The sequence below is a fragment of the Lissotriton helveticus genome, chromosome 3_1 (assembly GCF_964261635.1).
Source record: "Lissotriton helveticus chromosome 3_1, aLisHel1.1, whole genome shotgun sequence".
NCBI lineage: Eukaryota > Metazoa > Chordata > Amphibia > Caudata > Salamandridae > Lissotriton > Lissotriton helveticus.
Window position 1 is genome coordinate 1,220,971,668 of NC_136061.1, and position 144,179 is coordinate 1,221,115,846.

The window sequence follows — 144,179 nt, forward strand, 5'->3', positions numbered from 1 at the left end:
TCAGCCAACGAAAAAAAGAGAAAGAAAAACAAGAACAAAAAGACAGAATCTGGGTTGATATCCAAATCGCAGTAAAACACAGAAACAACAAGGCATTCTGGAATATAATTGCAGCACAAATGGGAAGGAAATCAATCCAAACAACACCAGTATCATTATCTGTGTGGGAAAAGGACATCATCAGCCTATATAAATCTGATTCTCATAACCAAATTTTCCCGGGCTGTGTTCTGTCCAAAAGGGCCAATTTGATCAGGTCTACTCAAACATTTCAGCTACACAGATCTCCACTTCTATAAAAACTGCTAGATCATCTGCAGCAATGGGCCCAGACATTATTCCCTTCAAAGTCCTGCAAACAGGTACCGGTGACTGGAGTAAATTTCTAGCCCCACTATTCCAATATTGTTTTGAGACTGGTAAAAAAACTAAATCTTGGCGGGGGAGTATAGTGGTCCCGCTCCTAAAAAAGGCACAAGATCGAATCCATCAACTATAAACAAATAACTCTTCTAGATGCCACTGGAAAGATCTTGGCAGCATGGATTTTGGATCATCTAAAAGACTGAGCACTCTCAAATAATGTGATTCCTATGACACAGGCTGGCTTCCGCTCAAAACTCTCAACTTCAGACATTATCACTGTTCTCCAGACTCTCCTTGATACATATGTAAAGTTAAATTCACAAATAGTATACTGCGCTTTTATCGATTTTTTGATTGCTTTTGACAGCATGGACAGACTAACATTATGGAAAAAGTTAGTGAGCCAGGGGATTCCCACTGATCTTCTTACAGTAATTATCTCCAATCAAAAGGTGGGGTGAAAAGGGCTTAACCAATTCAATCCCCACGATGAATGGATTAAAACAAGGATAACTTCTAGCACCCATATTATTTTCCATTTACATAAGTGATCTACTGGGGTGCTTTTCCCAAATTAAGAACTCCCCACCAAAATTTGCACAGCACAATATCCATTGCTTAATGTATGCTGATGATATTGTTGGCTTGCAAAGAATTCTAAATGAACTAAACCAATATGCAAAAGAAAACTTTTTGGTCCCAATATATCTAAAACCAAAATCTTACCTTTTAGTGAAAGAAGTGAATCTTTGCCTTTCACATGGTCATAGGGAGGCAACCCAATTGAGATAGTGAAAGAATATGTCTACTTGGGCCATATCTTTTTGTATCATTTACAAGACACTCCCCATCTCCAACATCGTGGGCGAAAGGTAGACTCCCATGTCGGGGAACTACAGAGATTTTATTGCTCAACCAGGAATGGACATTTTAAATCATTGCTGGAGGTGTACAGCATGAAAATCCCATCCATTCTATCTTACGCCTTGGAATATACACAAATTAAAACATGGCAATTTATAAAAGTAAAGGAAGGGTCATCCTTCAGAAACTGTTAAAGGTATCCCAATCAGTTCCGGTACAAGCCTTACGCCTTGAACTCTCTAACGAGCACATTTGCAAAAGTTGTCTCCAATATTATCAGGTGGGCCTTTAATCTCTTTCATGCAGTTCCTGGCACACAAGATAATATATTAAAATTGGAGACTTTGAAAGATGAATCGTCTTGGTACACGTTCAATAGGAACCTCATAACAGCCCTTGAGGTACCACAATTCTCTGTAGCACTTTTGCAGGCCTGGTCTCTAGCACATCTGAAGCTCTTTTCAGAACATATGATGCAGAGAATAAACTATAAATTGGATAAAGAATATTGTATCCATTTAAAGCATTATAAAAAAACATAGTATAGAAGACCCCCGAACCATATCTGCAGTTCCAGTTATAGCACAGTGTAAGGCTCTGTATCCTTCTCCTACGATAAAGAATTCTCCCTTTAAAAGCATATTCTGCCAGTTGGGTCGCACTGAAAACTCTCTAGGTAAATGTGACTTGTGCAATGGCGGATCACAAGATCTCTCTCGTGTATAACTAATTTGTCCTTAGAGGCTCAGCATCTTTTCATAAAGCCAATCCTTTTAAGACACAACGCTATTTTAGTTCAAGATATACTCATGGTGTGTAAGTCTCTTCGCAATGAATTTGTTTGTTACAGCTTGTTTACGTTTTTAAAGAGTTTCTTAAAACTATTTTTTTTTAAGTGCACAAATCTAAGAATTTTAACTAACGTATGTTGTTCTGGCAGACCGCAAACTACTTTAACCTGTTTTATCTTATAAAGAGTTTTAAAAATCGTTTTACCATGTTCTATTTTTATGTAATTGTTTTTGTTGGCCTCATTTGAGGTCTGAATCAAATAAAAATTATTGAATTGAGTTGACTGACCTGTAGCAATGGTGTTGTGTATAGTGTATCATTTCTTTAAAGTTCTAACTTTGCAGCCACAGGTAGAAGGGATTTTTCTACCAAGTCAGTAAAACAAAGTAAAACAATGATAGACTAATGAGAAAAACATTTCAAGATGGCCAGCCATTTAAAAGCTACAGAAGTGCATAATGCGATGCATTACAGATGAAATACACAGTATGTGAGCGGTCCGGTAATGCTTTCTGTGGATCCTCCAGGAGCTGATAAATAAATAAACAAATACATAGCAGAAGGAAAGGAATAAAAAAAGACCTATACGAGGAGAAAAACTAAAGCACTGTTCCTTCAGCCCTGGCAAAAAAGCACACTCATCTTCAGATGAATGTGCACACGTAATCACAAAAAATGCTTTTACTCAAAGGGCAAAAGAGTCCACGACTGAAGTGTGCTGACCCACTGTTCCATGCATGATTCTGTCACTGGTGGAAGCAAAATGTGATCGACACTGAAACAGAACAATGACTGGAGAGGGTTGAACTGCTTTCTCGTCTCCTCCCTCTTATATTTGTAATGTAATTGTTTAATGGGTTGCATTGTTTAAAAAAGCCAGCAAGACAGCTTCATTTCTCAGGCTAGATCAAAAAAGCCTTTTAACGCACACAACATCAAAATGGAACACATGGACATAAATTCACCGGTATCAAATAAAACAATTGGGAAGAACAATATAGCAATTTGTGAATGATTTGAATGGGGGAAAAAGGGGCAAGTAAAAATATAATGAAGAGAAAAAGGCAAAATCATGTTGGGATAGCTAAAAACATAATTTACTGATTTTGATTTACAGCTTATTATTTGAAAACATTAATATACTTCAATCAGCCTGATGACAGGCACCCTTCTGGGGCTTGAATATGAGATTTAGGAAGGATAACCTAAAACAGAGACAGGCATGTAAATTCAGCAATAAAGATTAATAATTAAAAGAATGTTGGGTCATTCTTGATTGCGCTACACATCTGTTGCTTCTCCTCAATGGGCAATAATGTGGTGATATCAAGGACATCGACAGTTTAAGAATAATGTGTTTTACAAGTTGCATAAGTAGCTTCATGATGGGGCAGGGTTTGTGAAAATCTAAATCCTCAAATAGTCTGGAAAATTGCTCGTACCACACCTGACAATTGCACAATCTGTCAACTGGTCGCACTCTGCTACTCTTGGACTTTGAATAAACTTAATGTCCTAGGACAAGATATAACTGTGGCCATATCTTCATTCAACCTGATGCACTTCAACCACAATTCTGCATGGGACTCCTATGTCTCAGTTAATGTTCCTTATGTCATTAATTGGGGTTTATTCGGGTTTGTCTTTAATCGAGGGCATAGTGGTGGATTTTTGAAGATATTCCCAACATCTGTCCCATGTATGCTTCTTCAGGGCAGCTCCTCATTTATTTTTAATACCAGGCTCTTTCTTCACAATAGAGAAGGAATGTTTCCCCATGGTAGCTCAGAGGCAGTGTGTAAAGGATTTGTGAACACATACAGTAATACAGTGAAAACACTACAAAGGGACACCACACCAGTTTAGAAAAATAAGCAATCTTTATCTAAACCAAACAAAACATCCACAATACTGTAATCAAGATATGACTTTTAAAAGGTAAAAATAGTTCTCTTCAATGTAAATTGCAGGTACAACACTTTTCACACAAAGTACCTTGGATGCGTTGTGTACACAAACAAAAACTGTTGCAAGGAAGGTGATGCGTTGGTTCCTTACACCCAGAGAAGTTGATGCATCGGTTCCTTATTTCAGGGGCGGTGATGCGTCGGTGCCTCACTGCCATGTAGGAGTGGTGATGCGTCAGTTCCTTACTGTGCGGAGAGGTGATGCATCGGTTTCTTACTGCGACCCCGGTGTTCTTACCTGCGTGGCACCCAGATGCGATGCGTGAGGATCAGGGATGCATTGGTTGTCGATGTGGCGGCGGCAACAGTGACTGCGCTGGTTTCTTCAGTCGTGGTACCACAATGTGTTGGTTCTTGCAGCCGCACAACAGGGCCTGCATCGGGATCGGTGCGGTGATCTCGACATTTGTAGATCGGTGCACTCAATGCCATGATTTCTCGTGCCATGAGCGGGTGCTGCGTTGGTTTCTTCGGAAATGCATTGAGGAAAAAGGCATGGATGCGTCATGCTTCTTGAAGTTGCATTACTTTTCCAGCTCCCAGCAGCTAACAGCCTCCAGAGGTCTAAAACAACAGCAGGCACCTCTTAGCAGGTCAGTACTCCCAGCAAGGAAGTCCAGGGGAACTGGTGGTGACGTCTTTGTGTCCTTGAGTCTTCAGAACAGGAGGAAAGCTCTACTTCAAGCCCTTGGAGATCTTGCTCAAGCAGGGGACACAGCACACAGCAAAGTCCTTGTCCTTTCCTTGGCAGAAACAGCCTCTGTAGGCCATACCCCAGAAAGCAAACAGCAAAGGGGCAGTACTCCTCCTCAGTTTCTCCAGCTCTTCTCCTTGGCAAAGGTTCCTCGTGATTCCCAGAAGTGATCTAAAAGTTTGGGCTCCGGGCCCCTCTTTTAATAATATAAAAAAAACATTGTTCTCTTTGGCAGATATGCTCTTTGCCAAGCCAAAACCAGTTCTGTCCTCTCTGTTGCAGCTTCCTGGCAGGAGATGGAGACAACATTGTCTAAGGCAAACCAGGCCCATTCAGATGTGAAATAAATCTCCTCCCCCTACTCTGAATGCAGCCCAGGTCCATTCAGCCCAGCCCTGACTCACCCTGGAAGGGCAGGACACACCTAACTCTCCCAAGAGGCTGTCTGAACAGAATGCACATCCCCAGCCCCTGTCACCCAAAGCCAGACGGTCAATACACAGTGTAGCAGAGGCACACTGGATGGCAAAGCAAGAAAATACATACTTTCTAAAAGTGGTATTTTCAAACACAGAATGTAAAAATCATCCTCACTAAAAGATGTATTTTTATATTCTGACTTCAGGTTAACTAAACTTTACTTTCGTATCTTGTCCCAATGCTAAGTTATATTCATAAGATGTTATAAATAAATTCCCATTCTATCCTATGGGACAGAAAGCCTTTCAATAGTGAAAAATGAAATTTTCAGTATTTCACTATCAGGACATGCCACATACCTCAGGGCATGTCCTCCCTTTCACATACACTGCACCCTGCCCACAGGGGTAGCTTGGGCCCACCTTATTGGTGACTCACATGTAGGAAAAGGAAAGGTCAGGCCCTGGCAAGTGGGTGCACTTGCCAAGTCGACATGGCAGTACCAAACTGTGCACATACACTGCAGTGGCAGGACTGAGTTACATTTACAGGCTGCATATGTGGGTGGCACAATCAGTACTACAGGCCCACTAGCAGAATTTGATTTACAGGCCCTGGGCAAAAACAGTGCACTGCACTAAGGACTGACTAGTAAATCAAATTTGCCAATCATGGAATCGCCAATCCATAACACCAATTTACAAGGAGCACTTGCGCACTGAACAGCAGTAGCAAAGTGCCCAAAGCATCTAGACCAACAAAAATGAAGTCCAACATACAGCAAAATAAGAGGAGACAAAGGCAAAAATACTGGGGAAATCCACGCCAAATAATCCATGTCTAACACCAGGCTTAACACTTCTGTGTAACTAGCTGTGCATCAGAAAAGAATAGGCATGAGATAGGTGTAAGAAACCAACTTGTCTTGAGGTCTGCAGTACTGCTTGGTGCCCAGCGGTGTCCCTTACTGCTCACTAGTATCTATACACGCCTAGCTCACGTGGGCAACCCATAAAGGGAAATGGAATCCCATCCCTCACCAAAGGTGACATGCTTCATCATCTGCGATCTCCTCCCGGCTGTAATCCTTAGTACAGCAAAGGGCTACAACCCCCTCACTTTGAGGGAAGAGCACAGGGATGTTTTACAGGATCTCCTAGGATGTACTAAAATCCGAAGTATGAGGAGCTGTGATGTATTATTCGGTGATGGGCGCAGTGCAAAGAGTGAGAAGTGAAAAACGTGAGTTAAAACTGGATACTAAGAGAGAAAACCTTTTAATAATGTATCTCTGAGTGTCAGGGTTAAAAACAGCGTTAAGGCAGTTTTGAAAAATAAACTGCTACTGTCTAAATTAGAGGGTCGGTCTACATGTTTCAGCTATTTGTGACCTACAGAGTGTCTAGCCTTCCTCAGGACCTAAAACGTGTTAACTACTGCGATATATGTGCAATGAAGAAAATACAGTCATGAACAAGTAAATTAAAAAAATGGGAAGATACAACATATCGCACCACTTATTTCATTTTTCATGCTGCATGTTTCAACCTGTCTGAGAAAAACACAAACAGCATGTTAGGATAATGGTAAGCAGTATAGAAAGCAAATGGTGCTGGTTAAAAATACTCAGTCTCCCTTTCACATTTAATGTGTAACAACTAGTAAACATTTTGTGACTTACCCAAAATGTACGGGGAAATAACCTCAACTCACCTGGCCACTGCTCAGGACGTGAGGCACCGCCCTAGAAAAACGACATAAGCACCAGATTTAGAGGAAAATTTAAATCTGATTATGACTTCCAAAAGATGTAAAGCAAATCTATCTAAATCTAAAAACGCGGTGGCAAATAAAATTGAATTGTCATGACAGGGGTAGTCCCAAAAACTGAGCATTTGAGCTCTAGCAGATTACCACAAAAATGTATAACGTTTGAAGTGTACACTAAGCCAAGTCCAATGATGCTGTTGGAAGATGATATTGATACTAGGCCTGGGCGTAGTGCGCATAGTCGTGCTACGCAAAGCTACGCAAAGCTACGCAAAGATGTTGTTGCACTACGCGAGCTTCGCAAGCGTGCGTAGTTGCTTGTCGCGCCCGTTCGCGATGCGTTTTTCCTTTGCGTGCTCGGGGATACCAGCTCGCGAACGTACCCATGCGGTCGCCTATGGGTGGGGCCGTCTTGTTTTTTCAATTGTTCCACCCGCTCGCGATGCCTTATTTCCTGTTCCGGGTCACGTATAGCATGTTCGCGATGCGCATGTCATGTTCGGGAACGCTATCTACTTGTTCGCAACTACTAGTGCGTGCTCGCGAGAAATATCCTTCTTTTCTTTTCCACCTCCACCCCAGAATCATGGCCAAGGGCAGCAGTACCGGCTTCAAGGGTAAGGCGCCTGCGCCCAAGAGCCGGCTGCCTTGTGGCAGAATGCACCCTGCAGGGGTGCAGGCCCGTCAGCTTTTCGGCGAGGCGGAGGTTGCCACCCTTGTTTTTTTCATCCAGCACCACCTCCCCATGCCCTTAGCAGCAGGCGGCAGGCCAAGCTCCTGGTACCTTACCTAGAAGCGTCACCGCCGGTGGGCGAAGGTGCGCCGGGCAGTATTTCACTGCTCAGGGATCCGGCGCACCCACAACCAGCTGGCCCAACGGTGGTCAGACATCCTAGACTGGGAGCAGGACCTGTTAGACCTGCTAGGTGTCTAGGTCGTGGGGCTTGGTCAATAGATAATATATAGTAGTATAAGTATTGTGCATAATTTTTGGACAAATAATAACACGATTACTGGTGCTCTTAGTTACATTGCAGGTCAATTACGTTTCAAAATCTTCTGGGATTGTAGGACACAGGTGCTGGTAGGCAGTTCTCTTACTTGTTTGAAAGTTTGCGCTATCTTGGGCTGATTAATGATGTAAGAGTTTACTGTAGAGAAATTAAGTTAGTTAATGCTATTGCTAGAGAGTCTAGTCCTTCCATTGTCCTTCTAAGAAATAGTGGTGGATGGATAATAGGTTTACTTACTATTAGTTCATATTTTTTTTACGGTCTGCGTGACGCCTCCTCTGTCACTGAATGCTGCTTACCCCAGTCCTCCATAGAACCTTTTGTAGTTTGTTTAGTGAATGGTAGGCTTAGCATTGTCAATCAGTAGCAGAACAACAGATGACACAACCAACCAACAATTTGGTGTATGCACACATTTATGCATGTGTCCTACATCTCATCTATGCATTTTTGAAGGCAAAAATAAAATGGAACTGCACACTTATTGAACAATTGGCCCGTCTGGAATAGGTGGTGTAGGTCAGGTGGTACTTAGGCTTCGTTAGTATTCTGGAATCAGAAAGATTATGGAACATTTGATTAGTGTTCATAATAAGTAGACGGTCCATGTATCCTGCAAGCCAGTAGTCATTTTGATTGGATAGGTCAATTTTATTACAATTGTTGTTTCCTAAAATGTTTTTTCAGCGTTTTTTAAAATGATTTATTTGTTTCACAGCACTCATTATGTTTGTTTCTTTCTTTATTATTATTATTGATCAGCACCCATGTGCAAGAAGACGGGGTCCGAGTCAGCGGGACAACCACCAGAGGACCGCTCCTCTACCCAGGGTACTGCTGCTGGCCCCAGTACGTCCTCCAGTGGTTATATTAACAATTATATTTCCCCAACTTTTAACGCACCTTCTCTTTTCCGAACTATTAATTACGGTTCCACTTCCTAAATCAATTTTTTACAAAAGCTTCTTTGATCTTGATTATCTGTTTCCAAATGTTGGTTATCCCTAAGCATAGGCGGATCTAGCGGATCTCGCGTACGCGAATTTACGGATTCGCAATCCGCAAAAATACGCGAACTCTCGCGGATTTGCGGTTTTTTACGTTTTTTGTGTTGGCGCGCGTTCGCGAGAATTTGTGGACCATTTCGCAATTGCGAACTTACTTTTCGGCTCGCAACGGCCGCGACTATGTTGTTTCTACGTCTGGTTTATCATCACAGGTTCACAGCACCCTCTGTTTCACCACTGCCACCCTCTGGTACACCCATGCCACCCTCTGGTACATCCTCACTGCCACCCATTAGGTTTGTTTATCACTGTATATTATGGGGGTGAAAAAAAGCAATCACACCTGCCCTGCTTCAACTGCCATGAATTAATTTGGGGTTGATTAATGTGTCAGTGATTTTGAAACTTCCAGTCTGGCTGGCACCTGCTTCCTTCCTTATCTGTAATTTGCTTTCTGTTGCAGTGAAAGCAAGCACACCTGCCCTTCTTCAACTGCCATGAATTAATTTGGGAGTGATTAATGTGTCAGTAATTTTGAAACTTTCAGTCTGGCTGGCACCTGCTTCCTTCCTTATCTGTAATTTGCTTTCTGTTGCAGTGCAATTTTTTTTCACAGGACCTTTATGGTCTACTTGTAGCTATTCTATGAGCCTGCTGTTTGGGTCATAGCATAGTTGCAAATAGGCAACTGAACTCTGGAGGGGCCCCTCAGGAATCACTAGAGTGAATGGTTACTAATGTTAAGTTTGAACTTTTGCACCTGGTGATTGCTTTCAGTTTAGCAAAAATCGTTTTTCTGCAATTTCGCGCGATTCGCGGGGCGCAAATCCGTGCAAGATCGATTTCGGAAGCCGCGAATGCGTGCGAATACATAATTTTTTTTTGCGGCGTGTATGTTCGCGTGATTTTGTGCATGTTCGCAAGGCGCTTGTAGTGATACGTTTGCGAACTTACCCACGCGGTCGTACACGGGCGCGGCCATCTTGTTTGCGTGACGTAATTCCGTTTCCGGCCGCTATGTGTAATCTCGCAAAGTGTGCTGCTCGCTAGTACAATTTCGCGCGTGATTGCGAGGAAAATCTCGCGCGAACTTACCCACGCGGTCGTGAATGGGCGCGGCCATCTTGTTTCTCATTCATTGCTATGGTTCTGGGCATGCTTTCTGTATCCTCTCTGAATCTCTGCCATCCTTTGCTTGTTTGAAGTTTATTTGATCTATTTTACTTATTATCTATCCCTCTATTTTTCTAGCTCTATATTTTTGTGTTTTCTGCTACTTTTAGTTAATTTTAAACTACTTTTTTAAACTCTTTTCTTTTCTTCTTCACTATTCTATTTCTTCTTTATCATTTAACTTTATTTCTGCCCAGACCATGGTAAAGGGAGCCGGGAAGCACCCTGAGAAGGGGAAGGGTCCCGCACCCCGTGCCCGGCTCCCGTGCGGGCGTTTAAAGGGGGGAGCAAGTGGTGCCACGGGAGATCTTTAGTGCGGAGGAGGTGGCCGCACTAATCTTCTACGTCCAGCGCCGCCTCCCCAAGACCATCCCGGGAGGCGGCAAGATCGCAACCGGCTATGGCATCCGGGAGCGCCGGAAGCGGTGGGAGAAGGTGTGCCGGGCCATGTTTAAGCTCTCTGGTGTCCGGCGCACCTATAACCAGGCCACCCACCGCTGGACGGATGTCATGGACCGGGACTTGCTGGACGCGCTCGGCGTAGAGGTCCCCGGGCTTGGTGAGTAGTAGTAGCTATTCATCACTACTCTGTTTTATCCGGCTCTGTTATTTGCAAATCTTTGTTCTTTACCAAGAGCAATAATGCTGCCGATTACATTGTAGGTAAATTATATTTCAAAATCTTCTATGCATTTCAGGTGCACTGCTCTCCTTCTCAGTAGCCTTGCTTGCTACTACGCTTATTTGTTTTGTATTTTGTGTTCATTTCATTGGCCTGAGAAATTATGTATGAATGTAGTGTAAAGATAAGAATTGCGTAATGCTAGACACTAAGGGTCATATTTTCAATTACCGGCGCATCCCTGCAAAGTAGCAGGGATGCGGCAGTAATTGTGCGCCATGCCACCACCACCCATTGGCCCAAAACGTCACAGAAGCCTTACGCATCGATGGGGGGAAAAGGCAAAAGGCGGCGTCACTGTTTAGACAGCTAAAACTGGATGTGATTTGTTTGCAGGAGACGCATATTTTGGAGAAAGAAAAGTTTAAACTTGAACAGTTGGGATATGTGGTGTTGGCTAGCACAAATCAAGACACCAGAACAAAAGGGGTGGCTATATTAGCAAGGAGAGGGGTTATTAAACTTAGAAGGAAAAAAGAAGATTCTGACGGGAGATGGGTTATCATTGAGGGGGAAACTACTGCTGGGAATTTAACAATAGTATCTGTATATGGCCCGAATGATGACAACCCGGAAATGTTTGAATGGCTAGATCAGGAACTCGCACTCTGGATAGAGCCGGTAATTATGTGCGGCGATTTCAATATAAATGGTTTGCATGGTTTGGGGGGAGCAGGAGGGGGGAGTTACGTAGGTAGGAAAAAAAAAATATGTAATGCTGTAAATAATATGCTGCAGAATAATGCTCTTTCAGATTTGTGGTCCAAACGCAACCCATTCGGGTCAGGAGCTACCTTTTACTCGGCACCCCACAGAATGATCACTAGACTAGATTATATCATAGTGTCTAATGTTATAACAAACGGGGCCCAGATAGAGCGAATACCGAGAATGATTTCGGATCATAATTTACTGGTAATAACCATCCCCAGGGTAGATAGGGGGAGTATTAAACCCTGCACTTGGACATTCGAGAGAAGATTACTGAAAGAGGAAGAATATATCAGCAGGATGAATAACTGGATTACACAGTTCTGGGAAATTAACAGGGGTTCGGCTTCAGCTAAAATTGTATGGGATACATTTAAAGCCGGAATAAGGGGGGAAACCCTGAGTTACACCTTAAAAAAGAGTAAGATGGAGAGAACAAGGATGGACAGATGGGTAAAGGAGCTGAATAGTTTAGAAGAACAATTAAGCTGTGCAGTGCAGGGACAACATATAACTGAAATAGAGGAACTTATACTGGAAATTGAAGTCAAGAAAGCAGAAACGGGAGAAGCCCTCGTGGCAAAAGCGGCGGGGAATTACCTCACTAAGAAAGAAAAGTGCTATGAGTACAGTGAGAGAGTAGGACACCTCTTAGCTATTAGAATCAAACAGAACCTGGCTGCAGGGGAAATCAAAGAAATTAGGAATAGTGCTGGGATAGTGGTAAATAAGCTAGAAGAGGTTCAGGAGGCATTTAGAGAATTTTACGAGAAGCTATATGATCAGAGACCAGAGGATATAGGGGAAGGGTGCAGGGATTATTTGACAGGGATAACGCATGATAAACTGGACAAGGGAGAAAGGGACAAATTAGATCTACCGCTAACATTGCAGGAGATTAAAATGGCAGTGAATAACTTACCAGGAGGCAAGGCTACAGGGCCAGATCAAATACCAGCTGAATTTTATAAAACATTTTGGGAAAGACTTGGGGAAAATATGCTGGAGACTTTTAGACAGGCACAGCTGCAAAAATCTGCACCACAGTCTTGGGATGATGCAAATATTATTGTGATACTGAAAAAGGATAAACCCCCACTAGACCCAGGGTCATATAGACCTATCACTCTTTTGAATGCAGATGCAAAAATATACGCCAAAGCTCTAGCACAAAGATTGAGTCGAGTTATCGAGAAACTAGTAAGCAAGACACAACACGGGTTTATTCCCGGGAAAGGAACTACTCAGCACACCAGGCAGTTAATTACTATACTAGATGCTGCTGAGGTAGCAGGAGATCCTGTCGCAGCCATATTTCTTGATGCTGAAAAAGCATTTGACAGGGTCTCCTGGCAGTTTTTATGGAATATAATGGACTGGTTTGATATAGGCAAAGGGTTTATAAGTGCTATTCAGGTGTTGTATTTGCAGCCGAAGGTGAGGGTGAAAATAAATAAGTCATACACTAAAACGGTAAAGATCACACGTGGAACACGACAGGGCTGCCCGGTATCACCCCTACTCTTTGCCTTATATCTAGACCCATTTCTCAGGAGACTAATAGGTAACATTAACATCTCGCCAATAGTGATACAGGAGACAGAGTACAAAGTATTTGCATACGCAGATGATGTGGCACTGATAACTCCGGAACCAGGAAGGGCCATGAGGGAAATAGAACAGGAAGCAGCAGTTTTTGGGGGACTATCAGGATACTCAATTAATAAAGGGAAAACCCAGATTATTTTGAATGAATTTACACCCTTTGCGGATCCCAGAGTGGTAAAGGAGGCAGTATACCTAGGAGTAAGAGTGTCGGCAGACTTGGCGGAGTTAGTGAAAATAAATATGGAACCGTTACTATCTAAGGTAAAAAGCAATACAGAAAGAATTCACAACCTGCACTTGACACTATTGGGACGCATAAATGTAATCAAAATGGTTACGTTACCTAAATTTCTTTATCTGTTTAGGGCTATACCTCTATTTTTTGAACAACTTTGGTTTACTAAGCTGGAAAAAATACTTAATAGACTAGTATGGGCACAAGGGAAAACTAGGAGGGCATATAGACATATGACACTTACACGGGAGAAAGGGGGTTGGGGAGCACCGGATTGCAAATTGTACTATTGGGCGGCAGCTCTGCAATACTTTCAAGGTTTAATTGGAGGGAGACGGGAATACACAAATGTGTATAGAACCATAATGGGGGAGACCGCGGTTGACGGTCTACTGAACACAATTGATTATAGACTCTTTAAGAACACTAGATTTAAAACATTAAAAGCTGTTTATATGATCTGGAAGGCTGTGGTGAAAAAAGTGGGTATAGGCAGATTTAATAGATACACCAGGTTAATTGATAATGAAACCCTTCCGGGGGACATCTTTAGGGATGGAACGATGAGGATATGGAATGGGAGGGGTATTAGGAAAATAGGGGATCTTCTAGATACAGAAGGAGATATAGTAGAATTTGTAGATTTACAAAAACAGATACGATCTCCCCACTAACACCTTTTTTAAGTATTTACAGGTGAGGAGCTACCTGAAGGATAAAAAGGGTGGTCGAATAGGGTTTAAACACTGTAGGCTATTAGATTGTATAGAACAAAGTAAAAATTGTAAGATACGACAGATACATGCAGAATTATACGCATATAAAGTAGATGACAGAGAGAAATTCTCAAAAAAATGGGCAGAAAAAGTTGGGACCTCCCCGGATGGATTTCAGAAGTCTCTAGACTTAGGAAGATCGGTTTTATGTTCGGCCACGCTGCAATCACAGCACTACAAAACATTATATTGCCTCTATTACACGCCGGCAAAAATAGCGCAGTGGGGTGGGACAGAAGGTACTACATGCTCTAGATGTAATTCTACGGAAGCTGATATAGTACATATGTTCGCCCAATGCCCACAGCTGTACACCCTGAAAACGGCCATAGAGGAATTCCTGGAGAAAGCTCTCGAGATTAAGATAAAACTAAGTAACGAAAGTCTATTGCTGGGGGTGAAGAGTGATGAAGAAGAAAATGACTCCACAAAGTTTTTGTTTATGGTGGCAGCTGTATATAGAATTTGTATTGCACAGGCTTGGCTTGATAAGACACCTCCTACATTCCAAATTTGGATAGCTAGATTACTAGGGTCATATAATTTGGAGAAGGCTATATATGAGAGAAAGGGGAAAAGAGCAAAAAAATTGGGAGCGGAGATATGGCAACCCATTACGAGGTGGAAACATAAGCAAAATAGAGCAGGAGTCGGCTAAACAGCGGTAGGCAGGATTGGCTTATCTATTGGTATTTTATTTATTTATGTATTTATTTAGGTATTCACCTGTTTTGTTGTTCTTTTATTGTATTTGCTATTCTCTTAAGTACAAATTTTGGGGAGCACTGTTGCAAGAAGGTATTTGCTCGGTATTTAATTTACTTTATATTATATAGGATATATAATATGTGTATTTTGTGTTGAAAAATTTGATGTCTGTAATAGGGGGGGGTAAAAACTGCTTTAAAAAATGTCTCAATAAAAATATGTAAAAAAAAAAAAAAAAAAAAAGAAGCCTTACGCATCTGTGCCGTAAAGGCGGCGCATTGCTGGAGTTGCGTGCCAACGATGGCGCAGCTCCAGCAATGCTCTGGGGTGCCCTATCTCCCCAATGCTGCATCAAGCCGTACGTCGGCTTCAAGCAGGCGCAGGGTTTGAGTCCCGCATCATTGTCCTAAAAGTGACTGGTTGACATCTTGTAGATTTCCCTCAGCCACTTTTAGGATTCGTTCCTGCGCAGGAACGCCCTCCCTTGCGCCGGAACGCCCCCTGATGGCGCAGGGCTTTACAACGTGATGCATCTCCCATATGCGTTTTTTTTAAATATATACGCCGCACCATGGCGACTCTTTTGTTCTGCCGCTGCATCACAAAAGTCACGCAACAATGGAGGAAAATGAGCCGCAAGGGACTTCTAAATCAGCCCCAACAGACTGAAGTCCAGTACTTCCTTTAGACACATGGCTATAAGAAGAAATAGTGGTGGTGGTCGGTGGATTGATAGTTTGAGTATTCACTGATCTGCAAGCAGAATGAACTTTGTCTGTCACTTCGCGTGCTGCGGACTGCTGCCTGCCAGGCCTAGGCAAACCTTTTTAGTAGTCTGTTAATTGAGTTACATAGGAACTTTCAAAGTCAACGGTCCGCAAATCAGGCAATACGAATAACGTAGTATACCACATGAGATAGGTCAATATATCCCTTGGAATAGTTGTCTATCTATTTGCTATTTCTCCAAAATATTTTGTTATTGTTCTTTTGAAATGTTTGGTTTGGTTGACAAATCTCATCCATGTTTTCTGGTCTTTCTTTCTTTCATGTTGTACATCAGCTCCCCCCAAGGGCAAGAGGACACAGGAGGAGGAGGAGGAGGGTGCTGTTCAGGAGGATGCAGGCCAGGATCGGGCAGGCGAGGGCTCCTTTGCTGGCCCCAGTAAGTTTTAATTTTAATATAGAGTACCTATTTTTTCCTAGCGTTCCTCATTCGATTTTTTCTAAATCATCTTTGATCTTCTTGTAGACTGGATCTAAATTCTTATCCTGCCTCGACTATGACTCCCTGTGGTATTACTAGATTATTCTTATTAGTCTGTCTGTGTAGCTAACTAAGATTGCACATTTGGCAATTCCATTGGACTCCCATTCTAGTCAGCAATAGCTCTATGCACTGAGTGCAGTCCTTTGGGATTGTCCATAATGTCTTTTCAAGTCTTCTAAATGTTTATGCTTTGACAATTGCCAACAATAAAAAGGTGAATGACCACCAAGAAAGAATAAGATACTACTTTACTTTTGGTTTGGATAGGAGGACAATCCATTCTACTACTGTTGCAGGGACAAATCTGCACAAACCGAACTATGAACACTAAATAGTGCATTGTTTATCAATTATAATAGGCGCAGGTAGACTTTCTTTCCACATACCTCAGTGATATCAGACTTTGAAGAACCCCCAATCTCCTTACTGACAAGATAGTGTGGCAGAGTCATTTAGCTCCCTAAGTCACCGATGATTGATCCCCAATGATCATTAGATTATCCTACGCAGGACAAGAGTACGGAGTCACAGTCAAGAAGTGTCAGAGGCACTCATGCTTGCAAAAATTCCAAAACCTTTAGCTCATCCACTCTAGTCTGGAGGACCAAAAACCACAGAGTCTATTTAAGTTTAAAAGCTTTATTAAAACTAAACACATTTATTAAAATCAACTTTGTCATAAAAGTAAACGTTTAACTGAAAATGGAAAAGTGCTTAGTGCTAACGATTAATTGGACACATTTCTTGTGGTCGAGCTGAGCTCTCACCTGGTTTGAACTTGAGCTTGACCCTGATCCTGTTCTTAGAAGTCAAGCTTCTGTTAGGAGAAAAAGTGTTGTGTGTTAAAAATAAAAAGCAAGCATTCATCAGTTGTGCCAAAAAGTGCAGGAAGACAACAGCCTTCCCTGGAAAAAGGGACATTTTTACTGTAGAGTATACAGTTACAAATTATTACATTGTATTTCGTTTTTTTTAAATTTCTTTATTCCTCCTAGACCAAATATTATATAGTAGTGAGTGGTGTATTCTAACATTCTTAAATGTACTTTGTAGGTGGAACATCTGGTGGCGGGGCCAGCGCGGAGGTGGTGGATGAGGAGGACAACACTTCTGGGGAGGAGGCGGTGCGAGTGCCGGACGACACCAATGTGCCTGTGAGGGTTCACACGGTGGTGGCGGGCAGAGGTAAGCTATATATTCCTTACTTATTGAGATTGAAGACTGCATAGTGTGCTTTCTGCACGGGTGTATTATAAATCAACCAGGTAGTAGCCTCCTCTAAATGTACTTCGACTTAGCTGTGAAGTTTTTGGCGAGAAGAATCCCAATAAGATCTGAGATGAACTTGATGGATGGGATGAACGAAAAGTGAAAGAAGGGTGTAAGTAAGTGTGGAAGGACAAGAAATTTTATGATGGCTGGCAAAGAAGAATGATATGTGTTTGCTTGATCCCCGTGGTGGCTGGGAAGGAAAGAATATGGTATGGTGCATGGCTGGGTCAATGATGAAGCAAGGATGGGTGGAAGGACAACAGCCTGGGTGGGTGAAACAGAAACTGTATGTGTGCATATACTTTGAATGGATGGATGCCTGGAGCATGGTAATATCTGACTCTTAGATAGCACATGTGTATCTAGAGAGAGTAGATGGTCGCTGGATGAACTAATTGTTACCTTGAAGAGCATGTAACACCGCACCCGCACGTCCGTTCCAGTGTAGGGAAGGCAAGGAAAAGAAATTGTAAATTTGTCCAATACTACCATGAATAGTAGCAGTAGTTTGTATTGCACTGCAAGCACAGCATATATCCGGTTATTATGGTGGACACTCCGTACCGCTCTTAATAACTTTAGTTTAGTAGTAGTAGTACGTCATTCATGTGTGGGTGTATCACTGTTCACTCAATAATAAGCAAAGCACCTAAAGTCATCCCATATGTCATCAAATACATCCCATGTGAAGTGATAGATAATCTAATTATTTAGCTTCTTCATTTTCCTTTTCTAGTACTCATTTGCACTGTAGGATGAAAGATAAATTAATTAAGCAGTAGCCCTTGTAACAGAGTATTCTCAGTGCCACCCGTAATAGAAAAGTAATAGCTTCACCACCTGCATGTACTGGACCGGTACAGTAACGCAAGTCTGTCTCACTCATCATGGTGTGCGTCTGTTTTTCTCGGGTGCAAGTTCACTGCGCTGCCATTCTGCCGGCTTGCATAGGATAGCGTACCAATTTTCCTAAACAAGAGAGAAGAAGAAGAATAAGACTGGTGTACTGTCATAGTCGACTCTAATGGAAGTCCATAGTGGTCGTAGAATTTGTTCATTAAACTACCACTAATGTTAGAGCAAGGATGCAGAAGTGGGAGGTTAGATAGATACTGTCCTCAATAGTTATGTACTGTGCTTTCAATTTGCTACTTGTACTGTGACACAACTTTCGGCTCAATCACTTTGTGTTATTAATGTGAAGGAGCATTGGTTACAGACTATGGGGCAGATTTATGAAGGCCTTGCGCCGCCGGTGCGTCACTTTTAACATGGGAAAAAGTGACGCACCGGCGGCGCAAGGCCTTCATAAATCTGCCCCTATGTCTTTCTTTCTTCATATAGTTGCTCCTTCCAAATCGACATCACGGAGGGAGCAGGCTCGAATGGCCCGGCAATGGAGGCTGGATGCCACTGTCGCCGAATATCGGCGGCTGGTGGCCCTGGAGGAGGAGGAGGACACGCAGTCGACCGGTGCAACCACAACATCCTCGACTGGGACAGCTGCATCCTCCTCCGTGACCCCACGGGCTGCCAGCCAGCGCAGTGCTCCAGCGGTACGGAGCCGGGCTAACAAAGCCAACCGCCACCGCCAAGCAGCAAAAAGACCAGCTGCCCCCCACAGGAGCTGCAAGGCACGCCAGCGCCGCCTAGGAGTCCGAATGTCCTACCTGGAGCAGGAAGTCCTTAGGTACAAGAACTTGGTGGAGGGCCTCCGCTTCGAACTTGCCACCCTCCGCAAGGAGTATGATGCCCTGGCCGCAAAATTCACCAGCACCCTCCAGTAGTGGAGTGTCCCTTGCCTTTTTTTAGAGACTTTTGGGGGGTGGGATTTGGGAGTTGGGTTCTTTTTGGGACTTTTCAAAGACAATCGTTGGGGTTAGGGAGGGTCTTGAGGGAGATTATTTTGTTAGGGCTACATAAATATACTTTTTTTAACTTTATCTGACCATACCTGTTTTTTACTGCTTTTCAGTCTGGTTGGTGGGGGTGTAACAGTAAGTTTGTTTTCCTGAAGAGTGCTAGGACTTTAGTAGTACTACCGTCAATCTCTCGTCTAGTCCTAATACTCCATTATACTACCTCCCACCAAACGCTTTTCTTACCTGTAATTTGTGTTAGAAATTAGGGCTAGGCCCAGGGCTGGCTCCACGTGAAATGGGGATTAAGGTTGGCAATCCTGGGCGGATGAAATTTCCTCATTGCGGTGGTACTAGTGGTGTGACACAGTGGCAGTTGCATGCCTATGGGAAAAAAGAAAACAAAACCTGGTTTGTCCTTACTGTAGCATTACAAGGGTTACGGTACGATCGAGAATATAGCAGGTGACAGTAAACTAGAACAGTGCCACAATGTAGCCTAACAAATGGTAAAGTATTGCAAGTATAACTAGTACTTGCGTTGAATTTAGTTGACATTGGCTCCTACTACTACAAGAAATAGTACTGAAGCTGAGTAAGTCTAGAAGATATCCTCGTATTCCTTCACCAGCCTGTTGCTATGACCTTATCCTCCCCAGCAAGTGTGTGGAATTATTGATGTCATTTAGTCAGACATCAAGCAAAACCACACAGCCCGAGGGAAGAGGGTTAGGGTTTGGAAAATGGATGGGAATGGGGGTTTCTTTTTGGGTAGGTTTTGTTGAGAGAAGAAAACAAAAGCACAGCATGGACAAACAATAATTGAAGATAAAGAAATCTTTGGGTACAAAGCTAACCACATGCAGTCACACTCATAGAAGAAAACAATGGATACTGTATCTGTATTCTGTATGTTGTTGGAGTTGTCCTGTTGAATTTGGTAAGTAAGTTGCATGCAGCAAACAATTCCTCTTATTAGCCGCACACCTCCATTCCAGCTGACGCTTCGTCCATCAATGTTGGTGACCTGACAGAAGACACCCTGTCCACTGCCTGCCTGGCGGATGTCGACTGAAACCCGGCCTGTAATTATTGAACGGAAAACAGGAAGTGCTATTACAATACCACTGATAAATAAATATAAGGTATGTAAGCTGTGTGGTACAAAAAGTCACACTTTGATTTCCCTAATAGACAGTACAATATTTTTGAAATTGCGTACTCTGTCTGAGTCACCTTTTTAAGGATAAATAAGTATGGCCAAAATATTATAGCGGATCTTTCCCCTCAAGGTAGGTGTACTGTAAACTGTGTTTTTAGAACAAAAGTTGACCGCCCCAGCAACGCTCCCACCAAGACCATTACTAAACCCAGTCGCAAATGTAGAAGACCCCCAATCAGATCTCAAAAAACGAGGCCTAGCAGAAAAATGGTGACAAAACGTACTTTATATGTAAAAGTAGGCCCAAATACACCCTTACCCACCGTGGATTGTATTCAAACCACTTGCAAGCAAGCAAAAGTATTCATAGCCAGCATCGCTCCAAGAGTGCTCTAAAACCCCAGAACTGAGTTGCAATAGAACACCCCGAAACACATGCAATCCTGCTGCTAGGGCTAACCCTAACGAACCAAACAGCAAAAAAGCAAAATCTCATACTTACAATATCTCTCGGCCTTCGGTCCAAACGCGCTGTGCAGCTAGGTCTCATCATCATAACTCCTGTTTTACAGCACGGATTTCCTGAAAAGCAAATGCAATCAAGATTAGACTGTCGCAGCAGTGCTTCGACAGACACCCCGCAACCCACCCACAAACACCAGGAAGCCCCCCAAAACGCTACATTGAGCAAGATGTCAGAAGAAATAGCAAAAAAAAGGCTTTTTCTTATGGATTTTGTCCAAAACACTTCTATCCGGTATTAGACCTTCCCAGGAATGCCCCAAGACCCGCCAACCCACCCGCAAAAAAGCACACGACCACACCCCCAAACAGCAAAAAAGCTAAATCTCATACTTACAATATCTCTCGGCCTTCGGTCCAAACGCGCTGTGCAGCTAGGTCATCATCATAACTCCTGTTTTCCACCACGGATTTCCTGAAAAGCAAATGCAATCAAGATTAGACTGTCGCAGCAGTGCTCCGACAGAGACCTTGCAACCCACCCACAAACACCAGGAAGCCCCCAAAACGCTACATTGAGCAAGATGTCAGAAGAAATAGCAAAAAAAAGGCTTTTCCTTATGGATTTTGTCCAAAACACTTCTATCCGGTATTAGACCTTCCCAGGAATGCCCCAAGACCCGCCAACCCACCCGCAAAAAAGCACGCGACCACACCCCCAAACAGCAAAAAAGCAAAATCTCATACTTACAATATCTCTCGGCCTTCGGTCCAAACGCGCTGTGCAGCTAGGTCATCATCATAACTCCTGTTTTCCACCACGGATTTCCTGAAAAGCAAATGCAATCAAGATTAGACTGTCGCAGCAGTGCTTCGACAGAGACCCCGCAACCCACCCACAAACACCAGGAAGCCCCCCAAAACGCTACATTGAGCAAGATGTCAGAAGAAATAGCAAAAGAAAGGCTTTTCCTTATGGATTTTGTCCAAAACACTTCTATCCGGTATTAGACCTTCCCAGGAATGCCCTAAGACCCGCCAACCCACCCGCAAAAAAGCACGCGACAACACCCCAAAACAGCAAAAAAGCAAAATCTCATACTTACAATATCTCTCGGCCTTCGGTCCAAACGCGCTGTGCAGCTAGGTCATCATCATAACTCCTGTTTTCCACCATGGATTTCCTGAAAAGCGAATGCAATCAACATTAGACTGTTGCCGCAGTGCTCCCAGACCCCAAAACTCACCCACAAACACCCGGAACCCCGCCAAAGAGCACCTCAAAGGCAAGCAAGTCAGCAAAAACGGCAAGAAATTTCCACCTCATATTTGGTCCAAAACACTTTTATCCGTTATTAGAGCTTCACAGCAATGGGCCAAGAGCCGTCAACTCACCCGCAAAGAAGTAGAACACCCCCACAAGTGCTGAGTCTTTCTTCATTGGGCGTAATCCAGCCCTCTGCTTTGAGGGAAATCGGAGTCTGGAGGAGGAGGATAGAGGAACATGTTCTTCAGAACTTGAGAACCTGAGGAATGTAGACTGCGGCACCTTCAAATCAATAAGCAAACAAGTGAAGACAGTTCTGCTGATGGGCTTGTTTTTGGGATTAGGTGATTAAAGTTTGAATTAAATTAACTGTGCAAAACAAAGAAAGACAGACACACAGGAATAAAAGTGAATAAGGACGAAAAAGAAAGTTATTGATTCATTGTCTCATTTTCAGGGCTCGGTGTCAGGGAATAAGAAGAAGATTTCGTCATCATACTCTGCGAATTCAGGCAGGATGAGGTCAGTGTCACCGAACAGAGAACAAATCCCCTCATCTACGTTGCCGTCCTCCTAGTCTTCATGCGGCGTGCTTTCTCGTACTTTGTAATCTGGTGGTATGAGGTGCTGATTCATCTTGATCATTGTCAGCCGCTCCACATTTTTGGGCGAGAGGCGGCTCCGTTTGGGAGTTACAATGCCACTAGCAGCACTGAAAACACGTTCAGAAGACACACTTGCGAGTGGGCAAGACAAATAGTTTATAGCCAGGTTGGAGAGCTGTGGCCACAATTGTTTTTCCCATGCCAATACTGCAATGGCTCATCATTAAGAAAGACCTCTGTTGAGTCATTCAGATAGTCCTGCACCATCGACTCAAGGTCATCAACGGTTCCTCCACTTTGCTTACTTTTTGCTGTGCCTGTGACATTTTTTCGAGAACCATACCCAAGCAAACGTAGCCAATCCTCTACAGCAGCCACTGTTACTGTTGTGTGTGGTGCAGATGATCCGGTTGCCGGTGTCTTTAACGGCTGAGAGGTCACTTGTGCCACAGCCACAGGTGCAGAAGTGGATTTTTTTGACTGGGGATGGCCTGCTGATGCTGATGCTGATGTACTGACTTCTCCTTCAATATCCTGCCGTTCTTTTTCAAACCTCTTGGCTGACCAGGCTAGCCAATGTTTGTAGTTTTGAACATCTTCATCAGCAAAAGGAAAGAATGCTTGGCCTGCCAGCGCCTTTTTGTAGCGTGGATCCAGAATAGTAGCACAAATGTAATGCTGTTCTGACTTGATCTTTTTAAGACGTTTATCACCACGTAGGCGCTCTAATAATTTCTCCGATAAAATAAAAGGGTCTTTTTTTTCATCTTTTTCAAACTCAGAAGACACCGCCTTCAGTTGGTGCTCCAGCATGCACAACAATGGGATAGCTTTTCCCAAATTACAGTCCTCCTGGCTGACTGCACGCGTGAAGAACTCAAAAGGACGAAGCCTGTCTGTCAGGCTTTTAACTATGTCCCATTGCGCCACACCCATCCGCAGGTCCTTCTGAGCTGTACCCTCTGTTAAGAAATAGTGATTGAGTACCGTATACTGCTCATACAGACGCTCAAGCATGTAGAAGGTTGAGTTTCAACGTGTTGCCACCTCCTGGATGAGTGCTTTCACTGGCATTCGACGTTGAAGTAGCAGGCTCCTCAGATGCTTCCGGGCCTTAAAAGAATGGCTGAAATGGTTGCACATTTTGCGGCAGGTGGCCATTACCTCGAACGCTGTACTGTCTGTATCACTCAAGAATTTTTGAACTACCAGGTTGATACAGTGCGCCAAACATGGCACTCTGAAATATGCACCCAGCGACATGGCCTTAACTACATTGGCGCCATTATCCGTGGAAACATAACCAATCTGGCGTTTTTTTGGGGCCAGCCAGTGAAAGACCTTTTTGTTAAACTCGTCCAAAATGTTTTCTGCTGTGTGACTTTTCTCCAAGCCAAACATGGCTAGTGTTGCATGTTTCCGAGCAGCTTTAAAAACTTGGTCCGGGTCAACACCTGCGTTTAGCTTTGCTTTAACACCTGAAAAAGAGACCCAGTGTGCAGTGATGCACATGTAATCAGCGCCTGCGCCACTGGTCCACATGTCTGTTGTCAGATGTATAGTGTGAACAGCACTCTTCTGCAAAGCTGCCCCAATCGCCTCCAGCACATCTTCATGTAGTGCTGGAACCGCAACTCTGGCAAAATAGAACCGGCTAGGAACCTTCCATTTAGGGCAGAGCGTTGCCACTAATTCTAGAAAACCTACCGCTTCTACAAAAGAAAAAGGGAGAAGGTCCACAGCTAGCATTTTAGCCAGCTTAGTGTTATACAGACGCGTCAGTGGGTGGTTGCGTTCATATGGCGCGTCTGAAGAAAACATGGTTCTAATGTTGCCCTGGACCAAGCATTTACGGGATGATAATGACTTCGTTGACCCAATTATGCTCGCTGGTGAACTTTTGCGCGTTGGTGTCTCACTTGCTCCAACACTCTTAGTGTGCCTCACAATGGGTGTGCTGCTGACAGGGGTACTGGGTGTAAGTGAAGTGTTTGACACGTCTTCTTCCTCCTCGTCATCATCAGATGCAACTTCAACGTTTTCTTGACTTCCAATTCGGGCTTCCTTGATCGCATCTAGGTGCGCAAACCATTGGACAGTGTGCTGTCTCTCAAGATGACCTCTCTGGCCTCCGGTACCATAGTTGGTACCTGACTTACCACGACTAACTGCAAGCTTACAAAGGGTACAAATGGCGAACTTTTCCCTTTTTGGGCAAACAGTAAAGAAGTCCCAAACTGGGGACTTGAAGTGTCTGTGGGGCCTGGAGGAGGCGGCGATACTGGTGGTGGTGGTCATGCTGCTAATGCCAGATGAAGTGGAGGATCTGGATTGCCCAACTTTTGTACGTTGTGCACTTTCACCGCCACTAATTAAGGTCGAGGTGGATGGAGGTCCCTTCTTGTGAGAAAGAAATATGGAAGCGGTACGAGTTGGTGTACTTAACTCCAATGATTGTGGTGTTTCCACTGCCTCCTCGTCGACAACATCATCATCATCACGCTCAGCAGCTTTTTGGGCTAGGGTCAAAATGTCTGTTTGCTGCATGCCCGCTGGGGCTGCAGTGACCTTTATGATGACTGGGTCGTCGTTGTCAGAGTCTTCATCAGCAGCAGTATCCCCCACTTCTTGTTGAGCCTCATCATCACACTCCATAACTCTGAGACTTTGGACGAGCTTCCTTTTACGCTTAACTACCTTTGTCAGATCATGTGCCTCACTCTCAGACGGCAGTGGTGCTGGTTCCCAATTTTGATCCGTATCATCAGAAGGAGGTGTGCTTGAAGAAGATGTAGACACCACCCGTGATCTCTTCCTTGCCAGGGGTGTGGAAGACAATGAATGATCATCAGGAGGAGTGTCTTCCTCAAATGATACCTCGCCTTGATTGTCGATTTCCTGATGTGCCCCTACTTCGGGAGGAACAACTATTGTGGGCACTTGTGACCCTCCATGCACCTCTGCTTGCGCATCTCCTTGCGCTGCCTCTCCTTCCACATGTACTTGGGCTTGTACTTGCGCATGTGGTTTTTGTTGCGGCTGTGGTTGTTCAACACTCGTCAGATGAGTTACAACAACCTGTGTTGATTGAGGGACATTGCTGCTACTTTCTTGCGATGAGCCAACATCACTGGTCGATGGTGATTGAACAACTAGACTAAGTGCCTCTGCAGCACTGAAGGGCTTGGACTTAAGTTGGCGTGGTGGTGGTGGTGGCACTGAGCCCAATGGAGCGGGGGTGCTGCTCCCAGCTTGGTCCCCAGCAGATCCAGCTGCTGCTGCAGGCATACTTTTTTTTTTACTCCCTAAAAAAGGGGCGGCCGGCACACCAGTCTCCTTGGTAACTTGCTTCTTCTGCTCCTTACTGGCAACTTTCTTGCTAGAGGAGCTACGGGTAACTTTTTTTGGGGCCATCTTCTTCAGAACAGCAGGCAGCAGTTGCACGAGTTGCAGAGTTGTCTGTGTCCAGACGTGACGTCGCATGACGTTATGCTGCACACACACACCGCTGCAGGACTTCTTCCTGGCACTGGTGGTTCTCTAGAGTCTTGTGCACCTAAAAGCAATGGAAGACAGATGAACATCAGTTCAGTTATACACCCCAAAAAATGGAAAAACACAGAAAAATAAGCACAATCCCATGCCATCCATGATGTTTACATTCAAGACACCACACAGAAAGACTAGGCCCATGCAACACTGAGTCACTACCCCTGGGGATAATGGATGAAAAGTAGGCTAAATAAGTGCAGGCCTCAAACACTGCCTCTCTTCAAAATGGCCCCTTGCACCCCAAGCACATGTTGCCTGTACCAGCCAGCACTCAAGATGGCCACCACCACCACCCACATGGCCAGTCCACATCAACAGTACACCCCAAAAAAACAGAAAAACACCCAAAAATCACCACAATCCAATGCCATCCAGGATGTTTACATTAAAGAGAGTGAGACCCCACAGGCACACTCAGTCCATGCACCACTACCCCTGGGCAAAAGGCCACACCAGCAGCCCCAAAAAAACGACAAAAACCACAAAAAAACAGCACAATCCCAGCCCATCCATGGCCTCAATGGTGTTTAAATTCAAGAGGACACCCCACAGAAAGACTAGGCCCATGCAACACTCACCACCCCTGGGCAAAGGGCCCCACCAGCAGCCCCAAAAAACCGACAAAAAACAATAAAATCAGCACAATCCCAGCCCATCCATGGCCTCAATGGTGTTTAAATTCAAGAAGACACCCCACAGAAAGACTAGGCCCATGCAACACTCACTACCCCTGGGCATAATGGATGAAAAGTAGGCAAAATAAGTGCAGGCCTCAGACACTGCCTCTCTTCAAAATGGCCCCTTACACCCCAAGCCAGTCCACATCAACAGTACACCCCAAAAAAACAGAAAAACACCCACAAATCACCACAATCCAATGCCATCCAGGATGTTTACATTAAAGAGAGTGAGACCACACTACAGGCACACTCAGTCCATGCACCACTACCCCTGGGCAAAAGGCCACACCAGCAGCCCCAAAAAACGACAAAAACCACAAAAAACAGCACAATCTCAGCCCATCCATGGCCTCAATGGTGTTTAAATTCAAGAGGACACCCCACAGAAAGACTAGGCCCATGCAACACTCACCACCCCTGGGCAAAGGGCCCCACCAGCAGCCCCAAAAAAACGACAAAAAACAATAAAATCAGCACAATCCCAGCCCATCCATGGCCTCAATGCTGTTTAAATTCAAGAAGACACCCCTCAGAAAGACTAGGCCCATGAAACACTCACTACCCCTGGGCATAATGGATGAAAAGTAGGCAAAATAAGTGCAGGCCTCAGACACTGCCTCTCTTCAAAATGGCCCCTTGCACCCCAAGCACATGTTGCCTGTACCAGCCAGCACTCAAGATGGCCACCACCACCACCCACATGGCCAGTCCACATCAACAGTACACCCCCAAAAAACAGAAAAACAGCCAAACATCACCACAATCCAATGCCATCCATGATGTTTACATTAAAGAGAGTGAGACCACACCACAGGCACACTCAGTCCATGCACCACCACCCCTGGGCAAAAGGCCACACCAGCAGCCCCAAAAAAACGACAAAAAAACAATAAAATAAGCACAATCCCAGCCCATCCATGGCCTCAAAGATTTTTAAATTCAAGAAGACACCCCACAGAAAGACTAGGCCCATGCAACACTCACCACCCCTGGGCAAAGGGCCCCACCAGCAGCCCCAAAAAAACGACAAAAACAACAAAAATCAGCACAATCCCAGCCCATCCATGGCCTCAATGGTGTTTAAATTCAACAAAACAGTTGTATCATGCACCCATAACTAACCCTGGTCCTACTGGATACTGTGGCTACCCACAATATAATTTATTTAATGTTCTGAAAAAGTTCCAAAATTGTAGTTGCAGCAACTGTAATGCCCCAAACAAACTTACTTGTGAAAGTTGATTTCTAATCCAAAAGTGATCCAAAGAAAGTCAAAAAGGCCTCAAATCCAAATATCCAGCAGCACCCACAAAAAGTAATCCTTCCAGCTCCAGATCCAAATGAAAGTGACCAGGAGATGGACAAAGCACTGGGAGGAGCCTGCTGGACAGGAACAGGAAGTTGGAGACTGTGGGGCACTTCCTTCCCCCCCCCCCCAAAAATGGACTCCTTGCAAAAAAAAAGGCCATGCAAATGTCAACCTGAGGAGTGATTCTGATAAAAATCATCATTTTCTGAAGGTTTATCCTGTTTGCTGGTGGATTTCTTGTGCAGAATTGCAAAATCTCTATTTCGCGAGTGCGAGATTGTTCCTTTCCGCCGCAACTACGTGTTCGCAATTGCGAACTCTCGCGAGGAGTGCTGTGCAAGGTGGCAAGCCGCGATTACGTATTCGCGGGCGCCAAACTCCCGCGGGATCACGCAGCAAGATCCAAAATGGCGCAGCACTCGCAAAATATGATCGAGAAAAACAACTCGGCAAACGCTTAATGATGGAAAGTGAACGCCGTGCACCACGCCGCGCGCCGCAACCAAGCAAAAAATCCGCCGCGAGCAGATTCACGGATTTTCGACAAATTCGCGAGAGTTCGCGGATTGCGAATTTGCCGAAAATCCGAAAAATCCGCGAGCGGAGCGGATTTTACGCCCATGCTTAGTTATCCCTGCCTTTAAGTTCCTTCTAACTGCCTCTGCTATGACTCTCTGTACTATTACTATTAGACTGTCTGTAGCTAAGCTTGCCCTGTTGGCCACTCTTTATTTAAGGTTTTCTTTAGAATAAAGCTCTGATAGACCAATAGCTGTAGCCACTGGGTCCACTCCTGTCCTTTGAGTTTTCCTCTCTAATCTCGAGGCAGAACTATGCAGAAGAAAATAGGATGTTGGTGATGGGAGGTTGAACCTTACTCACACCTCATTCAGAACTCAGAACCCACAATTCCCTGACTGACTAGCTATAGTGTCTCATTACGTCCCAAACCCCCACACGAAGATACCCAATGATTATTACACAACCCAGAACATGGCACCCTTTCGCTCACTCACTCGTGTAAGTCCACAACACCATTACAAATACCAAAGTCTATGTGTAAGTTCAAAAGGTTTGTTTATTTCAAAATAACAAGCTTTGTAAGTAGGTCCTTTAAATTACTACAGCCAGCTCCAACATGCAAAATAAATAAGATTAAAACAGTAAACATTTGTTACAACTAGTACATGACAGAAAAGATCTGTGTGAATTCTGGGAGACCCCTCACCGTTGAACATAGAAATACTGGTTAGATGCATCTTTCGTAAGCTCTGCAAATCTCCGGTTCGTAGAAGGGAATCTTCTGCCTCTTATGAGAAAAATGGTGCACGTTAGTCAGTATAATGCAAATATGCAAGCATTTTGCAGTCATGCCAAAAAGTGTAACATTATGGCTAACCAATAGGGACTAACCAAACTCCATAAAAAAGTGGCTTGATTTTCGACCTCTTCTCTTGTATGCAACACTCATGTGGCCTCAAAGGCGTCTTACTGCACAACAAGCTGCAAGGTAACATGCGCAAAAGAGTAGACATGAATCTAAAATGGTTACATGGCTCAGGCTAACTTTCCAAAGAGTAGAGTAGGAGTAGAGATGACCCTAGGGACCACATAATACTACTAGTGTCTGTCTACTGACTCTACTCTAGTACGCAATTTGGACTAGTGATGATGTATGTTGTACTTTAATTGTTTTTTCAATCTTTCTTCCAAGTGAAAACAAGTAAAATAGGGGGAAGTGTACAGGCATCTCATTTTAATAGGCGTACTACCAGTACCAACCACCAGTGCCGGCGGGGCAAGAGGCGATAGCAATGCTGCCATTCCGGAAGGGGGCGAGAGATGCGGCACCTGCAGAGTTTACAGGGGGGAGCCAGCACTAGTGGTGGGCGGTGGTAAGTTATATTCATTACTTCTTGGCATTACAAGCTGCAAGGGGAACCCTTCACTCACTGTACTGTGAGACTTATTAATTAAGTATGAACTTGAAGTTGTACTGAACAATATACAATGGTTGAAGAAGACACCCTTTACTTAGCATTACCAATGCATTGGCAATAGTGTGAGTTGAGTAACCTATTGCCTCTTCTATCTGACTCCAACTCAGCTGTGAAAGTTTTGGAGAAGACTAAAAGTCAGATCAGATGACGTTATTGGATGTGTTGAACAAAAAGATAAACAAGGGTGGAATGAGGAAGGACGGGCAAGATGTAATACGACTAGCAGAGTAGGATACTTTGGAAGCAGCATGCAGGTAGCTGATAGGAATCAAATGCATGGATTCTTGAAGGATGGGTAGAAGGTGAAAGAAGATGCCTGCCTGGGTGGGCGACACAGTATGGGTGGGTAGTGGATAGCAAGAATCATCAGCGGTGTTTGTGTCAAACTCAAAGCCAAGGCAAGGAAGGAAGGAGTGGACATTATTGGTGAAACCAGCTAAGGTTTGTTAAGTGATATATAACAAAAGAATGATAGACATTTACTTTTAATGGATGGATGCCTGGATGTATTCATCATTGACAGCATAGGTGGAGACTGTCACTGGATGCAGACTAGAGTCTTACTTTGAAGAGAATGTAAAAGAAACTGCACCAGAGTAGCAAAGCAGAGGGTAATATTTATATAAAAGTAGGATTTTATTTCAGAATACAGTTGATGACTCAGTAGTTTGCAAGCACATCATATATATATTGTCAAGCGCCTTCCTCTGACTCCAAGGACCACTTCCTATCTATGTAAAATGTTTTCGATTTTGTCAGCCAGCCTGCAAAGGGTGGCCTATCTGTTGGTTACACAATCAATGAACAAAGTACCTTATGCAGTAGCAGTCAGTGGTGGGAGTGCTGGCGGGAGGTGATGTGGGGAGGGGCAGGGTAGGGGGTAGTGAACTATGGATTATGAATGCAGTGCGCGCAACAACATTTGTTTACTTCATTTATATGTTTACTTACCAGTAATTGTCCACAATCCATAGTTTGCCCCCTCGCCCTCCCCTTCCCCACGTCACCACCCGCCAGCACTCCCACCACCGACCGCTACTGGACTGACATGTCGTCGTTCCATATAAGCAATAATCATTGGATCAGAAATATATTATAGTAATCTGCCTTTTTGTAGTAGCCAGGGTACAGACAAAGTTAAATTGAGCAAGCAATTGCCCTTCATGTAACAGAGAGAGTATGGCCAGTGCCACCCGTAATCGAAAAATACGAGCTTCCCCACCTGCAGAGTAGTAAATAAAAGTAACAGGAGTCTGCGTATTGACTTGTATATTGGTCTTGGACGCAAGCTTAGCTGACTGAGCTGGCATGCCATGTACAACAAGGTTATGTAATTTAGCAAAACTAGAGATAAGAAAAAGACTGATGTTCTGTGTACTGGAGTCCATCCATAGTACTCGGGCAAGTATAATGCCGGAAAAAAAAAAATGTTAGAGGCCGAGGAAGTGGGAGGATAGATACTTACCACAAATGTTATGTACTGCGCTTGCCAATGCTACTGTGCCACTTTGTGTTGAATTAATTTTGTGTTACTGTTTTGCTAAGAGTATTGGTTACAATTCAGTTTCTTTCTTTATAGATCCTCCTTCCCAAAAACCAAAGTGGAAGGAGTTGGCAGCCAGTGCCCGGTGCCGGAAACTGGAGGCCATCTGTGAAGAATACCGTCGACTGGTGGCTCAGGCGGAGAGGAGGAGGAGGCGGCAGCAGCTGCATCCTCTTCCAATGCCCCGGGCCCCAGCCAGGCCCCACCTCCAGTATTACGGCGCCGCGGTCAGGCAGCCGCCCACCGCTGCCCTTTTTCAACAACTGCTGCCCCCCCACATGGATGCAAATGCAAGTAACGGGCATTTCACCAGAAAATTCTCCTCCGGGTGGCACTGCTCAAGGACCAATTAGAGGAGCAAGTCAAAATCTTGGTGGACAAAAACCTGAAAGCCCGCCGATTGTAGATGGACCCTATTAATTTGCCCCTTTTTTAGTACTTTTGTTGGTGGGTGGAAATTGGGTGTTGGGGTTTCTTATTTATTGGAAATTGGTTGGGGTTAAGGAGAGGGGTGGGTGAGGTGTGGGATAGTTCATTTTTGTTAGGGAAAAAATGTAATTTATTTACACTTACACATACGATGTTAATGCTTTGTGGGGGGGTTACTGTTTCACCAATTTATGTACATCACGAGGTTTCCTTGCTGATGCAGGGCTGCAGCCAGTGTTGGATTTAAATAATCTGCCAATTTTGTAACACGCAAATAGATAGATGTGGTACCCCTCACTGAGTTATATTTGTCCTATTAGTAGTGTCAGTTGCTCCTCCTAGTCCATTATACCTCACAGCAAACTTATATTACCTGTGATTGATGAGGATTAAGTTCGGCACAGCAATGGCTGCATGGTTTCCCGAGAGAATAGAGAAGATGCCATGGTTGTGGTGGTAGTAGTAGACACTGGCACTAGCATTTGCAAACAAAAAAAAGAGATAGTCACTTGCCTGAGAGAGACTGTGGGAGTAGTAGGAAAGTACAGTACAGAAGAAGACTGCCAAACAAACAATATTGCAACTGCTAAAGTAAAAGAAAACATAATGGTAGCGGGGACATCCTTCTACAAGAAGTTAAGAAGTTAAACTGTAGTTGTGTCGAAGGAGTGACTTAACACAATAGTAATTCGTAAACTTTACTGCTGTGAATCCAATCAATGCCGTCAAATAATTATGATGTATTAGGTGGGTCCCTTTGGAAAATAAATTGGCTTGTACTTAGACTGTGTTATAATAAATGGGTCAACCCACTAGTACTGGGACCTGGGTAATCAATGGTATATGAGAAGGGGTCCCAGATGGAACAACATAAAACACACAAATTGACAAAATTTACCTCATAAGCATAGACTTCAAAGAATGTTATTTAATATACATCCTTCTTCGAAAACTAATTACCATGTCTTTTGCAGTAGTACAGTTTAAAGCATTTCATGATAAGCCCAGAAAAGGGGGGTGGGGGGGAGTGAAGAAAGGAAATTTGTGCAACATAGATTCAAATTAGTCATAGAGGAATAACATAATATGTGGTCTCATCAATATTTACACATGTAGTGCCACACTAGACATATATACATTGTCATATAACAACTCATAGGTTAAGAAAATCCTATCCTGTTGATGGCTGGCACAGTCAACAAATGATCAGTTTGCCAACAGGTAAGAAGAGATAACAGTATGTCGACGTTTCGACCCCAGTTGAGCAGGCGACGCTATTGCCCTACAGCGGGGTCTTCCTCAGGACAGGTGATAGTGGGGTGTGGGAGTACAGAAAGGGGCACCTAAAAAGGAGAAACTAAATTAGAAATTGATATATTCTTACAAGAAGAACTGAAGGCTAATTAAAGCCATACCTAATTACCTACACGAAGCACGGTGATTCTAGCGGCTCCGTCTGATACTGATGTTGGGCCAAGGGCTCCAATTGCCAAGAGAGCGTAATCCTAAAAATAAATTAGGCATTTATAAGACAGTGGACCGGACTCGGCTATAATCCACGCAACACCATAATTAATAACAGCACCAGTGTATGATTTAATGAAACATCACACACTACCCAGCCGGGTTAAAAACATAAGTTACCAAATCAAACAACGGAGAACCAACCAAACCAGCCAACCTCTGGGCTGGCCTTTATCATTCATGACATTCCTAACTCCACACCAATATGTGAGACACTAGTCAGAAGCTCACCTATTCACGCAGCGGCGATCCTAGGTGCTATTTTACATGGGAACGCTTCTATTGGTGACACAAATCTCATCTGCAATTAACAAAAGGATGAAATTCAGAACATATCTCTCATGTCGTCATTGAAATGTAAGCCACTACTTCTTTGTTTACTCACCAAATGTAAAGGTGAAACAAAACGAGCCAAACATCTCGCTCGCAGCGACTTCTTACTTCAGAATTGTTTATGGAAAGCTGCCTTTTTAAAAAAAAAACTTCAAGATTCCTCACGGGTATTGCTTGTATGTCTATGAAGTAAAATAAACGGGAGGCGCGTGTTAGCCTAAGCACTCGCGACCTCCGCATAGCTAGAAGGGGATATGACTAATGTTTTACTCAAGCTTACCCGAACAATGAAGAAACCGGGAAGAATCCTCGCTGCTCATCCGTGCACCGTTTACTCTAGTGACTCGCCGCGAGGCCAGGAGCGGGATAAGTGGTGCCTTTTAAAACCACTTCAAGATTCCTCTGCTGGGGGTCGCGTAACTACGCGTTTCGCTTGTAGGTCTATGAGGCAAAATAAACAGGAGGCGCGTATTAGCATAAGCACTCGCGACCTCCGTATAGCCAGAAAGGAATATGACTAATGTTATTCTTCAAGCTTACCCGAACAATGAAGAAAGCGAGCAGAATCCTCGCTGCTCATCAGTACACCGTTTACTTTAGTGACTCGCCGCGAGGCCAGGAGCGGGCTAAATGGACCGGGCAGCAGCTAAATGTCACTGCTTCCAAGTAGCCAATGGGCGCACAGTGGAAATAGTAAACAGACTCGGCCCCTGGTGAAATTAAGCGGTGGAAATACCTGTTCCCTCGTTATATCACGTTGGAAATTCATGTCTTAGCGCAAAAGGAGAATATCCTTGGTGGCGCACAGACATCTATTTATCAATTTATTCGTTTAATGCCGGATTGATTTAGCGGGGCGCTCATCATGGCCAACCAAAGGGGGGGTACAATATGTAAGAACAGTGTAACACCCATCAATTATATTACATTTCAAGATCGTAGAGACGTACAAAAAATGCAGAGATGTAATGGTTAAACACATGTACATATTTGATAAATTACAATAAAAGCATCTTATCTCAGTTGGATTAAAAAGCCCTCAAGTCATAGTTGGTGTTACAACCTATGCACTGACAATTATATATCACTTTAGACAACATTACATGGAATCTAAACACTATAAACATGCCAGTTGTGCATAATTGTTCTCCTGTTCATTAAGCCCATGCACTATGGTGTCCAAAAGGTGCATCCATTTGCTTTCTCTTACAGTGAGGATGGAGGATATACTACCTCCCCGGGGACCCAAGATCACCTTTTCAAGGACCACCCACTCTAGTTCATCTACTGTATGGCCAAACCTCCTGTAGTGGTCTACGAGTGGTGCACCCACTACCTCACATCTGATCCTACTTTGATGTTGCAAAATTCGGACCTTAATTTTCTGTTGTGTTTGGCCTACGTAGGCCAGGCCACACGGGCATTTAATACAGTAGATCACACAGGTTGTGTTACAATTCGTAAAGGATTTCAAATCCACACATTGCTGTTTGTATTTAAACTGTTTAGTTTGTACACACATTGGACAGGCTTTACACTGGCCACACCTATAATGGCCAAGTACTGATGGCAAATTCCACAGAGATTGTAAGGTGGGAGGCTCAGGTGTCATTAGGTAGGAACTAACCACTTGATCTTTTATGTTCCTGGATTTTTTGAACGAGTGCATGGGTTGCTGTGGTTGACCAATCTCATCAGACACCAGTGGCCAATACTTATTGACAATTTTCTTTATGTTGTTACTTTGTGTGTTATATGTGGTAACACAGATCATCCGCTCATTAGTGTTGTCATTTCTGGTGTGAGGCGTAAGTAATTCATCTCTGGGGCTGTACCATGCTCGTTTTTGTGCTCTCTTCACAAGCCTTCTCGGATATCCCCTTTCCAGCAATTTGGCAGTGTGGCCAGTGTAAAGCCTGTCCAATGTGTGTACAAACTAAACAGTTTAAATACAAACAGCAATGTGTGGATTTGAAATCCTTTACGAATTGTAACACAACCTGTGTGATCTACTGTATTAAATGCCCGTGTGGCCTGGCCTACGTAGGCCAAACACAACAGAAAATTAAGGTCCGAATTTTGCAACATCAAAGTAGGATCAGATGTGAGGTAGTGGGTGCACCACTCGTAGACCACTACAGGAGGTTTGGCCATACAGTAGATGAACTAGAGTGGGTGGTCCTTGAAAAGGTGATCTTGGGTCCCCGGGGAGGTAGTATATCCTCCATCCTCACTGTAAGAGAAAGCAAATGGATGCACCTTTTGGACACCATAGTGCATGGGCTTAATGAACAGGAGAACAATTATGCACAACTGGCATGTTTATAGTGTTTAGATTCCATGTAATGTTGTCTAAAGTGATATATAATTGTCAGTGCATAGGTTGTAACACCAACTATGACTTGAGGGCTTTTTAATCCAACTGAGATAAGATGCTTTTATTGTAATTTATCAAATATGTACATGTGTTTAACCATTACATCTCTGCATTTTTTGTACGTCTCTACGATCTTGAAATGTAATATAATTGATGGGTGTTACACTGTTCTTACATATTGTACCCCCCCTTTGGTTGGCCATGATGAGCGCCCCGCTAAATCAATCCGGCATTAAACGAATAAATTGATAAATAGATGTCTGTGCGCCACCAAGGATATTCTCCTTTTGCGCTAAGACATGAATTTCCAACGTGATATAACGAGGGAACAGGTATTTCCACCGCTTAATTTCACCAGGGGCCGAGTCTGTTTACTATTTCCACTGTGCGCCCATTGGCTACTTGGAAGCAGTGACATTTAGCTGCTGCCCGGTCCATTTAGCCCGCTCCTGGCCTCGCGGCGAGTCACTAAAGTAAACGGTGTACTGATGAGCAGCGAGGATTCTGCTCGCTTTCTTCATTGTTCGGGTAAGCTTGAAGAATAACATTAGTCATATTCCTTTCTGGCTATACGGAGGTTGCGAGTGCTTATGCTAATACGCGCCTCCTGTTTATTTTGCCTCATAGACCTACAAGCGAAACGCGTAGTTACGCGACCCCCAGCAGAGGAATCTTGAAGTGGTTTTAAAAGGCACCACTTATCCCGCTCCTGGCCTCGCGGCGAGTCACTAGAGTAAACGGTGCACGGATGAGCAGCGAGGATTCTTCCCGGTTTCTTCATTGTTCGGGTAAGCTTGAGTAAAACATTAGTCATATCCCCTTCTAGCTATGCGGAGGTCGCGAGTGCTTAGGCTAACACGCGCCTCCCGTTTATTTTACTTCATAGACATACAAGCAATACCCGTGAGGAATCTTGAAGTTTTTTTTTTTAAAAAGGCAGCTTTCCATAAACAATTCTGAAGTAAGAAGTCGCTGCGAGCGAGATGTTTGGCTCGTTTTGTTTCACCTTTACATTTGGTGAGTAAACAAAGAAGTAGTGGCTTACATTTCAATGACGACATGAGAGATATGTTCTGAATTTCATCCTTTTGTTAATTGCAGATGAGATTTGTGTCACCAATAGAAGCGTTCCCATGTAAAATAGCACCTAGGATCGCCGCTGCGTGAATAGGTGAGCTTCTGACTAGTGTCTCACATATTGGTGCGGAGTTAGGAATGTCATGAATGATAAACGCCAGCCCAGAGGTTGGCTGGTTTGGTTGGTTCTCCGTTGTTTGATTTGGTAACTTATGTTTTTAACCCGGCTGGGTAGTGTGTGATGTTTCATTAAATCATACACTGGTGCTGTTATTAATTATGGTGTTGCGTGGATTATAGCCGAGTCCGGTCCACTGTCTTATAAATGCCTAATTTATTTTTAGGATTACGCTCTCTTGGCAATAGGAGCCCTTGGCCCAACATCAGTATCAGACGGAGCCGCTAGAATCACCGTGCTTCGTGTAGGTAATTAGGTATGGCTTTAATTAGCCTTCAGTTCTTCTTGTAAGAATATATCAATTTCTAATTTAGTTTCTCCTTTTTAGGTGCCCCTTTCTGTACTCCCACACCCCACTATCACCTGTCCTGAGGAAGACCCCGCTGTAGGGCAATAGCGTCGCCTGCTCAACTGGGGTCGAAACGTCGACATACTGTTATCTCTTTTTACCTGTTGGCAAACTGATCATTTGTTGACTGTGCCAGCCATCAACAGGATAGGATTTTCTTAACCTATGAGTTGTTATATGACAATGTATATATGTCTAGTGTGGCACTACATGTGTAAATATTGATGAGACCACATATTATGTTATTCCTCTATGACTAATTTGAATCTATGTTGCACAAATTTCCTTTCGTCACTCCCCCCCCACCCCCCTTTTCTGGGCTTATCATGAAATGCTTTAAACTGTACTACTGCAAAAGACATGGTAATTAGTTTTCGAAGAAGGATGTATATTAAATAACATTCTTTGAAGTCTATGCTTATGAGGTAAATTTTGTCAATTTGTGTGTTTTATGTTGTTCCATCTGGGACCCCTTCTCATATACCATTGTACTTAGACTGAGCATAGGTGGGCAAGCAGAGGAAAATCCTCGCCCTGCCTTGAAATTGAATTAGTGTTGCTTTCACCACATCTGCACCAGCAAGCGTGTGATCAATTGTTGGTGTACATTTAATGTAGTCACATCACAACTCAATATAAAATCACACAGCCTGGGGAAGAGTGTTAGGGTTTGATGAATAGATGGGAAGGGGGCTTTGGGGAAAGGTTTGACAAAGAAAAAAAGTACACATGGACACAACAAAAGTAAAACAATTTTTGAAGACGATGATGATCAACTATCCAATAAATCTATAAAGGGAGAAAAAAGAAATGCATGCATGATGAAGATAACTTGATGGTTAATGATGTGTAGTACTTAACTACTACCACACAATTAGACATTACAGGGAAGTAGTATTATATGAAATTTGCCTTGCCGGTATGCCCTCAGACAAACCCTAATTACCTGCTGTACCGGGCTGAAATCTAGCAAAGAAAATTTAAAAATAGTTGTACGGATCAATTAGCAAACAAACAACAATACAACAACACACAGTCGTAAAATGATTGAAGAGAAAAAAGGAATCAAATTATTTAAAAGACTAATGATGAATATGATACTAAAGCTACTATATTATCTAGGTCCAATTGTGGAGTTGTATCTTGTCATTCATCTTGTTCCTCCCTTCCATGTACAGTGACTCAGCACATCATTCTTGGGTGCCACTGGCTGGCTGATGCGGATTGGTAAGGTAAGTGTGAGTTGTTGCTCCAAGTATAATAGCACTGAGTAAAGGCCGGCCTGTAAGTGTAGATGGAAAAACAAAAGGGGTATTGAAAAATAAATGAATTAAAAAAAGCATCAATTACGGTGTAGTGCAAGAAGACAAGACTCTTGAGCGAGATCACTTTCAGACTGAGGTGGCTTGGATACATTGTGTCTACTCTAATACTATTTAAACAGCATTAATCTACAAGAACAACAGGACAGGAGCCAGCACAGACCAGGCCCACGGCACCGGGCCGTGAACCAAACTCTATTTACCTTACATTTTGCCAGAGCCAGACAAAAGGCATATACAGCAACATAGCATTTTCCAAATCAAGTGACTAAATCAATGCACCACTGTCAGTCATCATACCACTATTCTACCCCACCACTGCACGCACATGTAGCCTAGGTCTGCTGTGATTCTTGTTGAATTGTGTGTTTACCTTTTATGCCAGTTCATGAAACGCAGTTATTCCATCAATCATCTCAGATCCAACTGACTGACTGCGTGCAAAGATAGTATGGTCATCATCATGGTGTGGTACGTGTTGTCCAACACCAACTCAGTCTGTAGTGAGTGACTCAGATTAAGTAAGTCCAGACTGCACCTGCAGTGGTAGGAGTACAATGTGGTTATTAAACAACAAGGAAACACTGACTGTCACTTGAGACACTTTTACACTGTGTATTAACTACTAGTATAGTTCGACTTCATGCACATTCGCTCAGAGTCAGCAAGCATCCAATGCAATGCATGGCATCATTCATTAATCATATACCTGTATTGCTCTTCTCTTTGGCTGTCAGATCAGAGATGCCGAGCCTTCTGAAAGTGATGACGAGTTTACTTTACTTTTGGATGCCGGCTCAAGTTCTGACAGTGAAGAGTTGTGGATGCCTGCAGACAGAGGCGGTAGCCTTGGGACAGTGATGAGTTTTGGCTTGAAAACAAAACAGAAGATGGCTATAGTCACGTACGTTTAACTTGTAATGGTTTGACTGTTAGAGGCTACATTATTGTACTATTCTCCATCTCCATCCAATGTCTGGCTTGATGGAAATGTATGTAGGGCGAGTTAGGAAGATGGAGCAGGACTCTGAGGAGTGGAGTGGACAGTTAAATGCACATACGTGCAACTTCAATAGGTACATAAAAATAGGAGACGGTGGTGATGGATTTGTTGTGGTTTGATTTGAACCAGGAAGACAGATATACACACACAAATAAAGGAAGGAAGAAAGTAACAATTTAAAAGCCTAGTTGTCAGGGAAGAGGAGCTCGTCCTCAAACTCTGGTGGTTCGGACAGAAGTAGGTCATGTAACCCACTACTTATGTCTTCAGAGTCGCTCTCCTCTTCCAGCTGTGATTCACGTATTTTGTAGTACGGTGGTATGAAGTGCTGATTCATTTTGATCATGGTTAACCTCTCCACGCTTTTGGGTGAGAGACTGGTTCTTTTCACAGTTACAATGGCACCAGCAGCACTGAAAACATGTTCAGAAGAGACATTTGTGACAGGGCAAGCCAGATACTTTATCGTCAGCCTGCTGAGCACTAGACAATGGCTTCTTTTCCCATACCAATACACCAATGGGCTTTGCTCCATGAAGACCTCTGTTGTGTCATCCAGATAGGCCTGGACCATCTGCTCAATGTTCAGGGGTGCTCCGATTTGCTTGCCCTCTTTTGACTTTGCATCAGCAAAGGACTTACCCATCCCTTTCCGTAGAAACCAATCAGTTATCATTTGGTTTGCTGTGTCTGATGAATCTGATCCTGTTGGTGATGTCGTTGATGTTATTATTGGCAGTGTTGGTGACAGCTGGGAAGCAAACGCACTTCTCTCATGCTCTGAAGTAGAACTTGACTCTGGATGCCCTGTAGTGGTTGCTCTGTCATGGAGTAGCACTGGCAGGCCTCTAATTGAGTGCCATTCATTTTCTAAATCAGTGGCTTCCTCAGCTATTAAAGTTTTGGACTTGGCAACATCCACTTCTGAAAAAGGTATTACTGCATTACCGTTCAGAAATAATTTGTACCGTGGATCCAAAATTGTAGCAGTAATGTAATATTTTGAAGCCTTGTATTTTCAGATAAGCGAACGGCTAAGGCGTTCGCCAAATAACATGCGTCTACTTTGACTTCCACACCTTTGTACGTTTCAGACACCTCCTTCAGCTGTTGCTCTAGCATGTACAACAATGGGATAGCTTGGCCCATAGTACAGTCCTCCCTGCTGACTGCACGTGTGAAGATCTCAAAAGGAAGTAGCATCTCTGTCAGACATTTAACGAGGTCTCATTGCCCCATCTCAACGGTCATGGCTTTCACAGTAGGATCCCCTAATCTTCTTGTTGTGACTTAAGCATTAATTGGTATGTACTGCTCAGACAATCAAGCATGTAGTAAGTTGTGTTCCAACATGTGGGCACCACTTGGATGAGTGCTTTGACTGGCATTTTATGCTCACGTTGAATGACCCTCAGCTGCTACAGGGCCTTAAAATAATGGTTGATATGTGTGCATATCCTTTTGCAGGTCATTTTTCTGGAAGTCTTGAACAACAATGTTACTGCAGTGTGCCAAACACAGGACCCTGAAATAGCCCCCATCTTTCATGGCCTTAATTACATTACTGCCATTGTCCGTGGCAAAAAAACCCATGTTAAGCCCTCTTGGTCGCAGCCACTCAAAGACCTTGGTATTAAACTCATCCAAAATGTTTCCAGCAGTATGAGATTTCTCCATAGCAAACACGGCTACAGTTGCATGTTTGCGAATGTCATGGAAAATCTGAGCAGTGTCAACGTCAGCAGATATCTTTTCTCTAACACCCGAAAAAGAGATCCAGTGTGCAGTGATGCACATGTAATCAATGGCTTGGCACCTGGTCCACATGTCTGTTGTCAGGTGGATACTCTGAACAGCACCCTGCTTTAGGGCTTTTCCCAGCAATTCCAGCATGTCGTGATGTAGTGCTGGAACAGCAACTCTGGCCAAAAAGTAGCGGTTGGGAACCTTCCTTTTTGGGCAGATGGTTGTCGCAAATTCCAGAAAACCCACCCCTTCAACAAAAGAAAAAGGAAGTAGGTCCAGCGCTAACATTTTAGCCAGTTTCACATTATACAAACGTGCTATTGGGTGGTTGCGTTCGTACTGTCCCTCCTGTCTATAAATGTGCTAAGAATGGTACACTGCATGGTATTCCTTTCTGTTCAGCTCGACGCAGCACTTTTTTGCATCGCAGTACTCCTTGGTGTCTCAGGCTGACTCTTACTCATGTGCCACTGAGATGTTGCTGATGCTGAGGATGTGGGCGGTACCACTTAGGTGCTGTGGACAGGGCTACATTGTGTACCACTACCAGAGAGAATGTTTCCCTCTTCTTCTTCTTCCTGTTCCCCCGTGAGCGGACCTTCTGCTCCTTTATCCCCACCATCAGCAATGGTTCCAGTTTTTATGCGATGAAGGTGGTCCTCCCAGGTGATTGCGTGGTGTTTTTTTAGAAGGGTCATTTGGCCTCCGGTACCATAGTTTGTACCAAGCTTACTATGACTAAACGAGGAATGACAAACGGAGCATATAGAACTGTTGTCCTCCTTTACTCTAACCGTAAAGAAGTCGCACACTGGGAAGCTTAACTTTTGTCTCCTGCTAGAGGTGCCACTTCCAATGCCGGATGAGCTGGAGGGTGTGTGTTGAATTTGACTCTGTGGTTATGCAGTACCACTACCTACTTCTGCTGATGTGGTTCTTGTGCTGGATATTGGATGATGCCGGCCCTTTGCTATTGTAAATATGGAAGCTGGTTGTCGTGTTGGTGTTGCCTGTGTTGGAGGTATGCGTGCTACATCCCTAGTCGCACTCGCATCCATTCTGGATAGGATAATTATGTTGGTCTCCATGTCCTCGGGGCCGGGAGTGATCTTCGTGATAACTGGATCTTTATCATCATTATCCTGCTGTTCTACATTGTCCACCATAAGTCTAAGGCTTTCTTGAACCTTCCTTTTCCCTATCCTGGTCTTGGAATATCCTCAGATTGTCGAGGCTCCCAAGGGAGATCTAGATCATCAGAAGGGATGCTTGGCGAAGAACTCGATGGACTAACCCTCCTTTTCCTTGCTGGGGATAAGGGAGACAATGGATCTCCTGAATGAGTGGCTTCCTCTTCTTCTTCCTCTGCACGAGGCTCAATTTCCTGAACTGCCCCTACTTCGGGAGGAACCACAACTACTATTGCACGCGGTGGTTGCGGTATTTGTTGTTCACCACTTATCTGCTGTGTTTCCTCATGCATTGATTGTGTACTAATTTGAGATAGGCCAGGCTCAGCATCACTGCTTTCCACCATTAGGTTGGCTACCTCTTCCACACTCATCTCCTTGGGCCTGGGTTGGTGGGTTGGGCCCACTGATGCAGAGGTGCTGCCCCCAGCTTGCCCCCCGGACACAGCTGCTGCAGGCATACTTTTTGGTTTCCCAAAAAAGGTTTTGGGGACAATACCAAACTTAAGTGTCACTACCTTCTTCTGTTCTTCCTTCTTCTTCTCAGCAACTTTCTTGGTCTTGGAGGACCTGGTACCTGCTTTCTTTGGGCCCATCTTCTTCAGATGTCAGCAGCACTCAGTTGCACAAGTTGCAGAGATGTCTGGTCAGGTTCCACCACACATCATGTACAACAGCAGGATGTCTGACTGGCAGTACAATGGGCGATGATAACAGATGCCTCCTCCTCAGTCTTTTGTGCACCTACAAGCAAAGAAGGCAGAAGAACATCAGTCAAACGTGGAATTTGTTGTACTTTAATATTAATCACTACAAGTGTAGACTCAGTAAGAGTAAGAATAGCAAATGTAGTGGAAGTGGAACATTTTTATCCTTAATTTGTGTATCATGTGGGATGGATGCAGCATCAGGACCTGCAGCTGGCAATGGGGATAGAAGCAGTAAGCCAAGAGGAGCAATGGAAAGACACACAGGCCTATGTGGCAAAAGCAAAACATCACACTACTACTACCACCACTAAATGGCACCCAGCCACATGGTCACTCATCACAGGCAAAAGGGAAAGGCCCGGAAAATAATGAACTCAAGCAGGCCTATATCCCTATATGGCCCGACAAAGGAGGATGCCTGTTACAGATCACAGCTTTAATGCAAAAAAGAAAATCTGCATGGCTAAAAAGGTTGGAAAGTTACACAACAACAACACATACACATGCAAAAAAGGCATTTATTAACACAAATCCAAAAAGTTAACTACACCCCAAAAACCACATTTTGGAATTCAATCCAATGCTATCCATGCCCTAAATGATGTTTAAATTCAACAGACAACATAGAAACAGTTACATCAAGCACCCCCGATGAGTACCTCTGGGAGTCTGGGCCTACTGGCAGAATAGGCCCTGTAGAAGGTCCCACAAAATGGCTGCCACCACATGGCCTGGCCGCACACAACAACATGAAAAGGAAGAGAAGACAGACAATTCAGGCCTATGGCAAAAGCACAATGGCCGCCAGCCCACCCAAAACAAGAAAGTACATACAAAGGACAGGAACAGGAAGTTGGAGTCTGTGGGGAACTTCCTTCCTCTTTTAAAAAAAAAATTGAAAACAGAAAAATTACTCCATGCTCCAAAAACTACAACCAAATGACAACCTGAGTTTTTTTAGCAAAATGAACAAAATCATAATTTTCGAGGAGGTTTTATGCACCTCGAGACATGTTGCTCGCCAGATTGCAAATTCGGCGTGCTCGGCATCGCGAACTGTACAAAAAGTTGTTATCGAGTGCGTGAACACACAGATTGAGTGCGCGAAGAAGACAAAAACTGTAAGTTTGCATTGTCGCGCTGTACAAAGTTACCAAAACTACGCGAGCTAAACTCCGAGGGTTACCTACTGGCAGAAAAGCCCTATTTATTTAACACATCCAAAAACTGAGATTCCACCCCAAAAAACACATTTTGCAAATCAATCCAAAGCCATCCATGCCATACATGATGTTAAAATTCAACAGGCAACACAAAACTTGTTGGTTAATTTTCATGCACCCATGATGACTGATGATGAGTACCTCTGGGCCTACTGGCAGAGTAGGCCACACGCTTCAAGGCCTATGGCAAAAGCACAGTGGCTGGTCCCACAAAATGGCCACCACCACATGGCCAGGACACCCACAGAAAGTACATACAATGAACTCAAGCAGGCCTACACTAAGTATAGGAACTCCTAGGGTTACCTATTGGCTGAAAAGCCCCTATTTAATTAACACACACCCAAAAACTGAAATTCTACTTAAAAAAACACAGTTTGCAATTCAATCCAATGCCATCCATGATGGTTAAAACCTTGAAATTCAACAGACACCACAGAAACATGGTTGGAACCATGGGTACCTCTGGGCCTACTGGCTGAAATTTCAAAGAAATACAACTTGGCCCCTCATGAAAGTACAGGCCTCCCACAACAATAATTTTTTAAAAGGATGAAAAGCCCAGAAAACTGTAGGTAAAAAAAGCCCCAATCAAACAAACATGTACACCAATTCTCCAGCTTACTTGTAAAATACAATTTCAAATCCAAAAGTCCTCAATAAATCTAATCCAATGATATAATGCAGCAGACATACTCAAAAAGTGATCCTTCCAGCTCCAAATCCAAATGAAAGTGAACAGCACATGAACAAAGCACTTGGAGGAGCCTGCTGAACAGGAACAGGAAGTTGGAGACTCAGGGGCACTTCCTTCCTCTTGAAAAAAAGAGTAGAAAAAAAGAGGCCTCCTTGCACAAAAGACTACATCCAAATCACAATCTGAGGGGTTTTCCTGAGCAAAATGATCATTTTCAAGAAGGTTTAATCATGCTCAAGAGATATTTTGACCCAGATTATAGTTTCTGCGTATTCGGGAATGCGATCTTACCAACACCGCACCAGAAGGAAGATAGCGCGTCCGAATGACGTGTTCACGTGTCCTAATGACGTGTTCGCGGTCGCACAGTCTCGTGAGATTGTGCGGCCGGATTCCAAACCTTGTGGCGCACGCGACCGGGAGAGAAAATTGAGTCGGCGAATGTACAGTCACGGTAAGTCGTTACCGCGCATGCGAGAACGCATATTGAGCGCGCGAGGTAGAAAAAAAACTACACTACGCTGTAGATTGCGAAGTATTCGACAACTTTGCGCTCTACGCGAAGCACGAAGTTGCCGAAACTTTGCAATTTCCGAGAACGGAGCATAGTTCACCTCCTATGGTTAATTGATACACTGAGAGCCGCATCGCGAGCAAAGGAGTTGAGGAGAGGACGGTCTGCTGATCACACAGGACTGCAAGTCCCAGGAAGATTCATTGGAATTGCCCGCACCTGTGCCTGCCTGCTGGGACCCTATAACACCACTCGTGGCACCCGCTTCGAGGGAGCCGCATCGCGAGCAAAGGAGTTGAGGAGAGGATGGTCTGCTGATCATGCAGGACTTTCTAATACTTTACAGTTTCACCTAGCAATAACTTTTCCCTCTGAGTCCCAAGTTGCTGTCAGAGTCTTTTTGGGAAAATATTTAGGCTTTCAATGAGCAATCATAACTAACGAACACATGGCCAAGCTATGTTCTGGTTACGGAGTGGAGCAAAGCTTTTACTGACTAAAAGGGTACCCCAAAAGGGTGGGTGCAGGGAAAGGTCAAGGAGGTAGTGACATTAATAAACCTACCAGAGGAGAAGATGGAGTCCAGAATATGACCTGCGTTGTGCATGCAAAGATTGGTCAGCTCAGTAAGATCCAAGGTGTGCATGACGCTTATTAATGAGATCATCCTGACCTTATCAGTAGCTTCTATCCAAATGGTACAACCTTAACAGACTAAAAAGTTGAAGTATTTGAGCACCAAGGAGAGATGGATTCAACTAAGCAAATGGAAACATTTGTCGCTGGATCCGGGGGACTGCAAAGAAGAAAATCAAAGAGGGGATACTATATTATGGCAAAAACTGTCTCAGAACAAATGAAGTGCTGATTAGAGTGGCCATATGGAGGGTACAGCAAAATATCATTGTCAGTCAGCCACCAACCCAGAACACAGTCCCATCAGAAAATCTTATAGATGGAGGCAAAACAGTAATGATGTCAGGGCCTTATTAGTCTTCAAGCTAGATTTCAGATAGAAATAGAACCACTAGATTCACTGACTGAATTAGGGAGAGAGCAGCCATTTAGTAACATGCAATTTAAAAAGTGTTGAGGCAGTGCATTATTGGACTTTTAGTCATTTTGTGCTTTACCTAAGTATGGGCTGAAAATCCGTTCCGCTTGAGGAATTTGTGAATTTTTGGCAATTTCGCAGTCTGCGAATCGCGCGAAATTGTCAAAGAATTTGCAATTCGCGAGATAGCAGATTTTTTTTTCTTGGTCGCGCTTCAAAAATACAATCTCGCGTGCGCGGCGTTGACTTACCGTGATTCTGAGTTTGCCGAGTTGTTTACCTCCCGGTTTGAGTGCGCTGCGCCATTTTCGATCTTGCTGCGTGATCTCGCAAGACTTTTCAACCGCGAGTACGTCATTTCGTGATCGTGCGAGACTTTTCGACCGCGAGTACGTCACAGCGTTCCGCCATCTTGCACAGCGAGACGCTCAGAACGCGAATATGTCATAAGGGCCCGCGATCACGCTTCGCGAGAGTAAACATTTGCGAACACGTAGATGCGCCGCGCAGCTGACTTCCGGCGGGAGATTTGAACTTCTCGCTTTCCCGAAATAGCAAAATTGCAATTCTGCACAAGAATTCTATCGCTGGCAGCATAAACCTTCTGAAATTGATGATTTGGATCAGAATCAATCAATCAATCATATCATTTTTAAAGCGCACTACTCACCCGTGAGGGTCTCAAGGCGCTGGGGTGGGGAATGCTGCTACTGCTCAAAAAGCCAGGTCTTGAGGAGTTTTCTGAAGGTCAGCAGGTCTTGGGTCTGCCATAGGTGGGTGGAGAGGGTGTTCCAGGTCTTGGTGGAGAATACCTCATCAGATTGACAATTGGCTGCACTTTTTTGTGCAAGGAGTGCATTTTTGGGGGTTTGGGAGGAAAGAAGTGCCCCAGAGTCTCCAACTTCCTGTTCCTGTCCAGCAGGCTCCTCCCAGTGCTTTGTCCATGTCCTGGTCACTTTTAATTTGGATCTGGAGCTGGAAGGATTACTCTTTGTGGCTGCTGCTGGATATTTGTATTTGAGGACTTTTTGTTTGGATCACTTTTGGAGTTGAGATTTTACAAGTAAGTTGGTGTTGTTTGTTGGGGGCAACTACAATTTATAAACTTTTTCACAACTTTTAAAAAAAATAATTAAAATATATTGTGGGTAGCCACAGTATCTAGTAGGCCCAGAGTTAGTCATGGGTGCGTGATACAACTGTTTCAGTGAGTTTTGTTGAACTTAAATATCATTTACGGCATGGATGGCATGGAATTGAATAGCTCACTTTTATTATTTCTATGTGGATGATTTTTGTAATTTTGGGGTGCGTGTTAAACCCACACTAGCCAATAGGCCCAGGGGTGGTCAGTGGTGCATGGCCAAGTCTTTCTGTGTGTTCTCTTGATTATAAACATCATTTAGGGCATGGATGCCATTGGATTAGGGTGATTTTTGTGTGTATTTCGATTTTGTGGGGGTTGTTGGGGCCTGGTCCAGGGCCTGGCTATGTGGGTGGGGGCCATTTTTGAGGCCTGGTCCAGGGCCTGGCCATGTGAGTGGGGGTTTAGGGGCCATTTTGAAGCCAGGCAGTGTGCTTTGTGCCATAGGCCTGCGCCAAGTCTGCCTTGCTTTCATGCATTATGCCCAGGGGTACTCAGTGGCGCATTAAACAACTCTCTCTGTGTGGGCTCTCTCTCTTCTATTAATTTAAACATCCATTTTGGATTAGAATTGCAATTTTTATTTTGGGTCTTTCCGTTTTTGGGTGTGTTGTATTAATAATAATAAATGCCTAGTTGCAAATATTAATTGAAGCACGACATATGCAACATTTATTTAACTGATGTTCCTCTGGCTTCCTTTGCTTCAGGTGCATAAAGACTGACAAAATCATCCTCATCTTCATCACTTGTAGTAGTGCCAGGAAGAAGTCCTGCTGCAGTGTGTGCACACGATGTGGTGGCCACAGACAACACTGCAACTCGTGCAACTGTGTCCTGCTGTTCTGTCATCTGAAGAAGATGGGCCCAAAGAAAGGTGGCCGTAGCTCCTTTACCAAGAAAGTTGCCAGTGCCACCGGCAGTAAGAAGGAGCAGAAGAAGCAAGTGGTGCCACTTACCAAGAAGACTGGTGTGCTGACAGACACTTTTTTTTGGAAAAAAAACTACGCGTGCAACAGCGGTGTCCGCCGGGGACCATGCGGGGAGCAGCACTTCCTCTTCATTGTTCTCAGTGCTACCACGCCAAGTTAGGCCCAAGTCCATGAGTGCCGCAGAGGCAGCCTCTTTAATTGCTCTTTCACCATCGACCACTGATGTTGGTGTTGACTCATCGTAAAGTAGCCTCCAATCAACCCAGGGTGTAACTCATCTGACGAGTGTTCAACCACAGCCGCAACGACAACCACAGGTGCAATAAGGAGAGGCGCAAGGAGAAGCGCAAGGAGTGGCACAAGGAGTGGCACAAGGAGTGGCGCAAGGAGTGGTGCAAGGAGTGGTGCAAGGAGTGGCGCAAGGAGTGGCGCAAGTAGAGGCACAAGTAGAGGCGCAAGTGGAGGCGCAAGTAGAGGCGCTTGGAGAGGTACAACTGCCCACAATGCTTGTTCCTCCAGAAGTAGCGGCACATCAGGAAATCGATATTCAAGTGGAGGTATCATCTGAGCAAGCCACTCCTCCTGATGATCCATTGTCTTCTAGATCCCCAGCAAGAAAAAGGTCAAGGAGGGCTAGTACAAGTTCTTCTTCAAGCCCCCTTCCTTCCGATGATCTACATCTTGATTGGAACCCACCAATGCAGTCTGAGAGGAGGCATGCCATGAGCCGACAAAGGTAGCTAAAAGGAAGGTTCCCGCAAGGCTTTCACTTATGGGTGATGACGAACAAGAAGTAGAAGTGGTGTATTCTGCTGCTGATGAACGGTCTGACGATGACGACCCAGTCATCACAGTCGTCACTCCAGCCCAAGCGGGCATGCAGCAGACAGACATTTTTACCCTATCCCGAAATGCTGCTGTGCAAGATGTGGGCGGTGTGGCACTGGTACCACCACCAACACAGGTAACTATTACACCAACACGACCTACAGCTTCCATATTTTCTTGTCAGAAGGGCCGGCAGGAACCTCCATCCAGATCGACCTCCGTTACCTCAAGTAGTGGTGCTGTAAGTGCACAACAGAGTCAAATTCAGCCACACCCATCCTCCACTTCATCTGGCATTGAAAGTAGCACCTCCACCACCACCAGAAATCTCCAGCCCCTAGTCATTTGTTCGATTTGTAAACAAGTTGTTACTCGGGGTAAGCTTGGTACCAATTAAGGTACCGGAGGCCAGAGAGGTAATCTAAAAAAACACCACATTATCCAGTGGGAGGTGCACCTAAGTAACATCCGGAAAGCCAAAAGTACAAATCCAAATGTAGACATTGTTATTGCATCTGATGACAAGGAGGAGCTGATCATGCAGGGGGGAGGTGAACAACCGAGAGACATTTTTTCTTGTACACACAGTACCCCTGGCAGCAGCACTGCAGTGGCAGCGCCCACACCCTCCTCTACCCCAGCAACATCAAGGAGGCAAGCAGTCTGGTAGAAACACCAATGCGAAAAAGTACATCAATGAGTCTAACTGGGTTGAAGAGGTCTGGATCCTCCTCATATATATGAAAACATATGAAAACGGTCCAGACCACCATTAAAAGCATGTTTTGGTCAGAGGCGCCATTTGAACGCAACCACCCAACGGCACGTCTTTATAGTGCAATGCTGGCTAAAATGTTAGCGCTGGACCTTCTCCCTTTTTCTTTCGTGGAAGGTGTGGGTTTTCTATCATTTGTGGCAACAGTCTGCCCTAAATGGAAGGTTCCTAGCCGGTCCTATTTTGCCAGAGTTGCGGTTCCAGCATTACATCAAGATGTGCTGGAGGTGATTGGCTCAGCTTTGCAGAAGAGTGCTGTTCACACTATCCACCTGACAACAGACATGTGGACCAGTTGCCAAGCCGTTGATTACATGTACATCACTGCACACTGGGTCTCTTTTGCGGGGGTTAGAGACAATATATCTGCAGGTGTTGACAGTGGCAGAATTTTTCAAGCTAGTCGGAAAAATGCAACAGTAGCCATGTTGCCATGGAGAAATCTCATACTGCAGTAAACATTTCGGAAGAGTTTAACAGTAAGGTCTTTAAATAGCTGCATTCAAGAAAGCGCATGATTGGTTATGTTTCCACGGATAATGGCAGTAATATAGTTAGGAGCATGAATGATGGTGGCTATTTCAGAGTGCCGTGTTTGGCGCACAGTATTAACATTGTTGTTCAAGATTTCTTGAAAAAAGAAAACAAAGTCAGCAAGTTACTGACCACCTGCCAAAGAATCTGCACACATTTCAGCCATTCTTTTAAGGCCCGGAAGCAGCTGAGGATCATTCAACGTGTCCGTAGAGTGCCAGTCAGAGGACTCATCCAGGAGGTGGCAACACGTTGGAACTCAACCTTCTACATGCCTGAGCGTCTGTTTGAGCAGTGCTTGGTAATGGCAGTGGAGAAGTGTGGCTCACTGGTTAGAGGAGGCAGACCTGGAAGCAGAGGTCAGCCCGGGACCAGGGTTCAATTCCCGGCTCGGCGGTGTCTTGAGTCTTAAAATGTCCATGGACTTGACAATTCTCGCTCCGGTGCCTACTCGATTCACGGGTTCACACTCTGCGACTCTGGGCAATAGCTTGCTTAGTCTCCACAACGGCCCCTCGCGGTGGGATGCCTGGCTTTCACCTTGCGGATTCCCTGCTGGGGTTATCTCACAAGGGAATACCAGGACGGGTTCCCTAAGCAAGCGCTTAGAAACCGCTCGGTGATTTGCGCTATATAAATTCCTGTACATTTACATTTACATTTGGTAATCAATGAGTATGTCTTTAATGCACTGGGTTCTGCTATGAAAGACATGAGGCTAGAGATGGAGGAATGGGACCTAGTTAAAAGCCTGACAAACATGCTTCGTCCTTTTGAGGTCTTCACGCGTGAAGTCACCAGGGAGGACTGTACTTTGGGCAAAGCTATCCCACTGTTGCGCATGCTAGAGCACCAACTGAAGGCGGTGTCTTCAACGTTCAAAGATGATACTGACAAGCAAGACGCATATCAGTTGGCGGAGAGCTTATTAACCCACCTACTTGACAATGCAAGGGTACAAAAAGGCACTGGCAGCAATACATCCATTCCCTTTAATGAAGCTGATGTTTCAAAGTACAAACATTGGTTAGCTCTGTCAGCCACTCGGTTCGAAAAAGAGCGGCAGGAAATTGAATTTGAACCGGCAGAAGTACTACTGAATCAGCAGGCCATCCGGCGTCAAGTTCCACTTCTGTGGCCGAAGGCAGTCACTTTCCCTCAAAGCTGTTACCGACACCAGCAACCGTATCATCCTCATCCTCACCTGCACCAGGCCCAGCCATAATATTGTCGGAAGCGGACTGGATAACACATCAAGGGTTTGCTTGTTCCAGTGTTGATGCAAAGGCCACAGATGGTACGCAAAGTAGAGCACCCCTGGATGACCTTGAGTTGAGGGTGCAGGCCTCTCTGGATGACCCAACAGAGGTCTTCATTGATCACAACCCTGCTGTATTGGTATGGGAAAAGGGGTCAATGGCCACTGATCACCAAGCTGGCTCTAAATTATTTGTCTTGCCCACTCGCAAGCATGTCTTCTGAACGGGTTTTCAGTGCTGCTGGTGCCATTGTAACTTCAAAAAAGACCCGCCTCTCGCCCAAAAACTGTGGAGTGGTTAACAATGATCAAGATGAATCAGCACTTCATACCACCAGATTACAAAATATGTGAATCCACGCAGGAAGAAGAGGACACCGACTTAGGTGACGGAAGTTCTTCTCTGTTAGCTGATCTACTCCCATTTGAATTCACAGAGTTTGAGGACGAGCTCTACTTCCCTGACATCTAGGCCTGAAATACTGACTTCCTTTTTTTCCGTCCTTATTCACTTTTATTCCTGTGTGTCTTTCTTTGTTTTGCAACTTTTACCACAAAAAACTCTAATCACAACAAATCCATCAGCAGAACTTTCTTCGTCTTATTTCCTTATTGAAGGTGCCGCTGTCTGCATTCCTGAAGTTCACAAGTTCGCAACTCAGTCATGCTCCTCTATCCTCCTCATCCAGACTTCCCCTATCCATTTCCCTCAAGGCAGATGGCTGGATTATGCAGAATCAAGAAACTGTTGCTTCCTAGACGAGTCCCCTCAAAAGAAGTGGGGCTGGAATTACTGACTATATGCTGATTGCTGACTCTTACTTCTGAAATTGACACGAGAGGCTGCCCTGTGGGCTTTCACTTAAAGAACAAGAAGATGCGGATAAAAGTGGAACAGGTAATGAATAATGAGATGGCATGCAGTGGACAAAACTGGCTGTCTGGCTCTGATGAAAGCAATTTCTGTTTGTTTGTTGTGCATGAAATGAATCATATGTGTTCTATTATTATTTAATCTTTTACACACTAAATGTAATTCGTATACTCTGTTTTTACCTTGTTTAATTCAAATTGTACTTCTACTGCAGGGGCAACTAAGTTGCATTTTTTAATATGGAAAATGTCCTTGGACTCATTGTGTGTAGACTGTGACTGCATGAGCAACATTGAGTTTGCCAATATACCATGATGATGATGATGAGTCTTGATGATCAAAGTTACATAATATCTTTATTCTTTACAGTCACTCACTAGGATGGATGGATCATCATCGTCGGTTTACGTAATAACTATGGCCATTTTGTGAGTGGCAAACAGGTAAATAAGTCAACAACAACCACAGCAGAACTACATGTCTGTCTAGTCGTGGTATGGAGTGGTCGAGCCAGTGTGTGGAGCGCGCTGCCTGAATGAGTTAAGATTCAGAGCAGTATGCGTTTATTTAATTTTTTTTTACCTGATCTGTTTTTAATTGCGCACAATTTTCAAGATGTAACATCCACGGTGTAGTCACTGCTTTGCTCCCCGGTCCACCGCAGCTGGTGCTGTTTGTGTGGAGGGAGACAGCGCGGCACATAGGGAGCGAGTATCCTCACTTTCGGGTGCACATTACACGCGGCCATCTTGGCTGAGGTTGATGGTCTAGTCGTGTACTAGGACCGAGCCCAGCCTTCTACTTAAAGCACCTATGGCAACGACGTGCAGCGGACGCGCGCAGCGGGCGCACCGATGACGCACCGAAGGTGCGCCAAAGGTAAGCCCCTCTGCGCCCGTCCGCGCACCGGCCAGGCCTAGGGCCAGAGATGATGTCCGTTTGCAAAAAAATATGCAATATAGTAGGGATTTTCTATTATCGTTACAAACAACTTCCCATGCATGTCGGCACTTACTCGATCAATCATCATGGGACAGCCCGTGTCAGCTGCCGGGACTGTAAAAAAGCCTTTTCTTACACGCAAATATCATCAGTCACAGGTGCTAGCCAAGGGCTACGTGGGGGACTCATAAACGCAAGGTCAATGTCCAAACACGTTTTGCACATCTTCGACTTGATAATTGAAAGTGACCTAGATTGCCTCTTTATCACAAAAACTTGGCTGAAGGCATGGAGTAATCCTGATATAGTGCATGCCTTGCCTCCATGCTATCTCATACAAAGGATGGACAGAGGGAACAACGGGGTGGAGGCCTGGCGCTTATCCATCGGGATACCTGGAAATGCTCTATAAATGAGCTCCAGGACATTAAAGGAGCAGGTTTTTGCATTAAGGTCAATGACTCCTTTACATTTGCAGGAGCATTGGTCTACCGCCCTCCAGGCCCGAATAAGGAATTTCTGGAAAGTATTGGGGAGGTACTCAGTAACTTGGCCATTAGATTTGCGAATTTCACTCTACTCGGGGATATTAATCTCCACCTGGACTCTCCCACAGATCCGGCAGCCATTTCGTTCAAAGACACAATGGATGTATTAGGTCTATCAGTACTTACATTGAATACAACTCACCGGGCAGGACATATCTTAGATTGTATTTGCTCTAACCTTGCTACGCTCGAAGTAAACCCTCCTATGGTCCAGACATGGTCAGATAACTCACTGATCCCTTTTAACTTCTCACTAGAGGGGGGAGCTAAGGACAAACATTTAAAGAAAGTGGCGCAGGCTAGAAATGGGGGTTGGAAATTGATCATTGGGCATCCGGAGCTGATTACGATAGCTAGTGATTGCAGGCCTTTAATGACAGGAAATCCGGCAACTGATAATAACTGCTTCAGCGAGTCGATGTTTACTCTTAAAGACAAATCTGGCCATACTAACGACAGAAATAGGTCAGGCAAAAAAAGACTATCTGCCCCCTGGTTCAATCATACATTAAAAGAAAAACAAGGATAGGGGCAAGCTTTTGAATGTAGGTGGCGAAAAGACTATCAAGATGAGGAACGCTGTAGATACAAAATAGCAAGAAGTCAATATCATGCACTGATTAAGGAGCCTAAAACTAATTTCTATACGGCAGCAATAGAAGCAGCGAACAACAAACAAAAAGCGATTTTTAACTAGTGAAGGGTTTTAATAACCCAAAAATACTGCTGCAGGAAATTGCCCCGTCTGAAACACTCTGCAATATCATTGCGGACTTTTTTGAACAAAAAGTACAGGTACTCACCAAAGATTTTGTCACCCCATCATAAAATCAGCGGAAGAAAGGAGAGCGTTAAGCTCGCACTCGGACAGTATGGCGACCTTTCGGCTAATTAGTTTGGAGGAGACCCACCAGGCTATACTGGCGATGAAGTCAGGATCGCCGTTTGATCTACAAGTGCTTGTAGGCACTGTTCATCCTGTAATTAATAATATTGCAAATGCATCATTGGCCACTGAAATTATTCCTTCAGAATGGAAACTTGCGGCGGTTAAGCCTTTACAGAAAAAAAACGAGCAGACCCCACTATTCTGTCTAACCTCCGACCTATTTCGTTGATTCCCATGCTATGTAAACTAACAGAATCCTTTGTGAACAAACAAGTCACAAAGTTCCTTGAGGATAACAACGCCTGGCACCCGAATTAATCTTGCTTTAGAGCCCAACACTCCACTGAATCAGCACTCCTGTTTACCACTGATACTATTCGAACGGCTATGGATCAGGGTAAGAAGGCTGTCCTGATATTATTAGATCTGTCGGCAGCCTTCAACACGGTCTCACATACCATCTTGATTGACCAGCTAGCAACATCTGGCATAACAGAAGACGTGTTGGAGTGGAGTAAGAACTTCTTGAGTGAAAGGCGGCAAGTGGTCACCCTTGGCGACTTCTGCTCAAGGGAAAAAACACTCACGTCAGGAGTTCCTCAGGGATCTAGCTTGAGCCCGACGCTCTTTAATGTTTACACTACCCCTCTGATCAGGCTGATATCGTCCTTTAGGATGGATGTTATCGCGTATGCAGACGATACGCAGCTTATCCTAGTCCTTGATAAAGACACTAAGGACTGGGAAGAAAATCTTAAACGCTGCTTGACAGCCACATTTAATTGGATGGGAAAGAATCATCTGAAGTGCAACACGGGAAAAACTGAAATCCTGCCACTAGGCCCGCAAAATGATTTTATCCCCAAGCTATGGTGGCCTGAGAATGCGTAGGTACTGCCAAATACGACTAATACGGCACGTAACTTAGGCATCAAGTTTGATGCCGCTCTGTCGTTTAAACAACAGGTGCTGTCAGTAGCGGGTACCTGTTTTAACGTCATCAAAGGTCTAAGAAAGTTCTTTGATCTACTCCAACTATCAGCTAGGACAATGGTAGCGGTCGCCCTCGTAACATCGAGACTCGACTATTGTAGGAGTCTATATGTGGGAACCAACAAGATGGTTACTCACAGGCTGCAAATGGTGCAGCATGCAGCCGCCAGGCTGGTTCTAAAATGGCCAAAAAAATCCTCAGCGTCTGCAGCATTAAACACTCTTCACTGGTTACCAGTGGTCAAACGGGTGCTGTTCAAAGTCCTGGTAACCACCTTTAGGGCTTGTCTCTCGCAAGGACCAAAGTATATACAAAAAGAGGTTTTCCCGATACCATCCTTCGCGCACCTCCAATGCCAACCTGCTGGCTATCCCCACTTTTAAACTCAGCTCAAGGGGTGGCAAATCCTTGCCAGTCCTATGGTCCAAAGCATGGAAAAAACTCCCCCCACATCTCCGTGCTATGGAACAGGAGTCGGAGTTAAGAAAGGCGTTAAAGACCTGGATTTTTAGTCTCCCTGACACCTTCGCACGTGCACTAGTATGAGGTTCCTGGTCACACTACGGATAGCAGCCGGACCAGACTTTAGATCTACTCTGGTCTCTTTAGGCGCCAAGATGCTCCTTGGAGTGATAGTCACGCGGTACAAATGCCAATTACATTACATTACATTTATGGATTTCGTCGTATCCAAAGATTTATTTTTCTTCTTTTGTTGTTTGTCCATGCTGTGTTTTTTTTTCCTCTCTCCACAAAACTTTCCCAAAAGCCCCCATTCCCATCCGATTTTCAATCCCTAAACCTCTTCCCCCGGGTTGTGTGGTTTTCATTGAGGTTTGACTAAATGACAACAATAATTCCACACACTTGCTGGGGAGGGTAAGGTCAAAGCAACGGAAAATCAATTTAAAGGCTGGTGAAGGAATCCTTGGATATATTCTTATTCTGCTTGACACACACCCATGAGTATTTGCAAATCAAATCAGAATTTCATGTGTGCCATCAAGTGGTTTGATCATCAACAACATCCTCCTCCTACGCGTGACGAATGCCTACGCTGCTGTGTCCTTCAACTTCAGTACTATTTCTTGTAGTAGCCATACTCCACGCAACTAGTACTTATATTTTGAATACTTTAGCATTGCTTAGGCTACAATTTATGGCACTGTTCTTGTGTACTGTACTATCTATCGTACTGTTCTAATGCTCCGCTCAGGCCACTCAATGTTTCATTTCCTTTTTTTCATATGCTGCTACTGCCAGTGTGTGCCACTACTACTACCACCACAACAATGACATTTCATCCGTCCAGGATTCCATAGCCAACCTTATTCGCCATTTGCCATGCAGCCAGCCCCTGCCTAGCCCTATTCTCAAACACAAATCACAGGTAAGATAAGCATTTTGGGGGAGGAAGATTAATGAAGTAGGAGGAGAGGAGAGACTGAGGGTAGTACTAGTAAAGTAGTAGGACAATTTAATTCACTAAGTGTGTCAGTGGTACTTTTGTACAAATTTGGGCGATTAGACAATTTGAATCAACCAACCAGTTAAGTTTCAGGAAAACAAACGTACAGTTAACCCCCCCGCCTCCCCCACAAAACAGTAAAAAAACACGGATGCAATGTTTAAGTTGAAATAAATATTTATTTGAGCCCTAACAAAAATAAACTATCCCACCAGAAGACGTGACCTACCCCCTCCCTAACCCCAACCAATGTCCATGAAATCAATGTCCCCAGTCCAAAAACCCCAACGCCCAATTCCCACCCCCCCAAAAGTCTTTGAAAAAAGGGCAAGGGACAGTCTCTCTACTTCTGCCGGCAGTGTCCTTTGGCCAGGTGGTCACGCTGCTCCCTCCGGCGGTCCTTGAGCGGGGCTTTCAGCCTCGCCACCTCCTGCTCAAGGTTGCACATTCGCAGGGTCAATCGGTGCACACGAGACTTGCACTTTCAGGTACTGTGGGGGGCAGCTGTTGTTTTTGCTGTTCTGCGGCGGCGGGTGGCTGCCGGACCACGGCTTCGTACCGCTGGAGGTTTGCGCTGACTGTATGACCCAGGGGCTGCAGTGGAGGATGCAGCTGTCGTGGATGTTGTTGACTGCGACTGCGAGTCATCCTCCTCCTCCTGGGCCACCAGCCGCCGATATTCGGCGACAATTGCCTCCAGCTTCCGTTGCCGGGCCCGTCTAGCCAACTCCTTCCTTGTCAATTTAGAAGGTGTATCTATATGAAGAAAGAAAAACATACTGTAACAAATTCTCTTTAAGATTAACACCAAATAATTCAGCAGAAAGTTGTGTCACAGTAGCACTAGCAACTTGCAAGCACTGTACGTAACATTTGTGGCATGTATCTATCTAACCTCCCACTTCGTCGGCCTCTGCTCTAACATTAGTGGGCGTTTCAGGAATTCTACTAGCACTATATGGACTCACTGCATTAGGCTCAGACAGTACACCAGTCTTCTTCTTCTCTCTTGTTTAGCAAAATTGGTATGTAAACTTGTGGAAGCAAGCATAATGCCAGCGCAGTCAACTTGCAAAAAACAGACGCAAGCCATGATGACACAGACTTGCGCTACCATTACCAGTCCAGTACATGCAGGTGGTGAAGCTCTTACTTTTCTATTACGGGTGGTACTGGCCATACTCTGTTACAAGGGCTACTGCTTAATTATTTTAACTTTCACCCTGCCCTGCCCACGACTACTACAAAAGGAAAATGAAGAAGATAAATAATATGATCATCTATTCCTTCACAGAATATTTGCTTACATATGGGATGACTTTAGGTGCTTTGTTTTTGATTGAGTGAACACCGATAGGCCACACATGAATGACAGAGTTGTAAAAAAAGTATTAACAGAGGTAGTGAGTGGTCCCCGTAATCGCTGGATATATGCTGTGCTTGCAAACTACTGTTACTAGTCATGGTAGTATTCTGAAAAATTACAACTTCTTTCCTCGGCTTTGCTACTCTGGCACAGGTGTGCGGTGTTACATGCTCTTCAAAGTAACACTCTTCATCCAGTGACCGTCTACTCTGTCTACATACACCTATGCTATCTATGAGGAAGATACCATCCAGGCATCCATCCATTCAAAGTAAATGTCAATCATTCTTCTTAATGCCTGACTCTCAACTGGACAAACCTTACTTTTTCTCACCGAAAAACACCCTTTTTATTTTATTTTGTAAACCGCCAGCTATGCATCCGTGCTTGACTTGCATCTGAATTTGAACCAAAGGATATATTGCGCACACATACAGTTTCTGTTTCACCCACCCAGGCAGTCCTCTTTTCTTTCTCCTTCCACCGATCCTTGCTTAAGCCTTCAACCGGCCATGCATCAGACTCCCAGCCACCTCGGCCAGCATTCAAAAACATGTATCATTCTTTGCCAGTCATTAATTTTAACTCGCTCATCCTTCATTACACCATTCTTTCCCTTTTTGTTCATCCCATCCATCAAGTTAATCTCTGATCTGACTTGGCTTCTCAATAAAACTTTCACAGCCGAGTTGAAGTCAAATTTAGAGGAGGCCATTGGTTACTCGTCAACTCTCGCCGCTAATGCTATTGCTAATGAGAAGTCAAGGGTGACTGTCTTCTACCTGGTTGACAAAAACTTAGTTCTAAATTTGTAAGTCTTCTTAACACTAAAGTGTACTTGTAATGTACAACATATACACCCCTGCAGAGAGCCCACTCGGCAATCTCAATAAGTAAGGAATATAATAGTTTACCACTGCCCAACACTACCGTGGCATCCCCCATAGCAGTTCCTGCTGGCTGTGGCACCGCATCCACCCCTGAAGTGACCACCTCCGCGTTGGCCCCGGCACTGGTGGTTGCCGATGGTGTTACGCCATGGTGTTACGCCTAGAAAATACATTTAATATTTTTAGATGCCATATACACCCCTCCCTATTTTGTCTAGGAATGAAAAAATGTTACTAGTACTACATAAACAAATTTAATAATTTGTGACTCTCTTGTCTAAACTAAAAATGTCCCTTTCTTCAGGGAAGGGTGTTTTTTATTTATGCTTAGCCTTAACATGTCATGCTACACTTTTTGGCACAACTGATGAATGCTTGCTTTTTAACACACACCATTTTTCTCATAACAGACAGAAGCTTCCCTTCTATGAACAAGAGCACGATCATATGAATGTTAGTCGGAGTCGTCAACGATTCATCCCCACCAAGACTTTAAGTTCCAACCAGGTGAGGGCTCTTCCACAAATAATGTGTGAAATCAGCCACTTTTCAGTCGTTCACCGTTTATCTTATATGAATGAAGTTGATTTTAATAAATGTTTCTATATAATGCACAATTTAAATTTTTACAGAGTACACACAGAGCTAGTTGTTTTACTTTTATTAAAGCTTTAAAACTTACAAAGACTCTGTGGTTTTTGGTCATGAGTGAGTGAGCGAAAGGGTTTGCAATTTGCAAGCATGAGTCCGTGACTCTGAGAGGTCCTGACTCTGACTCCGTAGTCTTATGTTCTGGGTTGTATAATCATTGGGGATCATCGCTACATTCAGGAGCTAAATAATGACTCTGACACACTAGCTAGTCAGTAAGGAGATTGGGGGTTCAACTTCTGTTATGACTGAGGTGTGTGGAAAGTCTAACTGCGCCTATTATCACCAATGCCATATTTCTTGTCCATAGTTCTGTATGTGCAGAATAGTCCCTGCAACAGTAGTAGTATGTCCTCCTATCCAATCAAAAAGTAAACTAGTATCTTATTCTTGGTGGCCATTGGCATTTTATTGTTGGGAATTATCAAAGCATAAACATTTAGAAGACTTCAATAGACATTATGGACAACCCAGAGGACTGCACTCAGTGCCTAGAGCTATTGCTGAATAGGAGTTTTGTTTAACACCTTTTGCCAACTGTGCAAGCTTAGCTAGCTACAAAGACAGACTAATAATAATCTAGTAGTAGCACAGAGAGTCATAGTAGAGGCAGGATAAGAATTTAGAAACAGTCTACAAGAAGATCAAAGACGATTTAGGAAAAAATAGAATTATGAGGAATGTTTGAAATAAATAGGTGCTGTAAAAGATAGGGAAGTATAATTAATAACATTTACAGGAAAACTTACTGGGGCCAGCAGAGGAGCCCTCGGCGGACCTATCCTGGCTTCCTGTTCCTGCTCCGCAGGCGCCACTGCCTCCCCCTCTGTCCTCTTGCCCCTGGGGGGAACTGATGTACAACATGAAAGAACGACACAAACATTGGATGATTGTTGTCAACCAAATCAAACATTTCAAAAAACAATAACAAATTATTTCGGGGAAATAGACAACAATTGCACTAAGTTTATTGACCTATCTGATGTGGTCTACTAGGATATTAGTATTGCTGGATTAACGGTCCATCTACTTGGAATGTTATGTAACTCACTAAACCAACTACAAAAAGGTTCTACTAGGACTGGCAGGCAGCACTCCACAGCACGCGAAGTGACAGACAGTCCGTCATGACCACTAAAAAGTTTCCTACTAAATAACCAGTCATAATATACTCAAACTATCAATCCACCACCACTATCTCTTCTTAGTGGCAGGAGTACAAAGGAAGGACTGGACTTCAGTTTCTAGTGTCTAGTATTATGCCGTTCTGTAAAGTACACTCATACATAATCACTCAGGCCAAATGAGCACAACATTGGAAACAAGTAAGCATAGTAGCACCGCCAGTGAGCAGGCGAGCACCTCCAATCACAGAAGCTTTTGAAACATAATTTACCTGCAATGTAATCTCTAGTGTCCAGCATTACGCACTTCTGTAAAGTACACTCATACATTAATCACGCTGGCCAAATGAACACAAAATTGAAAACAAGTAAGCATAGTAGCACCGCCAGTGAGCAGGCAAGCACCTGCAATCACAGAAGCTTTTGAAACATAATTTACCTGCAATGTAATCTGCAGCATTCTTGCTCTTCGGAAAAAACAAATATTTGCAATATCATAACACAGAGCAGGAGAAAACAAAGTAGTTATTAAATAGCTACTACTACTCACCAAGCCCAGAGATTTAGACGCCAAGCAGGTCGAGCAGGTCTTGTTCCTGGTCCAGGATGTCGGACCACCGGTGCGTCGCCTGGTTGTAGGTGCGCCGGACCCCAGACTCCCGATATATGGCCTGGCCTGCCTTCCCCCATAGCTGGCGATGCTTCCGGAGCCCGTACCCAGTACCGGGCCTGCCGCCTGCCTCGACGGTCTTGATGAGGTGGCGCTGGACAAAGAAAACCAGTGCGGCCACCTCCACCGTGCTGAAGATCTCCCGGGCAGTTACTGTCTCCCCCCCTTAAGCGCCCCTTCAGATTTTTGCCGGCTCCCTTTGCCATGGTCCTGGACAGTTAAAGGAAAAGACAAATAGGAAAGAATATGGAAAGTAAGAAAAAGAAAAAATAGTTTAAAAAAAGTAGATTTAAAGTAACCAAAAGTAGAAAAAAACACAAAATATAGATGTACAAAAATAAAGAGATAGATAATGAGTAAAAAGGTTAAAAAAAAATTCAAACAAACAAATGATTACAAAGATTAAAGGAGGAATGAAAAAGCATGCCCAGAACCATAGCAATGAATGAAAAACAAGATGGCCGCGCCCATTGTGACGACATGGGTAAGTTCGCGCGATATTTCACCCACGAGCACGCAAAAACGGACGGGAACACGCAATCGTGCCCCGCGCACAATGCAAGCATGCAACTAGCTCCCGGAAACGGAAATACGCAACGCGAACAAGATGGCCGCGCCCATGTATGACCGCACGGGTAACTTTGCGGTAGCCGCACTGAAAAAAAAACCTGAACACGCAAAAATAAAAAAATCTGCAAATTCGCACAAATTCACATACCGCAAATTCACAAATTTCGCTCATACTTAGCTTTACCGTGTACAGCCAACCCCGTTGAGTTTAAGCTAGTGCATTTAGAGATGGTGTAAGTTTATTTTAGGGCATGAAATGCCAGAACTTCTACCCTGGAGTAGTGAAAATGAGGAGTGCAAGATGCTGCATGCCCTGTATCCGACAGTTAGGAGGCATGGACAGACATAGACAAGTTTGCCTTTGTCACACCAGCGGCACACCCACTGTGCACACCTAAAGTGTGTGCACACAGACCGCCTCTCTAAATTGTGTCTGAAGGGGCAGCACATGACCAAGCTAGCATAAGACTTAAACGCTGCCTCGCAGTACTGCCAAAATGGAAGGGAGTGTGAACCTAGTGAAGGCAGAGAGCAGGGGTTCAATCCCAACATCTTTTTAAACACAACAATTGATAATTAAGATCAAATTAATGACATGGCCACAAAATGCAACACTTGCGGTAAACAACTATACATGAGGCTTTGAAACTGTATAGCATTTAGGAAGAATAACACTATCAAATAACAAACATAAAGAGCAAAACAGTACATCATGTCCTTAAGAGTAAGCTGAAAAGAAATCTATGCCTAATCAGTTCTAAGAAAGTGGGCATGAAGCTGGTTTCCCTAAATGTTGTCTGGGACAGCAGCACATGACAAAGGTAATAGAAGACTGAAGTGCTACCCTGCAGGGAACCAAGCTGGCAGAGAGCACAAACATAGTCAAGCTGAGAGTGAGGGTACAATTCTGACTGGTTTTAATTTCACCAACTGATAGGTAAGATGCAATATTTCCACTATTCAATAACTTTACAAGAGACTTTCATTCTGCAAGGATTTTGAGAAGAATGACACTTTAAGGGGTACATGCATCAAAGATTCTTGCGAGCGCAAAAAGTGTGATTCACAAAAATAGTCAGTTTGCGCCTGTAAAGTTGCATTTTGTGATGCATTAACCCCTTCTACTTGGGGCTAATTACCCCGCGGTGCGAGGAAGAGGGGTCCGGCACAGCGCAGCGGTGCTCGTGATGAGCCCAGATCGTCATGCTGCACAGTGGGGCTGTGCGCATGACGAGCTGGGCTCATCACAACTCCGCCCACTCCTTTAGAACGCCCGCACAGGTGGGGAATTAGCCTTGTGTGGGCTGTCCGCACCAGTTATGACATGCTCAGCTCGGCATGAGCACAGCTCCACTGTCCCTCATGATGAGCTGAGCTCGTCATGAGCATGCAAGTGGTTAAAGTGTTAGGCACTCGCAATTTAAGATACCGCAATTTATTGTGATTTCTTAAATTGTGATTACATTTAAGGAATCGCAATTTGCGGACTCGCAAAAACTTTTCTTGATGCATGTGCCTGTTAAAGAGTAAAAACAGTATATCACGTTCCCAAGAAAAAACACAGTTCAACTTAAATGTATTCTGTTATCAGCTTTAAGCAGAGTACTTTTGCATTGCTTTGAATAGGTTGGTTATGAGAGTCTTGTCTCAGGGGCACTGTTTCTTACTGTTATCCTTTAGGGCTGTGACTACTGTCATTCCTTTTGTTTGATACCTTTAATTCTAGAAGCTCATCTTTGAGGTTACCCATGGCTACAATTCTGCCAGTGTTGGAGTGGGATGTCTTGACACCTCAATCGCTTAATAAAATCATCAAACAGAATCCCCCCACTGATGTGATGGGCCTTTTATTGTCAACGTGAAGTGTAAAAGAGGAGCTAACATCAGCAATGCTTTTCAAGTACAGTGAAACAAATATGGCTCCACAAACATGACAGAGAGGATGGTGTTCATCCTTAAGGGTTTTATCATCAAATGAATTCAAATTACAAAGTAGATCAATCAGTAAAATTAAAGGAAACATATATTAAGTGCATACATGTTGAAATTATCATGCAGTCTAAATATATAGGTAACCAAAATTAAATGCAGAACAGACCCACATACAGCAAACAAAACATTACTCAAGCAGAGTCCACAAAGGAACTCCCCTATTTTAAATATAGTATAGAAAGTAGTGATGACAAATTCAACGAGGAAGGTGTCTGCATCATATGAACCAGATGTAAGGTTCAAAGGAAAGAGTCTGAGCATTCAAACATTAAGATAAACACTCTGGCAGGGGACATCAGAAGAGTTGAGAAGAGGTCTTCTCCTAGCAAACTCAGGAAACAGTCTTTGTCTACATTCTAAGGAGCACACAATTGAAACTTGAGAAAAAACAAGCATTGGTATAGACCAGTGTGGCTGCTATTCAGCATGGCTAAAACGGCACCTCTTAGAACTTATGTCATCTTTGGGTTATGAGCAACTTCTTCAATCTCCCACCCATAACGCTGGTCATATTTTAGATGGCGTTTTCACCAATCATTGCAGTCTAACGATTGAAGAGGTTAAGCCACTTAGCTGACTTTTGGTGCTCAGGTCAGTCGCACTGTCAGTACTTGCTCCTACATTCTGAGTACTCTCGAAAAGGTGCTCTCATATATTCCACGAGCACTCCACCGGCCCACAGTAATTGCACTGGTTACCACCCGACTTGACTATTGTAACGCCTTGTATCTGAATACTAGTACGGCCTCCCTGAACAGGCTTCAGGTCATACAAAATGAGGCTGCTAGGCTGATTCTTAATATCCCGAAAAGTCATTCAGCAAAGGGGGGCTTCATACTCTGCACTGGCTTCCTATTTGGAAGCGTATCTTTTTCAAAATCTTGTGTACGGTTCAGAAGGCCCTGCATAATATAGGTTTGCAACTGAGGAAAACACTTTAAAATGTTACACAACTGGGAGGACTCTGAGATCTTCATCCCAGAGAAAACTGAACATCCCTAGAATTCGCAAAAGCCAGATGGGGCAGCCGCTCCTTCTCGGTGGCGGCGGCCAAACTTTGAAATACTTTACCCTCCTCGATATCCTAGGTGGACCTCCTTTTGGTGTTCAAAAAACTACTAAAGACCTGGCTTTTCTCAGTTTAGTCAGTAACCTCTCATTCTCCTTGCCTTTTCCCGTATGCTCAGCGCCTTGGCACCGTCAGGTTTTAGTGTACTTTATAAATTCCTATCCTAAAAGTTAGTGGCATGGGGTGGGGTCGATTGGAGTGGGGTAAGTTGGGGTGAAGTGTAGTGGGGTAGATTGGGGTAGAGTGGAGTGGGGCATATTTGGGTAGAGTGGACTAGTGTTGGGTAGGGTGGGATAGATTGTAATGGAGTAAAGTGAGGTGGACTGGAGTGGAGTACAGTGAAATAGACTGAAATGTAGCAGAGTCGGTTTGTAGTGGGGTGGGATAGATTGCAGTTGGTAGATTAAAGTGGTAGATTGGAGTGGGGTAGATTAGAGTCGGGTAAACTGGGGTGGAGTGGGGTAGATACAAGTTGAGTGAGGTAGATAGGAGTGGAGTGGGGTAGATTGGAGTTGAGTCGTGAGGGGTAGCTTGGAATGGGATTGAGTGGAGTGGAGTAGGTGTTGGGTAGATTGGAATCGAGCGTGTAGATTGGGGTAGAATGGAGTATTGTGAATTGGGTAGATTGGAGTGGAGCAGAGTGGGGTAGATTAGAGTGGAGTGGAGTTAAGTAGATTAGGGTGGAGTGGGGTAAATTGGGGTAGAGTGGAGTGGAGTGGGGCAGATTGGGTGGATTGATGTGTGGTAGATCAGAATAAAGTGGGATAGGTTGGTGTAGATTTGAGTGGAGGGAAGTGCGGTAGATTGAAGTGGAGTCGGGTAGATTGGAATGGTATTGACTGGAGTGGGATAGTATGGAGTGAGATAGACGGAAGTGACATAGATTACAGTGGGGTACACTGGAGTGGGGTGTGGTGGAGGGAGGTGGATTGGCAAGACTGGAGTGGAGTAGATTAAAGTGGAATGGGGTAGATTAGAGTAGACTGGAGTGGGGTAGATTGGAGTGGAATAGATTTAGGTGGAGTGGGTGGGGTAGATTGGAGTGGGGCGGAGTGGGCAGGATTGGGTTAGATTTGAGTGGAATGAGGGGGATTTGAGTTGAGTGGGGTGGATTTAGATGAAGTGGAGAGAGGTAGATTGAAGTGGAGTGGAATGGGTTAGGGTAGATTGGGGGTTTGGAGTGGGGTGCATTGGGGTAGATTGGCGTGGAGTGTAGTAGATTGTGGTGGAGTGGACTGGGGTAGATTGTGGTGGATTGGAGCAAGGTACATTTGGATTGTTGCTGTTTGGAGTGGAGTGGGAAGCAGTGGGGTGGAGATTGGAGTGGAGTGTGGTAGATTGGAGTGAAGTGGGGAAGATTGTGGTAGATTGGAGTGGAGTAGATTGAAGTGGAGTGGGGTAGTTTGGAAGGAAGCGGGGCATATTTGGGTTGAGTGCAGTAGATTGGAGCAGAGGTGGGTGGATTGGGGCAGATTGGGTGGGTCGTACGGCATTTTTACAACTCGTACGGTTCACTGTGCGGCTCGATGTCGTACGGATTTACCCTTCATTTTTTTACGGTTCGCAATGATTCGGACGTATTTTCTCGCAACGGATCATACTACGCGATTTGTACGGATTTGTACGATTCGTACGGAAACAGCTACGAATACAAATTGTTATACGGATTCGTTTCCCGAATCGGAATCGACCCCTAGTGTATTGATGTAGATTGATCATATTAAAATATTTATTTTCACCACACTTTAGAATTACAAAAAAACTAATTTAATTTGTACTTTCCTAATTCTGATATATTCTGAAATATCGGCACAGTTCATTTTTGTTGAGTGCTAGAAAAAAAGCCTTACACTTACCAGCAAGATTGCCACAAAAAGTCTCTCACTTGTAAGTCAGAAAAAGAAAAGTAAACACGAACCTCCCTAGGAAGACTGAGCCTCACATTTTACCTCTATCTTTGAATTCTCAGCAGATGTGACAAGATTTAAAGGCCTATTTACATAAAATGAGCACTATAACTATTCTGTAGCCTGTGCAGTGACTTGGCCCAAAGCTATCCTTTCGACCTTTGCTCATAGTAAAGCCTTCTGTGCAACTGCCTAGTATTAATGTCATCTTTAGAAATGTGCTGACTCTAATATCATGTTCATATAGTTCCTCACCTCATGCTAGATAGTTTCAGTAGAATATAATAGACTTATTGAAACTGTAAAGAATTAATGGTGACATAGATTTTACAAATGTTGCTTCAGAATAACTTGATATACGCTTTCACATTACTGACTTGTCTTTGTCTATGCAATGAGCGTATAATGCATCTTTTAGCTTAGGAGTGGGTTCTCATGGGAACCTTTCCTCATTTAACAATTATGCTAGAAAACTGTATAAACCCGGATGACAGGAGAGCAGACTCTGGGAATCAGAAGAAGACGCATTGTATGATTGACAACACCCCCTTGTGAAGTGTTCTGATTGACCGTCAAGTGAAGACGCCTACAGAGATTGATACTTCTGTGAGAAAACTATAATAGTGAGTGTTCCTTGCTAGTTAGACGCAAATCTTAATTCCGGTAAACACCCAAATTATAGAATTTTAAATATCGACTGTCCAGAATATCGAATCAAAATATTGAGAGGACAGAATATCGAATTCCCAAAATATAGTTGTATAGAATATCAAATTTGAGGTAAGACATTTCGTTTTCCATAATATCGATCTTATAAATGTCGTTTTCCATAATATTCATTTTTTTTAGTGTTATGTATGCTAGTATATGTGTTAAAATTATGTATTATTTTTGTAATGTATGTTTAATTTTTTTAAAGTAATGAATTTTCTATAATTTAATTTTTGCGTAATTTAGCTCCGTAGCGGTTTGTGAGTTTATAGGGGAATAGGGTGGGAAGTAATATAATAATAGTAAATTACATATTCATTTTTAGTAATTATTAATTATTTTTAATTTAATTTTGCGTTTTAGTTCTGTAGTGGGTTGTGGGTTTATAGGGGAATAGGGTGGTAAGTAATTTAATTATAGTAAATCAAATATACATTTTTAGTATTTATTAATTATTTTCAATTTTATTTTGAGTTTTATTTCTGTAGTGGGTTGTGGATTCATAGAGTAATAGGGTGGGAAGTAATTTAAAAGTAATTAAGTAAATATTTATTTTTACTTATATGTATTGATAATTAATTTCTCATTAATTAATTATTAATCAGTTATTCTTTTTTATTAATTGGTAATTGATTTTTATTAATTGATTAATTGATAATTATGTTAATTGTATTAATTTATTTTTCTGAGCAGGTTGTGGGTTTATGGGGAATAGGGTGGGAAGTAATGTAATTGTAATTAAGTAATTATTGAATTATTTTTGTGTATTGATAAATAATTTATTGTTAATTAATTATGAATTGTTTTTTATTACTTATTACATTTTTGGTATTGAAAATTAATTGGTTGGTAATTAATTATTAATAGATAATATTTATTGTTATTTATAATTAATGAATTATTGCATATTTTGTCATTGGTAATTAATTTAAATTAATTTTTTATTGGTATTGATATTTAATGTATTCCTATTTACCTATTAAATCATTACTTTACCTACTGTTGCACTCTCTGGTGTGGGAATAGTAATTTTTACCCCTATGCTATCCAACACTTTCCCTACTGTTGCACTCAATGGAGTGGGAATAGTAATTTGTATCCCTATGCTCCAACGCTTACCCTACTGTTGCACTCACTGGCATGGGAATAGTAATTTTTACCCATACGCTATGCAACGCTTTCCCTACTGTTGCACTCTCTGGAGTGGGAACAGTAATTTTTACCCCTATGCTATCCAACGCTTTCCCTACTGTTGCACTCTCTGGAGTGGGAATAGTAATTTTTACCCTCCCGCTATCCAACGCTTTCCCTACTGTTCCACTCGCTGGAGTTGAAATACTAATTTGTACCCAACTGCAATCCAACACTTTCCCTACTGTTCCACTCGCTGGAGTAGGAATAGCAATTTGTACCCACCCTCTATCCAATAAATTCTCAACTTTTGCAGTTGTTGGAGTGTGAATACTATTTTTATTCCCTTAGCTATGCACCGTTTTTAATTTTGTTATATTTAATGTTGTGTGAATTATTAATTAACATAAAAAAGGTACTTTAATTATTAAAATTATTATATTATTTATTTCTATTTTTATATAATAAGGTATATATATAGATATATATATATATATATATACACATATATATATATATATATATATATCGAGAGCAAGTTGCCTGTAGCTTTGGAAATGCACACGCAGCGTTCTGCCATCCGGCTATGAATTCCGATTGCCTGCCATCACGCTCCACCTTTAATTGCTTGCCGACGCGTTTCGAGGTCAAGGACCTCTTCTTCTGGGCTGCACAAATGATATTTGACAAACGCACTCTAGTTATTAATTGGCACTTTTTTATTTATTTCAAACCCCACCTCTAGTGGGCGTTCCCATTCATGACGACACACTGATGGTTTGTGGGGCTTGAAGTCCATAAGTACGTTTTGAGTTCATTAGTCTTTGAGTAAGTTCAAAATCATCTGCTCATTGATGCATGCTAATTTGTACCTTGAGTAGGTTGTTTTGCAGTGACGCAGGCGAGGCCGGAGTCAGAAACCTTTCGGGACTCTTTGGGCACAGCGGTCTTTTCCGAATCAAGCCTGCGTCACTGCAAAACATCCTACTCAAGGTACAAATGAGCATGCATCAATGAACAGATGATTTTGAACTTACTCAAAGACTAATGAACTTAAAACGTACTTATGGACTTCAAGCCCCACAAACCATCAGTGTGTCGTCATGAATGGGAACGCCCACTAGAGGTGGGGTTTGAAATAAAATGTGCCAATTAATAATTAGAGTGTGTTTGTCAAACATCATTTGTGCAGCCCAGAAGAAGAGGTCTTTGACCTCGAAACGCGTCGGCAAGCAATCAAATGTGGAGCGTGATGGCAGACAATGGGAATTCATAGCCGGAGGGCAGAACGCTGCGTGTGCATTTCCAAAGCTACAGGCAACTTGCTCTCGATATATATATATATATATATATATATATTCACTGAAAAAACCATAGGTTATAGACCATATATAGTTAGGAATTAGCATTTAAAAAACCTTATTTTACTCACACAAAACCATTGAAATTCCATATATAGTTAGTTGCACTAACTATATATCGCGCACCCGCAATCCACTGCTGATGATGTCACATATTACATCATTCATGACATGGTCAGTGACATCACTGATGACATCACTGATGACATCTCAAATGACATCACTGATGACATCACTGATGACAACATCCAGTGACTATGTTTCTGTAAAGTTAAAATATGTCTTACATATTGAAGAATGAGTGGATGTATAAGTGTCTGGATGAAGGATTTAGTAGGTGCATGCCTGACTGTATGAGTGAGTGATTAAATGTGTCTCACTGAGTGCATGGGTTAGTGACTAAACTGTCTTAATTTGTGCATCATTATGTCTGTTGTTCTGTAAACTGCTGCATGTGTTGATCAGTAGCTATATGAGTAACTATATGGGTTATTGATTGGTTGCCCAAGTATTTGTATGGGAGACTGAGTGTGTGTGTGGGTGGCTGGGAGGTGTATGACTCTGTGCATAGATGTGTGAGCAGTTGATTCACTAGATGTATGGGTTCAAAAGTGCATGTGGAAATAGCTGTATGGGCGGTTGACTGTGTGCATGAGTGTATTGGTGAGTGAATGGATATCTCAGTGCTGCATGTCAAAGTAAGTACATATGTAAAACACAGTACATGTGAGAGTTGACATATATAAATAACTGTGCATAAGAGCCAGTGAATGTGTGAGTGGCTGTATGGATCACTGTGAACTTGTATCAGGGATTGTATAATAGAGTAAATATGTGTTAGTATATGTTTGAATAAGTAAGGTGTGTATAACTGTATAGTTGAGGAAATGGAGGTGTGATTGATTCTTTGCATGACTGACTAGGTGTGTGAGTAACTCCATGGATGAGTGACAGTCTGTGAGTGTCTGTTTACACTGAGTGTATCTAAGGTTATATTAGAGTCTGAAGAGGTTCATCGTATTATCACATGAATGATGTCATCAGTGATGTGATCAGTAATGTCAAATGAGATGTCATCAGTGATGTCATCAGTGATGTCATTTGAGATGTCATCAGTGATGTCATCAGTGATGTCATTTGAGATGTCATCAGTGATGTCATCAGTGATGTCATTTGAGATGTCATCAGTGATGTCATCAGTGATGTCACTGACCATGTCATGAATGATGTAATATGTGACATCATCAGCAGTGGATTGCGGGTGCGCGATATATAGTTAGTGCAACTAACTATATATGGAATTTCAATGGTTTTGTGTGAGTAAAATAAGGTTTTTTAAATGCTAATTCCTAACTATATATGGTCTATAACCTATGGTTTTTTCAGTGAATTTTCAAGGTTTTGTAAATGCTAATTCCTAACTATATATGGTCTATAACCTATGGTTTTTTCAGTGAATTTCAATGGTTTTTTAATAGCAAATATCATAAGCTGTCGAATGTCAAGTACGTGGTAAGTGAAAACATTTTCGTGTTTATGCACACTGATCTGCTTTGAATGGTGCCCCCCCCCTCATTTCTATTAGGAGTACTCTCTCTTTGCAGATAGTGAAAGGTAGTTAACGCAGGCCTTTGCCCCCGTTGTAATCCGTCGTGCCTGCTTCTCTCTCCATTTGATTGATTGTTATCCAAGTATTTACTGTTTTAGAATTAGTTCTCTTTGGTTCTTCTCTATTTACAAACAAACACAGAGTCGCAATACTCTGTTTAGTCTTTGCAGATAACGAAAAATCGTGTAAAAAAAAAGAAAAGGAATCGAGTAAAATCAGTAGGCCACTAATGGGATCTCTTTTTGACCTCGCTAAAATAGAAACATTAGGAACAACCCCTCATGACAAATACAAAACTAGTGAGATGAACTGAACTCCACACAATGATGGCTGCAAAACAGCTCGGCTCCGCCACCCACCCCGCCCAAAATAACGATAAAGAGCGGCTGCCATGATTGGTTGCGGAATGGCCACAACGGAGCTACGAAATGGTGCTGCTCTCATGCTAACCCCAGCTTCATTCTGAAACATCCAGAAACACTGTAGACTACCAATTCGATCAGTTCCGGTAGCGCCCCAATGTAACCCGGTAGAGAAGAACTAGCCCTCCCCTCTTTGACTGATGGTTCTTGTTGCCTCTCCCTTCTGTTGTCATTTAACAGAACTATTTAGCCTGCTGAAAGGGGTTGTGTTCCGACCGCTGGTTGGTGGAGACATTTTGACTATATTCTGGACCTGCGTTGTCGCGTAATGCTTCATATGACGCGCCGCGTTAGCGCATCCGGAAGTCATCCGGGGCGCGCAGCGCGTAACGTAAGCATAACAAGTCATATGACTTGTTAATAAAACTTTTCATTGGTTCATTTTACTTTTCTTATTGTAATGATGAAAGGCTTGGTCATATCACCTAAAAATTACGCTTTTCATTACTTCCGAACATTATTTTTTCTTAAATATATGTTATAATGTTCCAGGCTAATGTACTTTCCCGGAAATTTTACAACTGTCCTGCAAGTAAAATATATTCTTTTTTCGAGAAAAAGAGCGTTTCTTCGTCCCATGACGGAGCCGTTGAGCAAAAGAGGGTCGACCTGCTGTCTTAGTCGCCGATACGCCTGAATATGAGATTCTTATCGATCACTTTATGTTGCAGGAATAGAAAACACAACAGCCCTTGACCATTTATCTTTACTGCGTTCCTTCGTATTATACCTTTTACCCTTCATGTAATTGGTCTGCTTTATTTCACTTGCCTTTTAATGATTCTAAAACAGTGACTATTATTAAAAACTTTACCAATGTATATACTACTACCATGTTTTCTTTTAAAAACCTTTATTGTGAAAATTTCATTATACAAATACGAGCCTATAACCACGTGGGCCTGCCACGGAGCAAACTGTAATCGTATATGATGAATAGACATTTACACTGTAGAGGAACGTAACGGGCGGGCCATTAGGTTGCAAGAACTAAGGTGTCTAACAGTTACGGAATCGGTGGACGTACATTTTATAATTAAAATACGACAGGGCCAGTTACAATAAAATTATCTAGATATACATTTGCGGGCAAGAACCATGGGTGACGTTAATTCGAACTTTCAACAGTACAGTAATCAATAACACATCAGAACTTAATATCAATAGGGATGTCGAAATATTCAATCAATTCTCGTCCCCGCCCGCCATGTGCTTCAAAACTGCATACGTATCTCGTGATTTCAAGGTTCTGCAACCAGTACACAACAAGGAGTTACGAGTCCCATTTATTCCGGCGCCATTTTGGGCGAGGACGGGCAGGTCCAGGATATAGTCAAAATGTCTCTACCAACCATCGACTATGATGATGTTCATATGCTGTATTTATTAGAGTAACACTCATCTGTCCACATGAAATTAATTTACCACAATCTAAACATGTCATTTTAATCTTTCCAAAGTTCTTCTAAATATTTGGGACCGTTTCCCTTGCCTCGGAAGCTCTCAGTGCCACTTCTTTGATGAATGTACTAGCAGGTCAGGGGTTCTCCTCCAAATCTCTCTTTTATGCAGCACTATAATTAATTGGTGCCACCTCTCCATATGACGATGCATGGTATAGTTACCACAACTATATATTTTTTCGGTTCCTCTGGAAAGTTCATCGTGGCAGATGAAGCGTGTAACGTACCGGGCATTTACCTTTTTTTGCATGTACAGGAAAGGAAAAAAAAATCGAGCGTCCGAGTTCTAAGGTGTCCCAGGGCCATTTTAGTGGACCAGGCCCAAATCCAAAGAACAGCCATCTCACAGGCTAATGGGGCGACCCACGCCGAGTTTCAGCATTGTAGGATGACCACACCAGTACAGCAACTTGCTAGACATCACCTCGGTGCCATCCGGATCTCGGCCCCCCACTGCAGATGAAGTGCCTCTCAACTATGAAACCACCACGGTGACATCCGGATCTTGGCGCGTTGTGCTGCCTTCGGCCTATTCGCACATCGGTCCGCTACTGACGCCATCTCACAGGCTAATGGGGCGACCCACGCCGAGTTTCAGCATTGTAGGATGACCACACCAGTACAGCAACTTGCTAGACATCACCTCGGTGCCATCCGAATCTTGGCATCTCAACGCCTACTGGTATCTTCCATACAGAAAATATTGTTACGCTGCCTTTGGCCCCATTCGCACATCGGTCCGCAACTTAGACATCACCTCGGTGCCATTCGGATCTTGGCATCTCAGCGCCTTGTGGTGTATTCTCTTCAGAAAATATTGTTGCGCTGCCTTTGGCCCCATTCGCACATCGGTCCGCAACTTAGACATCACCTCGGTGCCATCCGGATCTTGGCATCTCAGCGCCTTGTGGTGTATTCTCTTCAGAAAATATTGTTGCGCTGCCTTTGGCCCCATTCGCACATCGGTCCGCAACTTAGACATCACCTCGGTGCCATCCGGATCTTGGCATCTCAGCGCCTTGTGGTGTCTTCTACTCCGAAAATATTGTAGAAAATATTGTTGCGCTGCCTTTGGCCCCATTCGCACATCAGTCCGCTACTGACACCATCTCACAGGCCAACAGGGCGCCCCACGCCGACTTTTACCATTGTAGGATGGCCACACCAGTGCCACAACTTGCTAGACACCACCTCGGTGCCATCCGGATCTTGGCATCTCAGCGCCTTGTGGTGTCTTCAAATCAGAAAATATTGTTGCGCTGCCTTTGGCCCCATTCGCACATCGGTCCGCTACTGACGCCATCTCACAGGCCAACGGGGCGCCCCACGCCGACTTTCAACATTGTAGGATGGCCACAGAAGTGCGACAACTTACTAGACACCACCTCGGTGCCATCCGGATCTTGGCGCGTTGTGCTGCCTTCGGCCTATTCGCACATCGGTCCGCTACTGACGCAAACTCACAGGCCAACGGGGCGCCCCACGCCGACTTTCAGCATTGTAGGATGGCCACACCAGTGCGGCAACTTGCTACACACCACCTCGGTGCCATCCGGATCTTGGCATCTCAGCGCCTAGTGGTGTCTTCTATTCCGAAAATATTGTTGCGCTGCCTTCGGCCCCATTCACACATCGGTCCGCTACTGACGCCATCTCACAGGCCAACGGGGCGCCCCACGCCGACTTTCAGCATTGTAGGATGGCCACACCAGTGCGGCAACTTACTAGACACCACCTCGGTGCCATCCGGATCTTGGCGCGTTCTGCTGCCTTCGGCCTATTCGCACATCGGTCCGCTACTGACGCCATCTCACAGGCCAACGGGGCGCCCCACGCCGACTTTCAGCATTGTTGGATGGCCACACCAGTGCGGCAACTTACTAGACACCACCTCGGTGCCATCCGGATCTTGGCGCGTTGTGCTGCCTTCGGCCTATTCGCACATCGGTCCGCTACTGACGCAAACTCACAGGCCAACGGGGCGCCCCACGCCGACTTTCAGCATTGTAGGATGGCCACACCAGTGCACCTTACTAGACACCACCTCGGTGCCATCCGGATCTTGGCGCGTAGTGAAGCTGCAGCAGCTGCAAATAAGCTTCAGACAGTGTTACAACCGCTGCTCAGAACTCTCAACTATGACACCACCTCGGTGCCATCCGGATCTTGGCGCGTTGTATTGCCTTCGGCCTATTCGCACATCGGTCCGCTACTGATGCCGCCTCACGTGCCAACGTATTTTCTCCGCATTTTATACCCTATGCCGCATAACAGGTCATGTGACTTGTTTATAAAACTTTTCATTGGTTCATTTTACTTTTGGTTTCCTAATGATGGAAGGCTTGATCATATGACCTAAAAACAACACTTTGCATTGGATGAAAACTTTTTTTTTTTCCCAAACGATGAAAGCCCCACCTTGTTTCTGGATGTTTCAGACTGAAGCTGGCGTCAGCATGAGAGCACCACCATCTCGTAGCTCAGTCGTGGTCATTCCGCGAGCAATCATGGCAGCCGCTCCCCACCAGAAGCCTGCAGGAGTCGGGGCCCCCAAAACTTTTGATGAATTCTCAAGGCGGAGGGGACGCTTTCGAGAATGGGGTCCAAGACCTAGCAGACAAGCGTCCGATTTCCAAGGTGTCCCAGGGCCATTTCAGTGGACCAGGCCCAAAAAGGAAACAGCCTGCCGCCATTTTGAGAGTCCTGTGACAGCCGCCTATCGCTGCACCGCAAGAGTGGGCGCAACTCAGCTGAATTGCGGCTTTTGACACAGTGGACCAAAAACGGACGGAATGGCAACTGAAACGGTAAAGGGGCGCCCCACTACAACAGATGACACTCCACCTGGAAAGGCCTGTTCACGCCGCCTCCCCCGGGGCGCCCCACGGCGTTATTCGGAGCAGCATTGTAGGATACCAAAACCAGTGCGGCAACTTACTGGACATCACCTTGGTGCCATCGTTCTGCTGCCTTGGAACTATTCGCACAACAGTTTGCTACTGATGACCCACCCCCCACGACGCCCCACGCCGTTATTTGCTGGGTGGCAACTTACTAGACATCACTTTCGTGTCATCTAGATTTCAGCGCGTTCTGCTGCCTTGGAACTATTCGCACAACAGTTTAATACTGATGACCCACCCCCCGCGACGCCCCACGCCGGAAATCTGGACGTTGTGCTGCGTTGGGACTATTCGCACAGACGATCGCTACTTCGTTGTTTTTCCCTAAAAATGTTTATATGTTATTACTATTTCTGTTTTCTTGTATATATTTATAAATTATTAAAGTTTTATAATCTTACTACTTTGTCGGAGTGCTATATATTTTTAATGTGACACATAATTGTAAAAACTTTGATGTACAAAGAGTCATCCCTGGAATCTTCCGCTTCAGGCTCGGTCCCCTCCCCAATCACAATACAGGATGGTTTTCAGATAATAGCAACGCTTCTGCTGTGACGGATCTCATCGAGTGTGGGCCTTGATCTACTATAACTCCTTTGAAGAGGGGTGATTCTTTACAGCTGTGGCCATAAACTACATCTGCAGGGCTAGCTGATACCCTAGGACCAGCCTGGACAATCGGAAACAGAGGAAAAGGAGTGTCAGAGGGTGCGGTAGTGAATAGGGCGAAAGGGAGGTGTCGGGCGGGCACAGGGTGTGATTCTCAGGGAAGAGCAGCGCAGATGGGGGGAGGTTTATTACCCATGCATAAGACAGAGAGCGGGGGTGACCACTGCCTGGGGGAGATGCTTGCGAGGGTGGGGAGCCATGCTAAGGATCGACAGCGTGCACAGAGTGGGTCTGGTCAAGGCATCTAAAATGGCTGCCGTGCACGACAAAAGTGTGGCATTTGAAAAAAGACAAGATGGCGCAGACAATGTTTTTCAACACTTCCTGATTTCCTTCGAATCGAACGTTAACAGACGTTGGGGCATATTACCAAAGTTAAGCGATATTTATCCCTAACGATGCTTAGCAACGATTTTTTTACCGTCAGAAATTATCGCAGATAAACCTTGCTATTATCAAGGTTTATCGCAAATACGATAAAAAACGACCGCAATGCATTAATATCGCTGAAAACTCAGCGATATTCATGCATTACCGAGCTAATGCTCTTAGCCATGTTATCCACCTCCCATTGGATAACATGGCTAAGAACTGCTCAGGGCAGGTGGTAGCTTTTGGAGATATTCGCGCTTATCTCGAATATTTCCAAAAGTTGATAATAGGAGATAGCCATGTTAGCGACTGTTTCCAGTCGCTAACATCTTGGCATGCCCACTTTGCATGTCATTAGTGATAAATATCACTCACATGCAAAGTGGGGCCCAAGATGGTCGCTATCTTCTACTAGCCGTCGCTAACTGGTGTTAGCAACAGCTAGGTAATACACATATAATTTTATCTCCGCGAAGCGGAGCGCTGTTACAGATATATATCTTGTTTTTGAACGTTAATTTCTCAAAATGCACTGAAGCACATATATTGAGACCTAGCAAAGGCACATCGGGCTACCAGTCCCTACAATTTTGCCAAGTTTCGTGCAAATCCATTCAGCTGTTCGATCCTACCGAGAGACAAGATGGCGGCCGCTACGGACTGTTTGGAATGTTTACAGACACCGGAGAGCCAATCAGCTTCGCTTCGCAAAGCTCCGTAACGCGAAAAGTACGCGAAGCGGTGCGCTGTTACAGATATATATCTTTTTTTGAACGTTAATTTCTCAAAATCCACTGGAGCACATATATTGAGATCTAGCAAAGGCACATCGGGCTACCAGTCCCTACAATTTTGCCAAGTTTCGTGCAAATCCATTCAGCTGTTCGATTATTATTATTATTTTTTTTTTTTGCCCCGCGGGGCCCTTTTAAAACCTCCACATCAAACCTAAACGGTCAGGGAGGATCTACTATGCCCCCTTATGGTCATTTGCCCCTTCGGTTTGGCCTCCGCTTGTCTCTCGATCCTACCGAGAGACAAGATGGCGGCCGCTACGGACTGTTTGGAATGTTTACAGACGCCGGAGAACCAATCAGCTTCGCTTCACAAAGCTCCATTGCGCGAAAAGTACGCGTCCTGGAGCGCTGCCCGGTCCGCTGTTACAGATATATATCTTTTTTTAAACGTTAATTTCTCAAAATCCACTGTAGCACATATATTGAGACCTACAAAAGGCACATCGGGCTACCAGTCCCTACAATTTTGCCAAGTTTCGTGCAAATCCATTCAGCCGTTCGGGCTAAAAGTGAGGCCAACCGCCCTATGGAAAACTCAACGTTAAAAACACGTTTTGGGACCCCCCCTTTTTTCTCGGCCCCCCCTTGACGAACCCCCCCCAAATTTTCAAGGGCTACTCAGAAACGAAATGTGCCATTTTCCTGAAAATTTCAGCCAATTCCGTCCACAAACGCCAAAGTTATTAGACATAGAATTTTCAAAAATCCCATAGAGAAAAAATCCTAACTATATATACCTACTGGCGACCGCCAGTAGGTAATATATATATATATATATATGTATTTTTTTTCACAAAAGTAAAGACGCTGCACTCTGGAATTGCAGTTTTAGCTCATATTTATTCGGCAAACTCCATCTTCAGTCTATCACACCGACGCGTTTCGGGCATGCGCCCTTTCTCACGCAAAGCCTCCACGCCCAGAAGAAAAAGCAGACAGCTTTGAAACGCGTCGGCGGAGGGAAGTAATGACGGAAGAAATGCCACCTTGCTATGCAAAATTACCTACCTGCTGTGGAGTGCGTCCTTGCTGCAGAGCTTTTTGAGGAAAATAATATACGACGGCTTCGGTCGTAGAGGGCGCACCACCTGGTAAATGAGGGAGAAGCCGCAGGAGAAGGGGCCGTAAGAGCAGGAACAGGTCCTGGTCCGTGGCACAGCAGGATGCTTACTATGCAAAGTGACGCTTCTCACCGGGGCCCACTGAAGGGCCTGAACTCACAATGAACGGGACAAAATTCACTGTGACCTTTTAAATACGAGTTGAATTTGCGGGACCTACTGTGGGTATGAACAATGAAAAACTGTCCTTCAATTACTTAAGAAAGCTACTAAGCAAACTACGAATACCATAATGCATGGCAGTGCTACGAAGCACGGAAGGCACACTAAATGTCAATTAAGTGAATGAAACACACGTGGGACAGCATCCGCAAAGCCTCCACGCCCAGAAGAAAAAGCAGACAGCTTTGAAACGCGTCGGCGGAGGGAAGTAATGACGGAAGAAATGCCACCTTGCTATGCAAAATAAAAAATGGTTTTACCTACCTGCTGTGGAGTGCGTCCTTGCTGCAGAGCTTTTGGAGGAAAATATATATATATATATGTATCCAATTACCACTCCGGTGCTTGGTCCACCATAAGGAGAAACACGGACACTGGAATTGCTGTTCTCACTGCTGGCAACAGTGACTTTTATTTAAACCAGGTGCACAAAAGTCAGGCAGGATGATGCATTTCGGCTAACGCAGTAGCCTTGTTCACATATATATATATATCCAAACTGACACACTCGGTTATTCACCAAGAACGCCATGTCCTCGCCGCTTATGACAGCGGTCCGTAGAAAAGGGGGCTAGCCTTAAAATCCAATCCAAAAGCGCTGCTACAGTCCCAAGAGTTCCAGTGGGTAAAACAGCTACTACGGAATCAAAATGCTTGCAAAGCAGTATTTTATTTCAGCAAAAAATATCGGCAACTCGACACGTTTTTGGGACAGCGTCCCTTGTTTACAATTGCCGCTAGTGTACTCTCATTTGTTTAAATAAAAAACACACGTAAAGGGATCAGTAGATGTGGAGTGTGAGGTACCATCACTTCCATCAAAACAGAAGGGTCAGGTGTCAGTTATTGGTTAACTTTGTTAATATTGGCAAAACATTATTGCGCATCATGGTGAAGCTGCATTAATTGGTGTGATATTAACTGGTCGAGCAGTCACTTCCAATTGTGAAATGTTTCTGAGTGAATGTAGATCTAAATAGTATCTGTTAGAAAAGAGATACGTAAACAAGATTGATCAAAAATTGTTGTTCCAAAAACAAAGAAAAATTGTGAACGAAGGTAGATGCTGTGAGGGGTGTGAGGCTGACATCATAGTGTTCATTTTGGGATTGGCTGGTTGGTGTGTTTTGCGCTGGTATTGGTCGGTTCATGTTTCAACTCGCACTGCGTATTGGGAATTGTGAGTTTGAGTTTGGATTCTCGATTGGAGAAAGGGCTACTAAAATTTAAAACTGATTATTGAAACTTTGATGTATATGGAGCAAAATAAAAACAATTGGTTTCACAGAACTTTTTAGTCAATTGACTTGCAAAAATGAAATGTTAAAGGATTTTAAGAAATTTGTGAGGGGAGATGTTACCATTCCTGTCGAAAAGGCAAGGAGTTGCATACTGAGGGTACTACAGCTTAAATAAAGACAACTGAGCATGGGTTAAATCCGTGTTTGTGATTGAAACAATGGATGAGAATTACTGAGGATGCGGCTGCATTACATTTGGCTAGGTATGGAACTTTTAACACTGGTATTTTAGAATATCTGAGGGGGAAATTATATGAAAAGAAGCCATCACCTCAACCCATGCAATATGAAGCTTTAAAGATTTGGGAAAAGGTTGCAAGAGAAAAGGAGAAGGAAAAATATCAAAAGAGAGCAGGTAGAGCAATAAGGAATTATGCCACCCAACTGGATGAAGAGCTGCATAGATGGAGAAAGGGAATTATCACAGGAACTAGACTGTATCCAGCTCTTACATCAGAATTAAAGAGAAGGATAAAGAAGCAGTTAAGTGAGAAAAGGAAGAATCAGATACTGATTCAGGAGATGAGATACTGGAAGAAATGCTGTTATCCTGACCACCTCCTGTGACCTATACTGATCCAACAGAGATAAGCGTTAGTGCGAGTCAGACTGTGGCTACTGCTCCAGTACAACCAGAACTACCTTCAATTGAATGACCCTTAAAGGTTCTACATATTGCCTCTTCAGTAATGAGGCAACTGAAAACTGTGGTCCCCTTGACACTGACCCAGTTGTGCCACAATCAATTCCTACTGCACCACCCCAAATCGAATGAAGTCTAGACGCTACGATGACTGCAGTTGTCGAAGTACAGACTACACAGAATATACAGCTCGTGCTATGGAGACATCAAGTAAATGTACAAGCTTCAACAGACGGAGGAGGAACTTTGGTCTTTAACCCCTTCGGCGCTGTGCAGAAGAATTAATAAGTGGTCGGGATTTGGACGGCCCCCGGCCATCCTCTGCACACGCCCACCGTGACGTCGGATGGCCAGGTTCCGTTCTGATAGAGATGGTGGATTACCATCTTGGATTGAGGAACTGAGCATAGAAATAGGGATAGAAGCTACAGAGCCTCATAGGGTACAGAAATTAAAAAGGATAAACCTTTTGGATTTTGATAATTTAGATCAATACAAAAGACCTGAGCGTACCTTTTTATATAAATTACCCACAGTGCAGCTACTACACACAGCTATTTAACAGGAATAACAAAAACTTAGATGTGAATCTTACAAATAATGGGAGTTTGCATCAAAATTATTGAGTTAAATTTGACGACCAAGCTATTGAGAATTTGCGGATTCTAGAAATGCAAGCTCATATCATGGAATTGATAAAATGCATCTGCAGATGAAAGGATGTGGAGAAGCTAGAACTTTGATGGGCAAGAACGCATGAAAAGAAAGAGGAAAATGGAAGCAAGACTGGATGAAGTGAGAGAAGTGGCAGAGTGTCCATTGAGAGAAGTAGTTGGGGGTACTTATGTACATGTTCTATGGAATAGAAGTGATTTGACTGCATTTACTAACAATTTCCCAAAGCTGAGAGATAAGCCGGTGCAGGGGTATGATCAGGTAGAAAGGTTTACTAAAATTTTGAAGGTATTATGGAAGGACCTGGATACATTCTTTGCCGTTGTGGTTCCAGCATATTTGTGGTCAGGGTGTAACATTTCTGTATAATGCCCAAAACCTGAGTCCCATGCCCCGTCACCAGCAGTGACAGAGAAATGCTAATACATTTTCTGAAGGGAAAAATTCCTTCAAAAGATATAGACTGGTTGAAAATTAAAAGAACAACTCAGGAACGATTCTGGAACCAAAAGAAACGGTTTGTGAATACTATGAAAGGCTGTTGCAGGTTTTCAAACAGCACAGTGGAAGTGAATATCCTGAAGAGAAGGATATGGAGATTTTTGTGTCACAGATAGTTCTGGGATTGAAGCCTGGTATTAGTTCCCACATCACACACAATGTCATTTGCTGGCAGTCAAAATTGCTAGATGAAATCCTGAAATATGCAAACAATTGCGTGATGAAATGGACATTTGGCTCAGACGAGTTTGACTCGACTGAGAGAGGGTTTCAACTTCCGCCGTTGAATAAAGGCCATCTACTGATGAAGGATAATATCCAGAAGCACATACAGTCAATAAATGGTGTAATCACCATATATAATATTGCAAAGTGAACACAATAAAAGATCAGGAGACAAATATTTCAATGAAGCTTGTATTGGAATCCTGAAAAGACGGCTGACGAGTTTCTTCACACAAGTGACATTTTCAAGGCTAGTGCATTGGTCATGTAGTCACAATCCTGTAGTTGAAGCTTGAGTCGAAAAAGTACCAATAAAATTAAAGCCAGAGTAAGGTTATCAAGCTGGTCCAAACCGCAGAGGAGCAAATTCCCGAATGGTCAATGATCAAAGAGCGTTGTGAGTGAAAAATATTATTCTATTGCAACCAAAGTAGGTTGGCCATCCAAGTGTCATCAAAGGTATCAAATGTTTTCAAGTGCAGAGGACCAAGTGCTAGCCAGTCAATAACCCAAAAACATTTATTGACTTTATGATGAGTGCTTTGGTACATCAATTTCTCATATCAACGGAGGTGTCCCACCAATGTATTAGATGCATATAGGGTAGTATGAAGCATTTGTACCATATAGCACTACAATAGCATTTTCCTTTTTGGGATTTGTTTTACAAATGTGCTAGCACATGCCAATAGAGGTGCGATCGTGAGAACCATCACTACCCTTTATAGTTCTGTCACATTTGTTATAGGGTGGGGCTTTGGAAGCAAGAATGTCAATTTAATCGTAAAAATATTGCAGGGTAACAGCAGCGGCTGGTGAAGGTTAGCGCCGTGGGGTGGGTGGAGGGAAAGTTGATGGAATAGGATTTATTTATTTAAATTTCCCTTTTCCGTCATCTGTCAACTTTTCCCCCTTCCTTCCCTGCCCTGCCCTCGCCCCACCACGCTTACCTGCACCGGCCACTGCTGCAGGACAAGCCCAAACTTTGCACGGAATGACAAGTCAAAGAATGCAGATACACCAGTTTGGAAATCAAATGCATGGTCAGAACCAAGTGGCACCTGTTGTACCAGGTCCAATGGGAAATCGCTGAATGAATATAATCCAATTACTGAAATTAAATGCGAATCCCAATCAAAATGTCATGTCCCAAGTCAAAAATCTGAATCAGAATACGTTAGGGCAATTTCCTTTGTTTGAAATGACGAGTTTGGCTCTGAGAATTCATAATGATGGTGCCTTAAAGACGAATAGGATTGTGTACTTGGTGCAGTCCAGGAAGTAGACCAAAGTGGCCCAATATGTAGATACAAAGTCTATAGTCACAATGTATTGTTTTTAAATGATACAGGAGCTACCAAATCCACTGTTAGAACAGTGGAAGTTCAAGACTTACCTCTCTCTGTAAGAACAATCTAAATAGTTGGAGTTATGAATAAACAAATGTCAAATCCAGTTCCAGAAGAGGTTCCAGTCAGAATATGGATATTTGAAGAACAAAAACAATTGGCTGTTTGTGATTCCAGTCCAGTAAATTTATTTGGAAGGGATTTGTTGTGCAAATTAAACTGTACAATTTATTACACACTGGATGGTGTTGCATTTGTGACTCATGATAAGGATGTCAATTTCAAATGAATTAAACAAAATACTGAGGTAAGAATGTTTACCTTGGTGACAGTTGCCAAATTACCAGAGGATCTCAGAACTACAGTTAATACTGAAGTTTGGGATTTTACAGGAAAGGACATTGGACTCAAAAGCAGTTTTCCCAAGAATACCACATTTTCCATTGTTCACTGAAACAATTGCTGGGATACCACCTGTAATTCAAGATATGCTTCAGAAAGGCATATTGAGAGAATTAAATGGCAGTCGATGTAGTTCTAATATAATGAGAATTCAAGAACCAAACATAAAGTATAGAATTGTACAGGATTTGCACAACATTATTGAGATAGTTGTACCTTGTTGTCTCATTGTGCCAAATCCTGCTACTGTGCTTTTCCAAAGTCCATGTACTGCAACAAAGTCCTCCCGCCATCCTGATGATGCCCAAAGTATCTTCAGGTAAACTGCAGTACTGTCAAAAAGAAGTTCACTATCTGGGACACATCATTATGAAAGGAGTCAGAAAGGTGTCACTGGAGAAAGTGGAAATCATCTGGCAGATGAATCTGCCTTTAACAAAGAGAGAGCTCATAATGTTTTTGGGAATGGTTGGCCATTGTCAGCAATGGATACCAAATTTTCCTTTGACAGCAAAGTCGCTCCTGAGGCTCACACATCGAGATATGCCTGATCCAATTCCCCGGGAATAAAGAGTGCACCAGAGCCTTCCTAAAGCTGAAAGATAACCTGTAAAGTGCCCCATCTCTAGGAATGCCAGACTATACAAAATAATTTAATTTATTTTGCAGTGAAAGAGATTGCTGTGCACTTTCAGTGTTAACACAGAGACATGGAGGAGCCCGAAGACATGCGGCTTACTTTTCGACTATCCTTGACCTTGTAGCGTTAGGACTCCCCAGCTGCTAATAGGCAGTGGCCATGGCAAGAGTAAGTCTGGAAAAGAGTAAAAACATAGTGATGGGACATCCTTTAGTGGTGATGGTTCCTCATTCTGTCAAATTATTACTTACGAGAACAAAAACACAATATATGAGGATTAATGGAGTAAATATACACAGACTCTGCTTGCACAAGATAGTGTCATCATCAGACGTTGTAATGTGCTAAATATTTCTACTCTATTGCCTGTGATTGAACCAGAAGACAAGGAGGATGATTTTGATCATGATTGACTAAATGTCACTGAACTATGCATGAAGTCACTTCCAGACATTAAGGATGAACCCCTGATTGAGTCCGACTATGTCCTATTTGTTGATGGTTCATACCTGCGAAGTAATGAAGGCACAGTGAGGGCAGTGTATGCTGTGTGCACTATATATGATGTGGTTGAAGCTTCCTGGCTCCAAATCTGTTTTCTCTGCACAAGTTGCTGAACTAATTGCGCTTACCCGAGCTTGCAGTTTTTTTCTGACCAATTACGAGTCACCATTTCTACAGACAGCCAGTATGAATTTGAGGTAGTTCATGACTTCTGCAAATTATGGATGCAAATAGGTTTATTAACTTCAACAGGATTGCCTATTAGACATGGACAGAATGTGAAGGATCTACTGGAAGCATTACAACTCTCACTAGTGTGTGTAGACACAAACGTTTTGAATATTTTTACTCCAGTTATAATTTAGTGCTATCACAAGTGCCTCGAAGGGAAAATATGAATTTACACTCGCAAAGAAAAACTATGGACACAGCTTAGTATTATTTCTTTCTGCATTTGTCTATAAACACTGTCGGAGCTTACAAGAGAAATTTAACATGTCTAATGCATCCCGAAGAGAAGGTCTTTATTATGACCCTAGAAAAAAGATACATGAACATGAACAACACTGCTGATCAAAAGGGAGATGTGTTAGAAAATGTGTGGAAAAATGAGAATTAATTTAGGAAGAAATTGATATATCCAAAACTTAGATTTGACAGCCGACTCAAAGGGAAGGTTTGGGTTTTATAAAAGACAAACCCAAAAACGAACCAGACATGTAGTAATTAGTAGCTGTGACCACACCTTTAAATTATTAGGGGGAACTTGGCAAATTTTATAGGGAACTGAGAATGTCATTCCTGGGGTATATTACATTTGTCGACAAAATGCTTACTTTTTTAACCTGCTGACTGGTAAGGAGCATGTTATTTAAGTATACTAATTCTAAAACTGTATCATGTCAATAGCTAACACCCAGGCCCGGACTGGCAATTTCGGGCACCGGGCAATCCCCCGGTCGGCTGGATGGGGTGGGGGCCGGTTTTCATGACAGGGGGCCGGTTTTGTAGCTGGGGCCGATTTGGCAGTGTCGGACCGACCGTGAGAACAACCAGCCCTGAGCACAACGATTCTCTCTGCATATATTAATGCTGGTGCTCCGTCCGTGTCCATGACGTGAGCAGTGACCCTGCAGCTGCCTCCAATTTCAATTTCATTTAGGCAGGCTACTATGATCAGGCCTGACTATGATCATTGTAATTTATTTAAAAAAAAAACAAAACACCGGAGCATGACGTAAACACGTGCAGCACGCAAATGTCTCAGCGTCTGCATGCCGAAGTTTTACTGTTAGTTCAGCCTTAGGGGGTGGGGGCGGGCCGCGGGGCCGGGGTCTGCCGCCTGGTGATGCTCATGCGCCAGAGACGAGTAGGAAAGAGAGGCACCTCATGGTTTAATACCTCCTGTCTGCCGCCCGCAGGTGAGTCTATTTACAGTCATTTAAATTGCATGCAATCCTGTTCTGATGATCTGATTCATGGGTGGCACAGTCTGGGGGCATTGCGACCGGTACAGAATTAAAAGCAAATGGGGCCTAAGGACCCAGGCCCTTAGGCCCCTTCTGCTTTTAATTCTGGCCCTTCCACAATGCCCCCAGTCAATGCCACCCATGAATCAGATCATCGTGATGATAAAAATCGCCTTTGCAGCAAATAGGAATGCCACACAAGCGGGCCGCTCTGTTACCCAGCTGGCCTCCGCGCGGCAGAAAGTAGCACTCTACGGTCACAAGTCAAACTACAGAGACAGGACAATCCGTTTTTACAGTTGTAAGAACAGGTATGATGGGAGGCGATTAACTCATCTGGTAGCGCCTCGCCACTCTCGTGTTCCCTAGTCATCCTCGCTAAGTGCATTTCAGATGTTAGAAGTGGCGCAGAGCAGAGGTCAGGCGATCGCAGTGTCAGTGCACAGTCGCAAACAGGTGGAGGTGACCCCTGTGACCGTGGGCGCTCATTAAGCCACACATATGCTCATCGGTGTCACGTGAGGCCACGGAGTGTGTTCCCAGGGCTCTCTTTTATTTCCCTACAAACAAGCTTTGAGTTTGTTGTTTGACAGACGTGGGTTTAACACAACATTCCGAGAGTTGACCAGTGCTATTTGCAAATGTTTGAGTGTAGCACATGCTTTATTAGACAATACAGCCTACATTAAAAAATAAACCGAAGGCCTGAAAGACATGATTTTATAATACAACATTTTAAAGTAAACATGATTGTTGTTTTGCCAGCTCGTTTCATGATCCTGTTTTCAGTCTTTTGAGATGAGATAAAATTATTTTTGCTTTAATCCTGGCTGAGGCAAATCTACCCAAAATACGTACATCACAAGGGAAGGTCCCCTGAGGCAGGCATCACGTGAACGGACTATCAAGTAGACAGCCTTTCATATCCAAAAACATATCAATGTATTGCACTATCCTAAAAAAATCGAATGACATGGTTGCTAGGATTATATGAATAGGTGTATTTTTTGGAACGTCCGCCCTTTGTCGAAATGTCCCAATGCCTTAATTAATTATGTACATTGTATATGACGCCATGATTAGTCAATCAGTGTACTGTTGATCACTCTATAAATTTGCTCAATAAAAAAAAAAAAGGACGCCTTTCAACCTACCCCAGCACAGGCCTTACAAACGGCAAGGTGCTTGGCGACAAGCCATAGTGACAAACAAGGGGGCCCTAGAGCAAACAAGCAAAATGGGCCTCTGACCACTTGTTGGGAGGTAAATTCCAACAATAATCCAGGTTAAGTAGGCCCGCACCTCTCTATCCTCTACACCACTGATAGCTGCGCCTCTGGGTGGCACCAATTCATGCACTGAAAAGCCACCTTTGGGTGTCTGTGCTGCCTTTCTTCGTGATGCCCCTGAATGCAGCTTTGGTATAGATTAGATTTAATGTATATTTTTAAAGTGTGGATTATACCCTAAAGTGTTATGGTGCTAGCTCTGCACTTCTTGCCTACTGGAGAAGCGATGATAGGACAATACAAGTGTAGATTACAGGGTTGATGAAAACAGCCAGGTTTTTAGCTGCTTTCTAAAATTGTGAGGTTTGTCTGTGATCTCCGATGAAAAGGCATTTGGTTCCAAATAATGTCAATAGCATAACTAGATCGTTTGTGCATTGCTTTGTAAAACTGAGCCTTCTTCTTAAATTTGCAAGTTTGTATTTCTTCTGACCCAGGAAAGCGCTTCTTTCTAGTACAACTGTCAAACATAGAACCTCTCAGCAGATGTTTAGGAATTGCCAGTTTTATGAATGTTTGTATCCATACAACAGCTGTAAACATAGTGTTTCCAGCACCAGTTTATTATTAGCAATTGCATTTCACAAGGATGCGTACGAATTTTCAAGACTTTGGCCGGTATTTTACAATACGTTTTTCAGACATGAGATTTAAAATGGTTTTTGTTTGTGCTAAATAGAAATGAAAACGGACAGATTAGCAGCTCTTTTCTAAAGACAACTGCGTAATAAGGCCGAGTGATGGGGGCATAAATGTTTCAATATAGAAGATCACAAGTCAATAAATGCCACATTTCAGATAATTATGCTAACATGTCCTTGTAAAATGGCCTTGCTTAAATGAGAAGATCATAATAATATCTGTCTTATATTACACTCGCGGATGACGTCCTCCTGTTTATAGGTGCTGAATACCAGGTGATAATGTTACATTATAAAATGTTACCCATCCTATCAACCTGAGAATAGTGTACGACGAAGGTAGCCCAGCTGGCATTTGCCTCCTTGACTGACAGCTAGACATCGAACTCTGTAGGTGCCGTTTGACCCACTGAGGCATCTTGGCACAAATGAACCCATCAATAATGTAATTGTTTTCAACTCATAAAATGTCCCTAATTACATAATAGATGACATCACTGATGACATAATCGGCCACTGACCGGTTCCGCAGCGCAGTGGCATTTGTTGTGAGCAGGGGCGGAGCGAGTTTGTGTCTGGCCTCAGGCTCAGCCTGGCTCTAGTCTAGGCCTGGCTATGACTCAAGGTGGGTGGGTACTGCTGGTCAGCTCTGCTGGTCCTCTGAGTGCATCCTTGAGGGCAAACTAAATGAAATTCCGTCTGTGACATAGTTCGATGACCTGCTTGCAATAAAGATGATCAGAAATCCATGTCTTAAGGAATGGGTTAACTGATAAACATGACGGGTATCAAAAAAAGAAATACAATGGCATCTGCATATAGCCAGGTTCTGAACTGGGATGGTGCAGTGAGCTAAAAAACGGTGATGGATCAAGCCCTGATCTGTTGACTGGGTAGGAGTGTTCTGATTAACTCAGATACTCTGTCCATCACCACCCCCTTTTTGTAATTATTTAGGCCACCATGAGTGTGGAAGGGTATGCTCAGACATGAGTCCCTTGCTCATTGCACCATCAGGATTCAAGCAAGCCGGGCCGAAGACGGCTGTAATGCCAGAAACCGGTCCCCGGAAGCTTGTTTCCTTTCCAGTGAAGAATTGGCTTGGTAGTTTGGTCTGCCCTGTTCCCATGATGCACTGGGCCAGGGACAGACTAATTTGCATATAGCCAGGTTCTGAACTGGGATGGTGCAGTGAGCTAAAAAACGGTGATGGATCAAGCCCTGATCTGTTGACTGGGTAGAAGTGTTCTGATTAACTCAGATACTCTGTCCATCACCACCCCCTTTTTGTAATTATTTAGGCCACCATGAGTGTGGAAGGGTATGCTCAGACATGAGTCCCTTGCTCATTGCACCATCAGGATTCAAGCAAGCCGGGCCGAAGACGGCTGTAATGCCAGAAACCGGTCCCCGGAGCTTGTTTCCTTTCCAGTGAAGAATTGGCTTGGTAGTTTGGTCTGCCCTGTTCCCATGATGCACTGGGCCAGGGACAGACTAATTTGCATATAGCCAGGTTCTGAACTGGGATGGTGCAGTGAGCTAAAAAACGGTGATGGATCAAGCCCTGATCTGTTGACTGGGTAGGAGTGTTCTGATTAACTCAGATACTCTGTCCATCACCACCCCCTTTTTGTAATTACAATGGCATCTGCCTACGCTTTACAAGCAGCTTCGACATGTGGGCTGCGATCAGTACATTTTCACAGCTTTGTGGCTGGTCTTTGTGGTATGGAGAAAGCTGCCTCCCTTTCAAATACATTTGCTGTTAACTAAGTTTTAGCTAGACTGTGTTTTTAATTATGTCTGCAGTCTAACAATAAAAAAAAAATAGTTTATAGAACTACATTTAATTAGTAATGTTGGGGAGACGTGGAACGGCAGATATGTTTGCCATTGAATAATAGTGACTGTCCTTGGTGTGAGGTTGCGGTAATGTGCATCAGAAATGCTCAAAATATAACGTGACATGAATGCCCCTTCACACATTGAACTTAAAGGCATTCGTTATCTTTTATTCTCAGCGATAAATATTTCTAAATGGTATGGGCTGCAGAACTGGTTCAGGATGGTTCTCCGTTCAAATGTCTTTGCCAGGTTGCAGTTGAGACACCGTCTTTGTGTAAAGGCGCCACTCAGCAGGTAGCCTCTGGCCTTGAGCACCCACTACAGAGGCACAGAGAGGTGTCAGGTTCAGTGCCCGTCTTCTCTGAATAGCTATCCTCACATGCATTTCATTTGTTTTATAGCCCTACTCAAAACCAGTGTAGGTTGTGTGAACACTTTACAATACACATACATTATATATGGAAACAGTTAATTATATGTGTGTAAATCAGTCTATAGGAAATAATACATAAGACAATGTGAATTACAGGGTGTAGGAATTACATATTATTCATACTGGTAGGCAGTACATTTTAAGAATGTGTGTTCTGGAGAAGCACAAACTCGGGATTTAAAATGTACCTCAGTAGTTGGGGTTGGCTTTACTATTAAGAATATATTTCTACCCAAACAAACTTTTTTAGCAGCATTTGGATAATGAAAAACTGGGGAAAAAATAATGTTCTAACCTATAGCATGCAGTTTGCCTGCAGCTCTTTGATGGCAGATTATTGGTCATTGCCCTATATTACGATTGTAATTTAGGAACTGCTGGTTACAAATACATCTCTGTAGCAAAAGCAGTAACCCATTGAGCTAATCACATTAAATACAGTTATGTGATTTGCATGGTGCATGTTCCTTGCACAGACATATTAACCCTTTGTGCTTTTTTATGATGAGTCAAAACTGTCACTAGGCCAAACTCTGATCTCTCTCCAGCAGGAACATTGAACACCAGAGTTAACGTGGCATTTTTATTGTTGCCTGAAAACTGCTGGACACACAAGGTACGTTGGAGCAGGTGCTATTAAATCCATAAGTTACTTCTTTACACAGTGCCCCCCCCAGTTCTGCATTAGGTGCGGTTGCACTAGTCAATCTGCCCCTTAGTTCCTTAGCGAGAAGAACAAGACCATGTTTCAGCACGCACCTGTGTATGTTGTGTTTGTATAGCACAAACCGAGTAGCGCAGCCCTGTACAAGGCCAAGGTCACAGGAAAATCCATGGAGTGCTTGGGGGGGTATCTGGGCTCTGATATGTGCTGTAAAATGCACCATTTTGGTCTGTCTTTTTACAAAATTTTCTTGGGGGAGAATCACCCCAAACCCCCCTATTAGTGGTCAGGCTCGCTCGCTGCGCTCGCTCGCAACGCGCCAGATGGGGGCTGGTCTGCTAAAGTTTGCCAGGGCTGCTTTCAGTTCCCAGTCCGGCCCTGCTAACACCACTATGCAGACATAAGAGAAATACAGGAAGCGGAGCCTCATTAACAGGAGATATATTTGGAGCAGTGATACCAGCAGTGGGGATAATATTAAATGAGGAGAAGATCAGAAAACTAGCCACAGTAGTGGATAAAATGGCAAGTAGCACATATGTGGCTTTAGTACTAATTAACACAGAAGGAATTGCTATATGGTATATGGTTTTGCAAGAGCATCTTTCAATAGACATCCTCCCGGCTGAGAAATGAGAGTAGGCTCTATCACATTCTGTTACTCATATAAGCCAGATGAGAGTATGAAAATAGAGGAGTTTGCAGAAAATATATCAAGTATGAGACCTGAATTACAAGACTATGTAAATTTTGTGAAGGGTTTAAATACAATTGGTAACTGGTTCTCAACAGCTGGGAAAGGAACAATAAAAGCTATGCTAATACCCAAACTAATTATTGGATTATGCTGAATATTCCTATATGTCTTATACTTGACCTGTAGATATATTCTGTACAAATGACATGATGCTTATCAACCAAAATGTTTCCAAAAAGAATTATACATGATGACGTCATGAAGACTCAAGGGTGATAAAAAGGGAGAGACTGGATACACTGGAAGACGTAGCTGCATTTTAGATTCAGTTTTGGAAGTGAAACAAAATTATTATCATCAAAAGGAAGGGAGTTTTGTAAAAAATGACCAAATAGTCAGAAACCAACTTATTTGCTATATTAGAATGGCATTTTAGAACACATTTAAATGCTTTTGAAATGCTTGTTTCAGAAAATAACTTACAAATACAAAAAACATGAATGCACTTTGCTAGAATACTAGTAAGTAAACTGAAAATATATTGCTTTATAACTAAGGCAGAAGTTAAAGATGTCATTAAAAATGCTTTATTTATAAATACAAGTTTTTCAACATTTTGCACCAAGTAGCTATACTGTAGCCTGTGCAGTGACTAGGCCCAAAGCTTTCCTTTCGACCTTTGCTCATAGTAAAACCTTCTGTGCAACTGCCTAGCATTTATGTTATCTTTAGAAATATGTTGACTCTAATATCATGTTCATTTAGTTCCTCATACTATGTAAGATCATTTCACTAGATTATAATACGCTTATTTGAAACTGTAAATAAAAATGGTGACATAGATTTTATAGATTTTGCTTCCGAAAAGCTTGATATATGCTTTCACATTACTGACTAGTCTCTGTCTATTCAATGAGCTTATAGTGCATCTTTTAGCTTAGGCGAGGGCTCTCATGAGAACCTTTCTTCTAGTAACAATTATGCTAGAAAAATGTATCAACCCAGAGGACAAAAGTGCAGACTGTGGGATTCTGAAGAAGTTGTATCTTATGACTGACACCACTTTGCAAACTGTTCTGGTTGGACATCAAGTGAAGACGCCTTCACAACTTGATACCTGTGCCAGAAAACTATAATAATGAGTGCTGCTAGCTATTTAGGCACACCTCTTTATTCCCTTTACCCGTCCGGTGGTCCTGCTGCTGGATTTCTCCTCTACCAGGGACTCTTTAACGAGAGCTGATTCTCTTTAGATATTCTTGATGTGATTTGCCTTTCTTAACTTGTGATCGATGCTACGGCACAGATCGCTATTCTAAATACAGTTGCTGTTGCAATTGTAGGAAACTCGGCTGAGTTTCTAGAATTACTATTTATGAGAAGTACATTCCTCATTGTCTGCTCTTTTCCAATTGGACTCTTTATGGGTTCTTATTTAGAATAGATTGCATTGCTAGTTTATTGGGTTTCTTTAAGGAACACACAACTTTAATGCTTTAACCTTTTGTTTTAATTCTGTAAATCACTAACTAAATAAAGATATTTAGAAACTCTCTAACTTTCAGATAAAATACAGGTTTTAAAACTATCCCAATCTCTCATCATTGACTCTTCATAAATTCTAAATGTTCATGATGTTTTAACGACTTTCTTTAAGAAAGCTCTAAATCTCGAACGGTGGAAAAGGTCTACTGACCTCTCCAGAGCCTCTAGGATTCTCCTTGGTGAAAGTTGTAAGTGGGTGTATGTAAAAAGTTTGAAACATCTTAGAGAGTCTTTTTTGGGCTCCAGCACTGTGTTAGGTGTGACACTAAGCAAATAGGTAGGAAACTGATGAGTCTTCCTTCCGAGGTATTTCTCTCTCAAGGGACCTTTCGGCAGTGCAACACAACAAAACTGAACTGCGACTGAGGAACAAGCCAACTTCAAACACACCTTTTAACCCAGCTCCTCCCACTTCCATAATACCGGACTTTCATTGTACAAGCACATAAAAGACTTCCAAGTAATAGAAGGTGATTCTTTCACATCACAATGAGACTTCATATGGGGCCTTAACGTCTTTCAGCTCCGTTCTCCTCCTCTGTGCCAAATTCCCTTTGCTATCTCCCAGCACTGTTGAAACCCATTGTGTGGTTGGCTACAGAAACCTGTGAGGGATGGTAAAAAAAGTCTGGGGAATGCTCAGCCAGCACAACAAATGTTGTTGAATGCTGCAGGTGGTCAAGGGAATTAACACACATATGCACTTCAATTAGCACCAAGCAGTAGATCAGCGTATCACCATACATGACACTATAAATACGTACAAAATAACAGTTCTAAAAACAATAAACAACCCCATTTGAGAGGGTCTACCAAGGATTATCACGGAGCAAACCTTCTAATTCCTAGGGTTTGTCAAAGGAGGTAACAATAGCAAATTCCTCCTCTAGTATCTTAATCTGAGAGATTCATATAAAAAAACCCTAATAACAGGCTTTACCATGGAGTAATACAAATCAACTCTAAAAGGCATATTGGTTTTACCCTATGCTTTTCAATATAAATTGGTCAGCCTGACTGTATTGTCATAACTTTCCATAATAAACAGATCAGACCTATGGCATTTGACAAAACCTTTCCTAATGAACCAATGAGGCTTAGCGTTGTTATCAATAGCTTGTTCTCAGCAATAACGCAAAGCCTACTCTTTTGATCTTAAGCTTTCCCACAATGTAACCATCAGGCATTCAGTCATAAAATTACAAATATGTACAAATTTATAGCTACAAAAACCATATACAAGTACTTCTAGAAGATCCGAGCAAGGATTCACAGAGTACACATTTTTGTTTTTTCAGCGGGGGTAACCAACATCAATGCTCCTGCCCAATTTGGTAATCTGTGAGCTTCCATGGGACAAACTTTCTGACATAAGGCTTTAACGCAGTGCAATAACAAGCAACTCTTAAAAGCATATTTACTTTAATATATGCTTTTTGCAAGTACTTGCTTCAGTGCAGTTTTCATGGTAAACTGATAAGACTTACGGGACTTTTACCAATGAAAAATTAATGATCATTGACTTGTTACCATAACCGACTCAATCCTACTCTACTGATCCTAATCTGTGTAATAAAATAATTTTCCCCCTAGAAAGCACACAACTTCTGCCCCAACAAATCCTATGTGAAAGAAGATTATAAGGTAGGTGGAGCAAAAATCCCTCTCTACTAATGCTTCTTAAAGCTGATCACATAAGATGTAAGGTGTTTATAAAGCACAAACATGACCCTTGAGTGTATCAAAGTGCTGTACACAGGTGCAGAAGCATGCATGAACTCAGAACAGGTGAGGTCAACATTGTTAAACAACAAGGAGTAAACAATCAAAGTCAGATACCTGGTAGAAGGCCCTACTAGTTCAGTTTCTCATATAGTGAAAAATATTTCCCGTAACACTCAGTAAAACATTCATATAGTTGCTCGTCACAGTATAGTAGAGTAAATGACAAATCTGTAATCGGCCCAAGAAGTATTCTTCTATTATAGTTCCGAAAGGGCCCTAGAGTAAAATAAAAGTTTTACACTTGCACTGAGAGGCAAAAATGTATTGGTGCCTGAGATTATATATAAGAGAAGATATGAGAGAATTATTTTGGATGCACCTCTGCAAATAAAAAGGCCATTAATGCAAAGGGAATTAGTTTTAAATTAATGAAATCTTTGAAGTAAGAGCCATGGTTTAGACAGCTCCATGCTCTGAGATATTTCTGTTTTGAAGGATTTCAAAGGTTCTCGATCCCTGTACAAGGCAAGAACTGTGAAGTGATGAATTCCAAAGTCTTGAGGTGATAGAGCAGGCTTGTCAGAAATTTTGCGATGCTGGAGTCAAAAAGTTACTCAGTGACCCCTAGATGAGTTATCTGTTTCTGCCAGGTTCCTGACGCTAATGTTTTAAGTATTTAACCGCATGCGCGCTAGCGGTTTTCCCGCTGCGCGCTCCGTTTTGCAAATTACCGCGTTACATGACGAGCTCAGCTCTTCATCAGCGCACGGCAGGTTACGTTCATGACGAGCTAAGCTCGTCATCAGCCCCGAAGGTGTTAAAAACGTGCTCCGTGGGAAGAGAAATCATGGCAACTGAAGGAGTCTAGTGCTGTTGTAATGTAATTTACCAATATTAATGGAGAGATTGGGAATGTTTCCGTGTAAAAATCTGAAATTGCTTTTGCTGCAGTAGTATGGGACCCTGCAAAGTGTGGACTCCTGGGCATAATGCCCTCCCTCATTACCTCCCACTTGTGACGGCACAGCTTAACAGCTGGGCACAGTCTCCACGCGGAGCTGCACTGAGGCCTTCAACTCATTTCAAATGGGCCAGTGAAGCTTCACCAATAGTTTCTACGTTTTCACTGCCCTGTGTCCAGGTGACAACTTTTGTGTTGGGAAGAGTAAGGCTGTTGGTAGAGGCTTCATTACAGTGCTTCAATTAGCTGCATTCATTTTGGCCAATATATATAAGGAACATACCAACTCCAGTTGATCTCACCTATTATGATGAGGCTAAAAGTATCCTAGTCCAAAATCGTATTTTTTGTTTTTTTAGATCTCCCCAGCCAACTGCAATTATAACTAGGAACAACCATTAAGTATATTGTATGGGCTGCCACTGGCCAGGGCCCATTCCAATATGGACAGCAATTACAAGGACACCCACATCAAAATTTGTTCTTACCCATTTAAAGAGATGCACATGGACACAAGTTGTACAAATTTACGTGCCACACCACACGGAAACCATCTGACCAGACTCCTCAACGCAACCACATGAAGCTTAAAGGACGATACCTCCGTCCGCTCTCCCAATTTTAACTTTGAGGCTGAACTTTATGTTGGCGGTAAGGATACCCTGTTGCAAGCCTTAAGTCCAACATAATGGTCCATCCACCTGATTTAAATGCCGGAGAATCTTTGGTGTAACTACTCTGTCTCCGACATAGTTACACACCTCTGATGATCTGATGCAGTAAGGGCGGTCAGAGGTTGACTTCTACGTCCGCCCACCTAATTTAAATTAGCGGACATGCACGTAAATTTTTACTGCCCATCACTGTCAGGAAAACAGTGGTGGTAAAGGGCTGTGAAACAACTATCCCCCCCCGACATGGGAGGTAAATCCCACAGCGAGGGGCACATTTTAAATGTATTTTCAAAAAAAAATACCCCTTCAGGATTTTCTGTTTGACAATAAAAAAAGTTACTTGCTGTAAGGCTCCATCATGGTTGACAAAGCCATACATCAAAGTTACAATGCATTCACAAGAACTGCCTTGAGGGTGGTTCCTGTGATTTTTAGGGAAGGGCCCAACCGATAAAATCTAATCTGTACCCTTAGTTTGCATACATGATTATCAGTACCACACTACGGGACTTTTTAATCTCTGATATCTGCTTTCTTTCTTTTAGAATTGCATTGCCCATTTCAGCAACGTAAACAAACAATTCCTAAATACACTCTCCTGTAAGTATGCCTTGGACCCGTTTCAAATATAAGTTGTAAATGACATAATTGCATTACTGAATAAAACTGGGTTGGATTCTCTTTTAAACCTTGGTACTTGTTCATACTTCCTCCCGGAAAGGCGTTGTCCATTCCTAGAATATAAAAACAATAATTTTCAGTATGATACATCAAAACTATGGCTATCTTTATATAAAAAACGTTATTGGACCATTCATCACTAAGAAGCATCAGGTACCAATCTTGCATTACTTATATCTACATATACAGCCCATTTGCAAAAAAGATACCCTGACAATCAAAGTAACCAATACTTCTATATTATTCCATATTGCTGAATAGTATCTGTGGCATCCAATACACTTTAATAACAAAAGATGGCGTCTGCTGCAGACTATGGTAGTTGTAACTAAGGGCCTAATATCCGATCATTCAAATTTCTCAAACATTTAAGTGAACAACGCATCATTACAAGAACAGTACAGGAAATGCTCTTACTACACCACGTAATACTAACTATTTTAGACGTTTGCAAAACATTATGCTAGTCTCATCCAGTGCAATACACGGTGACCGAACAACACTCCACCCAATCTTGAAACGTTCCCACCAAAACCCATCCTCCTTTTGCAATACTTCCTTTTTCAACTTACTGCAACACCTTATCAGAGTCCAAGATGGGCCTATTTTTTGTTCCCTCCTCAGAAGTCTGGAATTCCTGTTCAGACACATCTCTAGCAAAATGATGTACCTCCCCTCTCCATGTGCTAAAGGCAGTTTTCCGCCCATATTAGAGCTCAGGCAAAAGTCTGAGAAGTCACAGGGAATGAATTGTTTCATTCACTTGGGCTCCCAATCGGTAACAATGCTGCAAAGAAAGAGCTGTTGGGGCAGTCTATTTTTTTTGCTGTCTGTCACTGTCCACTCACAGGTGATGCACAAGCCACAATTATTATGAGTCAGCTGAATCAGTATCCTCGTGCAGGACACAGCAGAAACTTTTGCCTGGATAATCCCTTATGGATCAGGCAGGGCCTGGGGCACAAGCGCCTCAAACCCCCTCCCCATTCATGCCTCCTATGGCAGAGGATAATGTCTTACTCGCCCTCACAGCCCATAGCTTGACATACTCCTGGACAGTCTCTTCACACCCTTCCCCTCATTTTGTTGCCTTGCACAAGTTTCCTTGCCCCATTTATTTATCACCTGCAGAGAGCAGGTGATAAATGGGACCAATAAACAGTACAAAATTCCAAGTGGATTTTCGCCTGGCAAAACTAGGTTCAAATAGTTATTCCCCATTACATTGGCTTAAATTCGTAATTACACAGTATTGGCAGGAAGTTAATGCACTGTATTCATAATTACATTGTGGAGTTTGCACCCTACCAGTACGGCGCAACTCACAGATGGATCCTAAGTGGTCACTACTGCCTTGCTGCTTCCAGTGTCACCTGCATTATCCTCAAGGAGACAAGACATTCACACCTGTTCTGAAGTGAATTTGAATCACTGGAGCGAGGCTATGAGGCAGACTGTTTTTACTGCATTTTGCTCCCAACCAGCATAAAGTAATTTTTTTAAAGCTGATAATGCGGGACATTTATCAAAACTTCACAAACGAGTGACACTTTTAGGGAATTTCTTTTTTTATTATTTTCCTATCATTTTCCCAGACTTGGTTGTGGAAACTGATTTTAATTCACACTCCAGATCTGTTCACGAAAACGTAGTTTGACCTTTGTAGTTTCAGGCAAGTACTCACAACAAAAACATACTTTTCCATAATATCTAGTACGCCACAATTTTACACATTACAGGCCTATATGATTGTAAAACCGCACATAAATGACTTTGCTAATGTACAAAAAAATAGTTTCCTTAGATAGCAAATTGCTTTTCTTTTTAACGTGTTGCTGAAGTGGTTATAAAATTGCAGCGGACAGGGAGCCATGGTGTTTTCTAGAGGCATACACTTTAACCCTACGTGTGGGTGGTTTAAATGTGCACAAGCTTCTACCTGCAATATTTATGGCAAAGCAAGGGTTCTAGGTGCCCAATGTAAGAAATGAACACGGACCACCCACCCTCAGTATAGTATGAAACTCCAGTCATGCTTTAGGGTGCAGAGAGCCCCTCGCATGAGTGAGTTCCAGTGCCACTGCACCTGCTCCACTTTATAGCTATGTCTCTGTAGTACACATAACATTCATGCCAATTGTGCATTTCTTGAGCCACCTTACCACGGCCTTGCTGGGAAGTGAAAGAGGCCAATAGTGTGTGCACTACATTATGACACTGTTTAGCATAGTCACAGAACACCGAGTATAATTGCAACCAAAACCAAACATAAGAAAGTGATGGGGCCTTTTCTACACCTTGTGTACCTCTTCACTTTCATTTAAAAACCTTGCCTGCAGATACATTGTAACCCTTTCTCCGTTGCATTACTTGTCCTGTAATGTCACAAGCACGAGGGGGCGGGGGTCAGGCAAAATGGTGTCCAAAGGGTCTCCACAAGCTAATAAAACCATCACATAAATCCTTTCACAGGCCCTGATTTCTTCCGTCCATCACACACACACACACACACAGTCTGACATCTAGACACTGCAGCACTACACTCTCCTCGGATTTGACTTCAATAAAGTGCCTGAGCCCCCCACTCAGGAGAAAAGCAGGCCTAAAATTGACAAGGACGCTCCTTTGACACACACTCCTGTCTGGATGGCGCATTCAGCAGCCCTACACCCTCCCTGCAGAAAGGAGGCAAGGCGAATGGGGGAGAAAGTAACGCATTTTGTATTAAGCCTCCATATCCACAGTTCAAAAATGAGCAATTTTTACAGAAGGGAGAATTCTCGACAGTGCCGCCGGTCTCCCGTGGTCACACAGAACACTGCCGGCAGAATATGGAGGAATGTAAAGCTGGGCTGGGATTACTCAAAAGGGCCTGCAGAGCTTTGATTAAGCAGTGTGTGTTCTATTTTTTCATACTACACAATCACAGACTGACACTGATACAATCTGCTTATTATAGCGGCTCAGATGAAACCGCCTGGAACCGCTGCACTGTGAGGTCCTTTGCTTATAGCGGACAGATCTTCGAACGGAAGAAGAAAGGGAAAAAGGACCGTGGGCGGCATACTAAATGCATCATTTAATACATTTTGGCATTCCCAGAGTTACAACACGAACTGGGTGCCTGATGAGAGTAGGAGATGTGATGCACCAAAGCAGGAAGGATGAGAATTCAGCTGAGGTAGACCCTATTATACTGGATTGGAGTTGCATTTTTATAGCACTTGGCCATTTCTGGTCTTCAAAGCGCATTATCGGATGGTAGCATGCTACACCATTGTGGAGTACGGTTGGGAGGCTGTTGAACTTGCTGCGTACCTTGTGGGAAGACTGTGGTGTCTTATATATCATACGCTTTGGTTTATTTATGACATTCGTCTCTTTGGTTGCAACACAACAGTGATGTGATGGAGGAAGGGTAAGTGAGAGATTGGATGCCTCGGGTTATAATTAGGCAGAAGCTATCATTTGCTCTGTAGGTCTCTTGTTGAGTTAATGGTGATTACAGACAAGCTTCAATCCACCTCCTATGCTGTGGACAGCAATTAAGCCCTCCACGGTATCCATCTTGCGAATCCAGGAAGAGGGGGAATAGGGCACAGAGACGGTAGAGAGAGGTACGAGACCTTCCTGGTTGGTCTGCATTGCAGTAATCATTATACGAGTAATGATTTAGAGTTTCCAATTGTTTGATCTTGCGTGGGTTCGGGCAAAAGTCAAATTTCCCTGGCCTAATTCACATTATTTCGGGAATTTCATGGCACGCTTTTTAGACGAAATTCTCAGATGCCGTTGCACCACTTTGCGCACTTGCTGTAATAATTTACTGTGAATGCACAATTTACGGCTACAATTTACTGCAAACACATGGGAACAAAATAACCTGAAGAGGTATTGTAGGCTGTGCTTTTATTTGCATGCATTCTTCTGCCAATAATTGACGTAAGGTCGCATTTTACACTAAAATATAACACAAAATGGCTGATTTGCATTTTACACAAGTACGCGTAATTTTGCAGTAATATTGCATAACCACACATGCAAATGACAAAAAACTTTCGCACACCCTTTCTTGTGTACATACTGCTTTGGCAGGTTGTTTTCTAAGACCTATTGTAAACAATGCTGTACACCGAGAGGGCTTTGGGTCATCACCTTGCACTTGAGTGGAAGACTTTCTTGTCCATCTCAAGTCCATGCTCTTTATTCAATTACTTTTCTCCCTATTCTTATTTTTGGCCTGCCTGCATCTTTACCAGCATTTTGATTGGATGTGTTGTATCCTTCCACTCTTGTCATGGTGGAACCTAGATGTTTCCTTTTGCACTCAGTGAAGCACAGAGCTTTCCTCTCTCTCTCCTTCTCACTCTCTATTTCCCTCTTCCTTCTTCAACCCCTCACCACATTCCACTTTCAGCCTGAGTCGTCTGTTGCCTCTCCACATCGGTCCACCATCTTCATTGCCTTTTTTAATATCACTTTTTTGAAAATTAATTGTGCGAGTGTCCAAGAACTGCACACTGCCCTCCGGCTGCTTCATTGTTTTGCTTTGTGTGTCATAGCATGAAAATTTGGGGGCAGATTTACAATAACTGGCACATCCCTGTAGATCAGCAGATATGCGCCAGTTCATTTGTGTGACCTTAGGAACCCCTTGCGCCACCATGGATGCGCCGCATTTACAATGCTGCGCACCGTGGCGCACTGAGAGACAGATGCGTGACGCATCTGTCAGTGTAAAGGTGACGCAGTGCTGGAGTCATGTCGCAAGCGCGACACAACTCCAGCACTGCACAGGGGCGGCCCATACCCATAGTGCTGCATCACTCCTTATGTCTGCTACAAGCAGGCGTAAGGATTTGATGCTGCAGGGACGTAAAAGTAACTCTGTGAAATCTTGTAGATTTCACTGCGTCACTTTTACAGGGCTTCCTTGTGGCGAACGCCCACCCTGCATACATTATACCTGACGCAGGTATAATGTAGAGCAGGGCTCTACAACGTTACGCATCTCACTAGATGCGTACATTGTAAATCTGTCCCATGGTGGTGCATTGTTTATGACGCCGCTGCGTCACAGAAGTGTCGCAACGGTGTTGTAAATATGTTGCAAGGGGTTTGTAAATCTGCCTCAGGCTTTTTAAATTATTGTTCTGAAGTAGCCATTGACCATCTTTGAATTGTAAATTAAACTGCAAACAAAATCTACATTTCAACTGTGGAATCATGGAACATACACACATACATTCACGTTCACTGGTGACCATCTAGGAATTTTTTATTTTTATAAAAAGCATTCCAAGATTGCCACCCATATATGTGCATGCATCGTGATGCACCAATTGCCACCTTTTCTCATAAACAAAAACATTCCAAGATGGCCGCCTAAGCCTGAGCATTTGTGCACATACAATGTGAAGCACTAGTGGACATTTTCATTTTTTTGTCAATCTCCAAAAACATTAGCAAAGCTAATTGGTTGGCAATCACATTTTAAGGGCAAGAGTTAATGGATTTGCCAATGCTCCTTGATTCTAGAAAAAGGTAAGGCATGCAGGGACTGTCTGCCTTAGCGTCCTCCAGGAAGACACCCATATGTGGACTATACATTCAAACAATGGGTGCATTTCCTCTTTTGTACTGAGTTTTTCAGTATAGATGAACTGGCGATTATTTTCCCACAGTATGAACATGACCTAAGACAGTTTAATGCCTGGGACAATGCTAATCAGAGATTTGGGGTCAAACATGGAGGCATGTATTGCCCTTTGCAGGCAACTAGGTCAATTGGAATTAGTAAGCTAAAAAAGTAGTCCTCTCCAATCTATACCCTCTACTTGAAAATACTTCCTCTTAACAGTGTTGCCCGTTTACCAAATTTGACACAAGTGAGTGTCTTCCAATCCAGAGCAGATTGAGATACAGAGTGAGTTTCAGTAATATTCTCTGCCTCTAAGTGTGAGAGCTCTAGCATTGACATACACTTTAGATTCAAAATGGCACCCTGAGAAAGTCATACACATGGTGGGTATAGAGAGTGCCGTATATGCTGACAATGGTGAAGACATCACTGGAAGACATGATTGAGACGCCAGCATCATCTATGCAAGGAGGGCACAGCAGTTTAGGCAGGCGCCGCGGGGAGGCTGTGCACACATTCTTGATGAAGATGGCTATGCATATATGCAAAATAGAGATATTAGCAAAGGAAATCACAATATGTATTGCAACCTTGATAAGGATGATGGGAAAGTCAATAGTGGGGTTGAGAACAGTCGGAAAGGAATCTATATCAAAATTGAACCAATGGTCACACAAGCCATTATGGACATGTTTCCTTTGTGGCATTCCTAACCATGTGTCCAAAACTAAACAGAGAATTGTACAGCAATAAAAGCTGTTATGAAGTGTAAAGGCCAAAGACCTTACTATTTGTAGGGCATGTACTTTTCCAATTTCAGGAATAGTGTGGCTGCCCAAATTCGTACACAATTTGCATTTGCACTCCTCCATATGTGAAAAAAATATTGACTTAAATGGATTTGTTCTAAACCCTTAGCTCGGCCTGTACTACTATGTGACAGCAATTAGTGTCTGTGCTACGTTCATCAATCAATCAATCAATCAGGGTTCTTGTAAAGCATGACTACTCACCCGTTAAGGTCTCAAGGTGCTGCAGTCACGCCTGTCCTCTCACAGCTGCTAAGCTGCTTGTCTCTTCAGAACTCTTGTGCATGTAGATGTACCTTAAGTGCAGCTGATGGAATTGGTCTACGTGGCTTTTTTTTTTTTTTGAAAGACCTTTATTGTATAGTTCCGTAAGACACAGCTACATGCCTACAACCCAGGGGCTGGCAGCAATAGTTTGATCAGTTTCCACATAACACAGCCCAGTAGCCGACATCCCTGGGGTTCGGCGGCGTAGTAGAATAAGTCATGTTAAGAACCCCAAATTTCCATAAGGATATCATAGCGGCCCTTTTTTCATTTTTTTCTCAACTGAAACATTGAATGAAACTAAAAGAGCGGAGTCAAAAATCAGTCACAAGCCGTACATAGATCATACAAGTATACACAAATCACTCATATCTGAATCACTGTACAGGTCTTCCCACCGGCCCATCACGGGACATGGCCAGTTCTGTTGGTCTACCTGGCTTTTTGATCGTTTGTAGGTCGAGCCTGGGCAGCGCATGTGCTGCTTTGTGAGGCATACTAAATTCAAGTGTAGACTTGAACTCCAGCCCACTCCCAGCTCATATTTGTCATTGGCTTGTGTCAATGTCCTTCGTAAATGCTGGCTTTTGATTCGTTATTAGGCTTGTTTGTCCCTCCTTAGTACCGCCTTGTCTTCATTTGTAATTTTCCATGAGGATTGGTCCTTTCAGTTCTGTTGTTACACAGTATGTCTGACTGTTACACGGTTAGTTTGTAAGCACAATTCTCTTTAAAGCATTTCTCCTTTTGCAGGCAGGGCATGCATTCCTGCAACATTGAACGTGTCATTCATTTTTCTTTGAAATGAAATAGGTCTAACAATTATTGGCATTGTAAATGACAATACCTTTTATTTATGTGTTAATTATCAAAGCAGATAAATAAAAGGCATTGTCATTTACAATGGCAATAGCTTAAACTCTCACAAATGCGAGACCTGTGCATTGCAAATGCTTGTCTTGCATAAGCTCGGGGCTGCATTCCTACCTGGCTTTCTACCCTGTGTGGCATATGCTGCCTGACCACTGCCCTGTCCTCACTGGATGGTGTGGCAAAACACACTCTCAACAAGAGAAATCTGGCACAATGGTGGCATTAGTCCATCTGTCCAAAAGGAGCAGATCTCTTACACGTTAGGGAGGTTCACTGCTTTAACGCTTCGGGTAGTATCAGGCAGAGAACGCATGCATTCATTTCATTTTATTGTTTAATTGAAATTCGGAGTGCCTTACTAACAATGCTGCTTTATGAGTAAAGTGACAGGATTACCACTTCTTACTAAGAATGGGACAGCAGCAGCATTTGTATTGTATGTGCATCTGTGCAGTGCTCCTTAGCCCGGAAGAGGCACTGAAGTGCTTTGCAGACGTGCAGTTGCTACTCTGTGGGAGGGCTATTGATAGAAGAGTGCCAGTCATGTGACGTACTTACCTTTTACGCCTCTTTGCCTGTGCACGAGTGGAAGGCCTGAAGGATTGGATGCTCTCACCTAAGAGACTCACTGACTCAAGAGGTAATGCAGACCGTCGTTCAAGCATATCCCTGCCACTCACATCGCAGTCCATTAATAGCTATACTGCTCTGTTCAGCAGACATACTTCTTGGCAATCTAATCTTACTTTTAATGGGTCCGCAGCACCACTTCTAGGAGATTTACTGACGTCTTAAAGGAACAATGTCAGCCCTTTCGATAGGCCTACCGTACTTTCATTGGTCCCTACTAGCACTTCCTGGCAGTCCTCATGCACTCTTAATTGGACAGTAACACAACTTTCCAGAGGTCTGCTCTACATTCGGCACCGCTCTTACTGGAAATATACCATGCGTGTGGCACAGTAGACGAAGAATCCTTTCACGGGCCTGCGGGACCTTTATTGTAACACTTTAACCACTTCTTAGCAAGACTTCTGCACTTTAAATGGGACACTACCAAGAATTTTCAGCAGATCTGCTTGCTATGTTTAATAAAACAGTGCTGGCACTTCACAGCAGACCTGATGTCCTCCTAATGAGGGGGTGCTGCACTTTTCGACTGTACTCTCAAAGAGACAGCACCCACAGCTCTCAGCAGGTGTTGCGCACTCTCAAGGAGACGAGTAGGGAAACTTGTTAGCAGGGCTCCATTAGTCCCAAGGAAACTGTATCCACATCTCGGCAAGTCCTCTGTACTGTCAATGAGACACTATTATACACTAAAATAAATATTTATTTGCACCTTCACATACTCATTGGTCCTGAGGAAAGCCAGTTGTAAATAAAAGGCCTGGCTGAAACATGTAGACCACACAGGACGAAGGAGGTCATAATTTACTCCAACGCATCCGTTTGCCTTTTTAGTTGCTAACAGGGGCCCAGTGATTAAAATCTATCCATTTACCCTCAGGTACTGGGACCCACTGTATAGCTTTTAATCATCACCGTTCACACTCACCAACACTGCACACTCAGCAAGTATACCAGCTCCTCAGTAATCTGGAGTCAAAGCACACCCGGGACACATTCGGTGTCACTGTGGGGGGCCCGATGATGAAGCATGCCACCAACTAGGTTGGTGGGTGAGGGCTTCATGACCAAGCCAAATGGTTTGCCCACATATGTACCCATTGAGTCTCCTTTCACAACCTAGCTAGTCCTTCTTGATAATCTACAAATGAGACACTATTGTCACTTTTGCATTACTTTCACAGAGACAACACCAGGGCTTCTCAGCAGGTCTGTATTACTCTCAATTAGACAACACTGGCACTTTTGGCAGGTCTGCTATATTGTCAATGAGACAATACTGGCACTTATGGCAGATCTGCTTTATTGTCAATGAGACAATACTGGCACTTTTGGCAGGTCTGCTTTATTGTCAATGAGACAACACTGGCACTTTTGGCAGGTCTGCTATATTGTCAATGAGACAATACTGGCACTTTTCGGCAGGTCTGCTATATTGTCAAGGAGACAATACTGGCACTTTTGGCAGGTCTGCTATATTGTCAATGAGACAGTACTGGCACTTTTCGGCAGGTCTGCTATATTGTCAAGGAGACAATACTGGCACTTATGGCAGGTCTGCTTTATTGTCAATGAGACAATACTGGCACTTTTGGCAGGTCTGGTTTATTGTCAATGAGACAACACTGGCACTTTTGGCAGGTCCGCTATATTGTCAATGAGACAATATTGGCACTTTTCGGCAGGTCTGCTATATTATCAAGAAGACAATACTGGCACTTATGGCAGGTCTGCTATATTGTCAATGAGACAATACTGGCACTTTTCGGCAGGTCTACTATATTGTCAAGGAGACAATACTGGCACTTATGGCAGGTCTGCTTTATTGTCAATGAGACAATACTGTCACTTTTCGGCAGGTCTGCATTACTTTCACAGAGACAACACCAGCACTTCACAGCAGGCCTGAATTACTCTCAGTGAGACAATACTGGCACATTTCGGCACGTCCCCTATATTGTCAATGAGACAATGGCAGCAGTCCTCAGCAGATCTGCGTTACTCTCAGTGCGACAGTACCGGCCCTTCTCAGCAGGCCTGGTGTCGCACCACAATCACACCCAACTTAAACGCACAAACCTGAATGCGTTGTTCCTGCAGTGACAGATCTAGGCTGATCTCTGCCACCCTAGAACAAGATACCCATACCCACTTCCGCTAGTTGTTCCTTTACTCCCATTGGCTTACTCCTACTCACCCAGCAATGTCACCCCCACCTCCATTTCACAAGAATGGCGAGAAATGTGAGTTTGGGAACCCGGAGTTCTGGAAGAGACTGAGAACCAGACGTCAGCATCCTGCTTGACCCCGTAGGAACTGACTGACCTACAGGGCCCGACACACCCATGGGTGTTGTACAAACAGTTGTGCATCTTAAAGGTTAATAGCAATCAACTTTATTAATGACCAGGGAATGTTTCTGCCCTACTGTACATTTTAAAGGTTAAAACTAATGATTTCAACTCATCATTTTCAACAGGAGATTAGAGAAAATAGTCAGGAGGGAGCATGCCTGCAACTGATGTGGATCTCAGCCTAACTGACCTAGATAACCAACGTTCTGGAATTTAACCATGTGTTACCTGCTAGGTCTTTGCATTTTACAACACAGAGCTTTGGTCAGGAGTGACCCACTCGTCTGAGTGCCGACTTCCAAAGTGGAAATATTGTATGATTTTATGGAGAGTAAGGCTGGGTCCAGTTGTGCAGCGCATTTATTGTGCGCCACACCTGAGCTTGCCATAACGTTGTGGAAGTCTGCTTAAAAAGCGGGAGTGTCTCAGTAATTTTCCTTGCAAGATTTACATTTTCACAATTTTTTAAGAGAATAAATAATGTTCTAAACTTTCCCTCAGGACAATCTTTTGTTTATTGCATGGCAGGCGAATGTTGCTACTGCAGACTACACAGAACACATCTGGGCCCAGATTTTTTTTTTAAATGGTGTAAGGCAGTGCAGCAACCAAAGTTGTTGCATCAAAGGGAGAGAGAAAATATGCACCATTTCTATTAAGATATGGTTCTTTTTTTCTCTACCCTAGACCACATTTGCCTGCCGCAGATGCACTAACGTATACACACTTGTACCATTGTGCAAGAGTGTGTGTATTCTATAAAGCCTAGGGGCCCAAATTTATAAACACTTTGCTTTGGGTAACTTTTTTAACACAAACCTGAGGCAAAGTGTTGTGACAGAATTTGCAAACCATCACATATAGTGGTTTGAGTTGGATTGTAACCCAAAGTAATGCAAAGCTGGGAAATGCGCTGCCTTGTGTTGCTTTGTGTAAATGCCACATTCCATTAGTAGGGCTTTGGCATTCCCATGCAGCCACCCATGGGGTTTTACACAAATATCGCTCTACAAATAAATGTAGACAGGGATATGTTGCAAAATCCTGTGCCTCCTTGAGGCAGGCGTAAAGACGAGAAATAGAAGTAACATAGCGAGGCCCGACACGCTTTTGGGCTTCCAATCAATGCCCATTGTTTAATATACTGACTTTTGGGATGGAGGATCTAGGGACACTCATATGAGGGTAAGGCCAACTACACCGCTTTAAAATTTAACTGAGAGAAAGGAATGAGTGTGTACTCCAAATTACTCTATTAATATTTGATTTTTGCAAGTTGTGCGTATGTATCGATGTGAGAACAAATGTTTTACGTACACACAAATGGTCCTGTGGCAGTGTTTTTATTATTTATGACATTTATTTTTGTGAGGTACGTATAACCAACACATGATTCATCCTGTGGAGCCATACAAGCCTAGGGCTTTTTCAAGGCTGTATATTTCATAGGCAGGGCCGGACTGGCCGTTGCGGGCACCGGGCAATCCCCCGGTGCACCGCAAGGGTGAGGGCCGGGTTTGGGCTCCTGGGGGCCGTTTTTGTTACAGGACCGTTTTTGCAGCCCCGGCAAAGTGCTCGGTCCCTCTGGCGGGGGGGAGGGGCGAGCACTTTGCCAGGGCCGGTTTTCGTTCCCAGTCCGGCCCTGTTCATAGGTGTAAAAGAAATTAAATTAATTTTTATTCACAAAAGTTTCTTTAAAGTTGTATTCCAAATGGTCTTCAGAGCTCACGCAGCGTTCTCTGCAGTCCTGTGTTCGTCACTGTTATAAAGTCTAGAGGCCCAAATGTACAAACACTTTGCTTTGGGTACTTTTTACGCTGCCTTGCGTTACTGTGCATCAATGCCACATTCCATGGGTAGTGCTTTGGAATTCCCATGCAGCCTCCCAAGGGTTTGGATACAAAGATCTCTTTACAAATAATTGTCGATCGGGAAATGCCGCAACATCCTGTGTCTCCTTAAGGCAGGCGTAAAGACAAGAAACGTTTTCATATCTCCTTGTTTATCCCACTTTGCAACATTTCTGCATTGTACAACACACATACAAAGTGAAAAACACCTTCCAATTTAGTTTTCAAACTGCAAGAAATCCCTTCCAGCACAAAACCTACGCTTCCCACAATGTGGACACCCTTGCACTGTGGTTCAGGTGTGTCACAGTGGCGCATGGCAACTAAAAGTGCACCGTCCTAAGGAGAAACCAGAACAGTGCCACATCTTAGTAGAGGTGGTGCTATTTTGTTCTCTCCTGTTCACCCCATCCAGTGCAGCAATGCAACTTGCTGTGCTGTGTTGCACAACTACTATGTAAATCTAGGCCAAGATCTGTACAGAAAGGGGACGCTTCCAGTACAAAAACTATCCTTTAACACTTTTCCCACTTTGTATGTGTGATGTCAAATGCAGCACACTGTCAAAGCTGGAAAAAAAGAGAAATTAATATATTTGTACTTGTTCCTCTACATTGAGGAGGCATAGGGTTGTGGTGCAAATCCCTATCTAGTATTTATTTTGTAAAAAAACATATGTGCTGGGGCTCTTGTCAAGATGTCACTGCAGCTTGCAAAACCAGTTGCCCCAGCCAGCGCTGCCACTGACAGGACTAACACAACTACTACCATCACACACTTACAAGTGTGACAACTGAAACTATTATAGGCCCCCAAATTTATGGGAATGGCTTGCTCTCTAGGTATCAGCCATTTGAATGCTCATTGAATTAATAAACAACTATCATGCTTATCTCTAAATTAGACAAGCAGTGCCACCATGTGGGAGACTGTCATAAGTGACGGTGTTGGAAATTAAGTGCTAGTGCCAAGCACCGGAAGCCACCGGCTCAAATTAAGTACTGCTATCTACAATAAGCACTGCTATCTACAAATGTTAGTAGATAGGGATTTGACTAAAAAAATATGGATTGTTGCACAGAAACACCGTACATCACCCATGGTATGCCCTTTTGATGCAAAGTAGCTCAAATAAGTGTGTAGCTCAGGTTTGTGCTGGATAGTAATTCCCACTTCAAACTTTGCACCAGGTGTGCATCACAAAAGGTTAGTAAATCTGGGCCCTGGTTTCTCAGCTTCAGGATAACATGTCTGCTAAAAAAATAAGTTCTAAAAAAAGCAACACCATTCAGTAGTCATAAATTACAGAAGAATTTATGTGAGCTACAAGTAACCTAATAAGGAAGTATCACACAGGATTACACACAAGAAGTAAAACGAGAAGATGAGCGAGGTCCCCCACAGTTCATTAATGTACATAAGAGCAAAGTCTCATTTTGACCAGGAGGAAGGAATAGCCATGAAGGCATTACTGCAGTGACAAATAACGACCAAGTGCTAATCTATTTTATTTTTGATATAATCTAAAGTCCTTTACATATCTGGATTCTTGTATCTTTTAATGTTTAACAGTTCACTCTGAGTTCTGAAGGTTTAACAATCTGACACAGCTATGGATACCATTGGATTATCCCACGCACTATGCAAAACATTTGTTTTCTAGCAAATAGCAGCAAAAAACATACGTTGGCAAAGTAATAGGTCTCACCTACAAGTAAGTAAGCTATTGGCTTTATCAATGTCTTTTAGCCGTGTTGTACAGCATGCCTGAAAGTTAGAAAAAAACAGTATGATGAAGCCAGTACTGGCTGTGTCATAGCAATTCTTTTACTGATGGGATGGGAGAGGGCAAGCAACAACAAAGCGGGAGGGGGTGGGAGGGATGGGGCAAGAAAACGCAATGCAGGAGGTCGACGTGAGGGAGTGGGCAAGCACCAACAATGTGGAAGGGGCAGGAGGATCTACACAAGCAACAACAATGTGGGGGATGGGGCAAGCAACAACAGCAAGGGAAGGGACAGGAGGCATGGGCAAGCAACTACAATATGAGGGAGGGGGGGGGGGTTTGGACCAAGTAACAGCAAAGCAGGAAGGTGACAGGAAGGACAAGGTAGGCAACAACAAAGTGGAAGGGGATCAGAAGGAAAGGTCAAGCAATAACAATGCGAGAGGGGAGGGAGGGCAAATAAATCAAGAATAATGCAGGAGGTGAAGGGAGGGATGGGGCAAACTAACAATGCGTGATGGTGTCAGATGGAGGGGGAACGAAACTAAAGTGCAAGAGGAGGACTTGAAGGATCCAGCAAATAACATAGCAGAAGGATGGCGGGACGGGCAAGCAACAACAACTTGTGAAGTGGACGGAAGAATGGGGTGTGCAGTAATAAAGCAGAAGTGGACAGTGCAAGCAACAAAAATGTGGGAGGGGAACAGTCATGAGTTCATCTGTAGAAGGGTTGGCAGAGGTTTTACATGGGCTGCTAAAATATTAAAACGTGTCCACCTTTGTTTTCAGTTGATGTCAGAGTCTATTTTTCACATGTGGCAATAGAGAACAGGATCACTGAGTGCCCCAGCACTCAAATCTTTTACTAACAGAACATGGGGAACAAGACATTTGATTTAACAAGGAACAAAATGTGGAACATCACAAGAGTGAGCATTGCCACTTTCCCCCTGCTTTTGGTAATTACATAACAACAAATGCAAATTTCATAGTATATTTAATAACATGACTTTACTGTCATCGTGCCTGGTTTAATGATTGGACTTCAATGGTAGTGTAATCCCCTTAAGAACTTTGTAGCTGTACCCACTCATCTTTTTGTGTGTGGCTGGGCTCGAGGGGCATGAAAATCCAGCCAGTAGGGCGATTTTGGGAAGGGGCAATTAACAACGCGAGAGAAGGTGTGATAAGCAACAACAATGCAGAGGGCGGGACAGATGGGATAAGCAAAAACAACTCGGGTTTGGGACAGCAGTACGTCAGAGGCCCCGATTCACTGAACTAACTTAAGACAAAATCCTAAACGTACTACATTTTTGGTGTTCACAGAAGGCACTTACTCATTTTGGTATTCACAGAAGGCACTTACTCATTTCGGTATTCACAGAAGTTAGGAGTCCTAACTTTAAGACTCCTAAATGCCTTCTGTGAACACTGAAAGTCTTAAAGTTAGGATTTTTCTCAGTTTAGGAGTAGTAAAGTTAGGACTCCTACATAAGCAGAATGGTTTAAAAATACCACGTTTGTGCCCGTCTCTCTCCCCCCTGCCCACTCTTGCCTTCTGTGACACTCTTTTTCCCGCCGCTCGCATCCCCCGTTGCCCCGCCCCCGCTTCCCATTGGCCGCCCCGCTCCCGCCTCCCAGCTGCTCCTCCCTCCGTCTCCCCCTCATATGGAGGCCGTGAGGTGGTGAGAGGAGCGACCCTTGACCCTGTGACCAGGCAGGTCGCTCCCTCTGCCACCGCGCAGACCCCTGTGCACCGCTGCTACCGCTCCTGTTGTCTGCTGCTTGCAGACTGGTTTGCTGTTCGGTTTTTCACTGCCCCCTGTTGTCTGTAATTTCTGACTGGTTCTGACCTCACCCTCATTTCCACTTGTGCCTCCTGTTTTTTTTCTTTTGTTTAGCTGTGCCGCTATGCTCGTCTCTCTCACCCCTGCCCCCTCTTGCCTTCTGTGACTCTCTTTTTCCCCTGGTTCACATTCCCCGCTGCCCCGCTCCCTCGCTTCCCATTTGCCGCCCCGCTCCCGCCTCCCAGCTGCTCCTCCCTCCCTCTCCCCCTCATATGGAGGCAGCGCAGCGGACGCGCGCAGTGGGCGAGCCGCTGGCGTGCCTAAGGCAAGCCCGTCTGCGCCCGTCCGCACCTGGACCGTGCCCAGCGCTAGGACCCCTGGCCCTCAACATTGCCACCCAACCCGACGGAACTACGACGCCGCCACCCTCCGCGCACTCAACATAGGCCGGAACCCCGCCTGCCACGAGCCACCCTGAAATGCACCCACGGACCCTTCACCTGCAAAGCCTGCAAATTCACCAGCCTCCGGACCTGCACCGCAACCGCCAGACCAGGCACCAGCAACAACCACCTCAAGTGCATCCTGCTCAACACCCACTCCGTCCACAGGCATGCCCTCGAACTCTGGAACCTCCTCGACACAACAGCACCGGACATCGCCTTCCTCATGGAAACCTAGATGAACGCCTTCTCAGCCCCCGACATCGCCATAGCTATCCCGGATGGCTACAAGATCACCCGGAGGGACCGCGCCAACCATACCGGAGGAGGCATCGCCACCGTCCACAGAAACACCATCCGCATCACGACCAACTCTGACGACACCCTCACCGCCGCCGAACACCTCCACTTCCAGATACACACTGACCCCAAGACCACCCTCAGAGGCACCCTCATCTACAGACCCCCGGGACCACGCACACAATTCAGGGAAGCCATCGCAGACTTCATCAGCCCGCTCGCCCTCACCTCCTCAGACTACATCCTCCTAGGGGACCTCAACTTCCACCTGGAAAATAACACTGACAACAACACCACCACCCTTCTGGACAACCTTGCCAACCTCGGACTCAAACAACTGGTGAACACCCCCACCCACTACATCGGCCACACGCTTGACCCAGTCTTCTCCTCCAGCAACCACATCTCCTTCAGCCACTCCACCAAACTACACTGGACAGATCACAGCTGCGTCCACTTCAACTTCAGAAAAACCACGACTCACCACTACCCGCAGCAGGCTCCCCGAAGATGCTGGAGCAAGATCATCACTGACCAGCTCACCACCTCGCTGAGCCAGAACCCTCCCACCACCACTACGGACCCCAACGAAGCAGCCCACAACCTCACACAGTGGCTCACCAACTGTGCCGATGCCCTTGCACCACTGAAGAAACCCCCCAGCGGACCCGAAGTAAGAAAGCCTCGTGGTTCACCAACAACCTCAAAGACTCCAAGAAATCCTGCAGTACCCTCGAGAAAGCCTGGCGCCTCGACCAGTCAACAGAAAACATGACAGCCCTCAAGAAAGCCATCCCCAAACACCACCAGCTGATCCGCACCACCAAAAGGGCAGCATTCAGAGAACGACTGGACAACAACACCCACAACAGGAAGGAACTCTTCAGCATCGTAAAAGAGCTCTCCAACCCCAGCGCCAGCAACAACGACATCACGCCCTTGCAAGACCTCTGCGATTCACTCACCTCGTTGTTCCACCACAAGATCGCCGACATAGACAACAGCTTTGGCGCCCAGACCACGCAAGCAACCACCGAACCAACGCCCCCCACCACCACCCTCTGCACCTGGACCCCCATCAGCACTGAATACACCACCCACATGATGAACACCATCCACTCCGGCTCCCCAACCGACCCCTGTCCACACCACATCTTTAACAAAGCTGACTCCATCATCGCAACCCAACTCCAGAACATCATTAACAACTCCTTCGCATCTGGCACCTTCCCAGAGAGCTTGAAGTATGCAGAGATCAGCGCCCTCCTGAAGAAACCCACCGCAGACCCCACGGACCTCAAGAACTTCCACCCCATCTCGCTCCTCCCTTTCCCCGCTAAAGTCATGGAGAAGACCGTCAACAAACAGCTGACCGCCTTCTTTGAGACAAACGACTCCCTCGACCCATTGTAGTCTGGCTTCCGAGCTAACCACAGCACCGAGACCGCCCTCATTGCAGCCATCGACGACATCAGGTCCCTGCTCGACAATGGGGAAACTGCTGCCCTCATCCTCCTCGACCTATCAGCCGCATTCGACACAGTCTGCCACAGCACCCTAACAACCCGCCTCCACCACGCCGGGATCCAAGGAAAAGCTCTGGAATGGGTCACCTCCTTCTCTCCGACAGAACTCAGAGAGTCCGCCTCCCTCCCTTCCGCTCAGCGGCCACCAAGATCATCTGCGGTGTTCCTCAAGGCTCCTCGCTCAGCCCCACCCTCTTCAACATCTACATGAGCCCCCCTCGCAGCCATCGCACGCCAACACAACCTAAACATCATCTCCTACACTGACGACACCAAGCTGATCCTCTTCCTCACCAATGACCCTGCCACCGCCAGAGCCAGCCTCCAGGAAGGAATGAAAGACGTCGCGGAATGGATGAAGCTCAGCCGTCTGAAGCTGAACTCGGACAAGACGGAAGTCCTCATCCTCGGACCATCCCCTCCACCTGGGACGACTCCTGGTGGCCCCCTGCACTGGGCACCGCCCCCATTCCCACAGACCACGCACATAACCTGGGTTTCATCCTGGACTCCTCCCTCACGATGACCAAGCAAGTCAACGCCGTCTCGTCATCATGTTTCAACACCCTGCGCATGCTCCGAAAGATCTTCCGGTGGATCCCCACCGAAACCAGAAAGACGGTCCCCCAGGCCTTTGTCACCAGCCGATTGGACTACGGGATTGCACTCTACACTGGAACCACAGCCAAACTACAGAAAAGACTCCAACGCATACAGAACGCTTCTGCACGACTCATCCTGGACATACCCCGTCACAGCCACATCTCTGCCCACCTGAGAGACCTGCACTGGCTCCCCGTCAGTAAGAGGATCACGTTCAGGCTCCTCGTCCATGCACACAAGGCTCTCCATGACATGGGCCCCAAATACCTCAACAACGGCCTCACGTTCTCACACCCACCCGCCAGCTCCTATCCGCTAGCCTCGCCCTCCCCACCGCAGAACCACCACTGGAGCAAGATCTTTCTCCTACCTGGCGGCCAAGACATGGAACTCCCTCCCCACCCAGGACCATCTCTCCTTCAAGAAGCAACTCAAGACCTGGCTCTTCGAGCATTAGCAGCACTCCCTCCCTCCCCCCAGCGCCTTGAGACCCTAGCGGGTAAGTAGCGCGCTCTATAAATGTGTTTGATTGATTGATTGATTGACAAAAAGCCGCTGTACATATTTTGTTTTCCAATTCACCCATCAAGCAGGTATTTCAGTACCTCCAGAAATAATGCACTTTCCTACCCAGGGTAAGCAATGTTGAGAGTTGAGAAAACAAAAGTAGTGCTTCACTGGCATACACTGTAAAGTGGAGCTAATGGGTTTAGGTGTGATTAAATCAATCTGGCCACCTTGCAACCACCCTGTCTTGCTTTAGTTTGTCGGTTATTTTTCATATTCTTAACGTTTTATTTTTTCCAACCCCGAGGCTGCACAATTAGAAATTGAGTTCCTGAAGAATGCTTGGAGCTACGGACGGAGCCATCAGCTGGGCATTACATGCTTTGGACTCCTTGGCTGCCTCCTGGCCATGGGATTGGCTGGGCGAATAAGGTAGCGCCGGATCGATGCCTTTTCCTTTTTCCTCTGGGTCCTGGTGACAGGGCTGCACCTGACTGAGCACTACCTGCAAGCCAATACTCTTGCCTGGATGGACACCTTCAAATTGGGCGCCATGTCTGTTTGCTGTTTGGTCAGTTTTGCCGCAGCTGTTGCCACCCAGAAGCCCACAGGACAGCAGGGACTGGGCGCAAAGGTTTCTCTCTGGGGATTCCTTGACCCCATTTCAAAATACTGGTCTAGTGAATTCCTCTCATCCATTGCAGTTTCTGCCGACTCCTCCTAGCATGCTCCAGATGATGAACCAAAACATTTACCACACTCACCACGCGATCCTTCCCTTCCTCTCTTCGTGGACGCCTGAATAGGGCGTTTTCCCTTGGCACCATCCCATCTCTGGCCAGAGCATATTCAGGTTACCTGTTCAGTGTGAATCGACCTTCATCCCAAATCTTGCAGTCTAGGGAGACCCCTGGATCTGATTATTTCTCGCTCCTGTCCGGCAGCTGCCCCTCATCTCCTATTCCCTCGCCATCTCCTTCCATTGTAGGATCAATCACTTCCAGCTCTGGTTCCTTTCTCTTCCGTCGCCCCCTAATCAGTCCAGCACGCCTCAACCTAAAGCGGGAGAAATTACGTTTGTTTCCTTCCCATTACGAAGCACGACAGACTCCGACTGTCCCGGACGAGACTCTCCTCCCCGACAGCAGAGGATTTTCATCTGAGCTCCTCTCATTCACTATTCAGCGTGGTGGGCATGTATAAACATTTGTCAATGGGCAGAGGATATACAGTGAGATATCCAAAAGAAAAGAAGACAGTTCTTCTCATTCGTTCAACTGCCAGGTGGACACCACGACCAAGGGATACCTGGAAGAGTCTGGAGGTTGGCGAGGATTTTTTGGGGAACACCTTCATTCGTGTGATGCTTGTAGTGAGCCTGGCTAAAAATGCTTCATTAACGTCTGCCTACCTCTCCCAGGCCCTGCGCTGAGGGACTCCAGCCAGCTAGCCTCTTCGGACTATCTGCCATAACTTGCTGTCCTGCAGCATATACATGCACTGCCTCAGTTCTGGCCTGGAGCCACATCATCACTAGGAATTGCTGCTGTGTGAAGGGAACGCTGCTGTTTGCAGGGTGTTAAAAAACATTAGGAGAGAGTCACTCGGGCACCGTTTTCTTGAACTTTGCAGATTTGGCAATGTGCAACATACTGGACGTCTCTTGCTCCCTTCCATGTGTCTCTTCTGTATAGATAGGCTAAGGAAAAGTGAAATAAATCTTTTCGTTAGGTATCTAAAAAAAAACATTTCCAGCAACCATTTTTTTTTTTTGTTGGATCCATTACAATAAACGAAAGGAGGAAAGAGAAGGTAATGCCTGGCTGTTCTTAATGTAATGACGGTCTCTGACTCACGCAGGGGTCGGTTCCACACGGCCAAATCGGCCCCAGCAAAGGAACCGGCCCCCCTGTCACAAAACCAGCCCCCGCCTCCTCCAGCCTACCGGGGGACTGTCCGGTGCCCGGACTTACCAGTCCGGCCCTGCCCCTCTGCACCATGTCCTGATGAAGACCCGTAGTGACTACCGAAGGGAGCACACCATGGATTGAAACGTCAACGACAGAATAAGGCTCATATCACACCACTAAGGGCGTTACTAGCTACTAGGGTCTCTGGTTGCTTGTCTGGCCACGAAAAATCTTTGTCCTTTCCCTTGTACAAAATCCTGAACCACCTTTATATACCGCACAAACTGTTTTTCACTGAGAACATATGTCACATGATATATGTCTTACCCACTGTAAACAGCCTTTGTATCACTGAAAAACTGAGTATACATGAATGATTTAATTACGATAAAAATGTGTACTGGATACATTCATACTGTGTTGTCATGATTTTTTCTAATAAACATTTTTACAGTTGTAGGCTTGTGTGATTGCCATCCCCCATTAGTGTTTGGGCTGTGTGACAAGTAATGCACTGATGACATAACTTGAAACCCGACAGAACCATTTTTTTCTATAAACTTTATACGCAGGTTCTGAGGGACACATGGTCACCCCATTTTGTTGGCAGGTATTTTTGGGTGCATGCCTACAAGAACTGGTGCATTTGGCCACATGCGACGACTTGTAGATATGGAGTACTGCCTGCACCATTGTTGCATCAACATTTGTGACTCAACGGCAGCACAGACCTTTCATAAATATGCCTTTAGATGTTTAGCCATTCTACCCATTAATATCTGCAAGATGCAGGGTGACTATTCTGCAGCAAAAGCACAAAGAGAGGTAACATTAAACCAACCATAGATCTGACCGTAGCTATCAGCCAATGTTCAGACATTAACAGATATTCAAAGCAAATATTTTGCCATTGATTGCCATCTCCCTAGCTTGCTATTGTTATGTTAGGTAATCCGGACATGTAAGAGCAACCTACTGGCCAGGAGCCTTTAAGTCAGCTACCTTTCAGAAATGTAGAGATCTTCAGCTCCCAGTCTGTGTCTTTGTCCTTGGAGTAGCATAAGTGTGGCATAAGTGTGGCACTGGCGCACAACCAAGCACATTGGTAGTTAACATGCTGGCTTCAAAATATTTTGATCGATTAGCATTTCAGTCAAGCAAGTTTCAAACAAAAGAATAGAGAGGAGCAACAGAAAGTGTTGTAGAAGGGGAAAGAGGAAGAACAGTGCACAGAATCCCTCAGAGGAAAAGAAAATATCTGGAGAGTCCACCTCGAGAAATCATATGGGCTCATGAAAGAGAGGTGAAAGCCCATGCTAAGTTAGCCACCATCCTGTTTTGAATTAGGGTAGCTACTAAGGGCAAAACATAGCCAGGCCCCTGGCATCAGTGCAGAAGAAGAACAATGACATTGTTACTTGCCTTCACAGGGGCTCCTCACAGGGTCCCGAGTAGGCTCTTGGAAAGGAGCATGTGCTTGCACTGTTTATAATATTCTTCAAAGATACAGTGAGGATGAGATGTCACCTAGTGCCCTCTTTGGTGCTAAGAAGCCAAAATGTAGAGATTGTGGTCACACCTTTTTACTACCTCTTAAAGCATAGGGTGATCGGTTCCATCAGTGCCACCAGCCCCCTCACTCCTTAAGACACATTTTGTCCCTGGATATCTGCCACCTCTTACCATTAGCCTCCCTTCTATAGTGAAGCAGTGGAAGGGTACCTCTGACGGTGGCGACAATGCTTTTGGGAAAGTAAAGCATTGCCTCTTCTGAATATAAGGTTGCCTATCCATTGTGGTCATGGGGTATTTTGTGCCTAAACTCTCCTTAGACAGTTTTATGTGACATCCTCCTATGATAAACACCCCTTCCCAAGTTGATTGTGCATTTTATAACGGGTCCTCACAAAATGACCTGACCAGCCCAGGGGTCTATTCTTCTGACTCAGCCAAACACCAATGCAATAATAAAAATGGACTGTGCACCACCATGAAGTAAAAGTCAAATAACTGGATTCCAGACTTGCTGAAGCTGTCTTGTCTTTTGAATGGCCAGACACTTTTCACAAAATTAGACTTTTATAGTGAAAAATTATTTGCTTTTGTTCTGCAGTACTTTTTTCATGCAAGTATCTTATGTAAAAAAAGGTTGCACAATTTTACATGCGACTGATGATTAGATTACTCTTATCAAGCCATTTTCTGTGTCAATCAGTACCCCATTGGTGAAAATGACATGGAACTGCGTTATGTAACATTTTATGACATTCATGAATTTCATGTGAATTTTGTCAGCTGCCTTTAAATTTCGCATAGGCCATTGCACTATGGACACATAGGGGTCCATTAGTGGTGCTGGGACCGGCCGCCAGTGGTGCGGCGGTCCGGCACCGCCAATTAGGATGCGACCACTACCCTGGTGGTCGCATCCTACATATTCAACATTGTGGCAGGCGGGGCTGTCAGCAGCACCCGCCACAATGTTGAAAAGGCATGTTGTGCATTGGAATGCAAAACGTGACAGGCACCGCGCGGTGTCTGCCACCTTGTGGATGCCAATGTTGGCGGGTACCATACGGACCCCCATAGTTCATCCCCCCACTCCCACCACCCCTGGGGGCCCACAACGGGCCCCCAAAGCAAAATCTGCATGTCTTTCCATGGCAGAGTTTCCGCTATGTAAAGGCATTGAAAATGAACATACTAATATGGATGGCGGTGTCTGCAAGGCACCGCCACCATATCATGTCTTTCCATCCGTCGCAGTACCCCCCACCATGCTAATGTGCAGGGGTAAAAGGCCATCCGGTGGGGTGTTTTGGCGGGCGGATCGCCACCGCCGATCGGGCGGTGGCGATCCACCCACCATGCTAATGGGCCCAATAGTGATTCATATTTTACTAACAGGCAATATGCCCATGTTTAAAAAATGGAGAACCTGCCAGAGGAAAAGGCCAACTAGAATGAGGAAGAGATCAAAGAGTGCAATGTCGATTCAGTTTCCGTCTGCACCAAGACCATTGTTTAAAAAATCTCATGGTTCTCAGTTGGGCTTCACACCCTTCATTACCAGAGACATCAGTGACTATTTGCCTCTGCAGACTTATGTCCAGATTTTCTATAATTTTGCATTGGGGTTGTGTCTTTGCGTTGTTTATTATATACATATAAAATACTGCCCCTTTGGTTTGTATTCTTCTCTACAGACCTCCTCAAAGGATGCCTCTCTTCCCTCACACCTTGGTTGAACAGATAGGTCACTTGGTAACTGATTATGAGAAGGTTCTGCTGATTGGTGACTTTAACTAGTGGGCCGATGACATTCTTGGCGGCCCACAATCAGCAGAACTGACCGAGCACCTTTCTGGACTGAATCTAACTCAACAGGTATCCACGGCCAAGCATATAAAGGGACACATTCTTGATCAGGTCTGGACTCTTAATCTTTCTACGTCTCCCATTGTAGTCGCACCATGTACCTGGTCCGACCATTATATCATCAAATTTAGTGTTCAAATTAATCTCGTGAACAGCCATCCTAGCATGGTTGGGCGCACTCGCAGGAATTGGAATAAGATTGAGAAGCCTTCATTCCTTGCTTCCCTTGCCAGTTCCATCCCCTCATGCAACTCCTCAATCAACCTGGCTGATACTTAGTTGACCAGTTGGTTACTGACTGCCAGTGACAGGTTTGCTCCTTTTAGAAAGGTTCACACTCCTCGCCGCCATGATGCCCAGAAATGGTTTTCTAAAGAGCTGAAACATCAAAAACTCGCCTTAAGGCAATTGGAAAGAAAGTGGCATAGTAACTACACACCTGAAGACAAACAAGCCTACTTAGATTTTTTGAAAGCTTTTAAAAAGTCTATCTGAAAGGCTAAAGCGGCGCACTTCTCATCCAAAATGTTGTCAGCAACTAATCGCTCTTAGGAGATCTTGCACATTGTGAATGAGCTTTCTAATCCCAACAGAGTTTTGTGTAAACCTCTCCCCTCACAAACCTTCTGTAATGCACTGAATCTCTTTTTTATTGATAAAATTCACAAAATCAAATCTAGTATTCCGGTTTGCCAAACCCCGGGCCTTAGTCCTCATCACACTACTAACCAAAGCACTTTCTCGCACTTTCCTGCAATATGTGAGCACACTTTCAGAAATCTTCTTTCTGAAGTCATATCTGGGTCTCCCACCGATTGTTGCCCCGCTGTACTCTGAAGGGGTACTGTTCCGGCAACCTTCAAAGAGGCAATTGTTATCCCCCTCTCAAAGAAGGTGGGATCTGATCCACTCACTCTGACTAATTATTGCCCCATTTCCCTTCTTCCCTATCTAGCAAACATTCTGGAAGCCTATGTCACAGGCTGTCTCACAGACTTCTTGGAGGAATCTGAATTCCTTGATTCCCATCAGGCTGGTTTCCGCCCGGCACATTCCACTGAGGCAGTAATCCTCACAGTCCTCGATACCTTGCGCAGTGAGTTTGATAGGGGCTTCCCACAGCCCCTTGTTTTGCTCGACCTTTCCGCCACCTTCGACACGGTCGAACATTCCCTCTTGGTCGGCCGTGTGAGGGAGGCGGGAATCTCTGGCCTCGCCTTAAGTTGGATTAGCTCCTTTCTGGAAAACCGATCTCAAGCGGTTTGCACTGCCCAGTTTACTGCTTCTAGAGTTAAAATCTCATGTGAAGTCCCTCAGAGCTCCTCTCTTTCTCCCCTGCTGTTCAATCTTTACCTCCTCCCTCTTGTTCGAGCTTTGAAGGAGGGCAAAGTCTGCATTTTCAATTATGCAGACGATTTCAAACTCATTTTTTCCATCAGTGACTCCCAGGAATTGGTTCATGCTTTTCAATCCACCATGCTGTTCATCAGTGAATGGATGAACAAGAATCATCTAAAACTTAATCCGGACAAGATGGAGCTGGTTTTAACTGGTGGCATTGATAGGAGCCCATGGGGACCCCACTTTTGGCCTAGGGAGTTTGGCCAGCCCCCAGTCCCTTCTAGTTCAGCCAAAAGCCTTGGAGTGGTTATCAGCCAGGACCTCACTGTGAAGTCTCAGATCAACTAGGTGATCTCCACCTGCTTTTTGCAACTCATTAATATTAAAAAGATTTGTAGATTCCTCACTCATGATGCCCGTATTCAGGTGATCATCGCCATGGTTATGTCCCATGTTGACTATGCCAACTCCTTATACTTTCAGAAACAACAATAACCTAGATTCCAAAGTCACTTCATCTCCACACTATTTTCTGCTCGTGGTTGGGTTATTTATTTTACCCAAATTCTTTCAATTTTATTCTTATATAATAAAAGGGGCAACTGTTCTTCACAGATTTGCACACACACATTTTTACCAACAAACATTTACAGTAACATACTATTTCCTACATATAACGGTAGTCAGTGAGACAAAAATAAATTCACATAATCAATGAAACGAATAAGTTCAAAAAATCATTACACAGAGTATTCACAATCACTGTTAATAATCCAATGTGGAACGCAAGAAATGTTATTAAGCAAGACAAATCAATTGCACTGCCTATACTTCTGTTCTTTCTCATAGCGAACAATGGCTTTGGGAAACCACATTCCAAATTTTCTAGAAGACTCCAATTTTTTAGCACCAACTGCCTACCGGTAAGTGGTACAGACGTCTGTCGAAGTATAGCGAACGCCCGTATATAACGCATATATAACGCAGAGCATGGCATCACATTGTTTGTCATGTCTTGGTTGCAGTGAAGGTAAAGGAAGGCGGTTGGTGACCCAGGCCCCATTATAGTAGCTGGAAGAAGAATACAGCCTTATTTTTAAGGCACTCCATGGCAGGAGCCCGAAGTTTGTTAACAACATGCTAATTAAATATGTCAGTCAGTCATAAGCTTTTATTCGATATGCAAGATATCTTATAAGCACACTTACAATACAATCATTTTCAATTACAAAAAGCATCACTTAAAGAAGTCAGTATAAAAAAGACAATTAGAAAAGATAAAAGGACAAAGGTGTCCGATAATAAATTAGCTAAAAAAGAATTAAATCGCTACTGACAATCTCTTACAACGAATAAGCCAAAACTGTTTTAAAAATTTTGCTGTTCCGCATACAATTGGGGGAGATGTATCCGTGGTTAGGATGCGTAAAGCTACTAAATGGCTACGTGTACCCATATTTCGGCAAAGAGGCTTCAACCAGATACTCCTGGGCCTTGCATAGTCCGGGCATTCAAACAGGACATGTGCAACGGACTCTATCTTGCTCGGGCAACAAGCACAATTGGGGGACATACGGGCCGCTGAACTCCAGTTTGATACCAGAGCACCAATGGGGAGGGAACCAACTCTAAATTTAAAATAGAGCGCTCGGTCAAAGGGAAGGGTAATTAAATCCAAATAGGGCTCAAATACCACAATGTCTTTAACTAGTAAAAAGGCGGCAGTAGACTTGCAGTGGTTCGAGTTTGTAATTAGGTGCTCCGCAGCCCATTTCCAGAAAAGGGCCTTTACAACCTCTTTCGGGGGGGCTGAACGTGATGATCAGTAGTCCCCCAGACCAATTTTCACCATAAGTTTTTTAGTGTCTCTTAGCCATCTTATTTTTGCCCAGCCCCCCAAGCTCATTATTTCCCCCAGGCCATCAGCGTAGGATTTTAACTCTTCCCCCTCCAAATTCGTGTCCATAAAAGGAGAGGGCGAAGCAGAGCTTGATCTTTAATACTTTTGCAGCCTGTGTCCAACAACACTGGTACAGATGGAGTGCTCAGGGGGATGGCAATAATTGATTTCAGTAGCTTACTCTCCGCTGTCGCCAGAGCATCCAATCGGCAGTGGCCCCACAGTTCTGCCCCGTACAAGGCTGATGTCACTACCTTGGCCTTGTAAATTTCAATTACAGGGGTGAGCGATCTCCTCGGTGAGGCCCGGAACTCCCTCATAAGAGCTCCTCCTACTCTCTTATGGTTGAGGACCATTTTGTCTATATTGTTTGCCCAGGACATTCTATCCGTTATCCGAATTCCGAGGTAGTCGAATTCGGATACTTTCTCTAGGGCAACAGAGTTAAGCGTAGGTAGACGGCCCAGTTTCCTTGGTGGATTTAAGACTAAATATTTGGTTTTGTCCACATTTATTATTAGCCCTTTTGCAGCACAAAAGTCCTGGAAGCGCGTTAGCAGTTTCTGGAGGCCTTGGGGAGTCTTCGAGATCAAAAGCGTGTCATCCGCAAAAAGCAGAGTGGGGATCCGGACTCCTCCAAGACAGGGGGCGCCAGCTGGTTCTTGTTGTAGATATTCTACCACCCCATTCACATAAAGTGAAAATAGCGTGGGCGCCAGGACGCAGCCCTGTCTTACACCCCTAGACACCGGTATTTTCTCAGTGACCTCTCCGTTTTTACCCCAGCGAACCTGTGCAAAGGTATTGGCATGGAGGCTAGTGAGGAGGGACAAGATATAAGGGGGTAATCCTAACTCATAAAGTACCCTCCATAGTTCTTCCCGGGGGACTAGGTCAAAGGCAGTCTTCAGGTCTATAAAGGCCAAGTAAAGACTACCCTTGCCTAGTTCCACCACCTTCCACCCCAAAAGTGCCAACCTGAACACCTGCTCTATTGTCCCCATTCCTGCCCGAAAACCTGCCTGAAAGTCCGATAGGATTTTATTCTCCTCCACCCAATGGAGGATCCTTCCGAGTATAGCTTTACCAGCTATCTTTTGGGTGGAGTCTATCAGGCTTATTGGGCGGTAGTTCCCCGGGGGTTCCCTACACCCTTTTTTGTGAATCGGGACCACCACCGCCCCTTTCCACGATTCTGGCACTGCTCCTCCCATCATGATGTCGTTGAGGAGAGCAGCAATCACCCTTCCCCATTCCACTGGGTATGCCCTCATAAGATCCCCCGGAAGGCCGTCTGGACCCGCTGCCTTGCGGGGAGCTACCCACCCAATAACCCCTTCAATTTCTAAGGGAGTGAAGAGATCGTAAGCGTGAGGTTCGGTTACTAGTGTGAGGTTCAACCCAGCATTCAGATCTCCTTCTGGAGGGAGGTATAAAGCCCCAAAATGTTTTACCCAGTTTTGTGGCGGAATGTTGCAGGGTCTCATAGCTGCAGCGGGTTTATTCCGTGAACCTATAAGATTCCAGAAAGCCCTTGTGTCCCTACTTTTGCTAGCTTTGAGCAGGTCTTCCCAGAACTTATCTTCCCACTCCCTCCTAGCAATTTTGAGAGATTTGTTGTAGGCCTTCCTTGCATCCTGTATATCACTAGGGGATTTATGCTTTACTGCCTCAACTAAATTTGCCTTATGAACCCTACATGATTGGGTATACCAGCCATCGTCTAATTTTTTAGATCTTTTATTACCCAACTTACTAGAGTGTAGGGTGAACACATTAGTCAGGGCCTCTACCAGGGAGACAAAGAGCCCACTCGCTCTACCCACCCCTTCTAGAGGGGGACCCAAGGGTTGTCACTGCATGGTTTAAGAGAGATGAAATTTCCCCTACCCTTGCCTCAGAGAGGACCAATTTCGCCCACTTTATTCTTCTACCGCAGAGGGAGACTTCAGACTCATCGGGGGGTGCAGGTACCGGGATAGTATTTTCCTTCCCTCTAGGATGCCACCACTGGTCCATGCTTAGGGAAAGCGGGTTGTGGTCGCTTTCAGTCGCAGGGGCCACCAGCATGTCCCTTACATGGGTCCATAAGCACACATCTATTAGCAAATAATCGATCCTAGAGGTATGTCCCGGTCTATTATACGTGTGGGCCCCCCCCCTGTCCGAGGTTGTCCTCCCGTTGGCTGCCCTTAAATTAAATTCGAGACTCAGGGAATATAACTGGAGCGCCACTTCTGACCACCTCCTTATCGGAGAAATTTCCAATACAGGGATCCCCAACCTAGCATCCTCCTCGTCTTGGTCAAAGGCAACATCCGAGCCCAAAGGCTCGAAAGTACAATTCATGTCGCCTGCAACCAAAGTGCACATCTTGTGTGGGGTATTTTTTAGGATGGTCTCAAGTAAAGAAATTACAGGAGACTTTCTCCCACCCTTGGTCCCACGGGCATAGACGTTATAGATATTTAAAACCAGTCTCCCCCTTAGGTCTGTTAAGGTAATGTTTTGGATATCCGGGCAGGCTGTAGGAAACTCCTCTACTCTGCAGTCTAGAGAGGCAGCAACCCAAATGAGAAGGCCGCCCGAAGGCCGCCCTCTCCCGTTTTCCGAAGTTTGGGCGGAGACAGAATAAGAAGAGTATCCCACCCTATGGGCCGGCACCAGGCTCCATGTCTCTTGAAAAATACATACAGAGTGCTCATCAACCCAAGCAATAAAATCTGGTAAGGCCAGCTTTCTTGCAATCCCTGCGACATTCCAGCTGAAAACCTTAAAAGCTAGGTCCGTCACAGCTGGAATGTCTCTGGGTGCAAGAATATCCCCGTCTGTAGTCCTCATCAAAGATGTCTGAGGGGAGCAAGGACCTTGGAGACTAACTTTAGAGGCTAGCATCCCGCTAGTTGAGAGGATTGGGGTGGGCAAATCTCCTGGTGGGTCAAATCTACTCCCAAATTCCAGTCAGTGGCACCCTGGTGCCTACAAGTAATTCACCCTTGTGCCTCCCATTGTCCCTGTCCAATGTGTCTCCCCATTATGACAGAAATCGGGGTAGATTACGCTTTCTCCAGCTAAGCTAACAGGTTGCCTGGGGTAAAAATAGGATAAGTCTACCACTTTGGCGCCAGGTGCCCCCATGTTTTTAATAGGAGTACAGATAGAGGGCACTACTCTAGGGTCTTGGAAATTGATAATTATGCAGTCCCCTTCCTGAGTTTTTTTTCCCTGCCCTACCCACCCAACTCTACGGACACTTAAAATAATCCCATCTACGTCCAAGGGAATAGGCTTGTTTGCCTTCAGCCAATGGATACACTTGTTCTTAAGCGATTGGTGGTTTTCCATCTGGCCTTCCTTTAGAGGGGGGACATTTACCATGACTGCAACAAAGGGTTGACAGTCTGGCGGGAGGTTTACTGGAGGAATCCGACGCACAGGATTCCTAGGGACCGATAGAGTGGAAGCTGGGGCTGTAGGTTGGGATATAGGTCTGAGGGTTTTCCCTATCACTAAACCTTGAGATTTAGAGCATGTACCAGCCGTTTGGGTGTCATTCGCTTTGCCGCTAACTGTCTGTGGCTGCTTTTGTAAGATAGACTTGGGCTTATTTATAGCAGGCTCTAAGTGTACCGGTGACCCCTTATGATGTGGCCCTGCTTTGGGATAGGGGGAAGGTTTAGGGGCTGGGATTAGTATACTGTTAGAGCCAACCTTATTTAAACAGTTTGGGGGCTTAGGGTCTCTCTGTGGTGGTGGTTCATTCCCCTTTGCACCCATGACCTGGTTTTCACTCACTCTAGCTAGTTGCTTAATTGTAGTTTTGAGTGAGTGGAACCCGTCAAAGGTTGATTGCTCTAATTTATCTATCCTCGCCCCCAGACCCTTAACCTGTGTTAATAGGGGCCTCAAGAGATTGTTTACCTTCTCAAGGATGTTTTTAATGGTAGCAGAGTCAGTGAGGTTAGAAACATTAGTGGTATTGTCGTCTGTGCGTGGGCCCACAGGGGAGGTCACATCAACCCCTTCTATATCAACTTCACTCTCTGGAGACCGGGCCCTTGTGTTTCTCATACCTTGTCCAGAGTGCCTTCTTGCTCTTTGGTAAAGAGCGGCCTGCCTAACAAGCCTACCCTTTTTGCGTTTTCTTGCCTTTTTATTTATAAGCCTATTGTCCTGCCTAGTTTCGGGAGTTTGGATGTTTGGAGACACTCCGACTGGGACCCCTTCTGATGTAACTATTATGGGGATAGGTGATTTTGGAGAAGGAGGGACGCTAATGGCATCACTTAGGGATTTAGATGTTGCAGATGGAAACAAGGTACTAAGCCCACCATCTTCTACAGAGGCAGTAGGGAGTAACGTGGCCAGGTTTTCCAACCTGACTATATTTTGCCCCATTTCAACCAACTGGGGCGGGTCTTTAGAGATGCCAGAAACACCGGGTAAGGGAGCGGAATGAACCTTCTCACTAGCCGGTGTAAGCGACTGGGCAGCAACCCCCAAGGATGAGCATCTTGAAGGGAGGTAGACCTCAGATAGGCAGCGCTCAGACATCGCTATCTCCTTTTCTATCACCGCCGCTACCCGGGTAATGAAGCGGTCCATTGTTCCAATCACAGGACTCCCAGCAATGGACCCCCTTTCACCTTCACTCCTAAGGAGTTTACCTGAGCGGGTAGACATGATTTCAAGAACACCACGAGGATTAAATATGTTCCAACACGGAATCTTCGCTCTGCCCATAAAAATCTACTACTTACCCCTCACTTCACATTAAAGCGCACTGGTGGTGCCAGGTTTTCAATCCGTGCCCCCACTTTTTGGAATTCTCTTCCTTCTGAAATCCTTTCCTGCACTAATCTTCTTGGCTTTAGAAGTCTTTTAAAGACTTGGCTCTTTCGACAGGCTTTCTGAGCCTTTCTCTAAAGCTTGGATTCCTACCAGATTAGCGCCATGAAACCCCTCCGGTGTACGTGCGCTCTATTAATTTTATTTTAACATAACATAGCATAACATAACATAACATAACATAACATAACATAACATAACATAACATAACATAACATAACATAACATAACATTGTAAAACAACACAGCCATAGCATTGCCTTGCGTTACTCTGCATCAGGTAGGCATTATCTGGGTGGAGCACAGGCGTTCCCATGCATCTATCTATGTATTTTGATGCAAGCCCAGATTTAGAAAGATGTGTAAACCTGGTTTTGTGCCAAAAATATCTTTATTTATCCTTGTTTCATCCTCTTTCCATGTGCACGCATAGAAAAGAAGAAAGGTGTCCCTTCCTGCACAAAAGCAATCCTACTTGTAAGACAGGCACCCTTGTACTATGGTGCAACGGCGCCTGTGTTGGCACTAGGCAGCATACAGTGCGCAAGCACAAGGAGAGAGCATATATGCTTCTTATCTTTGTAAATATGGAGCATTTCTGCTTGTTCCCTTTCATGCAACACAGTGCAGCAAGTTTCCTTGCAGTGCTGTATTGCATGAAACACTAGTAAATGTGTCTACTAATGACTAAAAAAGTACCCTAAGTGAGATCCTTGGAAAGTGTACAAAAATGCTAGCCACATGCACATATATTCTTCCACGATGGACTGAAAGCCTCCTTAAGTGGTGTTTATGAGTTGTACCTACAGATACAGAGGCAATATGCTTTGCAAAGTCTTTAATCCACTGGGCTGAAGCAGGCTTAAATATGTATCTTTCCTGAAAGTCCCTGAATTTCCTTTAAAATGACCTTGACTTATGGCTATATGACCTGAACGTCTTTAATAAAAACCTCCATTTTATTTGCAGGTAGACCGAAAAGACTAGCATTAGTGTTCATTTCTACGCCACGGAATGTCAGTCATATTCTCATACCCTGAATCTAGTCAGAGGTCAGATGGACCTCGGTTTTCAGGACAGCCCATTTTGCCAACAAATTGGAAGTTTTCCAAATAATGGACTTTCCATTCGCTGGCTTTGCCTTTTTTGGTTGCCACTCTAAAAAGATGTTAAAATGTCAATAATGATAATGGACCCCATGGGTCCCCGCTTCTCATGCTATAATTCCCGATGTCTCTTCGATATTAGGTAGCGAATACTCTTCGGTTGCTCTGGAAGGGGCCTAAAATCTGCTTTAATATCTACCTTGGTCAAGAGTACAACTTTCCCAGCTGTGTTTACTAAATCCAGTGACTTGTTAAATGACTTGTAGGGAGAAAGCGCAAGCATCAGTTTTGAGCTTCCATCTTCACAGGAATAGAAAGCTACTCAGGGCCACATAAAGTTTAAGGCACAGGTTTATTACAGTTTTGCTTCACCCTTGTGCCCCGCATGGGCATGCAGGGTCACGCAAAACCTAGAAAGAGATTTACCAAGCCACGCAAGTCCACTTTGTGTGGCCCTGTGTGGCTTGATAAATCTAGAGTAATGCAAGGCAGCACACGTTGCTGCGGTGTGTTAATATGCGTAGTGGGGGTCAATACATGGGCGGAGAATGGGGATTCTCACACATCCACCCTTGTATTCTGAAGCATTCTCAGATTTACCAACACTGATTTACCAACACTGGTGGACCTGGAAACGTGTCAGAATTGTACAACTTCCCACCAGAGGTGCAACAAGGAGAAATATCCATATTTTGCCTAGATGTTTCCACTTTCTAAATGTGCTGCATTCAGCATCAAACTTAGATTGAGAAAAATGCATTTAAAATTGTTTTTATGCAAGAAGGTGTTCTTCCTGCACAAAAACAATTCTGCCTGTAATACTGGCACCCCTGCTTCATGGCGTAAGGATGGCTGTGTTGGTTCCAGGCTGCAGATTGTGCACCACCACAGGCAGAGGACAGGAATGTTTAATATCTTGATAGATATGGCTTATTCCTGCCCATACCTTTCATGCAGTCATAGCAGCAGGCCATCTAGCTGTGTTGCATTGCATGAAACATTGTTAAATCTGGCCCTAAATAGCAAGACCCTGCCCATGATGAAGGAAAGTCAGTGTAAGGCTTCACCCCTCCTTGGGTACAGTCAACATCTGCTTTTGACTCACAAGTCTGATAGATGTCTACCCACAGGAGACCCCCACTAAGGCCCTGAGCTACCTATTTTCAACTGTGGGGGTCGGCTTGTGCTAGAGTCTGCAGCAGGGCAGACTCTCAACCATCATCAGTCATTTGTTTTGTCGGATACCAAGAGGTTTTTGTTGATGTACTCTTATTGTTCCACAACAGGGAAGCTGTACGTAATTGGATTATTAGTAGTGCAGGGTGTGAGTCCTCTGTAAGTAATAGGTCTACAATTGCCTCCCTACTGGGAACAAAGTGCCCCATTGTCGCACTTGACTCACTCAGGGTAAAGAAGCAGAGCAGTCAATGGCTTACTCCATGGAGGTGGTGAGGGATAGTAATCTCCATCTGCTAACATGCAACAACATCACTCAATACGGGTCAGCATTTTCTTTATTTCTGTTAAATAAACCATTAAAGGTACAATATTAATTTTTAAAAATATAATATAATAAAACGTACAATATAAATCTGCAACACTATTTTGAGGTAAAACTTAGTTGTGAAGGGAATTTCGGTTTCACCAATGCAATACTCATCGTGCCTTTTTTTTAAGATCTATATATTTTTAACAGGATAAAACTGATTCAGTTAAGACATCCCAAAAATGAATATAATTTATAAGCAAGGCAAGTCGACACCTAGATAAAAAGTGCCATTTTTAGAGAACATTTGACCTAATGTACCATATTGCTGACAGGTATCTAGCAATTGAATACACCACACAGTCTCAGGAACTAGTTTTGCATATTCTAAGAGCTGAGTTGCGTTCCCTAAACCCAAAAAGTATGCAAAGGGGAATAATCCATCATGAACGTTGTTTAGCATATGCCTTACAAATAAAATAGCATGTGTTGGATATTCTCTGGGACTAGACAACCCATCAGACACAAGTTTGTTATGTCTCCCTTTTTCGACCAGAAATGGGTAAAAGAAACCAGAGGTAGCATGCCCAATCTGAATTTAACATAAAGTGCTCATGTGGCAGGGCTGGTAACCATGTTCAGGTATTGCTTATATTCAGGTGCACATTTAAACATCAGGAAGGAGTCTACCCGAGTTCCAGGAGAAGTCGCATAGTGTTTTACACCTAATACATAATTCCAGTAGGACGTTTTCAGCTTCTCCTAAGCACCTTTGGGTAGTGCAAAAGGCTGTAGCCAGAAACCTTCCAATGATGTTGATGTTTATAAGCCAGGGGATCTTCCTAGCATGTTGGCCATCTAGTATAATTATGATACAGTCCCTGCAGGTAACCTAAATCTTCATTTGTCCAGAGCCGTAGCCAATATTGGATTGGTCTCAACACAGCAGTGTCAAAAACCGATCTTAGATTTTGGTTAAATCTCATAGGCAAGGTAGGTGAACATGGTTGGGAGTCTCAACAGAGTCTGAATAAAGGCATTTTCAGCATTTTCAAGGGTGTTAAAATAACAGTGCTCCCATAAATCTCCTGGGGAGGGGAGATAGTGAAAGTGGGTGATCTATTGGCAAATCTTAAAATGGACCCGGTTCTTTGTTTTAAGATCATGACACTTTTCTGGACCTGTGCTACCTATCTATGGGAGTCTTCCAGTCTTACGTCCAAATAATCAAATTCATTGGCCCTATCTAGAAACTACCCCCTATGAGTACCTTACTCGTGGGTATTTTCCCCCTATTACCAAAGACCATGGGGCAGATTTATGTCGGACTTGCGCCACATTTATGCCGCCGTTGCGTCACGCAACGGCGCGGAAACGTGGCGCATCCCTGCGACCTATGTACAACGTGATGCATCTAGGCAGATGCGTCACGTTGTAAAGCCCTGCGCCACATGAAACCTGCGTCAGGTTTCATGTGGGCGTTCTGTCGCAGGGTGGGCGTTCCCTCGTAGGAAAGCCTCGTAAAACTGATGCAGTGAAATCTACAAGATTTCACTGAGTCAGTTTTACGACGCTGCTGGGTCAAATCCTAACGCCTGCTTCAAGCAGGCGTAAGGAGTGACGCACCACGTTATGTATGGGTGGCCTCTGTACATTGCAGGAGTTGCGTCGCACTTGCGACGCTACTCCAGCAATGCGCCGCCCGTACACCACAAGATGCGTCACGCATCTGCCCTTTCTTGCACCATGGTGCACCGCATTGTAAATGCGGCGCATCTGTGGTGCCGCAAGGAGGGAATTGCGTGACGCATCAGTTCTGGCGCATCCCTGCTGATTTGCAGAGATGCGCCAGAACTCATAAATCTGCCCCCATGTACTTTGTTTTGGTTTTGTTAATTTCCAGGCCATGGTCTAGGCAAAAATTAATAAATGTATCCAAGAGAATAGATAGACCAGGAGGGGACTTTGATAGTAACAAAGTGTCATCTGCGAAAGTGAGACACAGAATTTTATAATCCTTCACCTTTGGGGAATTTTTTTCCAGTTGAAACGATAGGGGATGCAGCCATTTATATACAAGAGAAAGAGTGTGGGGCTAAAATTCACCGTTATATAACACCTCTCCTAATTGGAATATCTTCCGTCAATCCCCCTGCAGGGCCCTACCTAACCTTCACAAAGTTTTCCATGTATAATGCCTGGATCAAGGACAGTAGTACTAGTGGGACCGCGTTCTTGTGCAAAGCCACCCAAAGTTTTGCCATGGTGACTAGATCAAATGCATCTCACTCAATGAGTAATCACTCAATAAGTGATTGTTGTCCATTCAGTGCTTCTTCTTACACATTAATTTAAAAATATTTACATAAGGCAGATAAAAATAAAACAGGTGTGAAAGCAGATAACAATAAAACAGGTGTGCAAGTCTCTGGTTTACCACTTCAGGTCACATTAAATGCACAGAACGAACCTCTGGTAGCTCCTGCACTCCTAAACTATAGTGCACCAAATCTCCACTTCGGAAATGCTTTAAATTTGCTGAAGGTCTCCCCAGATCGTGTAGCTTACGACCTGGGAGACACAGGGTAAATTCTTTAAATCCCTCTTATGGGGGCTGCTGTACTCCCTCCAGCCCCCACAACACATTTCAGAACATTTGGTGGTGCCCTTGCCATCCAGGAGTCACTGCAAGCAATCAAAACTTACACAATGTTTCCTTGTGGGGCATTGTGGGGAGCTCCTAGGACAAATTCTTAAATAACAGATGAATGACTTACCTCCTGCCACAATTGGGTAAGGTGGACTTGCACCGTATGTTTCTTTCTTTTTGTTTTGGAGCCCCGGTCCGACTTGGGGGCACCCAGAGACTTAGCCATTTTGTTGAGAAAGCAAATGGACTCCCCCTGCTGCCCACCACCTCCCAGCCCAGCCAACACTCACTTATACCGGCATGGGAGCCGGTGTTCTCATTTCCCTGCCCACATCTTTTTGGGCTGGCTTCAGTGTGTACTGAATCTTCCCTGCCATCCTCAGTTACAGGCACAGGGAGCAGAAGGCAGCACAATAGCACTCTAATTCATAGTAAGCTCTGTGGATAGGTTCCCAGGCCCCCTCCTGCCTCTGTCATGTTGGCCACAGGGAAAGGGGTCCCAGGACCGAATCAGCCTCTGGAGAAGAAGTCCACACATGCCTTGTTCCCACAACAAAAGTATTTGTGTCAAGTTGTGACAACCTCCGGGGGTGAGTTAGAGCATAGCAGCGGAGCCCCACATTCTTCGAACATTGCTAGACATAGTTAAATCGGCATTCGACAACGGTGCATAACGTGGTTCCTGTTGAGCCAGTTTTCCTGATCTTGGGCTCATTTGAGGGCACATGCATCAAGGTATGACTTTGAGAGTCCTTAATTGCAATTATTAAGGATCGCAATTAAGGACTCGCAAAAGTCTATGCATGTAGGAATCACTATAAAAATAGCGATTCCTAAACATTCCTTAATTGCGAGTTGCAAATTGCGAGACGCAATCAAGGAATGGCTCCCCATTCATTCCTATGAGTCTACATGCCCATGGGAAAGAATGGGAAATTGCATGCGCAATTTGCGAGTACCAATAGCTACTCACAAATTGTGCATGCAATTTCAAGGGTGCAAGGGTGTCAAAAAGACACCCTGTTGCACCCCTGTAATTGTGATGTGCACCCATTTTGCGCACACACTTGTGTGCAACATGAAACTTTGAAAAATGCACTTTAGTGCATTTTTTTAAAGCTTTTGCAAATTACCGACCGGTTCGATTGATCAGTAATTTGCGGTCCCAAAAAGAGAAATCACTATCAAAAGTGGTTATTGCATTATAGTTAAGGAATCGTAAATAGCGATTCCTTAAATGCAATCGCAATTTAAGAAATTTCTTAAATTGCGAGTGCCTTACAGTTTGATGCATCACAAAAGCCCTTTTTGCGGGTGCAAACAGACGATTCTTGCGAATCCTATCGTTTGCTCTTGCAAAAAAGGTTGATGCATGTGCCTTCAAGTTTCTTTTGGTGAGCTTTAGCCACTAGGGAGTGTATTACAGATAGTGCCCCTGGGGGCGGGGCACAGTAGGCGTGGGCACCAGCCTTTTTAAGCCCACAGAGACTAGGGGTTTAAAGTAGGGGCCTCAGAGGCTTGTGCCGACCCTTCCGTAATTCTGACAGTGATTGTGCTCATGTATCACCAGCGCTTTCTTCAGAGAGCATGCCCTCATTTGCATGGGAACATAGCTTCATGCAAATGGGGGAATTACTTTGCCTCTCTGCCCATGCCCTATTACGAACATGGGCTCAGAGGCAAATATGATCTTTTGAGATTCCTGATTGTGCAGCACAAAAAGGTGGTGCACTCTCAGTGTGCACCCTTATGGCAGCCCGTTGGAAATGGCAAATGTGGGCCAATGGAGCCCTCAGACATCCACGTGCAGGCACGGGCAGTCACTCGCTGCACCTGCCTGTAACTTGATCTCTTTGCCCTCTTCAAAGTGCAGTCGGTGTTGCCCCTCGCACAGATGCAACGTTGAAGCAGCCGCTCTGCATTTTACTGAATGTGCTTCCTTGAGGGCAACATGAGTTTGTGGTACATTCATTATAATGGGGCACACTGTTTCTGTTTGTGTGCGGCACGCATATTTAAAGGACAGTGCTCCTTACAAGTAAAACTGGCCCTGGAGCATTCCCAATGACTTCCTGACGTTCAACACATGCACTTTGTGGACAGCTGGTTTCACTTACTCCCTGCTCCAGTTTTCTCCTCATCTGGTGTTCCTCACAGGCTGGTGCGGGAGTCTTGTGCTGCCTCTCCACTACCAGCCAACAGAACACCCTGCTGCACTGCCTTGCATTACTCTGTGCAAGGGGGGCATTCCATGGGTGGAGTGTGGGTGTTCCCACACATCCACCCCTGGATTTTGGCGCATTCTCAGATTTGCCATGAGTGATTAGACCTGAAAATAGGTCAAAATGTTAGGCCTACCTGGTTGAGGTGTAACAAGAAGAAATATATTTATTCTCATTTTCCCTCTTGCTACACCTGCTGCCTTCTGCAGCACACAGAGTAAGAGGAAAAAGACTCAGAGGATTGCTTTTGTGCAGGAAGTTAGTCCTTCCTGCACAAAACAATATTGCCTACAATGCAGGCACCCTGTCACCAGGTACAAGGGTGCCTGAATTGGAGCAAGGCAGCACATCGTACGCCATCACAATGAAAAAACAGGAATGGGCCATTAATGTTAAATATGGCATATGTTTGCCCTCCCCTTTTCACACAGCAAGATGTCTTGCTGTGTTGCACTGCATGAAAGTTTGATCAATCTGTGCCACAGTCTTTAGCAGGACATCAGGTGGCATTTACTTTCAGTTCTCCATGATTCTGATTTTGTTGCCTTCCATTACATTTGTAGATGCCAGACACCCCTGACCAATCCTAGGATGTCTCATCATCACTCCACCCCAGGCCAACCCTCCTGTACAGCATTCTGGGACACTCCATCATGGAAAAACCCATCTTCCAGGCACAGCTGGTGCAGGTAAGAGTGAAGGGGAGGTGAGGCAGGGCCCCTCCTTCTGGTCACTCCACTGGGGTAGCTCTTCCTCACACTGGTTTTGGAGCCAAGTTGTCAAAAGCAACAAAAAAAGGGGCCAGGGTTATGTCTGGGGGCAATCCACATCTCACTACTGGGAAGCCGTTCAACTGGCAGGTGACACATGAATGCTTGCAATCTTTAGGCACAAAAATGATAACTTTTTTAAAGTGTCTTTTGCTTCATAGTTTGACAACATTTGATTTCACCACTTAATAAGGACTTAAAATATTTCTCTGGCTTCAGCCAATCTGACTTTAGCATTTATTTAATGTAACAATGTAGCCCAGTGTTTCCCTCTTAAAGTAGTCAGCCTTGCTAGTGTGAAAATAACTGTTTGAGATATTTCACAGTAAGTAAATGTTAAACATTAATTTCTAAATGTCCTACTTTTAAATATCATGCACTCTTCCTTTGTGGGCAATACAGCCAACATAGGTGTGGCTTATTAAAATTTAAGAGGTAGTTTTAGACCTGTCAAAGGGGGTTATTTTGACGAGTTGAAATTGTAGTTTAAAACTGCCACAATCAGGTTACCTGTGCACAACCACCAGGCTGCTCACAACAGTTGTCTCTTACGTGCAGCCCACACACATGCATACAGACGTGTGCACATGTGTAGTCAGACCTGTGCCCCTTACCCTAGCTGTGCTGCAGAAGATTAGTAGAGAGTAGAGAGATTAGTAGAACACACACTCCATCCAATTACTATGAAACTACTGTGAGTGAGACTTGGGTAGTGAGCCTCACCCACAGCAATCAGTCCAAAAACTGGGGGATCAAAAACAAAATATTTCTGGCAGAAGAAATGAGTGGAACCAGAACCTTTTTGTTTTGGCACCCTGCCTTTATGGGAAATAAGGCCAACGTAGGTGTGGATTATTAAAATGTAAGATGTAGGTTTAGGTCTGTCAAAAGGGATTACTTTGACAGGGTGAAAATGCAATTTAAACCACCATGGGAGGTTAACTGTGCACAACTACCAGGCTGCTCACAACAGTAGTCTCTCACCTGCAGCCTACACATGTGTACACATACATCTGTATGCATGCACCCAGCCCAATCGCCTCTTACCATAGCTGCCCTTCAGCAGCCTTGTCTTACAAGGTGGGCTTTAGTAGCAAACACGCTCCATCCAATTACTATAAAATTACTGTGAGTGACACCCAGGTAATAAGGCTCACCCACAGCAAAAGGTCCAAAAAACTGAGTGATCAAAGTAAAATAATTCAGGCGGAAGAAATGGGTGGAACCAGAAGCTTTTTGTTTTGGAATGTAATAATCCTTGACTTTATTTGTATTTGGTCAAATGCTTGATCATCCAGGTTCATCAATGCCATCCTAGTTCAGTCCCTACTGATTTATAGTTCCTGAACTGCAAGCTATAACAGCCTTATCTATACTCTCCTACTAGTCACATGGTGACTGCTCCCTCATCAGAGGAGCAATATTAATTGTTAAACAGCATGTCATAAGTATTGCTAACGCCCATAGTGACTCTATTTATTTTGATGCCAGATTCACACATTTGCTTAAAGATATGGCTATTCATGTTAAAAGCAGCATATAGTTCTCCATTGGGAACAGGAATGCATTGAAGCAACGCTCTCACGGCCTGAACCGCTGCATGAGAACAAGATCAGGCTCAAACTATCTTAAAGTGTCCAAGGTCATTTGCCATCACTGCAGCTATTCAAAGCTGCCAGCATAATGTTATAGCATGAAGGTGAATTTTCAAACATGTCAAATGGTCTCAGTTTAATAGTGTTGCTACTGATGGTGGGCATTCGACTAACTAAATTATCATTTTGCACTTTTATAATAGGTTTGTATTTTACCTAAAAATATAAAAAGCTGAATCAACTGTGCTGGTTTGAGAGCAAGTGACTTGTAGGTTGCACATGGGTCTCCTGAACAAGTATTTTGCACTAGTGTCCTATACATTTTGTTACAAATGTACTGTTTTCCCATGGAAGTGTTGGCACAGACCTAGGTCCGTTGGAATGTCTGTACGTCTGTGAAACGGCATTTTCCCTATCCTATATGGGGTACAGCGCCTTAAAAGTGTGTCATTATACATTCTGATGAAAAGCTTTCATTCCTGATATTATATCTGTTTTTCTGGTACTTTGTGCATGGGTTACCCCACCTACACAGAAATCTTGGGACTTTCTAGCAGATTGGTGCCTCTGAAAGACCAGCAGAGTTTGTAGGAGAAGCACCTGACTGGGATGTGGCTGTCTCAAACTCTGTAGTACTGGCTTTCACATTCGAACCTGAAAGATGGCTCAATTTGTTCACGTTTACCATTGTGTTAATGGCATAAAGCTGAATTAATCAAAAAGAGACTAGCTCATATTTTATTTTAGATTACAAAAACAAGAAGACTCTGGTATGTTTCGTCACGGAGTTGGAACACCTGGTGAGTGTGTTCAGAAAGCCCTCACCCACCAACCTAGTTGGTGGTATGCTTCATCATCGGGCCCACCCAGTGGCACCTAGCATGCCCCGGGTGTGCTTCGACGCCTGATTATAGCGGAGCTGGTATATTGCTGAGTGTGCGGTGAAGACAGTTAAGAAAGTGATGTTAAAACGGCTAGGCGGGGGTCCCAGTACCCGAGGGTGAGATTAGACTTTAATACCTGGGCCTCCGTCAGCGGTTAAAATAAGGCAGGGGGATGTTAGAGGCGCGTTACGACCTCTCACATCCAATGGGTCAACATGTTTCAGCCAGTGCCTTATGACCAAGCTGGCTTTCTTCAGGACCTAA

The 144,179-nt window shown here is 44.1% G+C and overlaps 1 pseudogene; it reads left to right on the plus strand.

Annotated features, from left to right (window-relative positions):
• The first annotated feature begins 11,885 nt into the window (after positions 1-11,885).
• On the plus strand, positions 11,886-121,257 carry LOC144824230 (transmembrane protein 201-like; annotated as a pseudogene).
• Positions 121,258-144,179: the final 22,922 nt, after the last annotated feature.